Below are 144,179 nucleotides of genomic sequence, written 5' to 3'. Positions count from 1 at the left end.
TAAATCAAACTGTTTATATTGAAAACATTACATTTATTTAGTTTAATTTTCATGTTCAAGCAATAAAAACATCTGTTTTAATTAATATTCCCTACAAAAGGAAATATTCAATAACAAGTTAAAATATGTTTAATTCAGTTTAACAACAAACGTTTTACAATAAATCTTCGTTACTCCAGTCATCGGAAAACCACATCCTAGTAGCAGAGTCAGGAAAAAATGCTGCCGCTATGTGACCTTCGACCGTTCGATTCCAGTGCATCAAAATTTCTCTGACGGAACAGTCGACCGGCGGTTTCCATCCGAGTTTTCGCTTGGTCAACCAGCACCAGATCGACCTCCATCGGTCGGAAGAACCGACCTGCAGCAATCAAGGCGAATTGGCACGAAGGTGTGCGGAAGTGTCGCCACGGACAGCTATTCGGATTAACGAAACGACGTACAGGCTCGGCATGACGGTTTCCACGAGCTGAAAATAAGAACAGATTGTTGGAAATGTGACGAGTAATCCCAATATAGAATTTTAAACCTCCGTTCCAGTTCCAATTCCTCAAATCACCACCGCTGCGAAATAATTTCACGGATCAAATCTGGCACGATTCGAGTGTAGATGTTGCCGCAGCGTCATTGACCAGCCCGTCCAGCTCGTCCGGTTCGGTGTCGGTGACGCCCAGCGACTCGATCGATTCCGTGTCTATGGCGGGGAGGGTTGTCGTCGCTTTAGGTTCCGAGACTGGCACTTCTTGTCGTTTCAACGGGTTCCTCTGCAGGCTCCGTTTGGGACGTTATCGCTCTTGAAGAACTCGATCGTTTCCTTCTCGCGCTCCTCCAGATACTTGGCGAACGCTTCCAGCTGTTCCGGAGGCATTCGAATGGCAGCGGCTTGGCTTTGGTGGCCGTCCACGGGGAACTCGAGCGGATTTTGAACCGTACGCCGGTTCAGAAACTCCTCCAGCGTGCGCTGCTTGGGGTTGTGATAGGGCGTAGAAACCGAAGCTTCGCGCGCCATCCGCTGCGACTCCCTCTGGATCAGCTTCATCTGCTCGGCGGTCTTGGCGAACATCTGGAAGAGACGGGTGCTATTAGAATCTACTCTAGACATCAAGAAAATTAGATTCATACCCGTTGCGGTTTATCTTCAGAACTCTTCTTAGTCTTGCGACTCTTTTTGTGGTCATGATTCTCCGTTCCAGAGTCACTTCTGGCGGCGCCAGATCTGCTCTCGGAATCGCTGCCGCCACTGCTGCTAGCCTTTGAGCGACTGTCGTCGCTAAAGTCCCGGTTGAGCTGAAATCAAAATAAATCAACTTTTTAGATCCTTTTACAGCAACCTCAAAATACTCACACTGGCCAGCAGATCCTTCGGGTCCTTTTTCTTCTCCTTGGCCTGGGACCGCTCCTTCTTTGTTTTGAGCTTCTTTTTGCGCTTCTTTTCATCAACCGATTCCTGATCCCTTCCCGAGCTCGAGTCCGAATCCACCAACGACTTGAGCCGGCTCATAGTCTTGTCGACTTCGTTCCCGATGGCGTCGATCGCCTGGTTTTGTTTGGCCAGCTGGTCCAAGTCGCTTCCCGACTCAGCAATTAGGTTTCGCGGAGTCGTGACGGTTCTGTCCGCCTCGTCGGAATCGCTGTCGATGATTCGGGACAGCTTTTTGAAGTTGTGGTGCCAGCTGGACTCTTATTTCCGCTGGGTTCCGGATTCTCATCCTCAGAGTCACTATCGACTAGTCGAGAAATTCTGCTGCGCGGTAGAGTAACCCTCTTCTCTGCTGTTTTTGTGAAACGGCAGAACTGGGAGGTTCCTCCAACTTTTTGGTATCCTCACGCTTCGATTCTTGATCCTCGTCAGAATATTCCATGCGCAGCGTGTCACCCTCGTTCAGCTCGCAATCGGAGTTGTACTCCAGGGTCATCGGCGATTCCGTCTCGCGATTTTTTTTATTCCTCCTGGTCGTCCTGCTGCTGTTGACTGCCTCACGAACTTATTTATGATTCGATCAGCGCTGGTATTTTTTTTCGCACTCTTCAGGGGTGTTGGATCTAAACGGGGGAAAAGATTGAGATTGTTTTCTTTTAATGGTGCAGCGGGCGGGTGTGCACTGCTAAACGAATGGCTCGCCAAACTGGCTGCCGGAGCGTACGTGTCGTACTGGGCCGAAATCCAGGCCAGCGCCTACTACTTCGCGATGACCGCCACCTGTGCCTGCTGGGCCGTTTCACGCTCCCGATGCTCCACGTCGGTGGACAGATTCCCGTACAGCCGGGGCCAGAACGTGAGGACCACTTTTACGACGTCCAGCTCGTACTTGCCGGTCCTTGTTCTTTTTGAGCTTCTTCTTCAGCACGATCTGAAAGGTGTTGTCCAGGTGCTTGGATATGTCCTTGCCGCCGTGGGTTTCGATCTGGACAAAACTCGGTACTTGCTGCTGTTGTGAATCCGAACAACTTCGGAACGGTGCTGCCCAACATTTCCGCATTCCGATCACTGCTAGAAGGTTAGAAGGAACAGAGGAAAAAAAACAGAATCAACATTGCGAAATCGATAAATCAGGAGAATGGAAAAGTGGAGAAATTAATTGACTTACTCGGAACTGTAATGCGCCTCACTCGTCGTCGGGAATTGAAAAATAAGCCTTCTGTCCAGATTTTCACCGCTTTTCCCGAACCTACGCCAGCTTTGCTGCACTTCCACTTCCTTCTTTTAGGCACATTAAAATAAACAACGCGGTACCAAATCGCCAAACCACACTCGGCTTGCTTGGATGGATTTGACGTTTCCTCGTTCTAAGAAGAACGAGAAGAATCTTTCGCTACTTTAAAAAAGAAGAGGAAGTCATCGCGTTAGACACGTAAAATACACGAACACCATCAAGTGATGCATTGGAGTGCGTAATGTTTATGGCGAGTTGAACGTTCGATGTTCATAAATGTGAGCATCGGATGGTCAAAGGCGAGTGAGAATCCGATGTTCACCGAAGTTGGTTTGCGTGTACACATTTTTTACAAAATAATGACTTCACGCACTGAAGCCAACGAAACTCAAGCTTAATTATGTTTTATGAATGGTCTGAAAACTTTTTTTTTGTAAAAATATGAGTTAAATTCAGGTGTTCCACAACTGTGGGAGGTGTTATTGTGCCTCCCACAATTATGGAACAGGCAATTTGGAGGCAGTGATTTGCTGCTCTGAATAAAATAGTCTTGAAATACAGTTTTTTGTTCTTAAAGTACTACTTTTACTAGAGAAATAGCAAGAGAGAGTCCAAATAAAGGTCGTAAAAATAGTAGGGTCGACAAAAAAGATGCATTTGTCATGCTATTGACAAATTATCACAAAAGTGTTCCGAATTGTGGGTGTTCCGAATATGTGGGATGACTGTACACTGCAACCAAGGAAGTTGTTGTCTTCTTATTCCAAAATTGTCGATCTTACGGACCCAATCCTGGAATAATTTAATTACAAAAAAATATTTTTTTTTTGTTAATATTTTGGGAAAAGGTAGCTTAGGGGATGTATAAAATAATAAAACGATAGTTCCCGTGGTTTTGAAGAAACTAAAATGTCTGTAACAATAATCTGGGTGCAAAAGCTCTGGTTGATATGACCCGTTAAAAAAATCAAATCGTTTAAACAATTTACTTGAAACACTACTTTAGTTCAAACCATAAAAAATATTTGTTGATAATTCAATTTTTAACCTATCATTTTTAGCTAGGACTTCCTTAATCGTTGTTATTTGGGTGATGAATAGAATGCGTTTCGTGATTTTCGAGTGATCCCACTTTGTTTACATCTACAAAGTAGGAGGCTGTTCAAGCACAAGCTTGACTTTTTTTTACTATCAGTAGTATGTGTTTTATTTTGTCCAGCTCAAACGAAATCAACAATAAAGACAGATATGGATAGATACAACCGCATCGAATCCATAAACAACTTTTATTCATATTATCCGCGCACCACCAAACCGAAGTGCGCATCACTTCTGTTGCGCGAAAAAATTTGTTGCGCCGAACAAGCATGTAGTGGTTTTTCGTTAGCGTGTACATCAGCCTGTGGCACAACAGCTTTGACAGGTTGCACTCGTATTATGATTTTTGTCTGCTTTCACGCCTTCAACTTTCTTAAGATTTCTTAACTTCAACTCCAGGTCCTCAAAAACCACACATATTTTCATTCCTGCAAAAAATAAAAAAAATAAAAAAAAAAAAACATTTTTTAAGTATCGATAACAATACTTTCTACTTTTGACGAAAGGTAAATTGGTTCCACTCTGACAGTTTAAAATTGAGGCCTTTTTGCGAACCAGCACCCAGATTAATATATTGGCCAAGAAACTCCAAAGTCAAATTTTGACTAAATCAGAGCACTTTTGATGTGGATCCTGCTGGTTGGACGTAGAACCGCTGAATTATCACATCCCAGTGAGAATTTTATTTTGCGACTCGAGGCTCGAGTCAAAAATCTAATTGAACCATCTTACGGATCATACTTTCACCAATGCCACCCAATTACCCCACCTAAATAGAACCCACGAAACTATGTTCTGGAAAATCAACCATGCCAAGCCATCCCGACATGCATTTGGGTTTTTTCAATAGCTACTTCAACTTTAGCTACTTCAACTTTAATGCACAATTCCCGATCACCGTTATAAAAATTCTTAATTTTCCCCACATTCCTGACCCGTGAGTGCCACCCGAGATAAAGTCATTTTACGCCGCGGTTCATGACGAATTGTTCATTTCAAGCTGTGATTTATCATAACCATGGCGCTATTACCGGCCATAACCATTCACGCTTCTAGTTTTCCGCACTTTTACAGTGCCGCGGCAGTTATTTAGCACAATTTGAAGGCCGTGGCCACCCGTCTTGAGAGATTTTAATTTTCTCGAAATGAGTATTTTTTCATCGCTCATTATGACCGTGAACCAAGCCCTGACTTGGTGGAGATTCTCCTCTTTAGTTTGTTTTCAGCTTTGTTCAGTAAAATTTGAAAAAAATATTTTTGATTTGCTATCAAATCCATAAAGCAATTTAAGCAACCTTAATATGCGGACTAGAATACTTAAAAAACGTTTAAAAAGCTGTGAGCAACCATCCAATGATCAAACATTTCTCGTCAAAAGTGACACTAACCAGGGTCAACTGGAATTAAACAAAGGATAGCTGGGGTGAATGGCAACCACGCTCATTCACTTCACCAACGACATCTTTTAATTAAAACAATTTTAGTTTTTATTTAAGCCTATTCGTTGAACCTCCCAACAATCGGGGTAGAAAGCGGCATTTGCATTTTTTTCAGTTCTGAGATCCCCAAAAACCCCAGCCTGACTGACTGACATCAGTTCCATTTTTATTGCACTTCTCGTAGAGCCCGGCATGCGGCCACACCGCGCTTTTATTAGGCATTATTATTCGGTAAGAATTTCACCGGATTTTGGCGCGTGTGCGGCCTGCGCTGCCACAAATTCGGCCACACTTCCACTCCGCCGGTTAAGCAGTTAATAAAACTCCCGCGGAACGAGGTTTTTTAACATTGCCGGGAAACACGCTGGATTTGGCACACAATTGAGGTCAACGGCATAATGCACTTTTGCTGCATTGCTGCAACTGACGGTGGCTCATGAGGTCCGTGGGTGGATCAAAGCTTTTAAAGCAGCAGTGGTCGTCGTCGCGGAAGGGGGTCCGGATTCGCGTAAAACAGACAATTTATTGTCAAAAGTTGCACAACACAATAAAAATTTACCGAATTGAACGGATTCATGTTGGACATTTGTAGCGGCTGGCGGGCCGAATTGGGTCGTATCTCATTTTTAAGCCATCGTTTATTCGGCGCGAAAGGGAGTTTAGCGGGATTTGGGAACACGCGATATTTGGATTAAGTTTTTAGCAGGCAGATTTTGACACTTCGATGCAGTCGGTTTTATACTTAGGCCCTGGCAAATTTTATTTCTAGTGAAATTTTTGTATTCGTGCTTTAATTTGGGGTCCGTCTATTTGATTTGCTCAAAAACCAAAACAATGTCGAAAACGTATTTCTTTTCGATACAAGTACTGATAAGTTGAACTTTTTAGCACTCGAATATATTCTTTAATGAACTTTTCAGTACTGTTACTTTTGGTTACGGTATGTAGGCCATTTTGTTACCATGACAGAAAAAGTAGAACCCAGTCACGACGTTCTAGCAGGATTCTAGCAGAGTTCTTACAGAACTGGATATTCTTACAGCATTCTAGCAGAAATGTTCCTTCATTCTAGCAGGATTCTGCCAAAACCAACTCTTCTAGAATATTTTATGTCTGGGTAGAGATGTACTTTTTTTTGTTTCTCTTTGTTTCCTTGTTCGTGTATGTCTATCGTGTCTAATAAATAAACATGCAAAGTTTCAAAAAACACGAAATTTTAAATATAAGTTTTGTTAAAAAAAAACCTTTCCGGTTTATTGCAGATTCGAATAAAACATTAAATTTCCCAACTGTAAATGGCAGAATTTTTGAAAATATTTTTGTATTTTTGTCAATCAAAAAAACTTTTTTTTTAATTCAGAGAACGTCATCAATACGGGCGATCAATTTTACCAAGGTTTTTAATCGTAAGAATTATCGTCGATAATTTTATCGTCTAACGATAACGATAATGGTTATCGTTATCGTCAGAACGTCCGTTCATTTTTAAAATCTTTCTAAAATTGACTTAATCCATCAATTTCATGTAAAAAAACTTAGTAAGTTGTAAGAAGTAGCGTGTAGTAAGTTTAAATGCAGAAATACTAAAAAAATCACAAAATACTGTTTTTTACGAAAAAACTCAAATTTTCTTTTATATAGGTATCAAACGAAGCGAAATTTGATATCGTTTATTTTTTTAAGTACAATTTTTTTCACAAAATACTGTTATTTTTCGAAAATACAATTTTTTCACAAAAAAAACCGTTTATTCGAAAATACTAAAATTTTCATAATTTACAACATGGATAACAAACGAAACGAAATTTGGTAAACTTTTTCACTTTTATTCTAAAATTTTCACAAAACTCCGCATTTTTTGGAAAGCACTCAAATTTTTAAAATTTACAATATAGATATCAAACAATTTGAAACTTTGCATGCATTTTCACTGTTTAGAGATTTTTCAGAGTTCTAGTATTTTTGGAATTAAATGCTCTAGTTTTTAACAAAATACCGTACTTTTCGAACCGTATGTTTTCAAAAATACTAAAATTTTCACACCGTACCGTATTTTTTTCGAGAAAAAAAACTAAAATGTTCATAATTAGCAACATAAGGTGAAGTGAAGTAAATCACCCAAAACCTTTTTTAGGCAAATGGACCGACGTTTTACTTCCCCATCCGATAGAAGGAAAAATTTAAGTATTTCATTCAAAAAACTCTAAAACAATGAGAATGCTGGTAAAATTTCAAATCGCTTGATACCCACACTGCTAATTATGAACATTTAAGTATTTTCGAAAAAAAAGGTATTTTGTGAAAATTTTAGTATTTTTGAAAAAATATGGTATTTTGTGGTAGAAATCATACCAAATTCTACTTCATTTGATACATACATTGCAAATTATGTAAATTAAAAAAATACGGTATTTTGTGATTTTTAAGTATACTTTGAAACTAACCAAATTATCTACCATATTGTGAATTATAAAAAATGAGTATTTTCGAGAAAATTCGGTAAAATTTTGTGAGTTTTCTAGTATTTATACTTTGAAATAAAAAAATATTTGCTAAGAAAAAGCATTAAAAATTCAACATAATTTGGTTGGATTAAGTCAATTTTAGGAATATATTTAAATTAGATAACAATAACGTTAGATTATCGTTATCGTCCCGAACTTCGATAATTGTATCTTTAATATTCTTGAATTTTACATAAAAGTCTATTTGACACCAAATGTTGAAACCATCACAAATTATTGAAAACGCCTATTTTTTCGAATGTTCGAAAATAACCATCCGTAATGAGATATCAAAAACTGGCTCGGATTCATGATCAGAGATGGAAAAATACCCCTTAGTACTAAGTTTCACTCAAATCGAAGATTGGTCGAGGCAACTACTTCCGATATCGTGTTGGACGTCAGTGGACCAAATTAATTCTCGTAAAAAAAGGTTTGGAGGGATATTTGCTCAACCCTATTGCAAGTACTCCTCTACCATCTGGGACGATGACTCAAAACTATGATATTTAGTCTGATGGCAAATATTTCACAATAATGTCTCGCTACAACCCGTCAATCCACGAAAGCAAAACAATCCAAACTGACAGTTGTACTAATTCATAGCTGGCTAGACGCGACGCCTTCACTTTCCTTTTCTTCCACTCACCAGGTACAAGGGTTCGTACCCGCGTGGTTGCAACTTGCAAACAAGGCTCACTTCAACCCAAAATTGAAATATTTCATAATCCAACGTCCAGACCACAACGCACTCGCCGTCGACGCCATCGTGCTAGAAACTTTATGATTTATGACGAATTTCTTGGCCCTTGTTGTTGCTGGGCCAACCAGGAGGGGGGTGCTGGCAACCCTTTTCGTCGTCATCGTCGTCGACTGTAACGAGAGTTTTATAGCTAAACAACTAAATATTTGCTTGCTCCAGCACACGACCGCGCAGAAAAATCTGTAGCAACACACAATAGTCGATTGGGGGGCTGAAGCCAGTTGGCAATTTGTTCCCCGGGCCACCAGTTTGTGGGGGTGAAATCTATGCTCCGGTGCATTGTTCTGGTGGGCGACCGGGAGAGGAAAACAAGCTTTACGTCATCACTTCATTTTCGCCAGATGGCAGTGTCTAAATGTTTTAGGAGAAGGGGTGTCAAATTTAATTGAATGTTTTACAAAAATGTTGATTACATGTAAAAAATGCATTATAAAAATTCACACATGAAAAATAAGAACAGAATCAAAAATCCATGTGAATAAATTGTTCATTTCGATATTTTGGCAACCCTGCTTGCAGAATGCAACAGCAGCTAAAACTATAGATTGATTGCTGAATTACTTGGACTACACGTCGCTATCGGGGAGAAATAATTTACTAGTTACTAAATTTTCATTGAGTCGTGCTACAGAATTGTTTGAGGCGAGGAGGGTTGAGGGATGAATTTGAGAAATTTAAACCATCGGATATTGAATGATCGCAAAAATGTTTTAAAGTGAGTCATAACGTAAAGCATTGAACCTCTCTAAAAAATATGAAGACGTCTTAAACCGTAATTTTTAGGCAGTTTAATCGCAACTCTTGACAGTACTTGACACGGTTGTAAACGTACTCTGCTTTAACGGTGTCATCCAGTAAGGAAGTACAATAAAGTAATCTCGAGTGCAAAGATCTGTCCCACCAAAAAAAATCGTCATCAACCCAATTTCAGCGCGTAAACAAGCCCTTCTTTGTAGCTGGACCCTCACGGTTGTGGGGTGGAAGTCCGTTGATTGACGTAAGTGGATTAACTGGCCAACAACGCAGAGCAACGCTGTCCTCAACAAAACCGCGCGTGCAGAAATTAACGTCCGGAGACGAAGTTTGGGCGCGAACGCGCGCGCCACGGAGATCACCATTAAGATTAACCTCCCACGACGCGGTACTTGGGCAGTTGGTGCAGCACTTTTGCGTGTACTCACACTTCCTGGCTTAACACCTGGACGGCCAAGGTATCTTTTTGCAATCGAAATCGAAGTCGCTTAGGTCAAGTTAGTTTCTGCTCAGTTATCCAAGTGTCAACATGGTTCATTTAAGGGTAGGCAACAGGGGACAATTGTTCTCTTTGGCCAAGATGGCAGACGGGTGAGGGGAGGCACTAATCCTGGCTGGTTGGCTGGCAGCTGCAACTTGGCTTTGGGCGCTCCGGTGGCTTACCGTATTAAGCCTGGTTTTATCGCTTTCGAAACGTCAACCAAACAAGTACCACAATCAGCTCGGAAAGCTTTTGGTCACGTCAGGGACTTGAAGGGAGAGGAGGTGGGTGAAATTCAGAGGAGGGGTTATGGTCCACGGAAGTGCCTCGCGGGCAGGATTGAGGTGAGTTTATGGAGGCATGATTACGGTAGGGGCGTTGGCTGTTTGAACAGTAAACCCCGGGTGATGAAGGAAATGTCCCAATGTTTTGTGGCGGTATAGAGTTTAAAGTGTTGATTTAAATAATGAAAACGAGGTTACTCATTAGAGGTCCATGTTGTTTAGTTTACAACCACTCCATTTTCAAACATTAGAATCAACGGTTTTATGGAAAGATAACACGATATAAAAAAATGTTATAAATATATAAGGTAAATCTGAAACACAAAAAGGAAGGCTTTAAATTTTATATCAAAAGGCCGTTACAAAATATGGATTCGTTTTCATATCTTAAAAAATATCAAGCTTTAATAACGAATCTGATACGTTTCGCCGAATGTCATTTCGCCGAATGGACATTTCGCGGAAGGTCGTTTCGCCGAAAAGGTCGTTTCACCGAATGAACATTTCGCAGAATTTAAAAAAAATTAAAAATAAAGGTAAATAAAAATATAAAAACACCAAAATTACCAAAAGCTAAAACAAAGAAAGATTCATGTTTAAAAGAATGCAAAAACTCACAAAAGTATTCTTAAAACCTTTCATGTATTTTTTTTACTTTTTTATAAATTTCTTTTTCCTTATATTTTTTTTTCGTTCGTTTTTTTTTTTGAACTCGGCGAATTGTCCATTTGGCGAAACGACCCATTCGGCAAAATGTCCATTCGGCGAAATGTCCCGCACCCATTTGAAATGGCCTTTTTAAGCTAAATTTAATAAAAAAAAAACATTACATAACAACACGGTAACTATATTCAACTTATTCATTTATTTTTTGTTTAATAATTTTGCTCTTCAAACAAAACTAAACTTACCTTTTATTTGCTTTGAGCCTCAAGCATATTCAGCCTTTTATAATACAATTACAATTACATATTTGTAATAAAAAATCCAAACCCAAATGCCCTATTAGGGCATAAAAAAATAGAAATTTGTAATGATTTCATGCTTTTTTGTATATTTGACAAATTATGGTAATCTATTATGTTGTTTTTGGATACTTTTGTATGTATAACAGATCTAAAATTACACTAACTTAATCTTTGAAAAAAAAAACATCTTTCAAAATTCATACAAATCATCAAAGATAAATGACAACAAAATGGTTTTGTTTATTATATCAATTTAATTTATTTTCACTATTGATATCTAGATAAATTTCGGTCAAATTTATGTAAATGAAGATAAAATTATTGCAGTTTTGATTACATTATTTGGGTTATTTGTATCTATAGCTTTTTTTTACTATTTTAGAAAACGGTTTTTTAATTTACTGAGCTCATTTTCAAAACCAATTTAAGATTTATCAAAAATCGACTTTGAATTCGAGGTTGATTTTGAAAACATATGCTGACATTTTTTTTTAATTTTATTTTTCTATTCCTTCTCTTTTTTTCTTTTTTCTTCTTTGTTTTTCTTTATTCTTCTCTTTTTTTCTTTTTTGTTTTCTTTTTTATCTTTTTTCTTTTCATTTTTTCTTTTTTTTCTTTCTGTTCTCTTTTTTCTTTTTTTGTCTTTTTTTTTCTTTTTTTTCTTTTTCTTGATCTTTTTTTGCTTTCTTTTTTCTTTTTTTCTTTTTTCTTTTTTTTCTTTTTTCTTTTTTCTTTTTTCTTTTTTCTTTTTTCTTTTTTCTTTTTTCTTTTTTCTTTTTTTCTTTTTTCTTTTTTCTTTTTTTTTCTTTTTTCTTTTTTCTTTTTTCTTTTTTCTTTTTTCTTTTTTCATTCTTCTTTTTTCTTTTTTCTTTTTTCTTTTTTCTTTTTTCTTTTTTCTTTTTTCTTTTTTCTTTTTTCTTTTTTCTTTTTTCTTTTTTCTTTTTTCTTTTTTCTTTTTTCTTTTTTCTTTTTCCTTTTTTCTTTTTTCTTTTTTCTTTTTTCTTTTTTTCTTTATTCTTTTTTCTTTTTTTTTCTTTTTTCTTTTTTTTTTCATCATTTTTTTCCTTTTTTTTAATATTTTTTTCTCTTTCACAGAATTATTTACTGATACTGACATTATCACATACAAAATGCTTAAAACATAATTACAGATTGCATCTGAAAAAAATAGCAAAAAAAAACTATATAATAAATTTGTGAAAAAAAATACGGTTTAAAATAATTAACAAACCAGAATTAATCCCGTTGATTCATACTTATGAAAATATCTAAATTTTATTGAAGCTATTAACCCTCTAATGTCATTTCGAGCAATTCTTATTCTACGAAAAACTTTTCTTTTGTTGTTTTATATTTGTCTTGATTATTTTTTTAAGTTTTTATATTTGCATATATTATTAAGTTTAAATTTGAATTATTAAAAATGCTTGGAGGCATAGTCTGGGACAATACAAAAATTACTGCATACTTATTATTACATATAAAATATCATTGGCAAAGTGACATAAAACAAGTGACAACACACAATTATCTTGAAGTTTAAGAGTTCGTCTTCCCAATGTTGAAATTCCCAGATCGAAGCCCTTCTAGAAGCGGGGTTGCGTTGTAGAGGGTTATCTAATTCTATTTGAAATTTTCTTTTAAATTTTCTCAAATATATTAAATCATTTGATAAATCTACAAAAAATCATCATGTTTGAAAACACCTTAATTTTTATTTTTCCCGTGTTTAGGATGTCATTTTGAGCAACTTTTGTTCTACGGAAAACTTTACTTCTCTTGTTTTATGTTTTATGTTTTTCTTGTTTTATTTTTAGTATTTGAATTTGCATTTATCTTGCTATGTTTATCTTTGTTTTTGGTAGCATTTTGCCTATTTTATCACCTTCTATCAAATCTGTGATCTAGTTCTAAGCTTTCTCTATTTCTATCCCCTTTCCCTTGCAATCTTAGTAAGTTTTTTTTTTTAAATTTTTCTTACTCTTGGTGACACCTTTATTTACAAGCAATAATTGTTCCAAAATGGATTATGATGTAACACACAGCTGAAAGGATCTCCAAAACTCTGTTATGTACCTCAAAAGCACTTATTGTATCTTGATTATTCACCAATAAAACCGAATTGAAATTGAATCACCTTCTATCATTGCATTTTGCCTACTTATTTTTTCATGATTTTACAGTTACTTTTTTCCATTTTTTGCCTTTTTCACATTTTTTGCAATAGAATGGCACTACTATCATTTAAATTGTCTGGGACACTACAAAAATTACTGCATACTTCCAAGTACTAAGTATACTAAGTAAATTAAAATATAGGAAATGTTAGTAAAACACACAACCAAAGTCATCCCCTAAAAAAATGACATTTTTAAAAACATTGGCAAAGTCACATAAAACAAGTCAAACTTCCAACCCTAAAATTTTCTAAAATTTTAAGAGTTCCAATGTTTTTAAGATCAAAAATTTGTTAAAAAATTGATTTTTGCGATTTTTAAGATCGAAGCCCGTTCAGATGCGAGGTTGGGTTGTAGAGGATTAGTAATGATTAACATTTTTTTTTTTCATTTTAAACCTTTTTCTTGTATGTCTACAATCTGTTATGAGTTTGTATCGCAACAAACTTTTAACATAGGCCTCAAAATGACCTCGAAGAATCCCACAATTTTCGCTGGTCCTGCAAACGAGAACAATCACTCTATCAGACGACACGTTCGCCCGCGTCAGTTCTCGGTAAGGTCAATTATGGAAATTCGAAAAAATAATTTATACCCCAGGCAAAATAATTCAAACTATTCGATAATAATACGCATTAACATTTTGTAAATACATTCCATCGATCCGCGTTCAGACCGTGCTCTGGTCCCAGCCAACTCAACTCAACTCAACCGACACAGCATTTATCAGGAACAAAATATTTCACTTGTATGACATTTTCCCTTTCGGATTCCTTGCCCCGCGCGCCGGCCTCTAAGCTGTACTCTGGCTCTGTGGCATTGTCCACCGGAGAGACAGAGACGTTTTGGACAGAAACAATTTTCTTATCTACGTTTCAAGTCTTTATGCTTTTTTGCCTTACTTATCCTCACTGTGTGTATGTACACTCCACTCTGGTTCCACTCTGGATCGATGCTTTTTTCTCCATCATTCTTGGCCACTTCTGTGTAGTGGACTGGTCCTTAAACGCATAGTTGTCCCACCTGTATTGTTTTCGGTTTGAGAAGAAACTTTTCTAATAATTAATGTTGAGTTGAGTCGAAACAATCGGCGGAGTCGATTATTTAGATGATTCGAAGTTTAAGTCGATGTCGGAGAGAAAAATAATGCAAAAAAACAGATTCAGTGATAAAAGGTTGGGCCAGTTATGCATCTACAGCCGCTAAACTTCGTTCCAAGTGTCCACACACAGTTCTCGAACCTCCTGACGTGGATTGAGCTACGCGGTCCGTCGTTGTCGCTAAAGTGGCCACTTGCGCGGCTGTGACCATTACCTTCTTTGTAACAGTCCCGTCCCGTCCCACTCCCGTGGTTGTTTTGCGCTGGTTTTTTTTTTCTTTCTTGCCCTTCTGCATGGCTGGATTGGACTTGCAGGGTAGTCCCCGTTATCAAAGTGAAATAATGTGACAAGAGAGATATGTGCCCAATGAGCTGTACCCATAAGTGCACCACCAATCACCGACCCGGACTGCGACCGGTCGTCTTTTCTTCTCTGGAGTTGGAGCAGTTGGCTAAACTTCTAGGGGAGTTTGAGGGAATTCGGCGGGTGCAGGGGTTCTTTGGGTTTTAAAATGAAAACGGGAAAAAATGAAGCTCGTTTTCTAAAAAAAAGACATATTACCACAACATTAAAAGAAGTTAATCTTCGTAACTTTCCGTTGAACACGCTTGTATCTATTAGTTTGGTTGATGTCCTTTAGCTTGATTAGAATATTTTTTTTAATATAGTGATTTTACCACTTTTGTGGCATTCATGTTTTTGAAAATTGTTTAAATTTTGTTGTACAAACTGGGTTTTTTTTCAATAAATTTATCACTAAGAATTCCTTTCAACACTTTAATGAATGTTCACAACTGTTTTAATATGAAATTAAAACATTTTGAAAAAAATATTCTGAAATCCGGACAAAATTAACGGACAATTTTTTTTCTATTTTTTCAAAGCTAAAAGAATGACTGTAGTTCTTAGAATACACAACAAAATTGATCTTCATACAAAGCAAAACTAGTACATCAATCTCTGTGAGTAATTCTCTACGAAATCGGCCGATTTCGACCATTTTTATTTTTGTATTTTTTTATTTGACTCAAACTTTGTGGGGAACTTCCCTATGACCAATAAGCTATTTTGTGTCATTGGTTCACCAACACAAGTCTCCATACAATTTTGGCAGCTGTCCATACAAAAATGGTACGTAAATATTCAAACAGCTGTAACTTTTGAGTGAATTTTCATATCAATTTGGTGTCTTCAGCAAAGTTGTAGGTATTGTTGAGGACAATTGAGAAAAAAATAGGTACACGGAAAAAAAATTGCAGATTTTTCAATCAACTTTTTTTTTACTAAAACTCAATTTCCCAAAATATGTATTTTTTTTATTTTCAAGATTATTTGATATGTTTTAGAGGACAAAAATCGGCAACTTTTGAGCCATAGAAAAACATGGTCAAAAAATCTGCCGCCGAGTTATAAATTTTTGAAAAAATAGTGATTTTTGGAAAAAATCGAAATTTCATACAAAAACAAATTTGACGTTATTTTTTAATGCAAAATTAAATTTGCAATCGAAAACTACTTTACAGATTTTTGATAAAGGGCTCCGTTTTCAAGATATAGCCACCGATAGTTTGATTTTAGCGAAATATTTGCAGTTTTTCGATTTTAAAAAATAGTGACCATGAGTGACCATTTCTAAAAATATTTTTTTTGGAAATTTCAGAAAATTTACTATAAAATTGTCTAAGAGACATTGAAGATTGGATCTCGGGTTGCTGAGATACAGCCGCTTTAAGGAAAAGAAACACGAAAATTGAAGTTTTCAGTCTCACCAAAACAACCCACCATTTTCTGATGTCGATATCTTAGCAACTAATGGTCCGATTTTCAATTTTGAAACATGAAACATTCGTGAAATTTGCCGATCTTTTCGAAAAAAAATATTTTTAATTTTTTTAATCAATACTAGCATTTTAAAAGGGCGTAATAATCAATGTTTGAAAATCCTGGTAATTATGATTTTTTTATTGATTTTTTTGTTAAATACTTTTTTTATATACTTGTTCGACAAAATCTTAAACTTACTTCTGTGCTTAGTTTGAGCGAAAGCGATTTTGATTAACATGAGCATAAAAGTTCAAAAACAATACCATAACTAATTACATTTTCAAGAACGGATCTCACTGATTTCAGCTCTTATTCAAAACAAAAAAGCGCGATTAATTTACCAAAAAAACGAATTTTAATTTTTATAAACTCATAACTATGTAAGTTATGAAAACCAAATCAATGATTTCAAAGATTTGGAGCGAGTTAAAAAAAATTAGCATTATTTGGTCAACTTATATAAATTACCAAGCATTTTTTTTATTAAATTTTGTTGCATGGTTTAAATTATGGTGTTGTTAATGTAATATGGTGTTCAGCTTATTGAATGAGTTCGGACAAAAGTGTTTTCGAAACAGAAAAATTTAATTAAAAATTCATAGCGTTATTATTTCACTGCAAACTGAAATTTCTCGAAAACTTTTAAATGAATTGAATAAATTCTTCTTGCACCAAGTATTGCACGATCCAAGTTATTATATACAAATTAAAATGTCATGCATGTAGAAAATATCAAAATTTCACATTACAGCAAAATTGTTAATTTCACTTAAAAGATGATTTCCAATCACTCCTGAAAGTTTCATGAAGATATTTCACGATTCAAGTGAGTAACAGACGATTTAAGTTTGAAATTCTGCCATGCGCAAAGCGAACTGTCAAACTTTGTGAGCGGTTTTCTCAAAACACAGAGTTGATTTACGGGTGCCACGATATCTCGAGATGGGATAGACCGAATTAGCTGAAATTTGAGATGAAGACTCTCAAGACATACCCCGTGTGCATGACGAAGCCCGATTTTTAAATTTTGCTTTTTAAAAAAATACAAAAATCAAAAACTTACGATTTTTAATATGAAAAACTTAAAAATATTTTTAACTTTTTTTAAAATAGACTTTTTTTGAAGACTTTTGAAAATCGGCCTTCGTCATGCACACGGAACCAGTTTAACGAGTCTTCACCAAAATTTTGAGCCGATTTATTCGAAGCAGTGTTGAGATATCGTGGCACTCGTTTTTTGAAACTGCTTACTTCAAATAGCTATATCTCGGCAAAGATACAATCAAATGTCTTCAAATTTTTTTTGTTAATGGTTGAAAATAGTAGTTTATGCAACAAGTTGCAAAAAGAGGATTTTTAACATTTATCCAACGAGGTTCACCGAGTTGGATAAATACGACGAGTGCTGAAAAAATCAAGTTTTGCAACGCGTTCCATACAACATTTTTTGCAATTCCGAAAAACACCCATTGAGTGAAATTTTAAGTCAAATTTTCATGTATTTGTCAATAAATCGTTTAAATCAAAACAATGTTGAAAAGTGTTACTTTTTGGAATAAGTGCTGAAAAGTTCAACTTTTCAGCATTTATTTTGAAAAGTGTTGCTATTCGATTCTGTTATTTTTGGTACAGAAAAGTAGGCTATTTCGTCGTTCAAGAATGACAGGAAAAGTAAGTAGTTTCACGACGGAATTGCAAAAAGTATATTTTGATGCCCTGAAAACAGATTTACCAAAAAATGTAAATGTGTGCTCATACCAACCTCTGAAATTTTTGCCGATTTACATGTATGTAACCCCTTGAATTGGCCAAGCCAGTTAAGCCTCGAAACAAACACATACATTTCGATTGAAATTACAAAATTTATAGAAAGTCCAAATGTTTTTTTTTTAATCAAATGTTCTTAACTACGCATAAAAAATGTTTTTTTTTTGTTGTATTTTATGTTTATAAAACTTTGTCCACTGATTCCAAATGTCCATAGAAAAGTCTCTTTGTGAGTTGTCCATAATAAGTGAAATGAAGAAATTAGTCTGTACCTCGAAAATAGGTTTTATTATTTATCTTTTAAAAAGTTATAGGATATGAACTAAGCTGAAAAAAGTTACACTCTATAAATATTTTTTTTTTCAAGCCTAACCCCCCGACACCTAATTTATTTACGCGCTTCAGAGGACAAATAAGGCCTTTTTAACAAATGGAATGCTTAATTAAAATCATAATTTCAAAAATAAAAAAAAAATCAATATTAAACGGAATCTTAATATATTGAAATGAATAAATTAAACAATCGATCCACTACCCGATTTTTTTAATTTGCTTCAAACAGAAAATAATAAAAAGAACCCGAAAAAGTCACAAACTCGAAAACCCTTTGAAAAAAACATTAGACATTAAAAAAAATATATTTTCATAAACTATTTCTTGAATTCCTTGCAACAAAGAACCCCTGCATGCCTAAACAAAGAGGAAATTTGTACCGACTTCTTGTATATGTGTGTGTGTGCTTTAGTGGATGAAAACAACGTCAAGACACTGACGACTGACGCTGAATCGCGTAATCACGCTCGAAGACGAAGAATGTGCCGTCACAATCACCGACGACGAAAGAGAAATGTGACTTTATTTTGATGATTGTTTCCCGGGAAATCGCATGAGAGAATAATTGAATCTTCAAACATTTTGAACTTTTGACGACGCGCAAGCGGGAGAAAGAGAGCGACGCACTTTCTTCGGTGAGCTACCGAACGGAATGTTGATTCCTGGTAATTTGGAAGTGGTTCAGCCGTAATTGAGGATGTACTCTCCGACTGGATCCGTTTTGGAAAGTCTGGACATTTTTCAACTTTTCCGCATATGTATTTTGGGTTTTAATTGCCCGCAAAAATGAGCTGCACGATGATCGAGGGGAGCAATGTGATGCACCTTTTGCGATAATCGTGATGCGAAGATGATGATCGCGATCGATACCCTGAGTAACCGTTCTCAGTGAGATGCTGAACTACGTTTATTTTTGCATGCACGAGATGGAGTCATCCATAAATGACGTAATCATCATTCAAAATAATTTTCGTAAAATTGATAGAAGGAAAAATAAATAAAAATGTTGTCACCAACAAGAGCAGTCACCCAGTTTGCGGACGACCCCCTTACACGGTAACCCCGGTGAGTGTGCGCGGGGGAGTTGCGCCTAGTGATGGGCGGGTTGGCACGATTTTCCACGATTGGGCAAATAAATCTTACCGACAAACGAGCCCCACAGCGAAGCATTTGAAGAGCAGAGAGAGAGGAAAAAGCGCGCGCGGCAAACGGCGAAAAGGATTGCAATTTGTAATGACACGATCATAATTTATCGGTTGATTATGCAAACAAACGAAAGAGAAACCGAACCAGAGGGATGGAATGGAGAGGAGAGAAGTGTGGAGCAGAGAGCTGGGAAAAGTCAGAATTAAAGGAACCGCGGATCATTGAATTTAATAAGGCATTAGTTATGAATATTAGACCCCGGCCGCGGATTGGACCGACGAGATAGTAAATACATATATTCGAGCGATTGGGACTGGGAGTTTGGGTGGATTTGGGTAACAACTATCCCAGAAATCAAACGGCTGCGACGGCGACGACAACGACGTGCGGTTCTCCACTTAAGGGAGCAGTCGAATTAGCATACGTCCAAACATATCGATTCAGAAACGTCGAATATGACTTCTTCAACAGGGGGCATGGTGGCGGAACAACCTAGAAAATTTAATTTATCATATTTAAAAAAATATTTGAGCAGTTCGGTAGAATTCAACAAAAATCCTGATTTTAATTTTTGTATTTTTTTATTATTTGTATGAAACATTGATAATCGATTTATTTTATACAAATAATTCTTTTTGCATAATTAGTTTCTTCATACAAGTCTCCATACAAATTTGGGGCTGATCAGGACTATTCAGAAAAAAAAATAGTTGCATTCTAGGAAAAAAAAAATCAAAGAATAATTTTTAAATGCAAATTTGAAATTTTAATCGAAAAGAACATTAAAAAAAAAATTTGTAAAATTTTGATATAAAGCTCCGTTTTCGAATTATAGGGATTTAAAAAGCGATTTTCGGGATTATCTTTAAATATTTTGTCCTGGTTTTCCCGAAACTGGGAAAAATACATATTTTGGTCTCAAAAGTCAAATTTGGCTGTCAAAATAGTAAACCATTTAAAATTTTGATGTATTTTTAAATGACATTTGAAGGAAAAACGTTTAATAATGTTTATAAATCGAAAGATGTTTTAATATTTCACCAGCATCTGGAGCAAGTCATAACAAATTAAACAAATTTGATTAGCTATTGATACCATAGTTTTGCGCAATGTTTTGATAGTTTCAATTGGTTATGCTTGGAACAGAACAACAAGATTAGTGCACCGATTTACAAATTTAATATTGTAAAATCGACTGTCCCTATTAAGCCTTAAGCCCGATTTGCACAAATTGGCGAATTGATTAAAGATTTTGGAAAATATTTGTAGTAAAAATCACAAAATTCCTCCTTTTTCCGATCTTTATTTACACAGATATGATCATATAAATAAATAAATAAGTTACGGAAATTGCTTTCCGCATAATTGATCGACGCCACCAATATCGTCAGCACAGCCGACAACAGTAACCCAAACTGCGAACAAAGCTAAACTTCGTTTACCTCGCCGCGATTAAAGCAAGTAGCTCGATTAATGCTCTGTAAGCAAAACCTTAGTACCTCGTGTGTGAGGCTCTGGGGGACTTTTCGATCACAATAAAATCAGAACGTTTTGGACCGTCAAACTCAACACTTTGGAGTAATTAATTAAAAGAAACCACCCTTTCATAATGGACGTTTTATAACTGGCGCAGTCGAGTCTTCGCCGGAAGGTGGCTGTGCCCAGTGTTTGATGTGGTCGTTCGCGAAAATCTCGGTAGTGAGACCGAAAGTGCAAGTTAATGCAAAAAAAACGGCAGTTGTTCATTCAGCAGAAATTCGTCACCAACGGCTCTGGAGATCAGGAGTGAAGCAGCCAAGGAAATTGCCTGGTGAAGCAGCCACCGACCGAAGAAGATGAACCAACGTTATCCGCTGGATACTTCGGCAAGAGGCGTGATACCATCGTGTGCACATCGCGAAAAACTCGGATCAGAGTTCAGGAGCGCAGCACGACGTGGACTTCAACACCTTCGACGAGGAGGACAAAGGAACAGCGTTACCCGGATTTTCAACAAGCAACAAAATTTAAAGTGAAAAAAATCTAAATTCAAAATTCAAAAATATTTTTCCAAATTTGATAAGTTAAGTGAGTGTGTGTGTGAGTGAAAACAAAATCAGCAATTCGAAAATCATTTAAATAATTCAGCATGATCAGATTAACTAATTTGACAAAAGGAAAAAACACGATTCAAAATTTATTTTTTTAGAAGGTGTGTAAGTGATAAAAAAACAAAGAAAACCATTTCAAAATTATGTAGCAAAAAAATTTAAGTTAATCGAGTGTGTTTGAAATTGTTAAGAGGAAACATTACAATGAAATAATAGTTTGTTTGTAATAGCTAATTACAAGTCTCAATTTGTAATTCAGAGTTACAGAAATGTAACAAACGAAGATGTAATTAAGGATTACGTAATCTTTGATTACAAATATTTGTAACACTTAATTACAAAACAGCAACAACTATAATGTTTCAAACATCACCAAAGAAGCTTGAGATATTTCAAACTCGCTAAGTGACCTGTTTGGTAGTTCTTTCCGATGGAAAATTTATGTGCAGTCGATACGGATCGGGACGATCCTTTCTTGGTGAGGGAGCAGTTACGGAAATTGCTTTCCGCATAATTGATCGACGCCACCAACATCGTCAGCACAGCCGACAACAGTAACCCAAACTGCGAACAAAGCTAAACTTCGTTTACCTCGCCGCGATTAAAGCAAGTAGCTTGATTAATGCTCTGTAAGCAAAACCTTAGTACCTCGTGTGTGAGGCTCTGGGGGACTTTTCGATCACAATAAAATCAGAACGTTTTGGACCGTCAAACTCAACACTTTGGAGTAATTAATTAAAAGAAACCACCCTTTCATAATGGACGTTTTATAACTAATATGTTGCGAGTGTTTTTATTTAAAAAAATATATAATCTGAATCTTCATGTTGCATAAATAATTATGATTGATTTGAAAACTGCTGTCCCTGATCAGATTGTAGTCTAAATTATCACCAGTTAATGGAAGTCATCAAATTCCATGATTTTTTTTATTTAACTGAATAAATTGAAAAATGGTTTTTATGACAATTTTAAAAATATTCCTGGAATTCCCAGGACTTCAAAAATATGTTTCCCGCTTCCCAGACAAATTAAAACCCAATCATTTTTAAGGTTAAATTATTCATCAAAATTGCATTATTTCTATTCAAAAAGAATTGTCCATCCTGGCACATTATTGAAATTAAAATATTCGAATAGTTGAGAAAATTTTCTACAATTTGCTTTTTGGACTTTGTTCATACGACATTTGGTTGGTGAAATACGGCCTTGCAACGCATAAAAATTACCAAAAAATGAGTCTTTTTAGGTCTACACAATTAATCTTTAATTATACCATGGTATTTTGGAAACTATTGATAAAATATTCTCAACTGCTTGAAAAAAACATTTTCAGATTTTTTACGACTTACATTTCAAAATGTATTATATCATATTATTAAGCCCTATTGAATCCTTAGAATAACTTGAAAAAAACTTTTTAAACTCTTTAAAAACAACAAGAAAAACTCTGAGCCAAATGTTTAGAAAATTAACATGAACATGATAAGTAAATTTTAAAAGAATTTTGAAATGTATTGATGTATTGAAAAAAAAATACAATTTTCTGTATATAAGACAGTTCATACTCGATTATCCAAACTTTTTTTTGTGGTTGTAAAAAAACAGGCTATGACACAGTTGGTCCATCTGGCCGAATCCAAACTTTTGATCATCCGAAGTTCTATTGTCCGAAGATTTGTAACAGATGTTCAGATAATTGAATCATGATCGAGTTCTGCAACCCCATTTAGTAAAATTTTTATGATTGATTCCTTAAAAATTACAAAACGTATTTTTTCAATATTTCATCACCGCCAATTTGATCGCTATAAAAATTCTAAATCACTGTAGACTTAGAGAGTAGTTTAGAAGTCAGACTTAAGCTCAACAATGAAAAATAAAACAACGATAAAACGAAAAAAAATATTTCATGATTCGAATTCGGATTCGGATAATCGAGGTTGGACTGTATAGAAAATTTGGAAAAAAGGAAGACAATTTTTTTTTGTAGCGGGGATTCAAGCGAATTTTTTCCTTTATATTTTTTTTTTGCGTGTTATCAGTAACAAAAGGAAAATATCACGCTTTCAATATACGATGGACGATCATAGTTCAATCTTGTAGGTCACATTTATATCCCTCCCAGAATTGACTCGACACCCTGCCCAGATCGCAATGACAACCTCGCCGCGGTATCTTATCTGCGGTAAAGGTCGAATCAAATGCACTCGCCATCGAGAGGGGTTTCGCTTGACGAGCAGCCACGACCGACGTAGATTTCGTAACGATTTCGGTAGTTGTAGGTACTCAGCATCTGGCAGCAGCAGCAGTAGTACTCAGCAGTAGTAGTTGACTCATAGAGGCCGCGGTCTCTGCAGGAGGGACGTGGTCAAAAAGGTAAGTCATAAATAATGACTGCTTGTCATAAGCCAGAGGTACGCCGGGTTGGCGTTGGCTCGGGAGACCAAGTCTCGCGAGTCCTGCCAGCAGACTTCCAGGGTGACGCAAAAGATGTCTGTCTGTGTTCTGCGAGCGAGCGACCCGCCGCCGTGGTACTTAACAAAGTTGTCGTGAAATGTTTCGCAACCGGCGGTGTGGGGTATGCAAAAAAGGTGAAACAACATTGCGGCTGCTCGGTATCTTGCGAAAATAAACATTCCTAATCGTGATGTTTACTTTCAATCTTGTTCGGATAGGTTATCGCGTTCACAGAGTGCGGAAAACATGTTAACAGTGCAAAAGTAATTAATTTGCATTTGTCGTTAAGTAATGGTACGAGAAAAACAGTATTGCATTTGCTGTTTCGAGTAAGAATCTTAGAGTTCAGATGTTCAACCAACCAGATGCTGCTCGCATAAAAATCCTTCCCTTCCGGTACATTCATCTGCTTCCGCTATTTCGACAGCTGACAACCAATTTTGGCTGCAGTGTATGCAAAGCACTCATTGATTACCATTTTTGGACGATCGTCAACGAGGAATGCGCGAAAGTAGGTACCTCCTCTTCCTGAACCACCGCACGTAATTCCTTTCCCATACGACACTTTCCTCCTTCAGGCCTTCAGGTACTCGACGTTCGTTGGAAGAAGTTCAGGCACACCGGATTCCATCGCAACCCATAATTTGCGTTAATAACTGCCACCAGCTAAATGTTGCCATCATAAAGCCCGTCATCGTTCGTATCGCATTTCACCGGTGCCGTGGCATTTCAACGGGGTCCTTACCTTAATGGCCACGAAACGTCCACCGATGTGATCGATATGCACGTCAAACGCCTCAATTTCTGAACAGCCGCAGAACCAGGATCAACCAGAGGGAGAACGTCCCGCGTAGATTCCGTCGGCCAGATATCATCCGCGCGAGAGGAAGTCTCTTGACTGGACCGGCCGGAATAAATGTAATTTTCGTTATCGATTTTGTGCGTAACCGTTTTGGCTTACGGGTGCGAAACGTGCAACTGCAGCATCCATCAGTTTGATAATAAATTTTATTTTATGCATACATTAAACTGCCTCCCAAAGGAAACGAGCGGATCGAGGGAGCAATGGAGGAGGCAGTACTGCCTTCATTATTTAACATTATCTCGAGCTTGGGCACATTTAAATTTGGCCGGAAAGCTGAAATTTCCTGTTTGAGCACTTTCCAAGTTTTTGTGACGAAATGATTATAATTTGCGCAAAATAAATTATTCCTAGCTAGCGGCATCATCAACAGGAAACATGCCGTTTTGAAAAGTTGGATTGAACCCTCTCGAAGCACGGAACTGAAATGTCTAAAACAAACCTTAAGAATATTTTACCAATATTCAAAAATCAGAAATACAGTCCAGACTCGATTATCCGAGGGCCTCGGAAAAATTTCGAATCAAGAAAAAAATGTTTTTTTTTTCGCTGTCTTATTTTTGTTTATCTAGCTTAGCCCATGAACTACTCTAAAATGAATTAGAATTTTTAAATCCAAGATGGTCGACAAAATGGCGGTAATGAAGTATTGAAAAATGCATTTTTGAATTAAATAGGCAACAAACTAGTCAAATATGACTAAAATTAGATCACATAATTCTTCTTTGATGTTAAAAATAAGAATATAAAAAATCCAAAAACCTATCGTTCATGATTCGATTATCTGAAGTCCCATACAAACCTTCGGATAATCGAAACGTCGGATAATCGAGTCTGGACTGTGAAAATATTCAAGCTACGAAGTTTTCAAACTCAATTTCTTTTATTTGATCGCCAAACAACAATTTCTTATTTTTAACATGGTTGATTGGATGAACTTGGTTTTCAGATAAACATAACTTTTAAATGTTTTTTTTTTTTCATTTGAAATTGATCACAGGTTCCTTTATTTTATTGTTCTTTTGCGTCCTAAACATAGATTACAATGACTCGGATATCATTAAAACGAAGTACAAATACACATCTGGGAAAAGGTACATCTTTTCAACTGTAAACAATCGTAAGACATGTCATTTTATGGGAATAAATGTAATTTTCCAATCTTATAACCCAGAAAAGAATTTTTTTCATAGAACAAAATTTTTGTTTTTAAAGTTTTGTGTTTTTTCTATCTTTGCAGGGTTATTTTTTAGAGTGTAGCAAATGTTCTACAAAGTTGTAGAGAATTTTAAAAACAAGTTCTTTGAAAAAATAGTAATTTCGACCATTTTAAATTACCCTTCTGGGTTATTTCATCTAATCTAATCTGGGTTATTTCAGATTCGGCAAGTAAATTAAATTTCCAAATGACATGTCTCACGATTTTTGACAGCTGAGTAACGGAATGGCAGCGATTTTAAAACTATTTTTCAACTTTTTTTGATGAAAAATACGTTTTTATTTTTGTATTTTGAGCACCGTAAACTGGGGTGACTTTGATAGCCCGAGGTGACTTTGATAGGTTTTCAAATGCCCGTCAAATTAAAATCTATATATTTTTGAGAATTTTGAGTATGTAAGCATTAAGGGATAGCTTATTATCAAACATATATACAAAAATGTGACTGTTACATTGAATGTATCAAAATTAATGGCCAAATCAAATTTCTATCAATGTCACCCCGGGCTATCAAAGTCACCCCAGTTTACGGTACGCCATCAAATCCAATTTTACACAAAAGTCTCTTTAAAACCATTTTTTTCTCATAAAGGTTTCGAGGTACAAATCACTGATAAACGTGTCATAGTAAAAATCCAGAAAATGATAGGGGTTGTACCGCCCCACCGTCACGAGATATCGAAAAATGGACCTGAGATTCGTGATCAGGAACCAAAATTACCCCTTAGAACAAAGTTTCACGAAAATCGAAGTGGGGTCGGGACAACTACTGTGTGAGTTGGCATGTATAAATGCACCACTATTTCAGTCTAAATTTAGGTAATATTAGTTTAGTTTTATTTCAGGACTTCCGAAAAAAATTCCTTCCAGCCCGAAAGGGTCAAAATTCTGCCGATCCCATATCGCATCATCTTTGCCAGCCAGCTGGACGTAGGGCTATTACGGAGGACATTTTATTCCTGAAGATTATCAAGATTTGCCATACGGCGGCGGCGACGATGACTGCCACCGATGACCGTGGGGGGATTTTGAGTAACGGCCGCCGCCGTGGTGCGTTCCTTTCCCAGGGTCGATCATTTTTATTATACCCACCAATCTATCGGAGCAGATATCAGTCAGCAAAATTCCGCAATGCAAATCACCACCCAGTACACGATAGGGGTTGGCTCTGTGGTACTACCCTTCAGTATCCCCGAGGGGCCACCAGAAAGATCAAACCGCCCTGATATACTTGTCGCAGGAAAGTATGAAGTAGATTGATTGAAGAGCAAGAGTCCTGGGAAGGTAGCAAACAACGTGCAGATTTTCTATAGGGTATCAATCTGTAATGCATATGATGCATTGAACTTGTTGCTGATAAATACGCTGGAAGACGAATTTATGCTGAACCTGTAATTATGAGTACTTGGAAAACCAGATGCCAATGGAGATAATCTTTCAAACAAGGTTGAAGTAGAACGAAGAAAGAGTCTGAACATAAACGGAACAAAGTATCCAAAGTAGACTACTATCAATCATGTCTCCAAAATTCTTCAAATTCCATCCAAACTCATTTACTGCTCAAAAACGTGAGAACCAGAAGTGCCACCTTCAGCGCCATCCTCTGGGTCGTGCCAGCAATCGAATCCATCTTGATAAAGTATGGTCACCACGGGACCCAGCCACATACCGTACACATCTTAATATAATCGTCTTATAAATACGTTGGGACCTCCCCGAATGACGCACTCGCGTGAATGTCACCTGGTGGTGGTGGTGGCTTCCAAAAAGTCACCCGAGATAACACATTATTGATTGACCCATGGGGACCACCATAGAAGGAGGTCCCGAGAGTGTGTCTGCTCAAAGCGTTGGCCGTCACCTGCTATATTTTGAGGGTACGCACTTTTTGGACAGACGTATGCTGTGATAGATGTTTTTAACTCAAATATTATGGAAATTTGGGTTAATTATGATAAGGGTTAGCCCACGAATATTCGTGAAATTTGAAGATTTCCGTGAAATTCCGTTGAACCTCGCATTTTTTTCAAATCATCTTTCTAAAATGACAACATGAAGACTATTCTAGTAAATTTTATTAGTTTTCGATTCAAAAGCGGATTTGAAGAATAATTAGCAAAACATTAACATACATTATATAACCATTAATTGTTACAACATTTACTGAGAAGTGAATGTTGCGAATACTTAAATGATGTTAACAAAAATCAGTCAAAGTAAAAACAAATTTTCAGAATCAAAAAGTTATTATAACATCAATCATTTGGTGCAGAATAGTGGTTCGCAAAGCGGCCTCAATTTAGAACTGTCAAAGCGGAACCAATTTACTGTTTGCCAAATGGTACCAAGAAGCGGCAAGTATTGTAATCGATCTATAATTCAAATATTTTGTCAGGAATAAAAAAGTCGATGGCGTCGAGCTTTTGAGGTATTTGAAGTCAACAAATCTTAAAAAGATGGTTGAAATCATGATTGGCCCAATTCATCGCTAACATTTCAAAAAGTACGTCTCATGCAAAACCTATGTTTATGACGTTTTTTTTTATATTAGCGACGAATTATCAAAAACTATGAATGGCACCTGCCAAATAATATTTAATAATAATACTCCTATATCATCACTGCGCTTCAATGATACCTAATCATGGAACTTCCATTCGGTTGCTCTTCAACACTGAATTCCATCCACTTCTGACGCATTTTTTCGTCACGTGAAAAACAAAAAAGTTGCTCATCGTTTAGTCTACGAACATAAAATGCACGAAGCAGCGAAAACTTTAACATAAGCAGATCCAAAATGTTTCAAAACAAGTGACTTCAGCAGCAAAAAATATGTCACGCTTGAGCTTGAACATAGCCTTCTACTTTGCGTTTATGTTTACAGCTGTAGTGCAGTTGTATTAGTGGGGAGCACCGGGAAACATTCGAAAATCACGTTACGCATTCTGTCTTTTCAGCACCCAGGTTGCACTTATTCTCATACCATAAAATTTTATTTTCTACAAATTTTGGCTTTTTTAACCTTGTTAAAATCGACTGAAGTATATTGTGATAAGTTTTTGAAAGATTGCATAGATTTTTTTAATTGAATTGATTCATTTTTAAGAAATCTATTCACAACTAACTTTCATTTAAAGTAAAATTCAGTAGAAAAAGTCGTCTTTCCCTGAGTCAATATATCATTGACCGAAGGATCAAGCAATAAAAATATAGAATGAAAAATTGAATTCCGTTAGAGAAGAGAAAAATGGTGCTAAAAAAGATTGCTATTTAGAGTATCAATAAAATGTATCATTATTTTCTTAGTAAACTAACTAAATGTAGACATATTTTCATATGCTGTAATAACAATTTGACAAATATTTTATTTGAAAAGTATAATTCAATAGAAATTGGTTTACTCAAGATTAAACAATGTGCTATATTTTTGATCTTTTCATTACATTTTAAGAACATTTCAAATTTTTTTAAACACTGTTCAATTTTTAAGATATTTGAGTTGATGGTGGATGTTAAAATAGGGGAAATATACCCTTTCTAATCAAACACCTATCTTCGTCATATGGAGAGTTTGACGCTCGACTAAAGCTTCAAAGATACTATTTAGGCTATAAACTTACCAGCAACAGCACCGCCGCGAGTAAGCACGCAAATGTATACCACTTACTGGCCAAAAAGATATAAAATTGCTTCCAACTACCGGCAACATGTTCTTCGGCACATTAGTTAGTGACTCACTTGAAAATTAATCCCGAAACATGTAAATAATAGGCAAGCGCCATCAAAAAAACAAACGGGCCAAGTCTTTTGACATTAGACTTTTGACGACCCATTCCAATCGAAGGCTGAAGAAAACCGAGCGAGAAGCGAAGGCAAATAAAGAACAAAGGGTGGCCACCAACACCACCAGCAGCACCTGTTGGAGTGAGCCAGTGATGCCAAGAAACTTTCTTTATAAATGCTACTTTTCGTGAGTGTTCGCTTAAAATTTCATCTCAATTGGCACCACTAAGCAAACCCAAAATGCGCTGAAAGAAAAAAGAACTAAGCTGAAAATAGAAAAATGGGCGTGGCCCAATGCATTGTCGCCTGATTAGCATACATTTGAGAATATTTTTTAATGCTTGTAAAAGGAATGGAATAACTATTAGTAAAAGTGGAAAAATAATAAATTTACGTTAATTTAATAATTTTGGTTGGACAAGTTTGCTTAATCTTGCTTTAATATGAAATTCAATAAAATTATAAAAAATAAAATTTAAGCAAATCAGCGAAACCCTTCCCTACGAATTCGTTTCAAAATATATATAGATCCCATTCATAAACCACGTGGAAACTTTTTGGAAATCAGGAAAAGTTTTTTTTTGTGTCACTTTTAAGTTTAGTTAAGAGGTTTTTTTTAGTTTATTAAAATAGTTTCTGTTACTTTACCATAAGATTTTCAGAGTTATTTAACATTTTTCACGTTCTGTGAAATTTCTGTAAAATTTGGTGTTTTGACATTAAGGTCCCCGCGAAATTTGCAATTTGAAAAATCACTATGCCTAATGATCAATGTTATATTTTTACCAATAAAAAATATACATCGTAGATATTCTCCACAATTTGGCTACGTTGAATTGTTCCTTCCTTATATTGCTTATCCACAGATTCAGGCAAATTAAAGTGCCAAAGTAACGGCAAAATATGTTTCCTTTCGGTAGCCCCCTCATGTGAATCCCAAATACAGTTTGTTCGCCTCATGCAACTTCCTACTGGGATTTGCTCTACTTTCATTTTGCCACCAAATTTATGTCTTTACAGAAGTACTCCGTAATTCACGCCACAGGAAGCATATAATTGTTGTTAAATTTTTGCTTTTCGAAGATTTTAATTATTATTTGTTTATTTTTAAATGATCCTCGACAAGTTCACCGATCAACCAAGCTCCGACCTCAATCAGCCACTAAACTACTCGTTCACACGTCCATAGAAGGAAATAATTAAAGTTTCTCCTCGTATCAACCCCACAGCACAGCATCATTTGCCACCGAGGTGGACTATTTTTAACACGTCGTCACCGCGTCATTTTGTACGGTTTCTTCGAACGCAACGCTCAAAAATGTTCTTTTTGCTGCTGCCGAGACACTCACTAGGACCATCATCATTCGCGAGAAAAGCGGCCTCGCGCTCCAGTCGTCGCGACCTAAACTTGAATTGTAGAATCCTGTCTAGCTGATGAGGGGTGTCACGGGTCAGTCGGTGTCTTCCAAGGACCTTGATCGCTTGATTTGTTTGGATATCTGTTGAAGTTTATGCAAATCACGTCTAGATCATAACTTAAGGCAGCTTGCAACAAATTGAACATCCCTAGGAAGGGCCCATTTAGGCTACCCGTCTGCAGCCGCAGAGGTGCCAGTTTAATCAACTGACTATATGGGAAAATATTTTATAATTAAAGCACATATCTATATTTCATTTAAACGACATCGGCTGACTCCGGGATATGTGTCGCATAGAGCGGAGGTATTTCCAACGTGTTGCCGCGAATGCAGCAGCAGCTCCGACGACTGGGACGGGAACATTCCGTATCACGGCTTGAAATACCCGTGACCGATAACAGCAGCAGCAGCAGCTGTGTAGCTATGCCAGGGACAGCAGCCGAGCAGCAACAAAAAAGCCCCCGTCCGATGTTGATTGTGATTTGCGCGCAACTTTTCAGCCCAGATGATGACTCTGAGAAGAGGGAAAAAAATAGCAATCCCAATGTCGCCTAGTTGCAGCGACTGCTCCAGGTTAAGCATGATTGAAAAACAGTGTGAATTCTTACGCGTAATCAAACAAGCGATTCCCGGTAAGCCCGGTGTGTCCAGTCGGACGGACGACCGGCGACAGATAATTGCTTTTAGGGGAGAAAAATTTTATCCGGGACTTTCTGGAAATACAGGTACCGTGACTGGGGAGACATGCTTTGTCCCAGATGGATCAATGCCAATGCCATATTTCACCAGCTTTGCACGTTGCAACCTGTTGCAGGTGTGTCCTACAAAGGCTAGGGCTGCATATACCAGATCTTCAGGGTGAACAATTAGCTGTCCCTTGCTAAAGTAGCTTGACAATTTGCTCCACAAAAATGTCTTTTTTAGTTGAATTACTCTTGAAAATTGTATTAAGGGATTAGGGTACCGATACAGATTTTGTCAATGTATACATCGTGACACTAGATTCCCAGACAAATCATATCCACCAACAGAGCCCGTTAGGAATCGACTAAACCGTTCCCACTCTCGTACATCATAAGGGTGCCCTATAGCGGGCGGGCGCGCTTCGTCCGATCAAACCGAAATAGATTAAATCTGTAAACAAGCAAAATACAAAATGGGGATAGCTTTTGTAGTTTTGCCGACCAAGCACCAGTTTGGGGACCAAGCTCCAACTCGTGTACCACATCCAAACCGAACAAATTTTGATGTGTCGTTTCTCGAACGGCAATCAATCTATTTCAGCGTGTAGGATTATTGTGTCTGGAACGCTTTGGGAACCCACAAAAAAAGTGACCCTGCCTGCGCCTTCATCCCACCCGTGGCCAGCCGTCCGGTCCATTAGATTTGCATAGTTTACACTTCAACAGTTCACAGCCACGGAAACCGGTACTCTCACACGTCTCACCAGCCAGAATCTGTTTTAAAATGTTTGATTTTGTGTAGTGGTTGGATGCTGTAATGACAACAAAGCTAGACGGGAGGATTATCACCAGGGGCAGTAATCACCTTTGAGACCAGTAGCTGGAAAGAGATTTTTGGAGGGATTTTCCGATTTGTTCCGCTCACCATGGAGGCCTCCCGGATTACTCATTTTTGGTTTTTAACAGCTGGAACGATTCAATTTTTTAGAGATATTTTCGAAACAGTGTTTTTCAAAAAGTCATTGGGCCGTTTCAAATATTTTTTTCAATTTAATTTCACCCCTCTTCAAAATCTGCCCAAAAAATCAGGGGGCGATTTTTTTTTAAAAAAACTTTACATTTTTTATGGAAATAGAAGCCTAATCAACTGAAAACAATTTGAAATGCATTTGCCTGCATTGCTCATCGAATTTCGAATGTTTGGGTTCGTTTATAAATATTTTGTTTTCGTCAGTACTTAGATGTTTTGAAAACAAATGATTGCAAAACAACTGCACTAGTAAAAAATGCATTTTAAAACACTTTTTCATTTAAATTGTTGAAAGTACGGCTTTTATTTCTTTTTTTCATTTTTTTGCATCCCCCTTGGCTATGGTTAGAGTCGAGGAACATAAACTTCAAAAAAATATTTGCAACGACCCAAAAACAAAAAAATTAAACATTCTTAAGATGACAATTTCCATAATTTAATCGATTTTTCGTTAGAAAATATCAAATTTTCTCAATGGACCATCCATAAACCACGTGGACACTTTTTTGAAATCGAAAAAAAAGAAAAAAATCCGTGAAAACCCATGATTTATTTATATTTGTAATGGATGATTTTCGACTGGTATATTTGTTTTGATCGGGATATGGCTTTCTCAGTCGGTTAAAATAAAAAAGCTATGTTTATATTAATTTTAGTCACACATTATTTTATCAGTTTTTCTTAATAAACATATCCTAAATTATATCATAGTTTCGTTAGCTTTAATAATAATTTGATTACCCTTTTTTATAGATAGTAATACAAAAAATTAGATGGTTAAAACTCGATTTGTTTAAGGTTAAATTAATTTTGCTAACAATATTATTTTTGATTAAGCTTTTAATATGATTTTTTAAATTTTTAAGATTTTGTTACAGATTACAATATTACTTCTAGTATTTTCAAAGGAGGAGGTGAAAACTTTTAAGAATATGTTTTTTAGACTTTTTCAAAGTGCCAATAAAAATTTAACTTAAATTGATAATTTTGGCTAGCTAAGATCATAATATCATATTTTGTTTTTGAATTCAAGTCAATGCAATAGAATGCAATAGAAGCGAATCGCAGAAAACCTTTAAGGTTAATAAAGCAAATATGATTAAAAAAAATACAGTCCAGACTCGATTATCCGAAGGTGTGTATGGGACTTCGGATAATCAAATCACAAACAACGATTTTTCTGTGACTCTATTTTAATAAAAATTTAATAGTTGGAAGTCTATTAAATTATGAAATGTTTTTTTACATAATTTTATTACCGCCATTTTGCCCGCCTTTTTGGATTTAAAAGTTCTAAATCACTCTAGCGTAATTTAGGGGTCATACCTAAGCTCGACAATAAAAAAAAGGCAACTAAAAAAAAATCTTCTTGATTCGATTATCCAAAGTGAAATTTTCCGAGACCTTCTGCACTGTACGAAAATGAGCATGTGCTCGAATATTTAAAATTTAGTGTAAAAAGTACTTTTAATTTTAACTTATTTTAGCTTGTAGTTTGCACGTTCCGAGAAATTTCCATGAAATTTTCAGTTATGGAAATATGGCCCCGTGAAAATTGTAATTTTTTAGCGTGAAAAATCACTAAGCCTAGGCGATGACGTAAATTATCGCGTAAAAAAATAAGGTAACTAAGGCGAAATTTTTGCTTGTATAAATATTGAGCCTGATTTTTTTAATTCTTTGTAAAGGTGCCTAATAACCTAGTTCTCCAAACAAACGTCTGGACAGAATTGCTCGACTCCTGTTCAAGTTTTATTGATGATTCAATCCCACTCGATCTGTCAAAAAATAAAAATATAAAAGATTCAAATTAAGATGTCGTTCCAATGCAAGCTCAAACATTTTGAAAAAGTTCTTTGAAAAAAATAATAATAGGCCTCTAATTTTCAGGGAAACTCTCTAAAGCAGCAAACATAAACTTTAAATGCCATTTGTAAACGGTATGATTAAGTCAAACAAAGTTAACCTTTTCCTTGCTATGCACAAATAGTTCTAAAAGCAAAATAATGTGAAAAACTGAACCTTTCTAACGTGCTCATTGTTCATTGATTGTGTGCCTGTCTTCGGAAAAGTTTAGAAAAAAGGTATATGGGGACAAAATCCCGTTTCGATTTATCAAACCGTATATTTTTATTTTGGTTTTGAATTGGATTTTGATACTGGAGATGTAATTTTATTAAAAGCTAGTGATTTATTAACACAAATCTGAAAAATGAATTGACACCTTTTTTGAAAAAGGTCACCGTTTTCAAGTTTTAGGCATTTCAAAGTATTATAATTATGATTGAGAATATTCATTCTTTGCAATTAAAAAATACCCTACAAAGAAGAAACCCAGCAAAATTTTATTTTCGTGGTTTTGTGAGAATTTCCTGCATTTTTTATTTTATTTAACACTGTTGATCGGACTGCACAGCCTCTAAAAGTTTAAACTTTGTCACACAGTGTCTTCTAAATAGCCCTAATTTTCACCATGTGTTATCTCGAAATCTATTGCTTCAATTATCGAAGTTTAAAATTGAGCCTTTGTAAAATTTTATGCTCTTTTCTACAAAAATAATTTTATTATGTTGAATTCTAGCCCAAAATCTAAAATTGTCAAAAATAAGTGAAAAAAACGTTTGATTGTTTTACTTTGAAAGTCGACTGCCTTAAACCTTAGTAGATGTATTTATTTGGGATATACTTTTTACAAAATAAAAAAGGATATTGATGAAAATTAATGTTTGTATGTCCAAAAGTTTTCACAAAACCTCAATCCAAAAAAATCTAAACCTTCTTCGTGGAGGGTCCTCCGCCAGCTGACAGACGGTAGCTCAACGCAGAAGTTTCTTCGTCCAATGTAGTGTCATATTTATGTAGAAATGAATGCATCCTCGAGAAAAAAAACCTCAACTCAAACACACTCACGGGGGAGAGAAAAAGAATTATGTTTCGAAAACACTCCTTGACGGCATGCTGCCTGTCGCCTGATTCGGTAGTTTCCCTTTGAAGTGTATTATTTATATTCTGTTGACCATTCGCCGGTCGGCTGAGCAGAATTTATAAATATAAGAGTTTTCGCGTCAGGACTGTGCTGCAACTTGCTGTTGTTGTTGTTGCTACAGACGATTTATTTTTTACCTTTTTTTGTTCTCCCGCGTAAATTTTATCCGAAGCCGAAAAGTTTCCAAAAAGACAATGGTGAAAACTGGTTGCGGCATTTATGTCTAATTTAGTGTAATAATAAATAAAAATTATGATTAATGGTGGAACCGCCAAGTTGACGACCATTAAGGGGCAAGCAAAAAGATGATTTTCACCTTAAACGAGCGACCCTCAACCCCGTTGCGTTGTTTCCTGCAAACGGCTCTAGGAAGTGGTGGGTGAACCTAACAAGATTCAATTTCACTTTCAAACCACCCCGGCTGGACTGGACATGCGATCGATGATCTAATCGCGGAACGTGCAATAAATTGCAAATCATTTTCCCCGTCCGCGTCAAATTATTTATTGATTCATTTAAATCGATAACTTTAGCATCGTGGCGTTCCACGGCGAGGAGCGGCTGACGATATTTCAATTTTCCTGATGTAAGGGAACACGAAGTCTTGAGTGCCGTAGACAAAGTGCAGCAGCTTGTTTGTGGGGTGAAGTAAACTCAACTTTCGCTTTCAAGTAGATTGATGAGGTGTATCGACGTGAGTAGAAAATGTGGCAAAGGAAGCATGAATTTTAGTACTTTGACAGTGGTATAACAATGAAAAATGTTAGACAAATAGTAATTTTTGTGGAAAGAATTAAACAAATTTCATATTTTCCACCAAAAGTGTAAAAAATCGCCGGACATTTCGCGGATGCAAGTGTAAAAAATGAATCCAAAAGTATCTAAAATGGACTCTTAATTCCATTATCCCCCACAGTTCGTAACTTCGCCTAAAACGAGATTCGCACTAATACCGCTCATCGTCATCGTAATCCACACTCGACCCAAACATGGTCTTACGATGCCTTACCAAAACCGGACCTCTCAAATGTGCCTCGTGCGCTGTCCTAACATATTTTCAATTTTTCCCTATCATCATTACCCATTATTTCGTGAAATATGATGACAGCCCTCCGGGAGAAGGTTTGCGCAAAGCCACAGCTAGCAACGTTGCTAGCTGTCGATCATTGGAGGGTGGGTATTTTTGCTCGCGATCCACCCCGGGGCCATATTGATCGAGATCTCACCGAGGGACTCCACTTCTGGAAGGGGACGAGGGTCAGACCCTATGATCATGACGAGGTCTGTTGAGCAAACATTACGTGGACAGTGTCTAGTAACACTCAGTTTATTGATAAAGAGTACAATTCATTTATTCAGATCTCTAAAAATTGTTGAAAGCATGATATTCACAAGTTCATTTATCGAAGAAGTTTATTTTTTTAAGTAGACTGAGTGTACAAGCCCCAGTTTGACGTTGGTGCGTTGGTTGAATGAATCCATTGACGAGTTGGAGGAGTATATTTACACACGCGAAATCTGCTGAGCCCTCTGAAAACTTCCCTGGGTCAGTTTGAAGAAAGATTCCGAAGAAAGCAAGCCACCCCTCAGGGGGGAGAGTATAGTAGTGCAGCTGATCAATAAACTATTACCTTATGGGCGGTTGTTTGCGGCTTGTTTTGCGAGCTCTATCGATTTCGAGCGACCCATGATATAATTTTCAAACTTCCCTCCCTGCAGGACCGCAGGCCAGGGGTCCAAAGTATGGGCGCAATTTATGCCATAATCGTACCGGGGACCTCGGGTATGATGCACGCGAGAAAGTAAGGCCGATGAAATTTGGGATATCTGAGCGTGGCAAGGCTGGCTGAAAATAGGTGAATGAATAGTGACAAGCGTTTGACGGATATAATGAAGCACATCGGGATCGCCGCTAAAAGGGGATCCAAAGTGGATGCCAAAATTTTGTTGTAGTGATGATGTAATCGAAGGAAAAATGTAATGTAATCGAGTGGATTATGTCATAAATGCAGTCGAAAAGAATCTCATATAATTTAAAAATATATATCTTTTCTCTATTTATCTATCTTCAATGAGATTTAAAAAATCACAATACCTAGTAAAAATCAAAGGAATTTCAGGATTTCATGTATTTCAACGAAATACATTGATTGAAACATAAAGTTAATAAGCATAAGCTATGTTCATAACTAAATTTATAGTTCATGAAATAAGCTGAAACTTAACAAATCTGAGATGTACTTCAAATCTTCCCTGTAGTTTATTGGCATCCATTTGACAATCCCTTGCACATCCCTGCGCTGTCGCCTACCAGCTCAACCCCAGTTGACAACCCCCCCAATAAAGAACATTTCAATAAGCCGTTGTGACAGCGGGGAGAGAATAATTCACACGCCATTATTAACGTTATTTATTCGACTTAGCCCGGTCGTAACTGTGCGACCCGTCTGTCGTCAGTGCCGTCCCTGAAACGACCCCTTTCGACGGTGGTTTATGGGTTTGCAATACGGTCTTCTGCTCGTGGACTTTTCTGTTGTGTGGTTGATTGTAATTTACACCATCAGGGTCAAACTGCTCCTAGTTTTAAAATAATATCGGTGTATTTGCAACGATCTCACTAAATTTTAAACCTTGTGAGATATTTACTTCCCAGCCCAACAACTAAATCACAATTGTTTTCCAACAAAAACCTACGTACACACGTCATAATCTCTTCCCTTTGCACAGATTGCGGAGGTTCGCCGTGTTGTTGTCCATATGCCACCCGATGTCCAACGTGTCACCTGGTGGCCATGGTAGAAGATCACCGTTGGAGGAGGACCCATACATGTGAACCATGTAAGCCGATGTGCGATGTGGCATTATAAAATAGATAAAAAAAACATGTAGGGGAAGGTGGGGCAAGACGACCATATGGGGCAAGAGGAACAATCGCTCGTACGGCCGTAATTTTTACAATTTTGATTATTTCCAGTATGAGGAATTGTTTCTAGCAATGCAATTAGCTGATTCTACTACCACATAACCACCAAAACGACGTAAACGCCACGGGCCTGAGATTTAATGAAGTTTTTTTTAAAACCTTCTTTTTCTTATAATATTTGGAAAGTACAAAATAAGGCTTAGGGTTCGTTTTAAGGCTCATTTTATCAAAATGCTATTTTTCCTAGATCAGTAGTGTCCCTACCAATGACTTGCACCTATTATAAAGTATGATTTAACTTTTGGTTATTTTTGTTGAGAGCTTTTAAAAAATCTTGTTCAGGTGGGGCAAGTGTACCATTTGGATTTTTAGTATGGAAAAAAATACGAATTGCTGCAACAAAATATTTTATTTGGAAATAAATACATAAAGTACTTAAAAATGATAAACAATTGTTTAAAAAAAATGTCCAGACAAAATATAGTGATATTGTAAAAATTTACTATTTATCATCTAGATAATATTTTTTTTCGTAAAAAACGATCAAATTTTTAGTAAAATATTATTATTTAATCTAAAAATGAAAGAAACGTTTCAAATACATTCTAATCTGATGTATCTAAGTGATAACAGTTCAATTGTTAGCAAATTAACATGTTTTTTCATGCATTGACATTAAAAAACAGGATTTTTTTAAAAACTTGTTCTATCAATGTCTTAGTCAAGACCTGGAATAAGATGATTATAAAAAAAACCGACAGATTTTTATCGTTTTTGATGGGTTATAACGAGCATTTCCTTAGCTTGTTACACTTGCCCCACTTTCCCCTATTAAAATGAATTATCGCACCAACACTTGGGTCGATTAACAAATAATCACCATTAATAACAATGGTGGTGTGGAATACCACGTGAGAGTTTTGGTGCAGGGATGTCCAAAGTTAAGAACTTTTGAACAGTAAAAGTATTGGTAGAAAATCGAGTTGTAAGTTCTGTTAATAATGACATAAATCTCCGTAGTCCTGTAAAAAAATTTACGAAGTACGAAAAAAAATATGTTTCGTTATACTGCCAAAATTTCAACGATGAAATATTGGAAAATTACATTTGACCAACAAGCAATCAAAAACATAAATTTGACTGAAATGAAATTACTGATGAAATCACAGAAATCGAATGTAAATAATAGAAAAGTAAAAAAAAAGAAAATATTCTGTTTTATTGTTAAACTAAAAAATAAAGATCGCAAGTCAACTAAAATTGTGTACCGTAAAACGGGGTGACTTATCAAAGGTTTGAGATTTTTCTGCAAAATTAAGAGTACAAATTGAATACGTACGGAATGCTATGAAATCATACTGACCATGGAAGAGAAGTGTTCAAATTATTTCAAAAAGAAGTTTGCATAAAATTTAGAAAAGTTAAAATAGTTAGTTAACTATACTAAGAAAACGTTGATAAATAGCAGGGCTGCGGAGTCGGGTCAAATTTCAAGCGACTCCGACTCCAGCTCCGACTCCGGCTTTCTGAGATTAGCAGACTCCGACTCCGACTCCGGCTCCGGCTTTCAGTTCCAACCGACTCCGACTCCAACTCCGACTCCGGCTTTCTGAGATTAGCCGACTCCGACTCCAACTCCGGCTCCAGCTTTCAACAAATGGTTGGCTCCGACTCCACATATTTTTAAATGTTTTTAAAGTTAGTTAACTATTACTTTGAAAATATTAATAAATAGGATTATTTAAATACTCTCTAAGTGAAAAAAAAACGAAAAAGTTGTATACGTAATTTAAACAAAAAAAAATATCTCCGGTTTTGAAGGCATTTTCAGAAAAATAATTTTGTAAGTAAATTTACCTTAACCTTAAATTTGCATTAAATTTATTAAAAGTTAATAAATTAAAACATTGAATTGTTATTTTTTAATGATACATTAAAAGAAAGCTGGCCTTAAAAATCGATTTAACATATAAATTCTATTTATTCACTTTTAGGCTGACATTTGTTAGAAATACAGTGAATATCAAAGTCACCTTATTTTTTTAAATAACAATTTCAAACGAAAATATTTTTTAAAGTTCCATTGATTTTTTAAAGACGTATATGGACATCACGCCATGGCTGTTGGAGATTATTATTGCAAATCAATGTACCTTAAAATAATGGAAAGGACGCTTAGGGGTCCTTTTAAAAAATCCGCGACCTAGAAAATATTTTACCAAGGATTTTATTTGGTTAATTTTAACTTATAAATTTTCTAGATATTTAAAAGAAGGCGCGCGATACTTCTTGAATCTTCACCTAAAACGAAGCTTCAGGAATGGTCGTGCGTCTCCATCAAAATATAAGAAATAACTTAAAATTGGATAATACCCAAGTATACATATACAGCAATTCCATTTGAAAAGAGCCTAAACCGAAAAAAAAGTTCTCCGATCGGGCTCAAAATCTTTCTGGGGGTTCCTTGGCCAAAATAATTAGACCAGTATTTTTTTTTGTTTGGCCATTAGGGTGACCTACGCCGTGTTAGGGTGGTCTGAAAAATGGCAATTTTCGTTATTTTTCGCAAAAACCTCTTTTTTCGAAAAATCATATCTCCGCGCCATTTCATCCGATTTTAGCTGTCTTAGACGCAAAAGAAAGGTGATGAGTTTGGCTATTTGGGAAAAATAGTAAGAAGTTTCAAAAATTTAGCTTACCATTTGAAAAAGTCGCATGAAAACTTAAAATGACGTTTTGACCGTGTCTGGACCAAAGAGCCTATGTCTGAAAATATTTTTATCGGATTCCTCGGAAAATTTCACATAACATTTTAAAAAATTGGCGATGTCGAACCAAACCAAATAGCCAAACTCATCACCTGTCTTTTGCGTCTAAGACAGCTAAAATCGGACGAAATGGCGCGGAGATATGATTTTTCGAAAAAAGAGGTTTTTGAGAAAAATGACGAAAATTGCCATTTTTTAGACCACCCTAACACGGCGTAGGTCACCCTAATGACCAAACAAAAAAATAGAGGGGATTAACAGGTTATCATTTAGTGATCATAGTGAAATAACACAATTAGAGCTTTCCAATCACAATGAAAAACTTCAAAAACATAATGGTACACACAAAGGAAAAATATATATCGAAATCTGCAACAGTTGATTTGCTGCAGAAAATGTTACATTTTATTAAAAAAACTTGCAGCAAGTCCATAGATCATTTTTAACCGTGTGTAAACATGTCAGCGATCTGAAGTTCTCACCAACACATATAATGCTGGCACGTTCCCGAGCAACACTTCAGAGAGCAGAATATGTTGGTGATCTATCCCTCGCAATTCATAATTCGTCCATGGCGTGGTGGTAGCGTTTCAGATCAGCAATCGAGAAGTTGATGGTTCAATCCTCGTTCGGTTAAGATTCTTTTTCACAATTCCAGCAAACAGCAGTCGGTAAAGTCGATAATTGTCGGTAACGGGCAAAAATGTCATACCCATATATCGCAAAAAATGCATGAGAACAGTTTTCATGCAAAATCTGATATACTTTCATGCCGCCATGCATCACAATCATGCGATCGCTGGTTGGGTGTGTCTGATAAATTTGAAAAAAAAATGAAAGAAATGGCAACGCAGCGCAAGCGACTTGAAAAACAATTTAAAAATAAAAGAAGTTTCGTAAAGTAAGCTGTTTTATAGCAAATACTCAACAATAAAAAACATATTTTTGGTTGAATTATAGATAACTCCGACTCCGACTCCGACTCCGACTCCGGGTTATCAGAAATTTTCGGCTCCGACTCCGAATCCGACTCCAGCTCATAAAATTTAGCCGACTCCGGCTCCGACTCCGACTCCAGCGGTTCGAGTATTGATGACTCCAACTCCGACTCCGACTCCAGGTCCCCAAAAACACCCGACTCCACCGACTCCGGCTCTGACTCCGACTCCGACTCCACAGCCCTGATAAATAGCATTATTTTAATGTTCTCAAAGTGCCATGATTTTAATTTTCGAATTCTTTGGACAATTTTCCACTAAATAAAGGAAAAAGAAGTTTGTTAATAATAAATATCGTGTGCTTTTAAAATATAATTTTGAAAAATCTTCACATTTATAGGCATTTTCAGTAAAACAAATTTCATATAAAATGGGAAAATTTTAAATTCGTGCTTCGAATTTAGTTCAAAATGCAATATGAATCGATAATATTATAAACAAAACTAGTGTTAAAGAATTTCAGGCAAAATTTGTCTATTTTGTGTAATGATGTGAAAATTCAATTCAAGTGACAATAACTTAAATTTTAAATTTAAATAAAACTTAATCAACATATATTATTTTAAAAATATTTTTGGCATTGTAATTTTTTTCGGACATTTTCGTATGTAAGACGAGATTTTAAAATTTAGAAATAATATTGATAAGAAAGCCCTCCGATTTACCTTTAGATTGCTTTGGCCGCATTTTAATTGAGCGAATTGGCTTTTGTTGATATCAGATCATTTGCTAAACAGATTTTGTCAATCCAGTTATTTACACTTAAAAAATACATGCTGGGCAACTCTCTGAGACTTCAGAAGACGATTTTTTTTTGTATTTTGATTTGAATGAAACATTGTGTGTACTTTTTCTATGACCACCATTTGAATCATTATTTCGTCCTCTTACAATTTTGGCAAATGACCATAAAAAGGCTACAAAATATAAAAAATCTATTTATTGAAAACGCATTTTCTGATCGATTTGAAGACTTGGGCAAAGTTGCTAGAACTGTTAAAAAAAATTACACTCTAAAACTTTTTTTTTAATTCTATTCAATGAGCGAAACAATCATTTTTAAAAATTCTCATATTTGAATGAGTTTAAAAAAAAGTTTAATAAAAAATGCCATGCCTTGAGGTATGGCACAGGCTAGTGAAAATTTATTTGGTAGTGATTTAATCAATATTTATTGTTTAAGGGCATTTGAAAATATGTTTAGCACTTTTTGATTGCAAATTGGATATGACATCTAAAATAACGGTAAAAAATTATTCTGTACATTTTTTGTGAAAAGACAAAATTAGGCTGCTGCAAATATTTTTCAAAATATTTGCCAACTTCCCCTACCCCCCAAACTCTTCAAAATTTGCCTGAAAAATTAAGTGGCAAAAACACATTTTCAAAAAACTTAAAAAATTTAATGGAAATAGAGGTCTAATCAACATAAACCCATTTCAAATGCATTTTTCTGCGATTATAATAATATTTAGCATTTTTGGGCTCGCAACATTTAGATTTTTGTAACATTTCGTAAGTACAGTACCGTAAAAAATCTTTTTTGCAACTCTGTCGTGAAACTACTTACTTTTCCTGTCATTCTCGAACGACATAGGTGAATTCAAGTTGAAAATTGTACAAAATTTAACCAAATTATTCATTTTCAAACATACTTGCTTCGGATTTCCTACTTTTCCCTACTTATTGACAAAAAATCACAAATTCATCATAAATTTTTCCGATTTAAGGCGGAATTGTTGTAAAGGCAATCTTATATGAAATTGGGAGGGCTTTTTGATAAAAATATTTTCAGATTTTGATAAAATTTCCTGTGATAAACTATTTTTATTACAAAAAACTACAAGATCTTTTGAATTGATCTTACTTGGTAAAAATTGCTAAAAAAAATCTAGTCATCATGATAACCTTTAGCACCCCTGCCATCTTGTGAAAAGAATCAACCCACCTTCGAACTCGTTACGTTCTTGAAATGCGTACCCGCGTTACTACACACACTCACGCACAATCCACTGCGAGAAGTTGTGAATAAAACTGAATTATTTTCGCGCTTCAAACGGACCCCTTATTCATCCCGCGCTCGAGGAGGAAGAACCCTACACCAGTAAAGAGCGGGGCCGGGGGTCAAGCAGCCAGTAAGTCAACCCGTAGCCGTCGGAGGTGAGCAGAGCTGAATTTATGAAGGGATTGAAAATAAGCTAAATGAGCTTTGATTATGATTTGAATGGGTGCTAAATTTAAAATTTCTGTTTTTACACCTTCAAAAGCAGTACCTAGGAGTGGGGGAAGGGTGGTCGTTTATTTTTGGCGGGGGTGTTGTCCGGTCGGAGCTTTTAATTCAATTACCAAAGTGCGGTTAGTAACCAGGAGGAAGGAGGAAGGCAATTTTACCTTAAGGTGGAGGGGACTCCAAGCGCGATGGGAGACCCATTCAAAGTGAAAGGCCGGGTACACGAGATCTGAAGTGTTGTGACTGTGTAATAGATCGTAATTCATGGCTTCCTAAAGGGACAGCAGTCACAGCGTTGAGCAACACACTTTCTGCCTGAGAGGGATTCGCGCGAGGTAGGTAATCCGATGAATGATTTCGGCCATATATTTTGCATCATTATATGAAGAGAAGAGATTGACTCTATTAATTTCACCTTGGGTCTGAGAGGGAATGGATTGATGACCCTATGGAGTTGTAAGGAAGGGAAGACCACGGATTAGGTGCGTATCAGTCATCAAGTGGGTTGATGTGGGCCTGTTCTGACTTCATTATGAGCGGCTTAGGGTCTCCAACTGAGCTTGATTATTACTTGCAGTTGCTTTGGAAGTCCCGCCCGTGTGGATCAATCGGACGGCGCACTGGACTCACAATCCAGAGGTCGCCGGTTCGAATCCCGCGGCGGGCGCTCTAAAATTCTTCGTGTAAATATGGGTATTCGGCGCCTTCGCTCCGTGCCATACTTTCATACACTTAGGAGCCCAGGGCGGCGAAGTCCTTGTAGATAAAAAGGAAGACACTAGTGGTTGGTACTAGCAATGGTGGCCGACAGCTATAAAGTCAACTTCGTCGTCGTTTTTGCTTTGGAAGGCAATGTTATGTATCGCAAGACAATATTTGATCAATCCTGTCAGAACACAACTTTGCACAAAAAGCTCGAAGTACAATTCATGTATACCGTAAACTGGGGTGACTTTGATAGCCCGGAGTGACTTTGATAGGTTTTTCAAATGCCCGTCAAATTAATATCTAAACAATTTTGAGAATTTTGAGTTTTAAGCTTTAAGGGATAGCTTATTATCGAACATATATGCAAAAATGTGACTGTTACATTGGATGTATCAAAATTAGTGGCCAAATCAAATTTCTATCAATGTCACCTCGGGCTATCAAAGTCACCCCAGTTTACGGTAACAACCAACTCAGAATCGAAAACTGAACAAATCTAGAGTTTTTTTTTTTTTTGAATAGGTCCTATAAACATATGAAAGACAATAGTTTATTGGACCTTTTCAAAAAAAAACTATGGAAAGGTCTGTGTTCATGTGTACAAAACCAATGTTTTACCAATAATGTCACTCAGTTTTCTCAGTACTGACAGAATCGATTAAAACTAAAACGTTCGCATTCGATTCGACAAAACTAAAAGTTAAAAGATCTGGCTACACTGCCTCATGTTTGACCATTTAAGTTGCATTGATGAATATTTTTGAAGCCGGATTATTTGTATTTGACTACACAGTAAAAAATAATCCTGTAAATTTACATTATTCATCATGTACCAAAAGGTATCATGATAAATGATGTATGTTTACAATAGATTCATTGGAAATTTACATTAGTTTTGTTGAAATAATTCAAATCAAATAATTCTGATTGGTAAATGGAAATGAGATGCTCGACTTGGATTGCAGTAGGAAAAGGGTGTGGCCTATATTCTGTTTTAAAATAATTGAAGCGGGCAGCAAAAGGAAATTCTTATTTTAAAAAGAGGTTTCACAGGCAGGGATAGCTTTCTCGTCGACGGCGAAGAGAAATTACGCTTCCAGCAATTTCAAAAAACTTTTCAATCAGCCCCAACATGCTGAATATTTGAATATAAGTGCAGAAAAATGCATTTTAGATTGTTTTCAGTTGATTAGACTTCTATTTTTATTTAAATTTCACGATGTTGGAAACTACTGAGTAACATATAAATTGGCAACACATCTTCTTTGTCATTTAAAAAAAGTTAAAAATTAAATCAAAATCAAGCAAATAAAATACAAAAGATATTACCAACAATGACCTTATGTTGTTTCATTACCAGAGATATTTAAGTAATTTTCGCTACGACATCTACAGGAATTAGACAAAACCGATTTATCCGTGACACGAACCGCAATTCTTCCAACACGTTACAACGATAGCTCTACACTGAAAAAGTATTGATATTGGCTTCTTGAATATTTTACTTTCTTTGAGTATTTTACAGATAAGATACAATTCTATTGAAGTGATAGATTTCGAAAATGTTTTGTTCACTTAAGAAATTGTAAAATTAATAAATATTAAATATTTATTGACACATTTTCCGCAATTCATACTTGACTATGTTGCTCAGATTCTTATAAGAAACTTGTACTAAAAATCAAAAGCATGCGATTTAAAGGCAAGCAACAATACAAATTTCATAACGCGAGATAACACACCGGACTTGACGTTCCGCGTTTGACACCGGTGACAAAACATTTTGCATTCGTCAACAAAAACACCGGATTAGTGTAATTTTCACAGTCCATTTGAGACCACGACGTGAATAACTTCATTTAAGTTGATAACTGTTTAATTTTATATCCCACTATCCATCATGACTAAAACCGTGCTAGTTACTGGTGGAACCGGACTGGTTGGCCGAGCAATTGAAGCAGTTATTAAGGAGGAAAATCCTCAAAATGAAAAGTGGCTCTTTGTCGGCTCCAAGGAGGCAGATTTGACGTAAGGATTGAGATTATTTAGTTTAATTTAATTTAGGTTATGTAGCCTTCTACAACCCAACCCCATGGCTTTGATCTTAAAATTCTCCAAGAAACAAATTTTTAACCAAGTTTAGATCTTTGAACAGCATTAAAACAATAAAAATTTAGAGTTGGAAGTTTGACTTATTTTACTTAACTTTGCGATTTTTTTAAATGATATTTTTCGAGGTCAGTATTGGCTGTGTTTTTCACAAATGTAAAAAAAAAGTTAGCAGTTATTTTTTGTAATGTTCCAGAATATTCCTCTAGTAGTCTTTAACAAATTAAATGATAATTTTATCATTCTATAGTAGAAAATGTGGAAAACAACCAAAAAGTGAAAAAGTGACTGTAGAAACAATTTTGAATTTGTTTATATTGAGCTGTTTGCTACAAGTTTCCTAGGTCAAAAGATTGAAATGAAAAAGGGAGCGAAAATTTGTATAAAAGCATTAATTTTCATCGGGCATCTAATGTTGGCTAACCTTGACGTTAAATACAGTTTCTAAAACTGAAAATTTTAGCAGACCAATGTAATGAAGATTATTGAAGTACGAAGTGAGCGAGTAGGGCTTCATCCATAAAGTACGTCACGCTAAAATCAGCCAAAATTTACCCCCCCTTTGTCACGCTTTTCCTATACTTATAACACGCATTGTCACACTTGCTCAGACTCCCCCTCCCCCCCTTAAACAGTTTATATTGTCAGAATCGGCAAATAAGATGCAAAAAGGTACAAATACTCAATAGTTTAAACATTTATTAGGGCTTTTTTCTTATTAAAAGAGAACTGGTATTTTTGAGAAGATAGATAAGCCTCTTGTTGCTCCTCGAAATTTATCTCATTATCAGAAAATCTACTTTGGTACAATAAATAGTTTATACTAACGAGATTAAGTCACTTTCAAAATTTGAATTTCAAATAAATAAAACTTTCTTCACGAAATGTTTTTCACTGAAAGATTTTCTTAATGTCCTTAATAAATTTAAATCAAGACAAAATCAAGCTTTTTATTTAATCAAAAATCAATCTTCACCCTATTCCACTGCGATTTTTACTACGGCATGTGTGTCTCAGCTAAAACACGTCCCGAGCTTCCTGTGCTCGCCACCAGATGTCCAACTATCAGCTCAATTCTCTGCTTCTTTCCCAGTGACCTCCAGTCGACACGTTCGATGTTCGAGCGCCACCAACCGACGCACGTGATTCACCTGGCCGCCATGGTCGGTGGCCTGTTCCACAACATGAACAACAATCTTGACTTTCTGCGCAAAAACCTCCAAATCAACGACAACGTGCTTCTGCTGAGCCATGAATTCAAGGTGCAGAAGGTGGTGTCGTGCTTGTCGACCTGTATCTTCCCCGACAAGACCACGTATCCGATCGACGAAACTATGGTGGGTGTTTTTTGGGAGGAATGGAAGAAATGCTCGATTCTAATAAGAATTATTGTAGATCCACAACGGACCACCGCATGATTCGAACTTTGGGTATAGCTACGCTAAACGGATGATCGATATCACGAATCGAGCTTACAACCAGCAACACGGGGACATGTTCACCTCCGTCGTGCCGTGCAACGTGTTCGGTCCGTTTGACAACTTTACACCTGGGGTGAGCCACGTGATCCCTGGGATGATCCACCGGTTGCACGAAACGATTTATGTGAAGGATCCTGAGGTATGTTCTGACAACAATCGAGAGCTGTGGAGTTGGGTATCTTTTTCAGCGAATCTGACTACTGTTTCTGAAGATTTAGCGACTCCAATTCCGATTCCTAAGCAAACTATCTAAAAAGACACTATTTCACCGATTTTGATTCCTTTCCAACTTCTATACAAATTTGCTGACAATTAGCCAACCCTAACTCCAGCTTCTCAAGATTTAGCGACTCCGACTCTGGCTTCTTTGAATAAGTCGATTTGGACGCTGACTCCAACTTCACAGCCCTGAATGAGTATCTCAGTAACCAACCTCAATTTCCCGCAGAAACCCCAAGAAGAGAAGACATTCTCCGTGTACGGAACAGGCAAACCCCTGCGGCAGTTCATCTACTCGATCGACCTGGCCAAACTGTTCGTGTGGGTTCTGCGCCACTACGAATCGGTGGATCCGATCATCCTGTCGGTGGACGAGGCGGCGGAAGTGTCGATAGCCCAGCTCGCACAATCCCTGGTGAAGGCGTTCGACTTCAAGGGAAAATTGGAGTTTGATACCAGCAAAGCGGACGGACAACACAAGAAGACGGCCTCGAACGGCAAGCTGAGACGGCTACTGCCGGATTTTAAGTTTACCGAATTTGATAGTGCGATTCAGGAGACCGTCAAGTGGTATTTGGAGAACTACGAAAAGGCGAGGAAGTGAAGTTTTGTTGACAATAAAATGAGGTTTATTTTTCCAATGGGACGTTTCTTTCATTCGATACGCAAACACGAGATGTTATTTTTCTTATAAAATGTCTTATAATGTATGGTTTATGTACAGATAATTAAATAAGTCTAAAAATATCATTTTTATCGTTACGTTATACTTGCTTCACAACTTCTTGTGACATCCACTCGGCCGATTTCGGCCCAAACACAAGTTTGTCAAAAAACTGCTTCCTCTATCGATTTCTGGTCACCCGTCGCGGCTGCTCAAACAGCTCTTCCACTCAAATCAGCAGTTCGTGCTTCGTTCCGTCAAAGAAATTAGCTTTGCACCGTTGCAAACTTCTCTCGCTACCAAAGAGAGAGCTCAAATTCGATTAATTATTGCGGGAATAAAATGCATTAAACTTATCAGATTAAACTGCGGTGAAATACTTCAATTCTTGTGCTCGAAAACAATTTTGATCCAAATAAAGTAGTGAATAAATTTTGAATTATGGTGCCAAAAAAAACTTCAAAAAACTTTTCCGTAAAGTGCAAATAATTTTCTTTTTTTTTAAACAAGAACAATTTAACTCTAAACAACTGGCGAAACAAAATGGAATTTGTACAGGGCGTGATGTTAGAAAAAATGCATCAAAATGTTGTTAACTTTATAAAAAGGGGGTAAAATGGCTCGATAATTGCCTACTTTAAGTTGTGTGGGTGCTTTTCGTGGTGGATAAGGTTTGAATTTTACGCAACATATGAGTATGAGTTAATACCACTGCTGTCAGCAAGAAGAAGGGACACATGATTTGGGGAGAGGGAGTTTGGCTAGAATGCTTTTGACCTACACAATAACTTCTATCACTAACGAAGTAGAACTATTAAGATGTGATTTTTTTTTGTTGCGTTGCTGTCGTGGATGTTGGTGTATGGGCTCGGGAATCTTTTGTTCTGATGAAGAATTTGCGCATGATTCTCCGATGATTGTGTGTTGAAAAAATCACAACAAGATGCGTTTACAAAAACTTAAATTTAAAATCGATTTGGAGGTAAAACAAAATGGATGACGGTAGGATGAGTCGCGATGTCTCTAGTCGTATATAGTAAAACAGTGGTCACTTCGTCGTACCTATCAGCTAGCAATAAGTTCTATCTAAAGCATTTAGTAATTTCGGTCATATCTCTGTGGTGATTGATTTGACTCTTATTTGTATGGTGGCAGATAGCCCTTGCCATAGTTCGGTCCCAGCGTCGACGGCTGCTGGACGGTGCTGACCAGGGGGCTGTTGGCCGCCGTCTGGTAGTTTGGCACCGGCGTGATGAGCTGGTTCGGGTTCTTCAGCGCCTGCTTCAGCCACTGCACGTCGATGGTCGAGAAGGACGCAATCTGGTCCGGTCGGCCACAGCCGTTGTCCGACGAGTAGACACCCTTCAGGTAGTAGGTTCCGCTCGTGTCAGCGCAAGCCAACGCACTGCCGATGTCTACATCGCAAGCATCGGCCGCTGGACGACCACAGATGTGCGACTCCGCCGTGAACCCGTTGATCTGCGCCTGGCGCTGGCTTTCAGACTCCGACAGCAGCGAGATGGGCATCTGGCGCATCAGCGCATTTCCGATGTGAACTAAAACGAAAAACACGGGTTGAACGAGCTGTCCAAACTCTTCCCCCCATCCCAAATCTACTCACTCCTCAGCACTTCCCGTCCCCATCCGGTGGTAACGCAGTTGTCGTACGACGCACTCGGCACCACATCGTTTTCATCCAGGCACAGCGGTCCAATGTGGGTATCGTACCGCAGGCGGTCCTCCAGCACCAACATCGCCACGTCGTAGTTCAGCGTCGTCGGCTGGTACGCCGGGTGGTAGATTACGTCCTTCACGCGCACAATCTGGAACGTCTTCGGCTCGGCGTCTACTCCCAGGCGCCACTCTCCGCCCTTGATCATCACGTCGCGTGGGTTGATTCTACAATGTGAAACCAAAGTCAATCATCAGACTCGCACCAGTTTCTAAAACGATCTTACCCGTAAACACAGTTGGCGGCCGTCACGACGGTCGTCTCGGAAATGATAGCTCCACCGCACAGCAGCGTCTTGTTTGACTCCAGAATCACCATCGCCTGCCACGGGAACTCGCCGAAGCCGGTGTCCCACGGTCCTGCGCCACGCGGTTGTGTGTTCTACAACGAGATACAAAACAAAGCTCGCATTTACTCACCTCGCGATTCCTGCCCCGCAATACTCACGTAATTCCTTGGCGCACACGTCCCACTGGTCTGCTTCTGGAACGGCTTGAAGCGGGTGTTGCCGCTGTGCACAAACTGCAGCCCTCCGGCGGTGAATCGCTTATTTCCGGTGTTGCTAACGGTGGACTGCTGCTGCTGGACGGCCGTAGTCGTTTGCGAGCTGGCGGCAGCCGTTACTCCCCGATCGTACTGCGTCTTGGCCTGGGTAAACTGCGTCTGGCTAGCGGCGGTGATCTGGTTCGGGCCGTACGTCTGGGCAGCCGTTACGCGGCTTGGCGAGGCCAGGATCGCTTCGTTGGTCTGGGTGCGTTGAATACCGTTGCCGTTGCCATTTCCATTTCCATTACCATTGCCGTTTCCTCCGTTAGGTTTGTACGAGCCATCGTCGAACGGAAGCAGTTCCGGGTTGTACAGTCCGAGCAGACCGACTGGCCATGGGTCGACGTAGTCCGGATCACGACAGCACACTCCGGTGAAGCCACGGTCGGGACTGCGGCATTCGGTGACGGGTACGCGGAACAGTTCCTGTTCGGGCGTTAGGAAAACTTCGGTCTTGGAGATGACACCGGTGGACGAGCAGAATTGGGTTTCGGTACAGTTCATGGCGGCGGAACATCCTACTGGTGGGAGTGGTGGCGGAGCTGGTGGTCCGTTCGGGATGTTCGGACGCGACGGTCCAGTTGGGTTGTTTGGTCGCGGTGGTGGAGCTGGCCTCGGAGGCGGGATCACGGCCGGGGTGTCGTTAGCTGGGCTCGGGTTCTCGTCGCCCTGTGGGGGTGGTCTCACCGCGTTAGGATCGGTATTCGAGGGTGCCGGAATTTCTTCCCTTGGTGGGATGTACTCATCACCGCGATATGAGGGGCGCGTTGTGGTTGGCGGCGGGAAGTACCGGGTTGTGGTCGATGGCGGCACGTACCGTGTGGTGGTGGTTTGCGGTGGTACGTAACGTGTCGTGGGTGGAACGTAACGTGTTGTGGTGGGTGGTGGCACGTAACGTGTTGTGGTGGGTGGTGGCACGTAACGTGTCGTGGTGGGTGGTGGTGGGCGTGGTGTAGTGGGTAGTGGTGGTGGTGGTGCGGTTTGAATGTTTGTGTTTGTGTTTTGACCTTCCGGTGGAAGGTACTGATTGGTGGGCACTCTTACGACGTATCCTTCGTTGGTCAGCACGGTGGACGAGGTGTCCAGCGATTGGGTCCGGCAGCAGACGTCTGGGGCAAAGCATTGGCCGCCCTGAAAAAAAGAGGAAGAAGGCAAAGTTTAGCACGCGTTGATCATCAGTCATGAGTTAGGGAAGTTGGAGACGTCATTCGCGTAATCAATCTCCGCTGTGTCGTGATCATGGCTTTTGGATCAGCCTTTGCCATTAATCAATGCTTCTTGAAACATGTGTGCGTGGAAACTTTATTTATCTCATGATATTCTATTCAAATAATAGTGTTCCAACTCTTAATAAAAACTCTTCAATATAATACTGTCCAGACTCGATTATCCGAAGGCCTCGAAAAAATTAAACTGCGGAAAACCAATTCACAAAAAAAAATTTCATTGTCTTATTTTTGATATTTAAGCTTTAGTATGACCCCTTAACTAGGCCAAAGTGATTTAGAATTTTTAAACTCAAGCGGCTAGAGCGTCCAATTTCCCGGGGTTACAAAATTCCTGGGATACGATAAATTTTCTACTGATTTCCCGGGAAATTTTAAATTTATTAAAAATTATTTAGGTTCTGAAAATATTTTACAACAAAATTGCATAAAAAAACCATTCAATGATCAAAATAGGAGAGAAGGTCCATTGATGCCTTAACCGCTCATAAAAAAAAAACAAAACAAAAATCTTCAAGAAAATGTATAATTTTTAAAATTTATAGGCGTCTTTAAATTTGTACAAAATATAAAAAAAAAATCATAAGTATTTTTCAATTTTTTTTTTACTGATCCTTGTGTTTGGAAAGCAAATAAAATTTATCCATGCTTCAAAGCCATACAATTGCTATTGAATATGGCTCTGTGTACAGTTTGAGAGAATATAATAAAGAATTATATTGACACAACAAGGTGAAATGAAAAAAAAAACACGAAGGAAATATGTTTTTATTAGCAAATCTTTTTTCCCGAACTAATCTTACTTGTTTGAACTTATGAATAAATAAATAAGCATTGAATTTACCTTTGAAAATTGCTTTTTTACTTGAAATATTGTTTTTATTAAATCACAACTCAAAGTGGAGCGAGATTTTAAAATATGTTTCGATTTTTTGGAAACTCTCTATATTATAGTTTTTGATTGATTCAGCTTAATAATTGACTTCGGCTAAAAGATTTTTCTTAGTTTAGATGCTTTTTCATATTAAAACCTCTTACGCCCTTGTTAGCTCAAGTGCTATTTGAACTCTCAACTTTAAAATGCAATTTCTCGAACACTTTTGAACAAATAGAGTTTTTTAAGGTCCTATAAGCTATTGTGTTTCATATGTTTATAGAACCTATTAAAAAAAATCAAGAAATTAACCAAATTATTTTTGCATAACTCTCTACGAGAGAGATAAAAGAGAATGTTTAAAAAAACATTATTTTGATCTTGGCGGATAGGGGTACCTTATTTTCAAATGATATAACAACAATTTTTGTTTAACAATCTAATTTAGAATAATAATAGTTTATTTTGATTCCATAATATCGTATTTTTTTGTTGCTTTTCAAACTAATATATTCTAAACTATACCTTGATATGAAATTTTCAGACGAACTGATAAGTTCAATAAGAACAGTAAATTGAATTGAATAAAATTAAATATAGTTTTTTCATTAACTTATTTTGTAAATTAAAAAAATGTGCCAAAAAATTAGGAAAAAGTATACTTCCGCTTAAATTTTGAGAATTCCCGGGAAATTTAGAAATTTCCCGGGAAACGGGAAATATTTTTTCCGGGAATCCTGGGAATTCCCGGGGAAATTGGACGCTCTGGTTGCGGCCAATATGGCGGTGACGAAATGCTGAAAAAATGCATTTTATTATTTAATAAGCAATCAACTATTCAAATTTCACTAAAATGCGGTCGCAGAACTCAAATTTGATGTTAAAAAAATGAAAAAAAAAATCGAACTTCGGATATTCGAAACTACGCATAATCGAGGCTTCGGATAATCAAGTCTTAACTGTAATTCAAAATGTTTTTAAAGACAAATCTCACAATAGCAATCTTTGTCAAGTCTGTGAAGCCAGAGTTGGAGTCGAAACTTTTCGAGGGATAAGAGTCAGAATCGGAGTTATCAGATTCAGCTTGAATCACAGTCATAGTTGAAGGTGAAGTCGCTTTATTACCAAAAACTTTGTGACAGTCGGTTTTTTTAAATATTTAATTCATACTTGTGCTTATCTTCTTATATCTATAAATATAAAAAATTTCGACGGTTTTGTTCGAACGCGAATCAGTTAAATAAGGAGCGTCGTATCGAGGTGCTTTTTGTTGCGTTGGGTTCGTAAAAATCCAAGGAAGGTTCTTACGCCAAAAAGTGACAACTTTGGCCACTCTGGAACCGATTCCGGAAAATCTGCAGATTGTATGGGAAAAGCTGCGTAAAATCAAATTATGATCACAGGAGGTAAGGCTTGTTTGAAGATAAATTTAAATATAAAGATGATCACACATGAAAGATCTTGTCAACTGTAAACAACCAAGATCTACAAGACGTCCCCTAACCTTTTTTGGCAATCGTTTGATAAACTGTTTACTCGCAACTAAAACCACTGACCGTTCCTTATTGTTTGCATTTTAACACATGGTTATGTCAACAATCGGTCCGGACGGTCTAATTGCTTGGCCAAATTTGCCCATTTCACTGACTTAAGCTTCTTTTATTATCTCATAGTTTGTAAACGCAGTCCAAGAAATTCGTACATGGAGGTGTGAAAAGTCGACCAGGCAGCGCTGGAGCCACACGTTTTTTTCTTCTTTACGGGATGAGTCTCGCCGATTATGATTGATCTGTGGATCTGATGGCACTGTTTCAAGAGACTTTGGTACTACTTGACGATAATCAAAAGTCACGGTCATGACGCGGTTGGGTAAGCAATTTGTACTGGTTGTTGAGGTGTTGGTTTTTATCAAAATTAGCACGGAATTGGGTTAGGAGAGTCAACCAGATTTTCACAATTTCCAAGATGTTGAAAAACCTATGGCAACTAGGAGATTTGAAGGCGTTTTGCTCATTTTGGGAGTCAATTCCTCTCTCAATTTCTAGTTCAAACTTGCATCAATCTAAAACGGTAGCAATCTCCCATAACTGATCCACTTTCCTAAACTTTGCGCTATAACCACCGAATGACGAGACGATTATCGTAATCCGCAAACAGGTTCCTACCGTAGCTGACAATGGAAAACCCCTGTGGGGTCTCGCTCCCGCTGGCAGCGGGGTCTCTCAATCAATAAAATGCAGCCACTTGGCCGGCCTCTCGGTATCAATCAGCTGTCACAGACACACACGTGTTAATTCACGGAATCGACTCGGCAAACTGGTTCCTCTTGGGGTTGACGTTGACCCCATGCCGGGGTCCTCGGACCAGTTTTCGGAGGTGTGAATCGAGACTTCAGACTTTGAGATGATTAATCGCTCTTAATTAGCAAGCTAAATACGGACGTGTGCGTTTGTGTTTGCATATGTAAATGCTTTCTCCCCGCGAAAGGCCATTTTTACAAGGGTGCCTAAAATATAATAAATTTGTCCATTTCCAGCATTCGAGGGTCGGAATGCCAACGCTAGGAATTGGAACCGTTTTGCAGGTGTTTTATGGGCTGACATTTTCTGCTCGCTGAGCAATGTTTAATTCATTGGGAACGAGACGGCGGGAGAGTGTATCACATTACCATTCCTGCGCCATGTTGGTGTCCATGTTTTTTTTTTCTGTAGGTGAGAGATGTTAATCACCTCGATTAGTGTAGGAATTGATGTTCGCGAATGGAAGGTACTAAATTATGATTCTGGGGAAATGGTTTAGGTCTAGCATTGGCTTTGGCAATAAATTTTGGTCATTTGCATTAGAAAAGAAAGTCACGAAACGGACATTGTTGAAAACATGGAATGTGTTGCAGGTGTTGCATGTTTTCATGGCAACAAACAAAACATTGCTTGCCGCATTTGAACAATTTTGTATTAAACATTGTCCTGGATTCAATGCTTACCATAAGAGTTTTCATTAAAAAGCAAAAAATCAATCATGTGGCATTTTTTCAAATATATTTGAATTATTCCGACTGCGAATGAAACGGTTTAAAAAGCCATAAAAGTATAATTTGAGCAGTTTTGGCAAAAAAAAATGAAATTAACTGCCCAGATTTGTAAGGCTGCAAACTCTCTAGAAAAAATAATATTGACGATTAGTTCAAAATCTTATCTTCAACAATGTTATACAAAGAAACCTTTTTTAACGCGGTGGCGTTACGCTTTTTATTTTTTTCAATTCCTCTTGAAACATACAATATATTTGCAAGCTTCTAAAAGCGTTTTGTTGATCTAAACAAAACCTACAAACTGCTTTTAAAAGATTGCAAAAATGTTGCGTAGTTCGAGTGAAATCGTCAAATTAAAAAATCGTAACGCATCGCGTAAAAAGAGGTTTCTCTGTACCTATTTATGAAATAACTGTTTATGTTTGAAATAATGCTCATGGTTTTATTTAATGAAAACCATTTTTTGTTTAATATTCTATGCAAAATTTAACAAAATTGTACTGAAATTAATCCTGATTTTTCACCGATCTCGTTTATAAATTCTTATAAAAATCTGACAATATAAAATTGGAAAATCTTGGAATTCTTTAAATTTAAACAATTTCATTACAAACTATGTTCCTTGAAACAAAAATTAAAGGGTCTTTTCGTGTTTAAATCACAACTCGAAGTTTTCAAATATTTGGAGCGAGTTTTTGAAAAAAAAATTGAATTTTTTGAACACCTTTTGCATGACACGAAGTACTTTTTCAATAATTTTTCAATAATGCAGCCTTCGTTTAATTTTTTTTATAGCAAAAAAAAATAGTTTAGTAGTTTCATATTTAAACCCCTTACGCCCTCGGTAGCTCTAGTGCTCTATAAATTTTCAACTTTTAACTATAATTTATCGAACAGTTTCAAACAAATTAACATAATTTTTCTAGCACAGCCCTCTTTGAGACATTTAATGATATCAATTAATTTTTTATCCAATTTGGAAAACTAAAACGTAGAAGAAACTAAATTTTGATCTTGGCAGGAAGGGGTATTTTATTTTCAAATGGTAGAACAAAAAAAATCATAAAAAAAAAACAAAATTTTAATGGTTTATTTAAATTCCATAATATCATAATTTTGGTTGCCCAAATAAACGAGATCTATTTCCAATTGTAAATGGTTTTAAAAATAATATCATCTGAAATAAACCTTGACATGAATTTTTTAGACGAACTGATAAGTTTTTAAAAATAAGAACAGTAAATGGATCAATTCAATTTCCTGTTGTTTACTTATTGAGCTTATTAGTGAGTTGAGTTCTTTCACATTTTTTTTATTTAAAAACATATATCAAAAAGTAAGAATATGAATTTCGGGAATTCCCGGGAAATATTTTTTTCGGGAAACCCGGGAATTCCCAGGAAATTGTTTTCCCGGGACGGGAAATTGGACGCTCTAGTGTGGATATATCCTTCCCAATTCGATATTTCAAAGAAAGGGTGATGAATGACCAAATTCCCCCTCAAAAGGGAATTCTTCACCGATTGAGAAAATCTGGTCTAAGTCCTTCTTAAGCAGCCTCAACGATTGCGTGGATAACATTTTTGATTAATAATCAAAAGAAAAGAGGATCGAACCCCACCGTGGGATCATTGATTTCAATTTCTTTAGAATGCATTGATACCAGAACTTTCTAGTAAGGAGCAGATGGGAATCAAACTCAGAACTATACGCTTACAAAGTAAACATCGTAAACAGTTAGCCACGACTGCTTACCTTTAATATTAAGAGAACGAGATGTTAACTTTTTATTGATTTTAACAAAATAAGAATATGAACTTAAAAAACCATTTTGGATACTCATGCTAAATTGTTTATTTATTTTTTTGTAGTACCTATTCAAAATTTCCTCAATTAATATGTTTTTGCTGCGCTTCTGCGGAGCAATCCCATCGGATACAAAATGGAATTCGGTTCTAACACTTTGATTACTCAAATCTATAGATAAGTCTTGCAAGCAGGGTTGACAGGTTACCATATAAATATTGATATTCCAGATGATTTTTTGAGCATCAATATCAGAACATTTTAAAGTTATTTCTTTGAAAAAATTGTCAGACTTCTAAAATTCTCAATAACATATTTCGGAACAAATTATGTAAATATGAAAAAAAAAATAGCTAGTAAAGAATTAGTCGAAGTTGTTATTATGCTGTTATTATTATTATTGAGGTCTCCTAAATTGCAATTTCTCATCCCCAAATCACTGCGACCTTGAACCACATTCCTCGATTGCACCCAACCATCTCGAACCCGGATGTCCACCAGACAACGCGGCAATCCCCTCCACCCAACTCGATCGAGCGGTCGCTCGACGCGTGCCCCAGTGAAAAATTTGGCACAAACTTAGTCAGCCAATCCGAACCCGCCCCTTTCGGCGCGATCGTCAGCTGCCGACTTTACATAATGCAACCCCCCTGCTTTGACCGCATTATTGAAAAAGACGCCAAACCGCCACCAAGTCGCGACCGACGACGGGCGCGCTAATTTAGAGGTTATAAACACGTAAGGTCCCCCCCTCAACTCCTTCAGGTCGCCAAAAATCAGACCCAAACAAACCAAAACACTTCGAGAGGTGAAGAAAAACAAACTATTCGGTCTTCCCAAAAACCACGACGTGTGATCGAACATTTTCAATCATCTGCTAATCAGACGTCGTCATCGTTGGAGAGTCTAGTCGAGACCCCCAGCAAAAGGATCAACGGCGACATATGGGCAAATTATGGCAATCGAGACGAGGCAAATATTACACAGCTCGCCGGGCGCCACCCCGGTGGCGAAAGAACAGTTTAACTCACGAATGAGATTTATTATTCACATCTTGCATTTGAAATTATCTTTATATTGCTTTTAGATTTTAGTTGAATATTCAATTAGAAGAACGTGGAGTACAGAAAGAACTTTCTAATCAACTTAAAAAAAACTCAACTCTAAAAATAGTGTGAAAATTTTCTCCGTTGAAACCAAAAATTAGGGTCAACACAGAAGTCACCAGTTGAGTGGAGCATTAAAATTCAAATATGTCGGCTTTGCGGAACCCCAATCGAGTTCATAAATATTTACCCAAACAGGGATTCAAATTTAAATCCCCAAATTTGCGTAGGCTCAAACTGCTCATCATCGAAGAATACCCAAAAGCTCACGTGTGTGTAGGAAGCTTTGGGAAGCTCCTCAACGCGAAGATCAAAAGAAAGTTGCGTGTAGGTATGTGACGGAACCGGCACAGTTTCGATGACAGAGACATTAATGCCGCTACCGGCTGACCACTGCTGCCAGCAATAGTCGGTTGACACACGCCTGACAATGACCGATTATGGTGACCAGCGGACAGTCGGGTGGCAACGCTAAGACGACACGTCGACGAAGGTGTAAGGAAATTAGCTTGTCATTTTAGGGATTTTGGCCGCGACCGGTGGCATGTGGAGTTGATGTCACGGTCAGACCAGGCAGGAATGTGGAGTTTATTAGGATACAGTGGGCCGGATGTAAGAAAGATCGTTATTTTTGTTTGAATTTTAAATTTCCTGTTACTTTTGAGAAATTCAGGTAAAATAGTTCAATTCCTACACTTCTAATTCAGTCCAACCAGATTTTGTCTTAGAGACAAGAATAACATTTCTTAGTAAGATTTTTTCGTTTCAATGTTTTCAATGTGAGTGAAATAATTAAATATCTTCAAAACTTTCATCAAACGTTTTTGGAAATATTTATAAAACGTTCAAATTCGACTTAGGTAGAAATCTGTTATAATTGCAAAAATATTTCCTTTTCATTCATTTGGTTGCTTTAACAAATACATTGGTGCAGTTGTTATCCTGAGCTGAGATATGGACTACCTTTCAACAGCTGATTTGTTCTTAATGGGGAGAGAGTTACTCTTACTAAGGAGAACTAATTGGACAGAGAAGGAAAAAAAATGCAAAAATAACCTACGAAATAGCTAATAGATGTGGGATAGTTATAGCGAAGGAGGCTTGCAAAAATATAAGTATTTTATATCAATTTAAAAGTCGTAATGACCCATTAATGAACTTACCCTCAAACTTACTTTGCACTTAGAAACCTTCCCTCGGGATTCGAACTCATGACAGTTGGATAACGAATCTGATTGACTACCATCTGATTCAGGCAGACAAAATGTTGAAATCGGAGGAATAAGGATGTTGCTAATATTTTACAAAGCTTTTTTCTAGAAACCATCCCCATTTTAAAAATATATTTTCAAAAAACTTCACAAAGTCAACTGAAATTGAAGTGCAATTAGATAAAATCAATGAAAAATGCATTCCTCTGCCTTAGAATCATTTTAGCATAAACTGGTTTGTTTGAAAATAATTTAAATTGTAGTGAATTTTCGATGAAAAAATGTTTTTTCGTTCAAATGTTTTTTTTTTTCGCCAAATCTTAATTTTTTTGAAAATAATTATTGCAATTTAACGTTATGACTGCTTAAAACATTTTCGAACATTTTTTTCATTGAAATGTTGAAATTCTGGCTCTCTTAACGATTTTCCTAAGGCACACTTTATTTAAAAAAAAAATTACTCCGTTAAATAAATTGTTCAGATTACATGTCACCATTTCCGAAATAAAAAAAAAGTTTAAAATCTTATTGGAAACACAAGTACATTCAACCAAAATCTTTTTTTTTTTTTCAAGTAGGGCCATTGCACATATTTTTTGAAGTTTGTGTCCCTCAACAAATAACAAATAAAAAAAATATAAAAATTGAAATAACAAGCCATGGTCTCAAAATTTGAATGAAAAAAGTGTTTTAAAGTGCATTTTACACCTGCCCAGTTGTTTTGCAATCATTAATTTTCAAAATATCCAAGTATTGAAGAGATTTTTTTTCGCCGAAAAAAAAACTTTTTGCGGGCATGAATTTAAGTTAATTATCTGCACAATTTCACGATACTCGGAAAACTGGATGAGATAAATGAAAAAAAAAAACTCGTAGTCATAGAATATTTGTGTTAAAAAAAACTGTACGAAAATGTAACAGTCACAGTCACACAAAATATTTACAGCACGCAATTTTTATGAATCAAATTTTGTAACATTAAAACAACTTATTATCAAAACAAAGTTAAATAAAAATTATGGGGTATTTGAATATTACATAATTATTTTGATATTCCATTTGTAGCAGATTTTATTTGTTTTGGTATTTATCGTGAATTAAAAATAGTTCAAAATCTCAAATCTTTCATGAATTTTCCCCACGATATACGATAATAAAATATAAAACAGCAGCTTCGTGTTGCGTTTTGTTTCATTTAATTTTTAAATTACGTTATTTCATATCAATTTCATATCTATTTCCTTTTAAAGATAAATGTTCACGGTTATAAATCGCCTAATTATCCATGAAATTGTTGTGACGTGTTTGAATTCAAAAATCAATGTTTAAAATTTCAACAAATTATTTCAACCATTGTGGCATTTCACGATAATATCCAAATTCATGGTTTCAAAGCAAATTTCACGGATAACGCGGCTTCCGCAAATTCGCGAAAAATCACTTTGTAAAGTTCGAATGAATAAATAAAACAAAATCTTTTTGTTGTCATCTTGAAAATCTGTAATTTTAAAAGGCAGTATTCCTTCAAATTACTTTATCGTGAAATTTATTTAGCTATGAAAATTTAAATTGTATACACAAAAAAAAAGTTTAATTTTGGAAGGTTGAAATTTTGGTTGGATGAATACTACCTCTTTTTGATTAATGTTACTTAAAAATGTGTAAAAATGAGAACCTCATAAAAAATCATCAGAAAAGCGTCATCCATAAAGTATGTCACGCTCCCTAGAAGAGAGGGGGGGTCTGAGCAAGCGTGACATTCTATGTTATAAGTATAGGAAAAGTGTGACAAAGGGGGAGAGGGTTGTAAGTTTTGGCGGATTTTAGCGTGACGTACTTTATGGATGAGGCCAAACTGATGAGTATTCACCAATTCCTGATGTCAACAACAAAGTCTCATCTGAGGTCAAGTACTGTAAGACAATTTATACTCAATTAAACTTAACTCGTAGCTGAGACAAACGACAGTGAAAGCAAAAACACACCTCAAGCACATTTCTAACAAATCGAGAGGTTGCCACTTTAGGAGACTTGCTAATGACATAATCTAACAAGGATGAGCTAGAACAGAGCTGCAGCTGTTGACATAGTAGTAATAGTAGACGTCGGTGCAGAGTTAATATTTGTTTATTGATTTCGTACTAGCTCCGAGCTATTTATCATAAACCGATGAAGATGTTTATTTCTGAACACCCGGATATTGGAATAAAGATTTTTAAATACAAAAGAATAATATTACCTATATGTTACATAGTAATATTTGTTAATGGGAAAAATACAGATTTACATGTAAAACAGCGAGCTTGTCTCATAAATGGTTAAATTTATTCGATAGGAAACTGCCCATCCGAGAGCGCGCGCGATCAACATTAATAGCCACTCAAAATTCCGCCCATCGCCGCTAAATAGCCCGCTTTAGAACACGTTACCCATCATCAAATCCATCCATTAAAAGCCGCCACCTCCACCACCGGTTTCTTCAAAGTAGCACGCGTCATCCGCGTCATGACCGATAAATAATTTGTTAAACACTGTGTCACCCACCCCTCCCCTCCAATACCATCCATCTCTCCCCTCTAACGCTAATCAGCCACTTTAAATTTACAACATTGAGTTATTATGTTGCCTTTGGAGATTCTGTACAGCTGATCAACAGCTGACGTGACCAATTGAAAAATTCTCAACACGCGACGTAAGCGTCTGATAAATTTCCCACCTTAATCATGCGCGACGACGGTGGCTGGGTTAGAATCGCACTTCGTTAACCGTTGCGATGAACGCTACGAGGTGCGTTCGGCTCACGTAATTGCAAAAAAAACTGTCTGCTTCAAGAAATGGTCAATGATGCACACGGTTGACCCCTGGAGAATTAATGGCCAGGTTGCATTCAATTAACACCTCGATACTTTGAGCTATGGATCCTGCTGCGCAGACTTTGTACACATCGGTGAGGGTTCATGTTTGTTTTTTGAGGAATTCCGCAATGACTGCACGGCATTTGGGTGCTTAAAAGTAGTTTATTGGCAAGTCCTGCTTTGAGACGTGAACTTTTCCGTGTTGATCCTATTAGCGCGAATTTCTGCAGAGTTGCCCCCGCCGTAATCGGCTACGTCGCTGACATTCAGAACCTCAATGACGCCGGCATTCAATCAATCTTGCACGCTACGTAACTGGCAAGATCGATTGATCTGCGAAGCATGGAAATGACACACTTACGGATCTCCAGCCGCAGCGTTGACATTACCATTCCATCCCCTCTGGAGATTAATGTGCTACGCCACGCGGTCCAACGCTACCGTGTAGAACATTCCTCCAGTGCTGCCAGCATTCATTAACGTTCTGCCAGCTGGCTCATTTGTGTCAATGGCAAAAATTAAATTTGTCACCAACTCATCGCTCATTCACGCATCGGTCGTCAGCCACAGCAGCAGCAGCAGTGCTGTCAATCAGCACCTCCATAAATTCTTGCCCTTGTCCACACCGGTCAAGCAAATCCGCACTCTCGGTTGACGTTCTGCGAGACGTTGACATTAGACAAATGTTAAGCCCGGAGATGTTGGACAAATTCTACGCCACCAAGAAATTGTGGAATTCATTTCCATAAATTTGAATAATAACCCGGACCGAGGATCATCTGGGAAGATTTGCCCTTAACGAAGTCACTCAGTGTGCTCGGGTGAAACCGAATTCTTCAGCTCATTCCCAAATCAATCTCTTTTATAAGATGGCAGATTTTTTATGGAACTAGGACCACTCGAAGAGGGCTATTGAGAAGGAGATTTGAGCTGGTGAGAATTTGAATCGCAAATGACCAGCTGCTGGCCACGGTCGTTACATCCTGGTTGAGGTTCAACCGGGTCGAATTTCCTCGCGCTGCGAGATTTGCGTTTAATTTGGACCGGAAGAGTTGACTGTTCGTTTTTTGGAATTCAGTGACGGATTCAATTTCATATAATTGTCCAGTTTGAAATTCATAAGTTATATTTAGGTTCTTTTTTTCTCGAAATTTAGACAAAAGAATTGAAAAATGACACAGGACAACCAAAATTTATTGTTTATGTTCCTGAGAACATAATTTAAAATTTTCAACCTGGAATAATCCAGCAATTTTCGTTAAACCATCATGACCAATAACAAAAATGCTCTGATTTCGCTCAAAATTTGTTTGGACGTTTGGTACGACCTGCACGAAATAAAGACAAATCCCGGAATCGTGAATTGTGTTCATTAATTTGAGAACCAGAGTTAACCAGAGTTACAAGATTTAACAACTTTGTCCAGCCAAAGAAATTAAAATAACTTGAATTTCTGCGATATTCTATATGGTTTTCATTTCACTTTTCAAAAATTAAAGTTTAAATCAATAGGCAAAAATTATTTAATCTGTAACGAAATCTTCAAAATTTTATTCAACATCAGTACATAAAACAAACTAAAAGTGGTATTTTTTAATTTCCACGATAACCATCCACCCAAATAATCAAATTTTGTGAATATTTAACAGGATTCAGAAAAAATCTGTAAATGTTCTAAAAATTTTAGTCAGGTAGCAATCCATTATCTCAAGGAAAGACGACTATTTCTACTGAATGTTACTTTTACACGAATGTTTGCTTTCAATTGATAACTAAACATATATTAATTCAATTTAAAAAAATATTCTTGATGATTCCGTGAATATTTTTTTTTACTCTGACTGATTTTTAACATCATTTAAGGATTCGTAGCATTCACTTCTCAGTAAATATTGGAGTAATTCTCGCTGAAAGTGGACCACTATTTACACAAGGTGCTCAAAAATCAAAAGCAATGTACTTTTCCAATAGCCCCCACCAAGTTATGAAAGAAACCATGTTTGGTTGGTTAAATTTTTCCTCACCTCGGCGCCACGAAGCTAAAACATTTTTTTTAATTGGTAATTTTTTGACTTAGGCGCGTCTACAAAATTGCTAATAACTTTGCAAAACTTTAACGAACCCTTGATGTTTAGGGGTGTTTTGGAAAGGAAATGAGCAGAGCTTTCGAATGCACTTGTCAGAAAAATACCATTCCATACATTTTTTAGCCACAAAACACCAATGTATTTTTAAAAGTCATTTTTGAAGGCCGGCGCCCCGCTTTATCGAAAAACTGACAAATCCATTCGAAAGCTGAGACGATTTTACATAAAGGACCAATATATCTAAGGTGTATGTTCCTCCTATCTTTTTTAATCTTATTTTGATTCTACGAGCGCAGCGCTCCGTTCGCATTTTGGGCACCCAAAATGTTGCAATTTGCTTGCCTCATTTTAAGGTTTTGTCAAAAAATATAGGTGCTCACTTTTTAAATGATAGTTTATTGTCCAAGGATCAAAATGCACTTTCAATAATTTACCAATATTTATGTTTTGGGTTCTTCCAGGCAATTTAATGTCGAAAAATTGTTTTTTTTTTAGTTTTTTTTTTGTAAAATGCTCACTTACAATTGGGTGGACTTTTTTTCAGTAGAACTAATGAATGTAGCTTGTAGGAAATTTCACCACGATCATTTTTCTCTAAAAGAAATCGTAATTCGATACTCCAGTGCCAAGATATTTTAGTTTTAGTGAAAAAAAAGTGCCAATTTCTCAGAATTAACAAGCACGGCCTATTATTTACATGCAGCATATTTTATGGAGGCCAGAGTATGGTTTCTTATAGTTATTTTGGTCGCTGAATTCGGATCTGGAATCAAATTTCAGATAAACAGTGAACAGTGATATTTTAGCCACGCTCAAATATTATTTGCGTGTATTCCCCATAGCCACTTAGGGATCGGCAGCCGAAGCCGCTAACCACCGTGCCACGAGGCCTCTCAAAACAATCAGAAGTTGAAAAAAAAATTCCATAAAAAAATCCGTGAGTAAAATATCAATTAAAGGTGAGCGAAAGATGAAATATGACCGAATTCACTAGCGATTAAAATTACAGCATACTACCGCAAATAACTTTGGGCGTGGCTCCAAATTTCACTGTTTATCTGAAATTTGATTCCAGATCCGAATACAGCGACCAAAATAACTATAAGAAACCATACTCTGGCCTCCATAACATATGCTGCATGTAAATAATAGGCCGTGCTTGTTAATTCTGAGAAATTGGCACTTTTTTTTTCACTAAAACTAAAATATCTTGGCACTGGAGTATCGAATTACGATTTCTTTTAGAGAAAAATGATCGTGGTGAAATTTCCTACAAGCTACATTCATTAGTTCTACTGAAAAAAAGTCCACCCAATTGTAAGTGAGCATTTTACAAAAAAAAAAAAACTAAAAAAAAAACAATTTTTCGACATTAAATTGCCTGGAAGAACCCAAAAACATAAATATTGGTAAATTATTGAAAGTGCATTTTGATCCTTGGACAATAAACTATCATTTAAAAAGTCAGCACCTATATTTTTTGACAAAACATTAAAATGGGGCAAGCAAATTGCAACATTGTGGGTACCCGAAATGCGAACGGAGCGCTGGGTTCACAGAATCAAAATTAGATTAAAAAAGATAGGAGGAACATACACCTTAGATTTATTGGTCCTTTATGTGAAATCGTCTCAGCTTTCGAATGGATTTGTCAGTTTTTCGATAAAGCGGGGCGCCGGCCTTCAAAAATGACTTTTAAAAATACATTGGTGTTTTGTGGCTAAAAAATGTATGGAACGGTATTTTTCTGACAAGTGCATTCGAAAGCTCTGCTCATTTCCTTTCCAAAACACCCCTAAACATTAAGGGTTCGTTGAAGTTTTGCAAAGTTATTAGCAATTTTGTAGACGCGCCTAAGTCAAAAAATTACCAATTAAAAAAAATGTTTAAGCTTCGTGGCGCCGAGGTGAGGAAAAATTCAACCAACCAAACATGGTTTCTTTCATAACTTGGTGGGGGCTATTGGAAAAGTACATTGCTTTTGATTTTTGAGCACCTTGTGTAAATAGTGGTCCACTTTCAGCGAGAATTACTCATTGTAATAATTTAATGTTAATGTATGATTTGCTAACAATTCTTAAAATGGTTTAAATCACATTTTTAATTAAAAACTAATAGTATTCTTTTAAAAAGACTTTATGGATGAAATATGTATTATGTTGTTATTTTAAAGAATTGATTTGAGGGAATTGATAATTTTCATGGGATTTCTTGGAAATCTACAAATTTCACGATTTTCACGCTGTCCGCGAAATCGGGAAAATTCACTAACCCTAATCATAGGAGTGTCTTCGGCAATGTTCTTGGTATTAATAAGATGTTTTTATTCTGCATCCCCCATTTAAATGAAGAGTTCTGATCCACGCTTTTCAATCATCTTTTTTGTATACTTATCTTGAAGGACGTCTCTTAACCATTAATCGAGCGTTCATATTTACCTGTAAATAAAAGAAAAATAATATCCAATTAGTCAACGTCAGAGGTTAAACTTAATAACAACGATTAAATAAAACCGAGCTATAACAGAAATTCAATTCATTCCGTCATTCATCGCTCACGCACGCGGATCGGTGACGACCCCAGATTGAGACATACTCCCACGGAAGCCAGCTTACCCCGTCCCCGCACCGGCAAGTCACCCTCCAATTTTGTGATTCAATAATTACAATAATCAAAACACGCAAACCAACCAACCCATCTCCGGTTGAGCCACGGGGAACCTGGTAGGTGTGAATTAATCTTTTTCTTTACATCGAGAATACCACAACAGTACTAGCTCGCTCGGGTAGTTTGCTAATAATTGTGAATTGTTTGGAAATTGATGCAGTTGATTTTTTAATGGTGGTCAATTATGGCACCAGCGAAAAAAAATCAATCAATTTCGATGATCAGCCCAAAAAGCTATAATTTGATGTCCCCCAAGCGGTAATTGAAGCGCTGACCCCTCGCGCCGCAGTTCGTCGCGTTTAAGCGACGAACTTCCACTCCTCAAGTCGTCTTCAAGCGTGTAGACGTAACGACGGAGGCGCCACTTTGAGAACGCAGCCAGCTGCTACTCTTCGCACATTACTACGGCTGCCGCTCGACCTTGACTTAGTCAACGCGCAGCTTGTGGCCGGAGACTACTGCTGCAGCGTTGAAGTCTTCTATACCAAATGCCATAATGACGGCCCAACCGTACCATGGGAGACGTGGGCGTATTTTGATTCCAACCGTTTTCTTGCGTGAACACAAATCACTAATCGTTATAGAGTTATTATTTGGAGCTGAGAAAAATGACGCTTGAAAATTTATGGCCAAAGCTTCCCACACGAGCGATGACTTCAGTCTCAAACACAATACGATATTGGTTTGCCCTTATTACGCGATTGAGTTGTAATGCTCTTAAGCTGATAGAGGCCAACGCCACGCATTCCACAGGACACGTGACATTGGACGTTGAAAACAAGCAAACAGCACTCGAGCAGTTGAAGAGCTCTTGTAGTTTTGCACTCCCCAAAAACACATCAACACATCTTGAAGACATCTGTGCTGAACATTGGCCAAAACAAAACCTGTTGCCTTTGCCTATACCTACTCATTCCATGGACGGCGGATTAGCAAGGTAAACCGATGACCGACAGGTGGCATCCTCTTGGGGGTCACAACTCAACCCGAGAACATCTAACTTCGGCACCCTGCAAACAAGATTCCGCAAACAAAAATCCAGGTCCGAAAATAGCACCCTCCACCCTTAAGCCATACGCGCCAATCAAGAGTGTCTTTTTGCCTAATCGGCGTGTCACTCGTATGGTTTCGGGACGGGTTTGCCATTTTTCATTGTTGTTGGTAGTGTTTTGATCAGATGCGTGGTATGTTTTCGGCAGACACCCAAAATCAACACAGTGCAAAAACACGAAAACAAACACGCTGGCAACAACACGACACTTTGAACACCGCGATGAGAGGGTCATCGCCGCGTGATTTCTGAACATCATCATCAACGTAGTTTTCAGTTTGTGTTGAGCAATTCCAGCTCAAATCAGGAATTTTTCTGGTACTTTTGTACCCGACCCTCTCCGATTTCAATGAAACTTTTTAGACATGTTATCCTAGGCCTATATAAGCCATTTTTGTGTATATGGAGCCAATAGTACTCGAAAATAACATTTGAGAAGGGCGTAAGGTATTTAAATATTTTTGTATTTTGCAATTTAAAAATTACTGTATCTCGAAGCCATTGCGTCGTATCAAAAAGTGGTCAAAGACAAACTTGTAGGAAATTGGACGGGCTTTCTGAAAAAAATACACTGAAACAAAAATACACGCAACTTCTATGAGATTTTTTGATTTTTAAGTCTAAAACTTAAATTTAAAGGTGTTGTCACGATTTTTTTTCGTTCAAAATTTTTGAGGAAATGGCCTAAGATGTTACCAAAAGACTGACGAAAAATGCAGGATGGTATGTTTCTCCTAAAAAAATACAAAAATCGTTTACTAAAACTGTTTTTTTGAAAAGTGGTCTAAACGTCAAAATTTTCAAAAACCGATAGTGGGAATCGATTCCCCAGACAATTTTACATAAAAGTCTCCATATTGACCATTGTCCTATGTCCAATCCTTGTGAAGATACAGCGGTTTTAAAAATAAAAATGTTGAAAAAATGTTTTTTTTTGTGGTTTTTGGCAATTTCTATATGACAGACTTGGTTTTTCAGTCTCGTAAATATTTTTACCGGAAAGCTCGTCCAATTTCCCATAAGTTTGCCTTTGACAGCATTTCAATTGGATGTAAGGGCTTACAGTTATAAGCTTAATTACATTGTTAATAACTGAAAAGGGATTTTTTTTTCAGTGTCGTAGAAACCTGGATAGTAAATTAGCTTACGTAAATATCAAAACGAGTCAAATCAAAAAGCTGTCACATGCAAACTTATGGGAAATTGGACGAGCTTTCCGGTAAAAATATTTACGAGACTGAAAAACCAAGTCTGTCATATAGAAATTGCCAAAAACCACAAAAAACCCATTTTTTCATCATTTTTATTTTTAAAACCGCTGTATCTTCACAAGGATTGGACATAGGACAATGGTCAATATGGAGACTTTTATGTAAAATTGTCTGGGGAATCGATTCCCACTATCGGTTTTTGAAAATTTTGACGTTTAGACCACTTTTCAAAAAAACAGTTTTAGTAAATGATTTTTGTATTTTTTTAGGAGAAACATACCACCCTGCATTTTTCGTCAGTCTTTTGGTAACATCTTAGGCTATTTCCTCAAAAATTTTGAACGAAAAAAAATCGTGACAACACCTTTAAATTTAAGTTTTAGACTTAAAAATCAAAAAATCTCATAGAAGTGGCGTGTATTTTTGTTTCAGTGTATTTTTTTCAGAAAGCCCGTCCAATTTCCTACAAGTTTGTCTTTGACCACTTTTTGATACGACGCAATGGCTTCGAGATACAGTAATTTTTAAATTGCAAAATACAAAAATATTTAAATACCTTACGCCCTTCTCAAATGTTATTTTCGAGTACTATTGGCTCCATATACACAAAAATGGCTTATATAGGCCTAGGATAACATGTCTAAAAAGTTTCATTGAAATCGGAGAGGGTCGGGTACAAAAGTACCAAAAAAAATCCTGATTTGAGCTGGAATTGCTCAATTTTCGATGTTTAGTATCGCAAAAAGTTTCTTTTTGGCTAAAATTTGTGTTTTTGTCAAATCTTACATTTTTTTAAATGAAAACTAATGATGGCAAAACAACTGAACCAGTGTAAAATGCATTTAAAAAAACTTTTTGCATTCAAATGTTGAGACTATTGCTTGTTATTTTAATTTTTATATTTTTGTTGACACCCCCCTCGACCTTGCCCAGAGCCAGAGACAAAAACTTTTAAAAATATTTGCAAAGCCAACAACTGTGCCAAATACATGAAACAAATTTTAAAAATCCGTTTATTGATGCAAATCTGCAAATATTTTACCATCTCTTCCTTATTAAAATTGATAAACTGACACAAAAGGCTTGTTTTGGTCCAAGGCAGTGACGAGCGGAAATTTCCGAATTTTTTTTGCAAACTCTTGCTGTCTTGGAAATTTGTTTGATGTTCTAGTAATTAATATCATATTACAAGGCAACAAAAAATATTGAAATAAATAAGTTATAAAAGTATCAATTATTTAAAATGTTCAATGTTGCTTGTTATTCAGTTATTTCAGAAACTATTAATTTAATCAAGAATAAATGACAAAAATAACCATAATTGTATTTGTGTTCGTCGATCCATCTTTCTAAAAATTAAAAAAAAAACTATTGATCAACTCGATAATTGTTTTTCTCACCAGTACAGCTTGCTGTATATTAAACTAACAAATCAATTATTTTTCCGCTGAATCGGATTAAACTCACAGATTTGCTCAAAATGATCACAATTTTGTTCTACGCTATCAAAATATCGAGTATGTCTTGGAATTTTCAACCTAAAGGTAGAATTTGAAAAAAGAAAATAAAGAGTTTTTTTTCTATTTCGAAACACATAGAATTAAATGGCAAAGTTAAGTGTACACTTAGGCTGATGCAAATATTTTTCAAAGTTTTTGTCTCTCTAAAATTTTAACAAAGTTTTGAGTGCACCTAAATACAATTTTAAATGCATTCCTCTGCGTTTATTATTTTTGTTAACATGTGTAAATTTGGTTACAATTTTTTTTTAATTTTAGTGAGTTTTCAGCAAAAAGTTTTTTTTTAACTTAGATTTTTTTAAACTAAAAAAATAAAATAATATTTACTTAAAAATAACAAAAAGAATATGGAAAATGTAATTTTTTACATATTATTTTTATTTTGGAGCCAACAAGCGGTGCTTTTGATCAACATCTTGTATGTTTTAAGACAAATAAGCATATGGGTTTTGTGTGTCCTAGACAAAAACTAACTTAATCCACCTATGTGGTTGATGCCTTCCTCACTTTTTACCAACAATGGGTAATATGAGTGGTTTGGACACATATTTCAGCTATTTTTTTTTGGTCCAGAAAAATAAGTACATAGATATAACTTAAGTGGTCAGAACACGAGACAGGGTTGCCAGATCATCAATTTTGTGGACTCGTTAGAAAGGATTTTCGATTACCTAACCAACGATGGGTCGGATGATGGATCCGGACATCGTTTACATGCATTTAAGTGAGAACCGGCTTCAAAAAAGTACATAAATATCACTTAAGTGGTCATATCTCGAGACAGGGTTGCCAGATCTTCAATGATGTGGACTCGTTGGAAAGGTCTCTTGATTACCTAACCAACGATGGGTCGGATGATGGATCCGGACATCGTTTACATGCATTTAAGTGAGATCCGGCTTCAAAAAAGTACATAAATATCACTTAAGTGGTCATAACTCGAGACAGGGTTGCCAGATCTTCAATGATGTGGACTCGTTGGAAAGGTCTCTCGATTACCTAACCAGGGTTAGGTAATCGTTTACATGCATATAAATGAGATCCGGCTTCAAAAAAGTACATAATATCACTTAAGTGGTCATAACTCGAGACAGGGTTGCCAGATCTTCAATTATGTGGACTCGTTGGAAAGGTCTCTTGATTACCTAACCAACGATGGGTCGGATGATGGATCCGGACATCGTTTACATGCATTTAAGTGAGATCCGGCTTCAAAAAAGTACATAAATATCACTTAAGTGGTCATATCTCGAGACAGGGTTGCCAGATCTTCAATGATGTGGACTCGTTGGAAAGGTCTCTTGATTACCTAACCAACGATGGGTCGGATGATGGATCCGGACATCGTTTACATGCATATAAATGAGATCCGGCTTCAAAAAAGTACATAAATATCACTTAAGTGGTCATAACTCGAGACAGGGTTGCCAGATCTTCAATGTTGTGGACTCGTTGGGAAGGTCTCTTGATTACCTAACCAGGGTTAGGTAATCGTTTACATGCATATAAATGAGATCCGGCTTCAAAAAAGTACATAAATATTACTTAAGTGGTCATAACTCGAGACAGGGTTGCCAGATCTTCAATTATGTGGACTCGTTGGAAAGGTCTCTCGATTACCTAATCAACGATGGGTTGGATGATGGATCCGGACATCGTTTACATGCATATAAATGAGATCCGGCTTCAAAAAAGTACATAAATATCACTTAAGTGGTCATAACTCGAGACAGGGTTGCCAGATCTTGAATATTGTGGACTCGTTAGAAAGGTCTCTCGATTACCTAACCAACGATGGGTCGGATGATGGATCCGGACATCGTTTACATGCATTTAAGTGAGATCCGGCTTCAAAAAAGTACATAAATATCACTTAAGTGGTCATAACTCGAGACAGGGTTGCCAGATCTTCAATGTTGTGGACTCGTTGGAAAGGTCTTTCGATTACCTAATCAACGATGGGTTGGATGATGGATCCGGACATCGTTTACATGCATATAAATGAGATCCGGCTTCAAAAAAGTACATAAATATCACTTAAGTGGTCATAACTCGAGACAGGTTTGCCAGATCTTCAATGTTGTGGACTCGTTGGAAAGGTTTTTTGATTACCTGATCAACGATGGGTTGGATGATGGATCCGGACATCGTTTACATGCATATAAATGAGATCCGGCTTCAAAAAAGTACATAAATATCACTTAAGTGGTCATAACTCGAGACAGGGTTGCCAGATCTTCAATGTTGTGGACTCGTTGGAAAGGTCTCTTGATTACCTAACCAACGATGGGTCGGATGATGGATCCGGACATCGTTTACATGCATTTAAGTGAGATCCGGCTTCAAAAAAGTACATAAATATCACTTATGTGGTCATAACTCGAGACAGGGTTCCCAGATCTTCAATGTTGTGGACTCGTTGGAAAGGTCTCTCGATTACCTAACCAACGATGGGTCGGATGATGGATCCGGACATCGTTTACATGCATTTAAGTGAGATCCGGCTTCAAAAAAGTACATAAATATCACTTAAGTGGTCATAACTCGAGACAGGGTTGCCAGATCTTCAATGTTGTGGACTCGTTGGAAAGGTCTCTCGATTACCTAACCAACGATGGGTCGGATGATGGATCCGGACATCGTTTACATGCATTTAAGTGAGATCCGGCTTCAAAAAAGTACATAAATATCACTTAAGTGGTCATAACTCGAGACAGGGTTGCCAGATCTTCAATTATGTGGACTCGTTGGAAAGGTCTCTCGATTATCTAACCAACGATGGGTCGGATGATGGATCCGGACATCGTTTACATGCATTTAAGTGAGATCCGGCTTCAAAAAAGTACATAAATATCACTTAAGTGGTCATAACTCGAGACAGGGTTGCCAGATCTTCAATTATGTGGACTCGTTGGAAAGGTCTCTCGATTACCTAACCAACGATGGGTCGGATGATGGATCCGGACATCGTTTACATGCATATAAATGAGATCCGGCTTCAAAAAAGTACATAAATATCACTTAAGTGGTCATAACTCGAGACAGGGTTGCCAGATCTTCAATCTTGTGGACTCGTTGGAAAGGTCTCTTGATTACCTAACCAGGGTTAGGTAATCGTTTACATGCATATAAATGAGATCCGGCTTCAAAAAAGTACATAAATATCACTTAAGTGGTCATAACTCGAGACAGGGTTGCCAGATCTTCAATGTTGTGGACTCGTTGGAAAGGTCTCTCGATTACCTAACCAACGATGGGTCGGATGATGGATCCGGACATCGTTTACATGCATTTAAGTGAGATCCGGCTTCAAAAAAGTACATAAATATCACTTAAGTGGTCATAACTCGAGACAGGGTTGCCAGATCTTCAATGTTGTGGACTCGTTGGAAAGGTCTTTCGATTACCTAACCAACGATGGGTTGGATGATGGATCCGGACATCGTTTACATGCATATAAATGAGATCCGGCTTCAAAAAAGTACATAAATATCACTTAAGTGGTCATAACTCGAGACAGGGTTGCCAGATCTTCAATGTTGTGGACTCGTTGGAAAGGTTTTTTGATTACCTAACCAACGATGGGTCGGATGATGGATCCGGACATCGTTTACATGCATATAAATGAGATCCGGCTTCAAAAAAGTACATAAATATCACTTAAGTGGTCATAACTCGAGACAGGGTTGCCAGATCTTCAATGATGTGGACTCGTTGGAAAGGTCTCTTGATTACCTAACCAACGATGGGTCGGATGATGGATCCGGACATCGTTTACATGCATTTAAGTGAGATCCGGCTTCAAAAAAGTACATAAATATCACTTAAGTGGTCATAACTCGAGACAGGGTTGCCAGATCTTCAATGTTGTGGACTCGTTGGAAAGGTCTTTCGATTACCTAATCAACGATGGGTCGGATGATGGATCCGGACATCGTTTACATACATTTAAATGAGATCCGGCTTCAAAAAAGTACATAAATATCACTTAAGTGGTCATAACTCGAGACACGGTTGCCAGATCTTGAATATTGTGGACTCGTTAGAAAGGTCTCTTGATTACCTAACCAACGATGGGTCGGATGATGGATCCGGACATTGTTTACATGCATTTAAGTGAGATCCGGCTTCAAAAAAGTACATAAATATCACTTAAGTGGTCATAACTCGAGACAGGGTTGCCAGATCTTCAATGTTGTGGACTCGTTGGAAAGGTCTTTCGATTACCTAATCAACGATGGGTTGGATGATGGATCCGGACATCGTTTACATGCATATAAATGAGATCCGGCTTCAAAAAAGTACATAAATATCACTTAAGTGGTCATAACTCGAGACAGGGTTGCCAGATCTTGAATATTGTGGACTCGTTAGAAAGGTCTCTCGATTACCTAACCAACGATGGGTCGGATGATGGATCCGGACATCGTTTACATGCATTTAAGTGAGATCCGGCTTCAAAAAAGTACATAAATATCACTTAAGTGGTCATAACTCGAGACAGGGTTGCCAGATCTTCAATTATGTGGATTCGTTAGAAAGGTCTCTCGATTACCTAACCAACGATGGGTTGGATGATGGATCCGGACATCGTTTACATGCATATAAATGAGATCCGGATATATGTGAAAACACATTTTCATACATAACTTTTGAACTAGTTTTCGAAACTTCAAACAATTCAATAGCGATGTATGGGACCATAAACCAAGTCGAATGCAACCGGTTTGATCAAAATCAGTTCAGCCAGTGCTGAGAAAACTCAGTGAGAATTTTGGTCACATACATACATACACACACATACACACACACATACATACACACAGACATTTGTTCAGTTTTCGATTCTGAGTCGATATGTATACATAAAGGTGGGTCTTTGAGCTTTTAATAAAAAGTTCATTTTTAGAGCAGGATTATAGCCTTACCTCAGTGAGGAAGGCAAAAAGTTACACAATTTTCTGGAATTTCAATGGAAATTAGTCAATTTGATTGCAATGAAAAATTACAAGTAACAAAAAATGTAAAAAGCGGCTTAAAAAAGAATAAAAAACAAAATAGGAAAGAAATATAAAAAAATAGAAGCAAACAAACTACAAGAAAAGTAAATCATTTAAACAACTCAAAAATTGCTCAGTTAATAAAAAAGATTATGAAAGCAATTGAGTCTTTTTATTGAAAATAAATCAATTATAATTTGGAAAAATTGTATATACTTGTACTCGCGCGCACTGAAATTATTGCATCCACAGATAGAAATTCAAGTACACATTTTGAGAAAGAGATTTTTTAAAGAGAGATATAATTAATGTTTTGTTCCAATACTCTGGTCTCCATCGTTTAATCCATCCATACAAAATATTATGCTTCGTTTTCATAATAATATTACAAAAAGTATCACAAAATACTGACCAAATTCATTCTACGGTCTATTATTACGCAAAAAAAAATATTTTGAATATTGTAAATGTTGTAAATTAAAATAAAACCAACGCTAATCAAAATTATCAAAAGATTAGGTGACAAGCTCATAAAAGAATCCAATTGCTGAAATAAAACAAAATGTTCATGATGGTCCTACAGATTCAATACTTTCGAAATTTTATTCACAAATTCTATAAAATATAAATAAATGCCAATAAGGCTACAACAACCAACTGAGATTTGCAAAAGGTTCGTCGCTTTATCGTCCAATCTTTCACCCCCTCACACACAGCAAAGCTCATCATCATTACGCACGCCTGACCACAAACACACGTAATTTCAATTCTTCACACGATGCTTACCCGCCATCGCCACCACTGCAAAACACAAAACGACCACCTCACGTACTGATTACAATACGAAAGCTCCCCCCCGAAAACAGTCAAGTCAACAACAAAACAGAAGAAGAAATCTAAACGGAGAAGAAAAGAAACGACCTTGAGCAATTACCGGCGGCGCGTCTCCACACCCCGACTGTTTTGTTGTCTGTTTCCTCCTTCTTTTGGCCGCTCGATCAATGGAAAACAACGAGTCACCCTCCCTCCCCCTTTCCACTGGTGTAACCCTTTTGGGTACGTTGTTTTCCTTTTTTCTAGGTTATAAAAGTTTTTTTGTCTTGTTTTTTTTTACTTAATTTTTTTTTGTTTTTCGTTTAATTTTCATAATTTAGTTCAAAAATTTTAGATTTTTTTGAAAGTACAATCAAGGGTTAAGCAAACCGTTGAACGGCGGTGTCCGGTACGTGTGTCGGCTTCTGTTCACTTCGATTTTTGTTTGTTTCTTGCCTTCTTGTGTTGGTAACGTCTTATTTTGGGCGGCTGACGTGACCGCATAGCTGTGCTGTGCCAATCTATGACGGTGCGGAATGTTTTGCAAAAAATAACCGCCAGCTGCCAGATCGCTTGTTGACTTTAATAGGTTCAATTTTGAGGAATTATAACACGTTTGCTGCCAAAGTGTGGATAATTAAAAGTTAATTGCTGTTTTGAGGCGGAAATCGATACTCATCAAGAACAACTAACAAGCTCTGGGAAAGGATGATTTCGGATACCGGCAAACCGGCTTTGGAATGTTTTAATTATTGCTTTTTGGAAGAAATATAAACAGCAATTGCAACGAAAGGAAATCACCGCAATGCACTTCCTCCCCGGTCGGTCGCCATGTCACGAGGTCATGGCACACAAACCGACCTGTTTTCCTTACGTCACACCAAAGGTTGGCCCGAATGGGCAATTGACCTTTTCCTGCCCATAGTTCGGGTTCGACGGCGAGTAAATACGTAATCAATTTACCCCAGCTGAAAAGCTATAAATTTCCCCAAAAATGACCAAGCGCCTATTTCTGGGACCTCGAAGTGCATTTTTTTCGGGGGGCGTTCTGCGCCATGTTCCAGTTCCAACCTGGCCGGCCAGTCGGGCAAGACAGACGATGACAAGTCACCTGGCCCCAAAAAACGTGGTCAATTTTTATGCACACCCTGCAGATATGTGCGTTGAACCCGGCCCGGCTAAGTGGGAACAGTGGATGGAATTTTGGGAAAAATGGCCAAAATTTCGTATTATAAAATTTAATGTTCCTTCTAGTCCGGACTCGACTATACGAAGTTCTCACAATATGCAACAAAAAAAAACAAACAAATTCAATTCTACGAAGTTTTTTCGAAGACCTTCGGATTATTGAGTTTAGATTGTATTTTGACCACTGCTCCGTCCAATTCTGACCCACTGTGTCACCGATCCACCGATGTGGACCCATAAATAACGGGTCCTGTCAATTCGAAGTAATTTCTTCCCCTTGTGAGGGGTGAAGCTTTCCCTCCCTTTTGCTTTTGTTTGAATTGGTTTTTGTTTTGGGGGGGGCAGGCACATGGTGTCGGTTCACACCGAAAGGGATTACATTTTGAGCCTGGGTGTGAACCTGGCCGAGTCGCACCCTCCGAGAGGTTAATGATCGGTTTACGTTTATTGGGAATTATGTATGCTTTTTATTGTTTTACAACATAAGAAAAACTTGATTTCGTTTAACTTGAGGCAAGATAGTAAAATATTGAGAAATTTAGTTCACGAGATATTGAAATTTGAAGTACTTTTAGGTTATCATCAACTCTAAGCTTCAAAATTCAATATTTCGTGAACGAAAAAGAAAACATTTACCAAAATTAGAGATCCTCTGCAAATTTTTCTCAGGATCACGATGGTGAAGTCAAAAGAAAAATATGAGCTCAATGCGAAAATAAATCATCTGGTTTTCATTTGCGCAACACAAACTCAACATACATTGGAATTGGTATATTGGAATTTAAAAATGGACTGAGTCAGTCAATTCTAAGTTCAATTTTCGTCATATTGAGTCCTGTATCAACTTTCTAGTGACGACTTTTTTTAAGTTTCGGGAAGAAAACTACACAGAAAAAAAAACTTTTAAGTCAGAAAAAAGGTGTAATTTTACCCCTGGAAATTTACCACTTTTCTGGTGCAATGTCACTTTTTCAGTCTAAATCAGTGTTTCTCAACCGGTGAGGAATTCCCCCCTGGGGGGGAATTTGGCCATTCTTGGGGGGGAATGAGGATGCAATAGAAATGTAATGCCTTTGAACAACGAACTTGCAAAAATAATCCATGTCTGGAACATTCAATGAAGCTATCGATTTGAAAAGAATATTAGAACTTTTAAAATAAAAGTCCTAAAAACATAAAAGTTTTTATACCCTTTCAAACATTAGCTGTTTTTACAAAAAAAGAATGGGTTTGTAAACACATTTTTTTTCAAGTTTTTGTTCTATTTCTAAAAGATTGTCCTAAAATTTAACAGTTCTTTGAAGAATTAAATTGAACTTAGAAGATTGCATTTTGAAAAGTAGATTTTATATTTTTTGTGAGTGCTCTCATCATGAGTTTTTTAAAAAGTATTAAAAGTATTTTCCTCGTTTTTTTTTTCAAGGAAGCATTTGCATTAATTCAATCAGGAACAGTTGGTTTATAAGAAAATACAAATGATGAAGATGACTGAACTGCACTTATCGTTTAAAATTTGAATATTTTTTCAAAATCATAAATATGACCAATTAATTTCAGTTTGCTAAAATCATACTTTTTTTATAAACTTTTAAACGTTTCTTTCACATCCAGATTATTTTAAGTATATTTGAAAAAATCTCTCTGGATGAAAGTTTTATCAATTTTGGACTACATTGTGAAGTTTATTTCACAAACTGCATATTTATATGTTTTCTATGATTATTGTTTTTTTTATTCAAACTTCAGTCTTATGATAACAATTTAATCTTAAATTATGAAATTTGATTAAAATATGTTCCAAATTTAAGGGGGGAATGAAGTTCATGAAAATTAGCCAAGGGGGGAATGGAACGAAAAAGGTTGAGAAACACTGGTCTAAATTGAGGTAAAATTACATCATAAAAGAGGTAATATTCAACCTTCCAAAATTACAGCTTCCAAATTTACATTATTTTTTACTGTGTACCCCAATTTGTTATGTTAGGTTTCTTTAAAACCAAGGGAAGATAATCATATTCAAACTTTTGAAAAGATCCAAAATCCTTGGACTGTTAGTCCAGGACGTGATTTGTTTGATCCTCAATATGCTTAAAATTAATATTTGAACAAGGCAAAATGCCAATTTCAATATAAAAGCAGTCTTTATCAATTTCTTCATTCAGAAATCTCAATTCCCCCTCACCCTCTCGAAATCGCATCGCGGACTCAAAATCACATTACACGCTCGATCGGTTCGCATTATGTAAGCCAGGCGTTTTGAGTCCTGACAATGCCCCCACTTTGCGCCAATGGTTCGTTGCATTGACATAATGAACTGTCGGGTAATTAATCTTTCAACAGCTTCTGTCATGTTCAATCACACCCCCTTCCATTCCCCCTCCGCAAACCACACCATCGCCGGACCAGTTTGCAACGTAAACACTCGTCCGAAGATCTCGGACCAACCCACCACACAAACCACGTAGTGGTACCAAAAAGGGCAAAAAGATCAACTTCTCAGCGAGCTCATCCTTTTGTCCTCGGCCAGGTCGAACTCGCTCGCAAGGGGCCACGTGGAGCCCCCATGGCACGTTGGGTAACGCTCCTCCGTACGAGCTTGCTGAATTTCAATCTCCGAAGAATTCCTTATCGTCCATCTCGACGACCCAGATCTGGTTTTATCCGATTTGCGTTTCCAGACGCGGAGTTGCGGTTGAGGTCGCGCTGTCGCTCTCCCCATGAGGTCTGGGAGGTAAACTTTTTTGGATCGACTTTGCGCGGTTCGATACTATTTGAAGGTATCGAGAGCAGCGCTTCTGTACGTGCAGTGCAGGAATGTGGTTGAACTCTTTGACTGATTTGGTAATTTTGGGTTATGGTTGGATCCATTTTGCCCTACTTTGCCCCACCAAAAAACTCGAGTCAGGGTGCTCTTGTTAAATCTTTTGTTGTGTTATTTTCAGTCATGAAAAACACGATAATAAAAACTTCAAAATAATGTTAATAAAAGCCATTTTTTCGCACCATAATTGATAAACGAGTTTATGCAAATCCAGCCAGTTTTCCTCGCGAAATTTTGCCGATTCATCTCGAATCGATCCACAAACTGCATAATCTCGTTCTAACCATCAAAAGCTCGTAAAAATCACCACTTCGAATCAAAATAAATCGCACGCATACAAATCTGCCAATTTCCCGCGACACCTGTGGTGTCGCCCCGAGGCCTACCCCACAAAATTGGCGCTCTCATCCACGATCTCTCGATTAATTTAGGCCACTTAGACTCCCATCAGAATCAGATTACGATGCAAATGATTACCCTCGATGTGGTCACTTAAACATAACCTGAAGTTGCGGTCGTAAAAGCTCACGCGGATCACCTCTTTTTTTGGCAGAAATGACATTAAAAACAACTTTTGCCCGCCAAAAAAACAAAATCTCACTCAAAGCTCACGCGATGCGTTCGTAAACCAGATAAAAGTGGCCAAAAAAGGAACTTGTCTGGGGCGTCCACAAAAAAAATCGGACTCAGATGGTGCTGAGTTTCGTGATTTCAACTTTAATTATCTGATTATCACACGCAGTGTCCGTCCCGATGTGGAGAATCGAATTTCCCTCGCCACTATAAAGCTGTTAATGACAGCTGCGATAAGAATCTCCGACGGGTGGACGAGTTGGCCAGGACAACCAGGATAGTTGTTTTTTCGGGGCAATGTGGAAAAGGAACGACATCAACGGCCCAAATTGTGTACAGTTTTATTATTTCATCGGTCAAGTTATTCACACCATGCTGTGTGAAATATTTATGATTTCTTTTTGTTTGTTTCTTAACTTTTGTGGCAACACGAAAGTCTCTCAAACACCAATCATCGTAGTAGTGAAAATAAGGCGACGTTGAAAAAGTTCTTAAAACTCAAATAAAGTCTCGTAATCGAAATGCTGTATTACCAGATCAATCAATATAAAGACTCATCCAGAGTGGCCACTCAAATCCCATATTCCAATTTCCGAATTTTCCAGAACCTCAAACAATAGAAATTCTTTATCCAGAGAATGAATTTAAATAATGGTAATTCTCCGCCAACTCACACAGCAGTTGCCCCGACCCCTCTTCGATTTCGATTTAGACGCCCGATTTGATGGCGTACTCAGAATTCCGAAAAAAACGTATTTTTCATCGCAAAAAGCACTAAAAAAGTTTTAAAAATCCTCCCATTTTCCGTTACTCTACTGTAAAAATTTTTGGAACATGTCATTTTATGGGAAATTTAATGTACTTTTCGAATCTACATTGACCCAGAAAGGTCATTTTTTATTTAGAACAACATTTTTCATTTTAAAATCTCGCATTTTTTCTAACTTTGCAGGGTTATGTTTTAGTAGTGCGTCCATCCCGGGAATTCCCGGGACAAAAATCCCGGGATTTTTCCAAAACCGGGAATTCCCGAATCCCAGGATTTTTCATATTTTTTCCCGGGAATTCCCGAAATTGAAAACAAATCATTTTTTTCTAGAAATTCAGATCTGGTTGTGGAAATTAGTAATCGATAAGCATTTTAAAGCATTAAAATTTGTATTCGGCATATAACAGCATTAATTTGGCAGGGAAAATTGTTCAAATTTTTGTTTACAGATCCGCAAAATGCTTTGCGCCTTAGATATTTTCTACATAATTTTATTTATTTAAAAAAACGACTTATAATTATATTCACGTATATTTATTACTTTAAACTTGAAAAAAGCATAATATTTAAAAATTATTTAACTTTTCATCATAAATCGGCATCTGGAGCAAATCAGGACAAAACTTTTGTTTTTTTTTTTTTTTGTCACAAAAATAACGAATTTTAACAGCTGTTTAAGCTAATTTGTTTTTGAATAATGTTCTGATTGTTTTGATTGATTTCGATTACAACAGGAACAGATCAAAACAATTAGTACACCGATTTCCAAATTTATTGCTCTTAAATCTCCTGTACCTATTCAGACTGCAGTCCCGATTATCCCCAGTTGGTAGTTGGTTGGTAGTGACTTAAAGATTATTTTAAAATATGTCTTCAAATATAAAACATAAAATTCTAAACTTATCCAAAGTGTTACATTGTCTGGTATAATTTTATTTCTTGTTGTTTTAGACACTTTCTATGAAATTGTTTAAACTTTTGTAGTTATAATATATAAATAAAAAAATAAAAGAAATGTATTCAAAATTCTGGTTCAATTAAATTCCAAAGCACACCAAAGAACACATTTTTTAATGTGTTTCAAACTATCTTAAGAATGCTGTCCTTGTTCAGATTGAAGTGTAGTTATCACCATTAACAGTTTTGAGCTAATTCTTTGATTTAAGCTAGAAAAACGTAACAAATATAATGAAAACATAGATTTTAAGACTGCTGCAAAAAATTTCCCGGGATCCCGGGAATTCCCGGGATTCAAAAAATATTTTTCCCGTTTCCCGGGAAATTCAAAACCCGGGAAAATTGGACGCCCTATGTTTTAGAGTGTAACAATTTTCTACAAAGTTGTAGAGCAGACAATTTCAAAAAAAAAATTTAGACATAAGGCAGGGGTGCTCAAAGTTTTTGAATAGCGGGCCAAATTTGAAGCTAACATGAGCTTGCGGGCCATATGTGAAAAATTGTTTTTATTTGAAACAAATAAATTACGTTATTACAATTTATAAAACTGAAAAAAATCAGATGATTTTTTAAATGCATTTTTTTTTTATTTCGTCATTTAAATATAAGAGAACAAAACATGACAACAGTTTTTTTAATGAAAAATTTAAATAGCCACAAAATCAACATTCCCATAAAAAAAGTGTTTTAAAATCATAACACACCAGTGCACTTGATTTTCAATCGATTGTTAAATAAACCTACTTTTGAAGGAAAAAATATTTTTTCATGGAACAGTAACTAAACATTGAAATTTAACAAAAATTCAAAATATGTTTCAACAGGTTCAATCATGCTAAAAATTATAAGCAACACAGGGAAATGTATTTTAAAAAGTTTTCAGTCTAGTTCTATTGAAATTTTGCAGTTTTTTTAAATATGTTTTTTGTTCCCTTATTTTTCGAGCCAATTTTGAAGAGGGCCCATAAACTAAAAAGTATTTGCATCGACGTAAAGTGCAAATAATGATAAATCGTTTCAAATTGGTATTTTCAAAAATTATTCCTCCAATTTCAATAAAATTTGAATAAATTTTGGTCTGCCTCAATCAAATGTTAATAAGTATGGAATACCTATGTTTTATTTTTTAAAGTTTTCTACTTAAATCAAGTTAACGTTCAAACTCATTAACATTATAACTCATTTTCAGAAATGTTTGATGAAAATTTTGACGAAATTAAAATTTTCAATCACATTTAAACTTTTAATAAGATAGTTTTTTTCCTTAAAAAATATTTGTGCCACCTTTTTATTACCGTCATCAGGGGTGACATAGGATCTGGGGGTGAGATTGGGTCACACAAAAATTCTGAAATTTGTATGACCCAATCTCACCCCTAGACCTAATCACCTCTGATGACGATACCAAAAATATAAAGGTTCACAAAAATTAAAATTTAACCTTATTTTTTTCAAATTATAAAATAACTTTACAAATAGGTCGAAAGGTCATTTTATGCGAATTTTCAAAATGGGCCCGCGGGCCACAAAAAATCACCTCGCGGGCCACGTTTGGCCCACGGGCCATACTGTGGTCACCCCTGCATACGGGGTTTGCTTATAAACATCACGAGTTATTGCGATTTTACAAAAAAAAGTTTTGAAAATGTTGGTCGTCGTTTATCATGGCCTTTCATGGTCACTTGCGACAGACACGGACGAAGAAACAAAGAGAAACGCAAAAAGTAACTTTTTCAAAACTTTTTTTTTCGTAAAATCGCGATAACTCGTGATGTTTGTAAGCAAACCCCTTATGGCTATATATCAAATTTTTTGTAATTGTCTGCTCTACAACTTTGTAGAACATTATTACAATCTAAAAAAATACCCTGCAAAGTTAGAAAAAAACACGAAATCTTAAAATGAAAATTTTTGTTCTAAATGAAAAAATAACCCTTATTGGTCAACGTAGATTCGAAAAGTACATTAAATTTCCCATAAAATGACATGTTCCAAAAAAAATTACAGTCGAGTAACGGAAAATGGGAGAATTTTTAAAACTTTTTTAGTGTTTTTTTCCTTGAAAATATGTTTTTTTTTTGGAATTCTGAGTACGCCATCAAATCGGGCGTACAATTTTACATAAAAGTCCCTTTGACACCAAATTTCTATCTCATCACCGTTTCAGGCTGCAAATTATTGAAAACACCTCTTTTTCGCATGTTCGAAAATGGAAGGGGTCGTACGGACCCTCCGTCACGAGATATCAAAAAACGGACCTCGGATTCATGATCATGGACAAAAGTTACCCCTTAGGACAAAGTAAATCGAAGAGGGGTCGGAGCAACTTTTCCCGATTTCGTGTGAGTTGGTAGAGAATTACCCATAATGCATAAGTTAATATCATCCATCATTTAAAAAAAATTCACTCTTCACAATTTTCGAGAAAATAGAAACTTAACAACAAATTTCTAAAAAAAAGCTTAAAAAATGTAAACACTCATAATTTTTATTCATAAACAAATCTATTTTAAGAGTTGCCAAACATGGAAGTGGTAAGTGGATACATCAAAATTTTTAAGATCCAGCGTTAGAGAAGTCGCACGATTAACACGATTATATCTCAAATTCGGGTCGCCAGCTATTTAAAGTATTTGACTAATTTGAAAGATCTTTCAAATATTAATCCAACGACGTGTCACAATGTAGATCTGGACATCGTTTTCATCTAAACTATTGAGGTCTAGTATCAAAAGAGTGTAAAATTATCACTTAATTAGCCATATCTCAAAATAGGGTTGCTAATTGTCAAAAAATAGCGAACTATGGGGCAACCGATTATAACAATAGCCAAAGCCAGCCAAAGCTGAGAAAACCTGGCAAGAATTAGAATTTTAAGATTGAAGCTCGCCTAGAGGCAAAGTTGGTTGGTAGAGGGTTAACTTATGACCCTATATTACTTAAAAATTAATTGGAAAAATGTGTTCTAGAAAAAAAAACAAAATTTGCACACACAGCCCTTTTATACAATTTTGATTCTGGATCAATAGGTATAAGTGGTGGTAGTCAAAAAACGTGTTCCCCATTGATGCCTGAACATTAGGGTGCCCAGAATATGGGACTTTTTTCCAAAACCTCGATCCACAAGCTGAATATTGTTCCTTGAGCTATTTTAGGACTCTGGGCAAAATATGAGCAAAATCGGTCAACATTTACCCATTGATACTCAAAGGTGAAGTTCTTATGGAAAAAATCGGAAAAATGTATGAAAAACTCAATTTTCTTACTGTTTGGTCTGCACGGTGCGCTTATTACATCCAAATATTGTCAAAAGTGAGATTCCTAATGGAAATTTAATGTTCTAAAACTTTGTAGAACATGCCAAAGCTGTAAAACTCAATCCTGAAAAGTTATTAGCGATTTAAAAAAGTCATTTTTGCATGAAAAAAACATTTTTTCACCAACTTTAGGCTGGAGTATCAATGGGTTAATCTGAACCAATTCCGCTCAAAACTTGCACAGATGCTTAAAATAACCCAAAAAACTGTTTTTCGCTTGTGGAGCAGGGGGTCATTTTTTCTGGGCACCCTACTGAACATGAGTAAAATTGAAATAAAAACTGAGTAACAGCGGTTTAACAATATACGTCATCATCGTTGGTGGTTAATGGTCTGCCGTGATTTGCATACCAACACAGAGCGCCCCTCCCAAGAACTGGTGTCGTTTGTTGTACAATTATTTGCACTTTTGGCTCTGTTGTTAGTGCGTTCACTAGGTGGCGTCTTCAAACAGAAAAGCTACACGGAAGCTCCACACAATTTGAAGGTTCATATTTCTGGTTTCATCTGTCACGCTGGAACCCCTCCCTAGAACCTGGCTGACCTGACCTTTGCGCCGGCCGTGCTGTCTCAATTAAGATAGCAAACGATATTTAACCAATGTTATAACCACTCTATCGAGATGCAAATTTCTTCGAGCCGTCTTTCAGCACTCATCAAAAGTCCGTTGTCACCTCTGGAGTGGCAACAAAAAAAAAACTCTATCCATATGCAATCACATTATATCATAAATTCGCAAAACGCAAGGCTTTTCGGGCTGGAGGTGACCTGCTGTATCGTATTTCACGCGTCACGCGAAAGCTCACCAAATAATCGCCAACATTATGCGCGGCGGTGGCCATATGTGAGCACCCCCACAATGCGCACAACACAAAAAAAAACCAGGTGCAATAATCTTGATGGCGAAATTTGTTGAGCAAACGTCGTAAATCACCCGAACACCACTCCACCCTTCGTGTTAGCGCCCATGTCCATCAACTCGAGAAGCATCGAGGGTCGATCGATCTTTATGGTGGATTAATTGGGAACACGCCCGGCGACAAGGGAACCGATCTGGCTGGGACTGGCAAATGTCTGTCAAGTTTGGCTGTGGGGCAGTCGCGACTGGGTTCAATAGACGTGTCATAAATGCGGCTTTTTTTGTTTCGATGGAGGCTCGTGGTTGTTAAACAGTGTCCCAATATTGCCTTAAGCAAACGTTGATCACCTACAAACAATTTGACCGTCACTAATCCCAATTTACTGTGTTTTCCAAATTGCCACAGTGTTTCTGTATTGCGGAAATTCTGCTCTTAAAATGCTTTTAAAGCTTTTGAAGATTTAAAAATAATTTTGATTCTTATCCTCCATTCTGATTCTCTTTAAAAATGAGGATACTGAAACTATCTAAACTATTCAAAATCCATCTATGGAATCTCTCGTAGTTCGTCTTGTTGTCTTAACTCAAAAATGACAGATACAAACATCGGGTATTAATGCATCTTTGTTAAAAACTAAATTTCAATTTCAAGCCTCACTCTAACATTTTGAAAGAAATTAAATATATTTTAAATATCCAGAAATTCATGATTTTTTTTCAATTTCGTTGTGAAACTACATACCGGAAGGTCAATCTGGAATGACGAAACTTTTCATCGCCAAATATAACAGTATTGAAAAGTACTTTTTGCAATTCCGTCGTAAAACTACTTACTTTTCCTGTCATTCTTGAACGACGAAATAGCCTACTTTTCTGTACCAAAAATAACAGAATCGAATAGCAACACTTTTCAAAATAAATGCTGAAAAGTTCTACTTTTCAGCACTGAAATGGGTGCTGAAAAGTTGAACTTTTCAGCACTTGTTTTGAAAAGTAACACTTTTCAAAAAAAAATTGATTTTAACGATTTATCGACAAAATACATGAAAATTCGACTTAATATTTCACTCAATGGGTGTTTTTCGAAATTGCAAAAAATGTTGTATGGAACTCGTTGCAAAACTTAATTTTTTCAGCACTCGTCGTATTTATCCAACTCGGTGAACCTCGTTGGATAAATGTACGACTCGTGCTGAAAAAATCCTCTTTTTGCAACTTGTTGCATAAACTACTATTCCAACATCCATTTGAGTGCTGAAAAGTTTATTTTTTCAGTACTTGTATCAAAAAGTACTTAATGTTGTCTATAAAATCGAAAAAGAAGTGGCTATATTTTGTATGTTCTTCTGACCATGAACAAATCAATCAAAATACTTTCAATATTCATGGAATTTGCACAGTCATGCTAAGTAGTAACTCCGCGGATGATTCACTGCCATTAACTTAACAAATCGATGGACAGTTCAATCGATTCATCTAGCGGAATCTCTCCGACGTCCGTATCTGTCCACAAATGACTAATATGTCAAGCCGTAAGTGTCCCACACGGACACAAATGATCCATCAAATCAGCATCATTCTAACGTCATTCAAATGACAATTAAATCAACTCAAACACAATCGTGTTGTGCAAGAATGCAGAATTCTTCGTAAAACGCGTAACCTTTCGCGTTAAACAACGATTGAACTATTCCGATACATCCTATTGTGTCGGCGCCGATTGCAACAATGATGCCACTGAAAAAGGCTCCTCACGGAGCGGCGTTCCCACCCCTAGGTGAGATGCCATCGCGATGTAAAATTCCCACGTGCGAGGTCAAACGATGCTGCGTTGCTGATGTCGTCGCTTGCGGTGCTGGAGATGTGCGTACAACTTAATCACGACGATCAGAATCGCACGCACCGCTGCTGCGGGTCTCGCCGCGTTCTCGTTGATTTGCATAGTAATTATTCCCATTCTTGGCAGCGTCATCGGCTGATGAATGGCGCAATTACACGTCGCTCCCGAACGACCTGTTGAGCAAATGTAAACGGTTATTACTGCACCACACACATCGCCCGAGCGCGCGACTCCTAGTGCTGTAGTTAATTGATTTAATTTGTGGTCGATTTATCAACACCTTTGTGTTGTTTGGGAAGCAGTCTGGCGGACACAATGACGTACTGGCAACACTGTCGTCATAAATGCCGAAAGAAGAGTATTTTAAACGCACCGGAATAAGGGCTCCCACCAAGAGGTTGTTAAGTTATTTGGCAGAAGGCCTTCAGCGAAGAATACATGATTGATTTTTGAGCCTGCGGCGAGCCGAAAAGGTCTGACAAACCTTGGTGGATGATCGTTACAATCTAGCGCGCGATAGTCTGAAAACGCCGCAGGTCGTGACGATGGAACCCTTCGCAAATTATATGACCGTAATAAGGTTAATCGAAAACCTGTGTGATGTGTGATTTTGATGGAACTGATTTGTACCGGAGATGGTATCGGGCATCGCGGTTATTTTGTAATAGTCGCGATGATGTAACGGGGAGCCTTGATTCTGCTCTGAGATTGTTTCGTTTGCATGCAATAAAAGAAACTGAAGAGAAATTAAGCAACGAACTTGAAATACCTTCCACACATTTAACAAGGTTGAACTTTTCTGCACTCATGTGCTGAAACAGTAGTTTATGAACAAGTTGTAAAAAGAAGATTTTTTCAGCACGAGTTGTACATTTATTCAACGAGGTTTACCGAGTCTATCAAGTACTTGTACAATAATAAAATAAAAACAGTTCCTCAACTTCTAGTATGGTTCATTAATTTTATTCGCATCAGCCTCATCGGAAAGGTAATTGAAAATGTTATGGTTTAGTTGGGAATTTTTCATTCAGATTCTTCAGTTAAATTCCTTCACTTACGACATTGACATTTGAGCAGTTCTCTACGGAATCGGTCTTTTTTCTTTAATTTTAATTTTTGTATTTTTTAATCCGGCTGAAACTTTTTTGGTGCCTTCGGTATGCCCAAAGAAGCCATTTTGCATCATTAGTCAGTCCATATAATTTTCCATACAAATTTGGCAGCTGTCCATACAAAAATGATATGTGAAAATTCAAAAATCTGTATCTTTTGAAGGAATTTTTTGATCGATTTGGTGTCTTCGGCAAAGTTGTAGGTATGGATATGGACTACACTGAAAAAAAATGATACACGGTAAAAAAAAATTTGGTGATTTTTAATTTAACTTTTTGTCACTAAAACTTGATTTGCAAAAAAACACTATTTTTATTTTTTTTCATTTTTTGATATGTTTTAGAGGACATAAAATGCCAACTTTTCAGAAATTTCCAGAATGGGCAAAAAATCTTTGAACGAGTTATGATTTTTTGAATCAATACAGATTTTTTGAAAAAATCGAAATATTGGTCGCAAAAATTTTTCAACTTCATTTTTCGATGTAAAATCGAATTTGCAATCAAAAAGTACTTTAGTGAATTTTTGATAAAGTGCACCGTTTTCAAGTTATAACCATTTTTAGGTAACTTTTTTGAAAATAGTCGCAGTTTTTCATTTTTTAAAATTAGTGCCCATGTTTGCCCACCTCTGAAAAAAATATTTTTGAAAAGCTGAGAAAATTCTCTATATTTTGCTTTATTTAACTTTGTTGATACGACCCATAGTTGCTGAGATATTGCCATGCAAAAGTTAAAAAACAGAAAAATTGATGTTTTCTAAGTCTCACCCAAACAACCCACCATTTTCTAAAGTCGATATCTCAGCAACTAATGGTCTGATTTTCAATGTTAAAACATGAAACATTCGTGAAATTTTCCGATCTTTTCGAAAACAATATTTTCAAAAATTTTAAAGCAAGACTAACATTTTAAAAGGGCGTAATATTGAATGTTTGGCCCGTTTGAAATGTTAGTCTTGATTTTAAATTTTTCAAAATATTTTTATCGAAAAGATCGGAAAATTTCACGAATGTTTCATGTACTAACATTGAAAATCGGACCATTAGTTGCTGAGATATCGACTTTAGAAAATGGTGGGTTGTTTGGGTGAGACTTAGAAAACATCAATTTTCCTGTTTTTTAACTTTTGCATGGCAATATCTCAGCAACTATGGGTCGTATCAACAAAGTTCAATAAAGCAAAATATAGAGAATTTTCTCAGCTTTTCAAAAATATTTTTTTCAGAGGTGGGCAAACATGGGCACTAATTTTAAAAAATGAAAAACTGCGACTATTTTCAAAAAAGTTACCTAAAAATGGTTATAACTTGAAAACGGTGCACTTTATCAAAAATTCACTAAAGTACTTTTTGATTGCAAATTCGATTTTACATCGAAAAATGAAGTTGAAAAATTTTTGCGACCAATATTTCGATTTTTTGAAAAAATCTGTATTGATTCAAAAAATCATAACTCGGTCAAAGATTTTTTGCCCATTCTGGAAATTTCTGAAAAGTTGGCATTTTATGTCCTCTAAAACATATCAAAAAATGAAAAAAATTAAAAATAGTGTTTTTTTGCAAATCAAGTTTTAGTGACAAAAAGTTAAATTAAAAATCACCATATTTTTTTTTACCGTGTATCATTTTTTTTCAGTGTAGTCCATATCCATACCTACAACTTTGCCGAATACACCAAATCGATCAAAAAATTCCTTCAAAAGATACAGATTTTTGAATTTTCACATATCATTTTTTTATGGACAGCTGCCAAAATTGTATGGAAAATTATATGGACTGACTAATGATGCAAAATGGGTTCTTTGGGCATACCGAAGGCACCAAAAAAGTTTCAGCCGGATTAAAAAATACAAAAATTAAAATTAAAGAAAAAAGACCGATTCCGTAGAGAACTGCTCAAATGTCAATGTCGTAAGTGAAGGAATTTAACTGAAGAATCTGAATGAAAAATTCCCAACTAAACCATAACATTTTCAATTACCTTTCCGATGAGGCTGATGCGAATAAAATTAATGAACCATACTAGAAGTTGAGGAACTGTTTTTATTTTATTATTGTACAAGTACTTGATAGACTCGGTAAACCTCGTTGAATAAATGTACAACTCGTGCTGAAAAAATCTTCTTTTTACAACTTGTTCATAAACTACTGTTTCAGCACATGAGTGCAGAAAAGTTCAACCTTGTTAAATGTGTGGAAGGTATTTCAAGATCGTTTTTTATCCACCTTAACAATATTAGATAATAACAGTAATCTCCAATGATAACACTTACAACTTCCACTTCCGTCCGGCTAACTAATTACAACATCGTTAGCAAACGGAACTGAACAAGTTCTCGCTAAATCAACGATAAATGATCGCAACACGCGAATTTTCTCATGACGAGTGAGCGATTAAACACCTCTCCCTTTCTCTCCCCGCAAACCCCTTCCACGTGCACTTAACATGCACGCGTTGGTTTTCGGATGCGAACCGCGAAATTGCGATTGAAATCTGACTAATTAGCATCCTCTTCCCTTCTCGTCATGACTTCAGCAGAATCGCATTGTATGCACCGCATTAACGAGAGAATTCCCATCGATCTTGGCACACTGGCCAGCGACTTCTGCCGGTTTAAGATTGAAATAAAACCGAAACGCCTTCGGCTTCACGACACTTGGCGCGCAATCTCTGTGTCGTCATTTTGCGCATTTTAAGCCCTTTTTGGGGCGCACAGCAAAACGATTACCGGGCACGACTTTTTATGACAGTTATTAACCCCCTCCCCCACCCTTTTTAAACGGAGCTTTGGGACAGGGAAATTCATTAGCGAAACTGTGGCGGCGACGGATTTTCCAATGATGGCGAGGACGGCTTCAAATGTTGTGACCTGCAGAGTAGCAGCGGTTTTGTAACGCGATTATGCCGAGCTCAGGGGGTCAAGCGTGGTTTAGCGAAATTGCGTTGTGACAGATGGGCTGGTTTTATTTTATGAGGTGCAACTGTGAAGGAAGTTTCACGAGCCCATTGTTGGGCATTTATTTTGACGATTTGCAATTTTATGGCTCGCGATTGCGATTAGGGGTGGCGCTTTTGGGTCATTGGATTTATGAGCTTGAAGAGCAGTGTGAAATTGTGGCATAGCTCTAAAGCAAAATGAAAATGACTCATGCTTATTTTAAGTAAAATTTTAATCTCTTTTCAAAGTATGGGTTTAGAGAGTTTACGAATTGGTTGAATATACAATGAACAATTGTGAGTTATAATACATTAAGAATTTATCAAATAAAACGTCAACAAATTTGTTATCTATTAAGCAGATAAAAAAAATGTATAAAAGATTTTTCTCTTACTCAATCAAAAGTTCCTATCTGATAAGGAAACCCTTAGCACATAAATGGAAATTGAGAAGCACTCTAAATATAATACTTATCGACTGACTCCTATCCTATTTGGCACTCACCTAGAAAGAAAGAAAAAGAAAATAAAATTGTTAGTAACAGAACATTCAACTATTAAATACATTGTACACAAAAATATGTTATCTACGCTTTTTTGAGCCATGGTAACGGCCAGTTAAAAAAAGTTAAAATATGTGAATGTTTAAACAAATGCAAGAATCTGGCATGCCTAATTGTGAGGCAAAGGATGGACTCTTAAATCAAAATGTGTGGTCAAAATGTGTTTAATATTTTTTTTATTTTTCATTTGATACCGATTTCAAAATCTTAAATATCTGTTAATATCAGAAAAAAAAACTATTAAATTTATTTAATAAACCTTTGAATATCGACTTTTAGAAACTTCTAGAAATTTTAATTATTGTTCTTTGCAAGGATTTGAGAAAATATCAAATTATGAAAGTTTGTGTGCCGCATGCTGAGCGAGACAGCTCTGCCATCTTCAACTTAATAAAATTCTGAATAATGACTGTTATTTCGAAATCCTTTCGCAAAATATTGACATTCCATCGAAAGTGCAACAAACCCCGGTCAATTCAACGAACCCGATTTTATGCAAAGTCAATCTGCGCCGTGCTCAGACGCCGCTCATATTTCACGCCGAAGAAAGCCATTAAAAATAAATTCGAAAACACCATTAAAAATAATCCACCCGAACCCGTGGCGTGACCTCGAGTCCCAGCCGTGGTGGTCACCACGGTGTCGCATTCCCAAAAAATACCTTGTCTCATCCGAGGGTCGTTAGCATCGTCGCAATTCCGTTGCACAAGTTGAAGACCATTATAGCTCATCAGTGGTACTGGGAGGTTTGGCTTGTCGGGCCTTTTTTGCAGGTTTGTTGCATCTTTTTTACAGATATTGGCAATAAATTGCACTTTTTATGTTGTTTTGATTTTGAAGACCGTTAGTCTGGAGTACTGGTTTAGATGGTACTATCTCATACTTTGATCGGGTTCCAATTTTTAGGTCAAATCTTCAACATTACAATCAAACGATTTAAAATTTCAAAATACTTTTTAAAGTCGAAAATCTCATGCCTTAAGATTTGATGACCCTGAAGAGGCACCGTGTGACGCCTCATCCCTCCGAGGTCTCGTTCAAACGACATCATCGTCGTCACACACACTCAATAGAGTTGTGACAATCGAAGCCGCACATCTGCGCTGACCAATTAAGGCGCGTGTCAAAAGTCATAGGTTTTTTTTTCTTCTTTCGAAACTGCTAACTGTGCGATTGTATGTTAAGTAGATAAAAGCCAGCAGTAGCTGATTTCTGGGGGGAGCCTACCACTAATGGCCTGGGGCGCATTTTGGTTTTGTGCTTGGTTTTGCTAATCTTAAGATTATAATTGGAAACATGTACGTACGGTAGGTACGATTTGGGCATCTACGAGGTGGCCTCTGCCTGCGATAGTGGGGTTGTTTTTTGAGAAACCGTTCACTAATTTGCTGAGTGATGTTTTGGGTGCAATTGTGCAATGACGTGTGCGAAACGAGTTTCGTTGACGTAAAACATTACTTATGCATTAGGCCGTCCCAAAAAAATGAAAAGTTGTCAAATCTTCGGTGCTCACCCCTAGAATGATAGATTAGGATGTCAGGAACAATGTTTTCATACAACAAAAAATTCCCAAAAATGGTTTACAACTCGCGCGCGGAGCTTGAATGAAAAAGTGCATTTTTTGAGTATTTTTCAGAGATGCGCGTAACTATCATACTAAAGTCATTCAAATTTGGTCGCCTTGAGTTTCAAGTTATAGTTGTATGTCCCCTGAACAAATTCCTGTACAGACATAGTCCATTAAAGCTTGTGTTTGGGCATAGCAGGGCATTTTGAGGAGAAAAAATTGTATTTTTTAGCCAAAAAATTTCAAAAATCACTCCCCAAAACGAGCCAAAAAATTTTGCAGCCAAAACTAATGCATTCAGCTTATAGGAAATTTTACGGAGATCATTTTGCTTTTTTTAACATTCAATTTATGTTCACGCAAAGCCGAGATATTTGCATTTTAGTGAACAAAAAGTGACGAATTTTCAAAATTCTTGGTATTTAAGCGTTTTTAGCAAACAACATTGGCTACTATGATTACAAACGGGAAGGCATGTATTTTGGATATTTTTATTTTGCTCGCTCTAAAACGATATTTGTTAATAAAATTTCAGGAAAAAAACATGAAATTTTCTCACAATGTGACACAATGTGAATGATAATTTTACATGGAAACCCAAAATATGACCAAATACCAATTTTTAGACACTTTGGGTCAATTCTGAGGGAAGATTTGGATTCAGCGGGTAAAATTACATGGAAAAACATATATTTAGACAATTTTCGAAATTCGTTAGGGTGGTCCCATAAGGTAATCCCTTGAAAATTAGACTTTTTCAAATGAAGATATCTCGAGTTTAAAGAAAAACACCCCTGAGATTTTTTCAGCGTTTGTAGTGCTGGATCTCCTTTTTCAAATGCAACCTGGCGCTTAAAATTTGGCTCACGCCTTTTCAAGATATTTAAGTTTTAAATTTGCATCTTATTTACCTTAAAATCGCTGTAACTCTTGACCCTTAAGTCCAAATTGACTTGTCAGATAATGAAAATGTTTGTATTTTAGAGCTCTAAAAGTGCCCTGAATACGACTTTTCTCTAAAACTTAACCCTGAATTGCCACGTTAATAAAACTGATTTTTAAAGGTTTGCTCAAATGCTTTCTATAAATTTGGTCGTAGAAGGCGTACATTACGAAATAAAATTTTTGTGTCTTCGACAAAGTTGCTTGGATTGGCAAGCCCAACAACTTTCTAGAAGACAAAAAAAAACCCCAAAAAAATCCTGTAAAGTTAGATTTCCAAAATCACCCTAATCATGAACTACCCTAATTGTCAACCAAGTCAAAAGTTGCCCCTTTCTATATGCAACAACTCTTCTGAAGACACCAAAGCTCCTAAACTTAACCATTTTTCGGAAAATCCATTTTCCATTTAATTTTGCGATCTAGACCACTGTGCAATGGATTTACAACAGAAAACCGACCGATTTTATGCATTTTTATTTTTTGTATGTTTTTATTTGGCTCAAACTAGGTCCGAAGAAGCCAATTTGTGTAAATAGTTCACTTATACAATTCTCCATATACAGTATGTAAAAAAAGTATTTACACCCCTTGGGCACTATGCACATTTTGTGATGAAACATGTAAACAATTTAAAATTTTACAGAAACCTAGTACTACGTTTTTTTCAGAACTCATGCCAAACATTTTGTTACAAAAAGCTCATGAAAAGATGATTTCTATAAAAAGTTATATAACAAATACTATTACAAAAACCGAAAAAGGTGCAAAAAAAGTTTGTACACCTTTCGCAAAATTAACATAAATAAAGTTTTTTGTTGACAAATCACCATAAATCCAGTCTCCCAACTCCAAATAGGCATCCTTGACTGATTGAAAAAATAATTGGGTTTGAATATAAAGTTTACTAAATACTTAGTATAAAAGTTTATATAACTCTGGAAATTCTATATAAAACTTATCTAAACTTAATTTGCAAACTTTTAATTCAACTAAATGTCAATATATTACCATAGAATTGCTAAATAAACATTTTGGAGTGGGTATAACACCGTTTTGGGGGTGTTTGTATCGATAACCCGGAATAACGTCGTCGGAAAATCCGCCGGCATCCGAACCGGTCCACGATTCACAAGTCAACCTATATAGCATCGGAAAGGGCATAAAATTTCCGATCTTTTGATACCCAGACATCTAGGTTTTCAATAAAACCCACGTTTTTAAATACCTGAGCAAAAAGTAAGTTTGATCCACGAGAACAAAAATTCTCGTAATCGAGAACGCCAAGGCAATGCTGTAGAGCGAATAATTTGATTTTTTTTATTTTGATTAAAAACTGTGGTTTAAAAAAAATCGGGGTAAGTTCCTATTTTTAACAAAAAAACACGATTTTTCAAAAAATCATACTTCTCTATGGCTCAAAAGTTGGATCCCAGGGAGACGACTCCTACACCTGGACTGAGCTAACGACCTAACCTCTAGGTTAGACCGGGGCCAACATTTACTTCCCTGTCCGACGGAAGGCGTGATCAGACAAATCTCGTCTCAAAATTTGCCCTTCTGGGATCAAACCCAGGCCGACTTGGTGAGAGGCAACCACGCTTACCCCTATACAACGGTCCCGGCAGTTTTTAATGTAAAATCGAATTTACAATCGAAAAATACTCCACAGATATTTTAATAAAGTGCACCGTTTGCGAAATATGACCGCTCAGTGCTGAATATCAACTTCAAATTAATGACCATTTCTTGAAATATTTTTTCGAATAGTTCAGATAATTTCCTAAAAAAAAAAAAAATTGAGGATCGGCCCTTTGGTTGATTACTAATTGATTCGGAATTTGCAAAATAATTCCAGCTGTCAAAATGCTTATTCACCCTTTTCAAATGTTGCTCCAGAACTGTTCTCATTGCAATGTGGAAAAGTTTAGAATTATCACATTTTTTTTTATTTTGGGCAAAAAATTATAAGGCCGATGCAAATATTTTTCAAGGTTTTTGTCCCTAGGTTCTGGCCCGGGCCGAGGGGTGGAGCAAAAAAAATTAAAAAAATATAAAAATTGAAATAACAAGCCAAAGTCCCAACATTTGAATGCAAAAAGTGTTTTGAAATGCATTTTACACTATTTCAGTTGTTTTGCAATCATTAGTTTTTTAAAAAAAAGTAAGATTTGACGAAAACTAAAAATTAAGCGAAAAAAAACTTTTTGCGATAATAAACATCGAAAATTTTCAGAAATTCAAAAACTTGTTAAAATCAACCCAAACATGCTAAAAATTATTTCAAACGCAGGGGAATGCATTTCAGATAAATTTCAATGAATTCAAATATGCAAATAAATATAAAATTGCCATTTTGAAAAGGTGATTCTGAAATTTTTGAACTGCTTATGTTACATTTTGGAAAAGAACTGTTAAATTCTAATAAAAACACTTATTGTAATTGAATCGTGTGGAAAATTAACGTGGCTTGAGACGGTCAAATTGTTCATGTCACTAGTTCATATTTAGGCTTTAGGCTCTGTAAACCTAAACAATTCAGCCCAGAAATGGCAGTTGAAAAGTCAAATTTGAACTACTCTATTCTCTACCCGTTCCAACGTAAACATGCTGGCTCAGTTCCATCCTGCCAAATCCAGCGGACACGCCATCACATCGGAATGTGATGCATTTCGGCTGTTTTCAACCGGCTTAGCTAAATGGGGAATCATGTATGTTTCAGACTTTTTTGTTGTGTATGTATTTGTTTGTTATGCAACTCCTGCCAAATATTTGCCTTGCCATGCGCTCTAATCAAGTCAATCCGCAAAACTTGCTGTGGGCCACCTAAAATGATGTAGGGATCACACACAAGAAAACGAAAATGTTTGTGATCGTGCCAAACTGCCACACCACCATGACAAATTGATGTTTGTGGCGGAGCAGAAAATATGCCATTATTATGTGTGCGCGCACGAACCGCTGCCAAAACTTTGAAATCGATCCCCGCTCAATAGAGGATACAAATTAAAGTGTTGCCAATTCGCACGTCGCACAGTTGTTTTGTTTTCTGCTTCACTGAACGTTTGGTGTTTTTTTCTGTTCGCCGAAATCGGACAGTAATTGGTAACTTGGCGTAAAGGCGCGAAACGGGCTAATCCCAGCTTAAGTCGCCCTAAGTCGATGATTGGTTGCAAATTGGTTAAGAACACTTTTACGCACAATCGCTTAAAATGAGAGATGATTCATCGGAAAGGACCCGGATCTTCCCGCGGGGACTCCCACGGGTTGATCTTATCTTGAAAAGGAAAGGAGTTCCAAGGTCTTTAGACCATCAAACAGGTCAAGATTTACGACCAGACCGCTGTCGTATATAGCCAGACCGTTTTGTGGCATGAAATTGGTTTTAATTGTCCCGGGGAGGGTGGCGCTTGGGGTCATAAAAGCCGACCCCCACGGCGTGCACGGGTCCTAAAAGAAGTCATTCTAGAGCACTAAATTTAGCTGGTGTTGGCGTGACAGCAGTCGTCACTTAAGAAACTGACTGGATGAGTCAGTCAGAAGCGTATGTCGCCGGATTTAGAAGCCGGATTTGGGGGGTGATTAAAACACACTTAACATCAAAACGGAACCCACTGGTTTTGCCGGATTTGGAACGTCGGGGAGTCGTCACTGTCACTAATTACCAGGAAAGGTGGCGAAACGTGATTTGATGTACAAGCCTTGATTATGATAATGGGACTGTTGTTCTTCCAACAGGTGTGATAGTGTATAATTATAGTTGGTGTTGGATGAGCATGAGTTCTCAGCACCTTTCGATTATTTATTTATTTTATGCTAAAACACTGTCGCTGACAGCTTAAAGTTATTTATTTGAACATATCTCTTATTTATTGCGATTTCCCTCAAGGACAGGTTTAGATATGAGATAATGATGATTGAGTATAGTTACGATTCTCAAGACATTGGAATTCTTGGGAATAAAACAAAGCATCAGATTTTAAATAACCGGAAATTATTGGAATAAAAAATACAAAATTAAATACGTAGCATACGTTATATAAAAAGTCATCAAAAAATTTGCGAAATCGAGTGATTAAATAAAACAACAAGTTTCACCCAACACCCTGAAAAATCAACCTTTTTTGCTACAGCATTCCATGGTCCACGAAGTAAATATCCCCCCGGGACATCCGCCGATTGTTCAACAACCGTTAATGACAATTATTAACATGGTGCTACATATTTCGGGCTTATTACCGAGCAATCAGTACCCCTCCTCCCTTTCCGATATTACTTCGGCAACAAGTCAATCAAGGTGCAGGTTTCGCTTTTGTTTTCCAAGTGTCAGTTGTTATTTAATTCGATTCGCTGCAGGAATTCGGACAGGTATCTGAACACAGCGATTACACAAAGAAACGAATTATCAGCTGCACTGTTTTTTGGTCAATTAATTTTCGACAGCATTGATTTCGTAACGAAGTGATATTTTTACACTTTACATTTGTTATGATTTGCAAGCATTTGAGGTATGAAATTTAATTCACAAGATGACCAGATGTATGCAAATAACTTCCACTTGTTATACCTCATGCTCAGGCAGTAGAAGCTTAATCGCTTAATTATCGTCTCATCTAAGATTTAATGTTCAGCAAATTTGTAAAATTCACATCAAATGCCAAAAGGTTCGCTTCGCTGACGTTTGAAATTTGCAAGTTCGTCGCTAGCTCAGCCCAAGTCTCCGGGTTGCGCCCAACTCTTAAAACTCAAAATTCATACAGTAGCAGCTCGAGCTCATTTGCAACTCATTACGACCGAAATTAAGATTGCGTATCCTGCAAATCTGAAGAAAAAAATGTTACGCTCCGCTGACGCCCCAAAATTTGCAGGTTCGCCGCTTCCCCGTCCAGCTAAAGTCTCCCATCCCGTTCTTAATGATCCGCCCAAGAGATCCACGAGCCAAGTTCAAGGTCTCGTTCAATTTCACGCCGCGTTGTTTTCCTTTTGGCGGTCATTAATTAAATGGCTTCATTGTGACGCTAATCTTCAGCGTAGGTATTTTGTTCACACGACTCAGCTTAAACCGAGAAGTAAATGGTAATTATAATAACCCACCGCGAGAGCCGGCGGAAACCTTTCGTTCCACACGGCGGCGGCGATTCTTCATCGTGGTCGTTTGAGATGAACACAGAAAAAAAAGTTGAATTTTGGAATGTTGAAAATTTTGTAGGTTGAATATTACCTCTTTTTTTGAGTAATATTACATAAAAAATGTGTAAAAATGTAAACCTGATGAATATTCATCAAAAACTGATGAAAATTCATCATTTTCTGGGGTAAAATTAATCATTTTTTTAGCCACAAAATCTGTCACCATTTCCTGATGAATATTACCATCATTTTTTTTTCTGTGAACACGTCAATTAAAAGGCCGCTACCGAGACCGTTGGAACCTGAAGGGGGGAAGGCTCACATGAACTATGTGCAACGTCTTAATTATCGATTTTGATCATGTCTCTCCGCCTAAAACTGTTACGTAAGGGAGGTCGCTGAAGGAGGAAGCCTCGACCGTCTGATTTATTTGCTGGCAGGTTGGCCCCGGTGTCCAGGAGTTTGCCGGCTTTTTATATCAGATTTCGCGGTCTGGGGTATAAGTCTTCTGAGGCATCGCTGCCTGACGGCAAAATGTCACTGTCTGTTCGTCCACGGCGGGTTTTTCGCTGGCGAACGATAATCTTTTTGGAGGGGACCTGGTGGCACGACCTGCTGGCTGCACTATGGGATTTGCATTTGTTTTAGACTCATCCTAATCTGTTTTGTAAGATCTACAAGTTGTAGACTAATTTGATAATCAAACGGAAAAATCTTGTTCGACACAGATGAAATTTGTAGGTTCGTCGCTTCGTTGAGGTCTCCTCAACTATTCTGAAATAATTTTAACCATCTACTAGTATTCCATTCGTGCACAGTTCCAAGTAGTGGCCACAACCGTTGACTGCTGGTGGCACAGGTACAGGACTAACCGACCTCAGTAGCACCATCAGAAACCCATCAGCAGGGAGCTTTTCATTAATAAATTTTGCCACCCCACCGCGTCCACTCCAGGCCTGACCAAGCCGGAGAGTGGAGTTCAAGTCGCGGTTTCAACTCGTAAGCTGGTGAAACGGTGACATTTAAGGCTAAATTTGTGTCCACACATAAACAACACACACACTGGAATGTTTGGAGACCCCCTCAGTTAATCTAAGCCGGACTGCTGCCGTATTACGACAAAACACCACAAACTTCAAACAACCATGAAATAGGATACTTTTTTGAAAAATGGGATGCAAAAGAGCAGTTCTAGTCGGTGATTTGTAAGCCACGATGGCTTTGTTGTGTGTGACAGCCAACACGGATTAAGGTGAGAGGTATTAATAACTCATCCATCGGCCGATTGGCTGCTTATACAATTCTCGCTGCTGTCAGGTGGATAACAACACGTGCCTCCGACTGTCGGGGGATGTTGATGAAGTTGACATAATCGAACCGCACCTCAAAGATTCGAAGCATTCCTTGGGAGATATTTGAATGATTGTTGAGGTGGGTTATGGAATCGCGGAAATAAAGGTTACTCTTCTGCTTAAACAAAATGTTGTTTTGGATTTTTTGAATTTTTCGTATGCAAAATTCTATCTCCTCTCAACATCTTTTTTTCCTTTAATGATAAAAAAAAACTTTGATAGCAATAGATATGATGCAGTATTTCCTTTTTTTATGCATTGGCCTAATGAAAACTAAAGCATAAAAATGTTGCAAACAAATTTTGACCAAACTAAACAAAATAAAAACGTTTCAGTTTACAATTTGAACAAAGTCAGTATTTTTCTGTTTTATTTATTATTATTATTATTATTTAAAATTGAAACTCCAACAAAAACATCTTGAATCATTCTTAAACATATTTGTTTAACAAAACATTAATAAGTTTCTGCGATTACCCGGGCAGACAGTAATAACAAAATCCATACTATTTCAATAACAAATTCTGTTAAAATAACAGAAAACGTTATGGAAATTTCTTGAAAAATCCATATTTGCATAAGAGTTTCATAACAGTTTATGTTATCATAACAAAATTTGTTATTGGTCTGATATTGGCTGAAAGCCAAAACAACTTTGGAATAACGTTTTTTGTTATAGAAAAATAACTCCAGCTGTTATTGGGATGATCGGATTAGTTGTTAAAATAACAATAAAGAATAACAAAGATTTGTTCGAAGAATAACTAAAAATGTTATTAGTCTGTTATTACAATAACAATCCAATAACAAAAAAAAATCATAAAAACAAATAACAAATCCTGTTATAAATAAAATAAAATGTTGTTGGCCAAGTATTTTCAAAAAATCAAAAAATGTTATTCCCAAGTTATTTCCGTCTGCTCGGGTAGACAAACTTTTCTATCAAATTCTTACTGATACTTAGAAAACCATTTAATCATAAAAACTACAAAACTTAAAACTACAATATTAAAAATAATTCTAAAGCTTAAAAGCCAGTAAGCTTTCTTTTGTTTTAAGAGTTTCCATTTGAAAAAAAAATCTCATTTTCTATAGAATTTTTTAAACATAGAAATAACACTCAATTTCAAAAAACACAGTTTAGAATTGGAAAAGCTAACCTATGGAACCAAAAAAAAATAGAGAATGTGTTTTAGACATGAACTTATTTGGAAAAAAAGTATTGGTTTTATGAGAATGACAGACAAAACAAGAAGTTCAAAAGAAACTCAATTGAAATTTCAATTCTCAAGACAAAAGAAGAATATAATTTTAAATAATTTTTGTTGTTTAAATCGTAAGATATCGGAAGATTAACAGTGGATACACATTTCTCATTTCAAATTATTGGGAAGGTTAATGAAATGATTATCTTAATTTTTGATTTTTCCGAATAAGCTATCATCTTGCTATTCAATTTCACTTAAAAATATGTTTACCAAAAAAATATTATGGGTAATGATGTAAATTCGTTCTTAGAGCTAGTGATTTTTTAGGCAAAAAATTCCAAATTTCATTGCATGCTAATCATAAAACATGACAATTTCAGGGCAATTTCAAGGCACCACAAAAACTTTGTAATTTCAACACTGTTATGTTAAGTTAAAGTTTTCTTAGATTATTATTATGGATATACAAGCCTTACCCGACAAACTTCGTTCTGCTTTTTTTCGTTTGTTGACGTTTTTAACTTTTTTGTTAATTCAGCCTTCTGTGATCAAAATTTGATTTTACGTAACTTTTCCCATACAATCTGCAGATTTTCCGGAATCGGTTCCAGAGTGGCCAAAGTTGTAAACTTTTGGCGTAAGAACCTTCCTTGGACTTACACGAACCCAACGCAACAAAGAGCACCTCGATCCAACGTTCCATGTTGAATTGATTCGCGTTCGAACAACGCGTACCGTCCCGCCCGTGTGGATCAATCGGACCGCGCACTGGACTCACAATCCGGAGGTCGCTGGTTCAAATCCCGCGGCGGGCGCTCTAAAATTCTTTGTGTAAATATGGGTATTCGGCGCCGTCGCTCCGTGCCATACTTTCATACACTTAGGAGGAGCCCAGGGCGGCGAAGTAGATAAAAAGGAAGACACTAGTGGTTGGTACTAGCAATGGTAGCCGACAGCTACAAAGTCAACTTCGTTTTTTTTCGAACAAAACCGTCGAAATTTTTTATATGTATAGATAATTATGGATGCAAAATGTCCAATAAATGGTTCATTCCAGGTCAACTGGGTACACTTTTGGACGCGACCTTCACCGATTTGGACCATACTTGGAGGGAACGTTCATCTATCGATAGTAAACAGAAATACCAAGTTTAGTGCTGATTAGACCATCCTTCTATTTTTGGCACCGCCCTCTTTTTTGATGATTTTCTGAAAATCTTTTTTTTTCTTTTAATCATAACTTTGCAACTATTCTAGCAAAATATTTCTACAGGTTGCATTTTATAGAAAATTGTCCAAGAAATTCGAAAAAAATAAAATGGTAACCCTCAAATGCCCCCTAATATTATACTTTAACATTTTAAGTATTAAAATTCTGTCTTGACCAATTTCTTATATTTTTTTTTATTTTATCACAATCGTGTTCCGCGAAATTTTACATAATAATTTTGAAGGTGAAGATCGAGTCCAAAAGTGTACCCAGTTGACCTGGAATGACCCAAATCCTATTTTCTTGGCTTTGTTCTTAATATCTAAAATTTTGAAACAAAAAATATCACAATATTATTATTAATACACAAATAAACGTTGTAAAATGTACTCTAAATCGTTTACAATCAATTGTGTATTATTTTCTCTTTCAAAATTTTTATTTTCAGTAAAACATATTATTTTGACCCGTTTTTAAATTGAGAAGAGGGATTCGAGGTAAAACTTCAAATAAAATTTTCATTTGGCCTGATTGAAATGACAGGGAAGAAAATACTTCCTCAAGTGCATTTTTTTAGCATAGAGAAGGTTTAATTCATTGCTAAACGAATTTAACGAAATAAAATAATTTAAATTTAACAATAACCAGCCCTTTGTTGAAAAAGGCAGTTATCCTTAAATATAAACGGTTGAAACTGTCTTTCTTCAAATCCAAAATGAAATAAAATCAGTCCTAAAAATAATATCAGAAGACTTTAAAAAAATGGTCCAATCTAATCTTTTCGAAAATCTTCACTGTTCAAATAAATTAAATCGAATTGCTTAGATAGAATTAATCAGCAAAAATTCACACAAACAAAATCAGTGCATGAGTTGTCTCGAGAATAAAAAAAATCAAGCGTCATGTAGAAATGATCCAAAGATCACATTGAGTTGCGATAAGGTATAAATACCTGTCACATTGAGGTTGAATCGATTGTCACTTACCTGTAAATAAAAGAAAAATATATATTAATAAACTTCTTGTTTTTGGCTACAAAGGGGTCAAGGTCAAGGTCATGATGTATAAAACAAGAAATAATAGACAACAAATTATTACGTGTTAGTGAACTATGCTCATTTTAAAGCACATTTTTCGCATGATTTACTACTCTTAAGTACTATTTGGTACCCATTGGATCAAACCCGTGCTATAGCTAATCAGACCTTCAAATCTACCTGACTTTCGACCGTATGTCTAGCAGCATTCTTGCGTAACACACATCAATGCAAACACTTTTACGACTCAAAGCTCTTTCTAGAAGAGAAGAAAAAAAACCCGATTTAATCCCACCTGGGGTGAGATAGAGCCTTTCTTACTAAAAAACATAACAATGGTAGAACTTTTTTCAATTCATAACATCGACTTTGTTTATTTATAACGTCAGCACAAAAGAAAGTCTTATGATGGAAGCAATGTATTATAAATGATATGATTTCCAAAAGAAATGAAAAACGCAATTTTTACCAAAAGAATATTTTCAATCCTACAATATGTTTGTACGTTTGTTATCAAACAAGCGTTTATGACAAACGCGATCATAGCAAGCTTCCCATGCGCCAGTGACAACGCACACCGCGGTTTTGGTTTTTTAGCTTCAGTACCGCACCACTACACACTCAATCGCGAGAACCTTAGGTAGAAAGCCATTGGCGTCACCAGCATTGAAAACTTTGAAAATGATATAAACGATTAAAAGCTTAGAAAGCTCCAATGAATCCAATGAACCCTGTTAAATAAACTTACGAAAATTAAGTCTACATTTCGGCGATTCTAGGAGCGCACGGGAAACAAATTGATTGTAGCCGGATGAATGCCCTATGTCACAAAAGTTTTTGCATAAACATTGGACAGTAATGCAAAAACGGACAGGGCAAAAGAAACCGAAAAGCTACGATATCTTACATATTGAAGGAAACATCGGTAGACAAGCTACTACAAAATGAGTATAAGTCGAGCCAAAATATATGCGCCAGCATTCACGCGCCAGTATTCGAAGCTCAACTTGACAACTTGTCGACTTGGCGACGAAGCGTCAAAAATCGATGCAGTGTGATTTTTTGACGATTTTTCCGATTAAAATTCATGCTGAATCGACATATTTACGAAGATGGAAATGACGTCCTGGCTTAAAGTAAAACCTATACCTTTCTTTAGTAAGAAAGGCAAAAAGTAAATCGTTCTAAAAATTGATCGGGATTGCCGATCGATGTCGAATTTGTTTCAGATGCTCACTCATGGTCTGTACTATGAATGTAGCAAGAAATTTCGAATAAAATCAGAAATGAAAAATGTTGGCGAAGGTTACCAGGTGGGCTTTTACCTTTTTTTAGGGATTTTTTTTCTTATGGTAGGTCAATCAAACGGCTCTAACTCCAGAACTATATTATGAATCTGGATGAAAATTTGGGAGGTTGTAGGGCTCGAAAAATGCAATTTTTGAGATAAATAAAAAATATGAAAATGACAAAATTTTACCATATTTTCATTTGAAAACTGTGTATTTTGTTGAAAAGTCTGGCCGCATCCGAAAACAGATGGATATTTCGAAATTTGCGTGGCAACTCGCCCAGGTTCAGCACACTAGCTTTCATCTGCATTTAGTAGAATCGAAATCGGATATATGGGAGCTGAGAACGGCGCGACACAAAATTTTGCAAAATTTTACCACATACGAACATCACTCGACCTCCACGGAATTTATTTTCTCAAAATTCGAGGGTTGGAGATAGACGAGTTCTGTCAAGGTGAATCGATAGAGCGTCAAAAATCGATGCAGTGTGATTTTTTGACGATTTTTCCGATTAAAATTCATGCTGAATCGACATATTTACGAAGATGGAAATGACGTCCTGGCTTATAGTAAAACCTATACCTTTCTTTAGTAAGAAAGGCAATAGTAAGAAAGGCAAAAAGTAAATCGTTCTAAAAATTGATCGGGATTGCCGATCGATGTCGAATTTGTTTCAGATGCTCACTCATGGTCTGTACTATGAATGTAGCAAGAAATTTCGAATAAAATCAGAAATGAAAAATGTTGGCGAAGGTCACCAGGTGGGCTTTTACCTTTTTTTAGGGATTTTTTTTTCTTATGGTAGGTCAATCAAACGGCTCTAACTCCAGAACTATATTATGAATCTGGATGAAAATTTGGGAGGTTGTAGGGCTCGAAAAATGCAATTTTTGAGATAAATAAAAAATATGAAAATGACAAAATTTTACCATATTTTCATTTGAAAACTGTGTATTTTGTTGAAAAGTCTGGCCGCATCCGAAAACAGATGGATATTTCGAAATTTGCGTGGCAACTCGCCCAGGTTCAGCACACTAGCTTTCATCTGCATTTAGTAGAATCGAAATCGGATATATGGGAGCTGAGAACGGCGCGACACAAAATTTTGCAAAATTTTACCACATACGAACATCACTCGACCTCCACGGAATTTATTTTCTCAAAATTCGAGGGTTGGAGATAGACGAGTTCTGTCAAGGTGAATCGATAGAGCGTCAAAAATCGATGCAGTGTGATTTTTTGACGATTTTTCCGATTAAAATTCATGCTGAATCGACATATTTACGAAGATGGAAATGACGTCCTGGCTTAAAGTAAAACCTATACCTTTCTTTAGTAAGAAAGGCAAAAAACTGCTAGATTGCCCACCAATTACCCTTTTCTCCGCTGCGATAAGCAGGCTCCAAAAGGCAAAGAAAAGAATCAATCGTTCGATGCCGGCCACTAAAGTCAAGGCTTCTGTCCTTCCCCAGCTGCACTCGGCCAGCTCCTCATAAGCAGACCTGCTTGCCTTAGGCCGCTCTCAAACTGCCTCCGGGGTGTGTGGAGTCTTTGAGTAGTTCGCGGCCGGCCGACCGGCGGCTAATAAAAACTAATCATCAATTTTCGCTAATTTTTTCTTGCATATTTTGTGTGTTTGTGTGTGCCCAACAGGTGCCCGGCAAAGAAGACTTGAAAACGGTCGACCCGGCTAGATGAGAGATGGCTCTATTAGCCGGCTTTTTTTTTTTTGTTGCCTTGCAAAACGTTGCGCAACGAAACTCCAAATTTATGGCATTTTGAACCCCTTCCTCGGTCAACCCCGCGGAGTGTTTACGGACAAGTGGGTGTTCACGTGGCCACGCAACGGGGAGTCTCTTTGGATAGGTTAAAGGAGCTCTTGATCCTTACGGAGGAGAGGATTGGGGAACAAGTTTTGTGCCGCCGCCGCCACCGAGAGTGCAGTGTGACGGCTTGATGACGGCAAAGGTGGCTACTTCTGGATAAAGTTACGAGCCACTTCAAACAGTTTGGCGGCGGCGGCGGCTTTGGCCAAAAGTGTGACTTTCAAAAAAGTTAAACAGCTAGTTACGTTTCATTGAGTGGCGTTGGCAAGGTGCCGACTCAATCAGTGTTTATTCAAATATTTTTTGCAGTTTTGTTTATCGATAATGGTGAGCAGCAAGCAAACCTAGGAAAAGATGAAGGCTGTTCTGCAGAAGATTGATACATTTATAAATTTTGGAAACTATCCTTGAAATTTTAAAAAGGTTTTCAAAAAATGATTTCAAAATACACCAACACGATTGTTGGTGAGTAAAAAACTATCAGCAAAATCTTTAAAATAATCACAATGTTCAAACCATTTCATATTGAACAGCCATCACATCCATTATGTCAAAACTATATGAGCTTACCTCACCCACAAACTTGCTTTTAACTGTTATGATATAACCGTCATAAAATTGCAAAGCAAAATAATATTCAAAATTATACCGATTACACAGCGATAAAAACAACCGGCTCCACAATTGGCCGGTAATTAAGTCCTCTTGAAATAATCAATAATAAATAATCCCTCCGATTATTGGACGGATAAACAAAACCCTCGCCGAAATTACCCACAGGCAAGGCCGTCCCAAATCGAATAAATTCCCGACCAAAAAAGCTTCGCAAACAGTAGCCAGGCCAATTGCCGAACTCGCGATATTGTTGCATAACGTTCCGAAGGGGGGGAGGTGGCAGTCAACAGGTTCGCGCCGGCCGGCCGGCAAACTGGCCTCCTCTGGACCACTCTGAACCGTCCCGCAACAGATAACATCGGATGCAAAACGGACAAAGAAAATGAAAGTGTATGTAAATAAACCATTTCTCGCGGCGGCGGCGAGACCTCGAGGGGTCTCCCCTAGGACAACGTGGTCCTACAGCGAAGCTGTGAGTGGTGCCTAGATGTGGTAGAGATATCGGGCCAGGCTGGCAGACAGGCGACAGACGTGTGCCGGTCAGCGCGTCTGGTCTGGGCAGCGTGCTCTTGCCCGGCAAGACCATCGTCGTGATGACTTGTCACATTGTGTTTTTATCAAAATTAAGTGATATCACATTTTCTCCCTCGTCAAACAATTTAGTGGAATTGAAAATTGTAAACCAATTTGAATCAACTTTAGAAACAATATCAGAAAAATCCAAATCCAATCCAAATCATAAACAAAAATTAAAATATGACACGAAAGCACCACTCCAACACCGTCTTGAGCGGGGCAGCCCCGTCCGAAACGTGAAAGCTCCGAACATAACTCCGAACGTGCGAGCGCAGGAATGGGCAGGACGGCGAGCGTACTTGGCAAGGCCGTTCGACGGTCGTTGGTGCCGGTCGTCGGTCAGGCCGGTGCTCCGGCCGGCATGAACGGACGACGATGACAACAACATCAGCGCATGGACATCGGCATGGAAGGTGAAGAGGGGTTGAGAGGAGAGCTGACTTTGCGCATATCAGTCATGGTTTGCGGTAGGGTGACTTTTGGAAGTATATTTTTCAAATAAATTAATATTTTAAATGAGAATAAATTTACATGGAATTAAACTTCTCAAATAATTTCTTGTGAGTGGATTTTTTTTATAACGAAAATGCCATCTTAAGTTTTCTTTTCAATCTGCTAATAAATTTCCAAATACAGTGCCATCCATGCTTGCCAAAAATCAACGTTCAACGTATGTTAATTTATAAATTGATCATTGTTCTGTAAAGTTTTAGATTGGTTTTCAATCAACAATACAGAAGAAAAATGAAGTTAGTGACAGTTATTTTTGATGAAATAAAATGTGTTGAAAAGTCGTGTTGCCAAAAATAGGATGGCACTGTAGCTTCAAATTATCAAGCCATAGTAAAACCAAGTTAAACGACCAACGCCATAATATCTTAAAAATTCTAGATATCCGTTGCAATGCTTTTAACGATCTAAAATGTATGTTTCACCTACTGACAAGTCAGTCAGCTGTATGAAATTTTACGATTATAATATTTTTTCCATTGTAAATTTGGAGAAAATGAAAATATATTCATAATCAAAGAACAACGCTAATTTTGATCACTGTTGCAGTTTTTCATCATACTACTAGAAATTGTTTCAGGTATGGCGAAGAACAACACATTTATACTTAAATGAAAACAACTGATTTGCAAAACTTTTTTCGTTTCTTGTTATTTTTTCACCTGAAATTTAATGAAAACATAATATGCTTCTTAAAAAATCAAGAATGCCTCGTTCAGGACTAGGTCCATTACCCCTTTCCTGCTCCTTTCACTTATCTGGGCAAACATTTCAGGAGATTCACTCGAACGTCAAAACAAGATTTTTAAATGTAAAAAAAATCATTTTGCAAAATTATGCTTATTTTTAAAGCACGATATATCTTGTGGCAAAATGAGGATAATAAAAAAATCAATTAAGTTTTTAGGAGAGTTAATTGAATGCAAAATCATCAAAAAAAAATATTGAGTCAAAAAATCTAAAGAACCTAAGTGTTTTAAAAAATAGCTGGGTTCCAAAACCCCTATTTATAATTTCAAAACTCTTTAAAATGTGTGGAAAAAACATTGAAATGCAAAAATGTTAATGAAATTTTTTAAATGCTGATGTGAACTAAATATCGTCGCTTGTGTGCTATCTTGTGACACGTACTATCTTTTTACAGTAGACGTGTCACAAGATAGCACACAAGCGACGATATGCTGATGTAAAATATTAAATATTTACTAAATTCAATAAGTCCAAAGAAAATTCGAAAAAAAACTTTTAAAAAATCGTGTAATGTTCCACATCACAACATTTTTATAAAGTGTTGAACAATATTCAACTGGTCGAGAGCCAAAATTTCAATTATTCAAGAATAATCAATAAAATTTACTATAAAACCTTAAGAAGACATTTCAAAGTACCAGAAAAAACCGTTGTAGGGAGTATATCCACAATTATTAACAACAAACATTCAAATTTCAATGTTTTGTTAGGGACAATATTAAGGAACAAACTGATGTTTTTGTAAAGATCGAATGAAAAAAGTCCTGTAATTTCGAAGATTTTTCCGAAGTTTTGAGGCCAAACAAAATAACTTGCCATGTTTCCAAATGCTCAAAAAACTTCTAAGTCCTGTAAAATCGCTTTTTCAATGAAAATGAAGAGTTCAAATAAAAAATCCACAGATACCATAATCATTGAACAAAAGTCCAAAAAATTTGAAAAATCTACCAAAAATCTTGTCATGGAACGGATCCTGAAAGTGCTAGAAGTATTTTTGTAAATTTTTGTTTTAAAGATAACCTTTGGACAAATTATTTTTCGCAAATTTGAACTGAATAGAAAGAAAAGCATGTCTCCAGAACTACACAAATTTGTCGCTTTAAAAAAAACATAATTCTATAAAATATGAACAAATTTCACCAAACAAATTATTTTTACCATTAACATCAGCTCAATAGTTTTCATGTCCCAAGAGAATTTTCTGTTCTTATCGAAAATATTTATTACAAAGATAAAAGAAAATGGATAATAGTTATAAGAAGATTTGCAATTTAAAAAAAAAATATTTCAGCTGTTTTCAATGTGTTTAGAAACATAACAAATCATATTTTGCAAATATACAGAACACAATTGGTCCATCCTATTGTCCATCCTGATCATAATCTACAACTCTTCGAAGACACCGAATTTATCAGAGAATCTCTGCTGAAGATACATAATTTTTCATTTTTATAGCACTTTTGTATGACTTGTTCGAATTAATAAAAAGCTTGTAGGAGAAATCATTGATACAAACTGGCTTAGCTGGACAAAAAGAATAAATTTTTAAAGGTCCAATAAACAAAATTTGCATTTTTTGCTGTTTGAGTGTTCTTGAATACTTCTGACTCAATGCGGTTGCAAAGTACCCAAAAAACCTAGCAAAAAACCAAAATTTAAAATTTTGTTTATTGGTTCTTTTGAACAAAATACTCTAGAAATTATCACAGAATTTCGAAATTAAAATTTGAAATTTATTTGCGAAAGCATATAAAAGTGCCCAAAACTTAAAAAAATATCTATGAGCTTCATTTTCAAGTAGTACTCTACCGCTCCAATCTACGTTGTGAGAAGCCCGAAAAAAGTTTCACCATATTTCCCATTCTAAACAAACAATTTCCATATAATTTTTTATACAGTTGTTTCAATATGAGTCTTTAAAATACCACTGCCATAAATTTGATTTTTTTAATTAACAATTTGGAGGTAAATTTGTGAAATTTTCAGCAAGAGACCGATTTGACTTTATTTGTCCATAAATAAAGGCAAGTCAGTGATGGTATCAAGGTAGGCTTGAACATTTACAACACAAATTTACCTGTCATTTGTTGGTTTGTTTTGGTAGATTTAAAATATATTTTTTCAAATGATCTAAAAGTCTGTTTCAGGTTAATCTAATTGGCGAATAGTTTTATTAAGATTCTTTGGTATATAACTTTAACCGGCGACGAGACAAGCATTTCTTTTGCAGCAAAGCGGAATATATTTCAATGCACGTGTCAGCATATGAAATTGAGTAATCCACAATCTGCGTTGGGAGTGGAACCTCATTCAGAACCGGGATCAAAACCATTCAATCAAGAAAGAACAGAACTGATTTTTTTGAATATTAGTTACAACGGTATGTAATTTCTTTTCTGAACGTGGCTGTCTCTTGCATGAGAAAAAGCCAGAATAGGTGTCGACTAATACGCTTCAAAATCCATAAATAATAATTAAATATCAACAATTTAAGTTTTTTAAGTTCAACAGGCTCTTAGAGACATAGACTGTATAATATTTAAACAATTACACATTTATTTTATCGATTTGTGTGACATTTCTATACAAGAACTGACTTGCTTTTATTTTGCATATGGGACAGCATAATAGTCATTTTTATTTTGGATTTTTTAGAACAAACAAACTTTTTTTATAAAATAGGCTTGAAGAAGATGTTATAACCAGACTTTTTTCGGGATTATCTCAAAATCGACAAAAATACATATGGGACGGACTAGATAGGAGCGGCAGTAACTGTAGTACTGTAATAGTGGATAACTTGAATTTAAAAATAGGTCAACTAACCACCCTATCCTCCAAAGAAGGAAGGAAGTACACTGCAAGTACGCGCAAGAAGAAAACAATAACAGCCAATCGCTTGACCACAGAAATAACCACGACAAGCGTGGTCCACGAGAGAAAGAAAAATAAAGCAAAAAGAAAACTTACCGGTTGCTGGGCCGAGATCGCGTTCTGCGCATCAAAGTTCAGTAAACCGTTGTTGCATAAGCTGGGCGAAACGCACACGTAGCTGTCATCTGGGCACTGGGTCGGCGGTGGATTCGGGCGAATCTTGCAGCACTGCTCCTCGGCCGAGTTGCAGTTCTGTTCGGGGATGGAAAAAGAAGAAGGGGGAAATTAATGGAAAAGGTTGTAAATAAAACAACAACGCCCTGGAAATTTATCGCGAAATAATGCTGCTAGATTATGCGCGAGTCCGAGTCATGGTCTAGGGTGAGGAACTTGTAGAGAGGAAGTGAAAGTAAATACATTTCAAGTGATACTTTTCATTTCCTTCACAAGGGATCTCAGTCCTACAGAACAGTCGGTCCAGTTCAGCTGATAGCTCTGTGGCGTCCGATGAATAACAAATGTAGGTCATAAAAGAGTTCCCGCGGACCATCCTCCTTTGCACGATATCTGCACGTTCCGGCGCGGTCGACGAAGGATGGACTCCGTGTGAGGAAGTTTTCAATGTCGCCGAAGGATGCTCGGGCTGAATGTTAATCAACCAATGAAAAGTGAAATCCAAACCAGTTCCTTACTACCACGGTTAAAGTGCCCGGTCTGATGTGTTTGAGATTTGGCAAAACCTCGCAAAAAAACTTTTGATCTCCGGACTACGATAAGCACGTAAAAGCGGTAATTTATTCACAATCAATATTATCTTCTTCACACTAATCGCGATTTCCTTTGGCAGAAGCTATTCTTGGCCAGATCAGTTTGTTTTCGATATTTTTTGGCGTCTGGATACTGGTAATCTGCATTCCCCATTGGGGGGGGAGCGGGGGATGACGTTACGATCCACGTTGTTAGTATGGAAATTTTATTCTTTCACGCGCGCCATATCCGTTGATGAATGTAAAGTTTGTTCTTGAAAAATAAATCACCCCAAGAAGACATTGGAAAAGAGCTACGACTCTGACGATGATCGGACCGGATTGAGGCCTGGTTGGGGTGAGGTGACGTGAGCATGTTTAGTGGGAAGTTTTTTGGGTGAGTCAAGTGGTTAGAAAAACTGGTTTCTTGTAAAATTTTGCGAGGTTAACCTTCTACTGTAAATTTGTATGTAGATTTGTATACCCAACATTATTTACAACTTTTTTTCTAAGAATTTAGCTTTTTCAGTGTTTATCTTACTATTTAAGTAAGTCTTATTTGTAATAAACATTTTATTAATAAACATAAAAAGGTTGGAGAGTAACTTAAAAAATAAAAATTAAGAGAAATCCAGTTACAGTCAAACCTCGCATAGTGCGCAGGCGTTACGCTTTGTATTTCGTCGATTTCTCAAACACGGTATAATATTTTTGCAACCTTTTTGAAGCAATTTGTTCGTTTTGTTCCAATCTAGAACTAGCTTAAAAAAGTTTGCAAAAATATTATGTCGTTTTCGAGTTATCGAAGAAATACAAAGCCTGCGCACTGTGCGAGGTTTAACTGTACTTAATTACAATGTAAAATTTTCATAAAGTTCAAGAACTATGAAAAGAATGTAAATTATCAATAAATATATACGATTATGGCTCAAAATTTAAAGAAATCAAGTACCGTAAAACGGGGTGACTTTGATAGGTTTGCGATTTTTCCGCAAAATGAAAAGTACAATTAAAATACGTACGGAATGGTTTAGAATCATACTGAGCGTGGTAGAGAAATATTTAAACATGATTTTGAATCGGAAAACGGAATGCATTATCGGATTCTTTGGACAATTTTCCACTTGGAGAAGGTTTAATAAGTCTGTATATAATAAATAATATGTGTTTTTGGAACACAACTTAAAAAAATCTCAAAATTTATAGGCAATTTCAGTTGAACAAATTTCATAGCAAAGCAAAGCAATCCACTTTAACGACCCCCGGGTCTTTTGTGGGCTCTGTTGCAAGTTTCTGCTCATTTCTAGGCGTCCGAGGGTTATGTGTGGTGAGTCACTCAAAACCTCTTTTACGCTAAAGGACCGACGTTTTACTTCCCCATCCGATAGAAGGCGTGGTCAGGCAAATCTCGTCTCGAAAAATGCCACCGGGTCCGTCTGGGATTGAATCCAGGCCATACTGGGGTTTGGAGGCTACCACGCTAACCACTAAACCACCGGACCCGGCTGAACAAATTTCATATCTTATGTGAAAACTTGTGATTCGTGCTTCGAATTCACATAAAATACAATATTAATGGATAATGTTATAAACAAAACTAGTTTTAACAAACTTCAGGCAAAATTCCGACTTTTAAACAATTTTACCCTAAAATTTATATGTATTTTGTTAAAAAGCTTATAAATTTAGTAAACTAATTATAAACATTGATTTTTTTCATAAAATCTATATCAGCTTCTTTAGTGATGGTTTATTTAACGTACAAATAAAGTTTGAACATCTTAAAAATAATTCAAGGATGCAAAGTAACCAAGGAAATTGTTGTCTTCTTATTCCAAAATTGTCATACTTACGGACCCAATCCCAAATTTTATTGTAAATCTTTTTGGAAACAGTAACTTAGGGGATGAATAAAAAAATATTTCGATAGTACCCGTAGTTTTGAAGTTACTAAAATGTCTGTAACAAAAATCTTGGAGCAAAAGCTCTGGTTGATGTGCACCGTTAAACAAGAAAAACTATGACTATCAAAGTCACCCCGGAATTTAAACTAAGAATTTTTAACGTAATTATTTTTCTAAACACTATTTAAAAAACTTTTTATCCACTTTGTGTGGCCTACCCCAGTACATGTTTTAAAAATAATAATCTTGAGAAAACCCTTACCTATTGGAAAATATTCAAAAAATAAATTGAAATCCTATCAAAGTCACCCCGGTTTACGGTAACTCAACTACATTTCATAATTTCCACAAAGTTCAAGAACGATCAAGGGTATGGAAAATATCAATAAATTTATGATTATGGCATCAAAAGGCCAATTATAAAATTAACGTTAATTGTAGCTGTCGCCACAGTCAAATCCATGATTGCCTCAATTACAGGCAATCAGTATTTACACTGCCAAAACCAGCAAACGAAGGTATTCCATCTGCCATCCGAGCAGACTTCCGACATTCAGACTTCGGGCTACGCATTCCTTAATTGTTAATCAACGAAAATTTTCGCCAAAAGGTCTAGGTCTCTGCTCAGTTTTTATGCTGGCAATTGCTGCATCATGTCGCCGTGTGACCCTCGAGGGCTTAAAATAATCCAAATTCCTTGATGGTCCTTCCTCAATTTTGTGCAGTTACCTCAATCTTCTTAGTTAGTGACACTCAGTAGAATTAAAAATAAAAATATCTGTAAGAATAACAAATTACTATGATAATTTTTTTAACGATTTGGTCAAAAATTAATAATTTAATTCAAACATTTTGTTACCCTTTTTAACTTCCTCTCTGTCGTCTAAAAAAAATTAATTTTAAAATTTGAATTACTTTATTAACCTGAGTTTACTTCTGCAACTAGTAGCATGTCCGATTGCTGTTTTATTTATAATACACAAATTCCTCCCTCCCTCCACCAGCCACTCCTGCCACCATCTTCATTAAGCAAACATTTTTAACAATTATTTAACACAAGTACGCGTATAAATTGAGCATGCATGGTATGAATACGCAAGCAGCTGCTTGGCAGCGGGTCTTTCACATTGAAGCGCCAAACTGCGCCAAGTCATGCTTAACCGGCGTGCTAAGTGAGGTGACGGTAGCAAATCGGCTTCTTCAATGGTAGCCCACACAGCTGATACAATCGCTATTTTAAACGAAACAGAATCTGATAGCGCACATGCAAGCCCCTCGTCAGGCAAGAAATGCAAATGCTCGCGGAGATGATATTTGTATCTTCGGGTCGCCACCGCGATGCAACACACGCAAGACTTCACCAGCTCAACAAGTGATTTAAGCTGCGATTTAAAATGGCATCTCCCCCTCCCGCCGCTCGCGCGGTTAACCTTTGGAGCAGATGACCCGCTTCTTATCGCGCGGGTGTTCTCCAGCAAATTGGCCGAGGCGCCCCCTGCCATGACAAGTGGCTACCCCTGCTGATCAGCTGGGCAAACCTTGCCGCACAGATCGATATAGGTTAATGTATGTGACAGGGGGGTTCGTACGTTGGGGAGGTTCTAGAGATCGTCGGATTGGTTGTTGGGATTTGTACTGATACATCAGCGATGTAATCAATTTGCTGAAGATCTTGAAAAAGTGACGTCTTCATTGGGACGATCAAGAATTAGAATTCGTAACGGTTTCAACACGATCAACAGATAGATCTCTCATTGAAATATTTGACATCAGATAACAAGATACTCTGAAGACCTACGGACTATAAATACTTCGAGGTATCCCTGCGCCTAACTACCAAAACATTACGCTATCTCTACCGTCACATCCAATGCCGACTCGTTTCACGCAAACACATGTAGGACGTCGTCCTCGAGGTGTCGATCGCGCAGTTATAGTGTTTAATAAACTGTCAACATCATGCAGTGTCTTGCCGTGGCCCGATGAACTCTCTCCGTCGCCCGTGGCACCTGTATCCTACCAAGTCTGCGTAGGTCACCAGACAGACGGAGCGGTTTGTTGGTCAGATATCTGATCCACACACACCTCATCATCCCCTGCGGGGTAAACCGACGACGACGAAGTTGTTTGACCGTGCCAAATATGGTCGGCAAGAAAGGTGTTTCCCGCCCGGGGCGGAACAACCCAAACGCGATTAGCCTCATGAGGACATCGTAGATGACCGTTTGAGCAAAGTCGGTAGTCAAATTCGGTGCAATTTGGAAAGGTCGTAACAGGAACCTTTTGCAGTACACCCTCGTCACGTTCATCGCATGAAACACATTTGTCTCGGCGTCACTCGAATGTCAAACCAGTCTGTTTAGCTAATTTACACTGGCGGTAATCCGGCTGGAACGCATTAATCAAGGCATCCATAAAAGTCACCGTTGGAGTCGCTTCCTAACACGTCTAGTTTAGAGACCCTAAATAGGGAGACTGGTCTAAGCTAGCTAAATCGATCTGGCAACGTATGTTTTGAGCTTGGCAACACTGATAAGTTTTGCTGGGCGTAAAGGCAAATGCTCGTTTGGATACGTCAAACTCGTGTCTGTTTGGGTACGTCAAATTCACTTCGACCAGTCTCCCTATTTAGGATCTCTAGTCTAGTTGGATGAACAAATTCGAGTCGGTTCATTTCTTCCAGTGCGCGCTTTAGGGTAGGTCAGTGATTTATGGTCGCGCACTTACCTGATTGTTGGTGTTGAACTGGTTCAGCTGGCTCTCCTCGACGAATCCGTCCACGCAGAAGGCGTTTGGTGTGCAAACCTTGTTCGGTTCGTAGCACGGAATGAGCTGCGGCACCGGGTAGTCGTACCCGTGCGACGTTACGGTGGTCTTCTTCAGGAACGGCTGCACGCGCACTCCGCTCGTTAACGATGTGGTGGTTAGACCCGAGCCAACGCGTTCCTGGGTCGTGGTGACGGTATTGCCAAGGCCTGGGGAACCTAGTGTGTGTTTATGGGAAATTGGTGGAATTTTACGGAATTGTAAATTAAGAGAAATTGAGGTTAGACCCTGTCAAGCAACGTTGGGCAAGCTAGAAAGAGTTTAAGGAATAGTAAAGCGGAAAGCAGAAATTACTTGGCTGTCTAGGAGGCGTCTGACCGGTTCGTGTACCGGTGGCGGTAGCAGTAGTTTGGCCGAAAGTGTTAGTAGTAACAACGCCGGAAGGAGGCGGCTGTTGCTGTTGCGTATTGGTAGTAGTTGTTACAGCGGTATTAGTATTTCTAGAAACAGTTGAAACAGTATTGGTGACGGGTACAGGTGGCGCGGGAATGGGAGCGACGCCTGTGGACGTGGTCGTGGCGGTTCTAGTGACGGCGCTTGTGGTCGAGACTCCTCCGGTTCGGCCGGGCTGATTCGGTGGCGCTCCAAACCCTGACGTAACCCTATTCGTAGATGTGAACGTATTTGTTCTGGTTCCGCCGGCAATCGTTTGTCCGGTGGTACCGGTCGTTGCGGTATTGGTGTTCTGACCGAACTGTCCAGTAGCAGCGGTGTTGGTGGTCTGTCCAAACTGACCGGCAGCTCCGGCACCGGATGTACCGAACGTTCTGGTAGTAGCGGTCGATGTTCTAGATATTGTTGATCCTCCCGATCCGGTAATAGTTCCTGCTCCGATAGCTCCAGCTCCGATACCTCCAACGCCAGTTTGAGTTGCCGTTGTTCGGGTAGCAGTTGCACCAAACGTTCGACCAGCAACTTGTCCAGTTTGTCCTGCAGTTCCAGCAGTTCCAGCCGTTCCAGCCGTTCCAGCTGCTCCAGCAGCTCCGAACGTTCTCGTGGAACTCGCTTGGAAGCTTGACTGGGCCGTACGCGTAGCTCCAAAGGCTCCTGCCTGACCGGCTGGCGCTCCACCAGCTACTCCTCCAGCTGCTCCAACGGCTGCTGCCGCTCCCTCACCTTGTTCGCCCGCTGGCGGCGGTTCCTGTACACCGCCACCAATTTTAGTAGCTTTGAAAGGAGAATCCGGAGCAACCCACCAGAAGGTGGTTTGCTTCTTCTGGTCATGCGGTATTACATCGGTAGGATCCCCACCACCCTGTGCCTGACGTTTGAAAACTGATTTACTCTGTTGGTATGAAGCCGCGGCTCGGAAGCCCTGCCCGGCCGAAATGAACTCGGGCCGGTAGTTGAGCTGGGCCTGCGCTAGCCCTATACAGAGCAGGCCTACAAGGGCCCTCGTTCGGAGGTTCATCTGCAAACAAAAACAAAACTCGTTAGTTCACACATTGTTAAACAGAACGCTACCCAAATTCAACTTTGTGCATACGATATCGAACTTGATTGCTCAGAACCTGTGATCAACCTTGGGTGACAACCGCACTAAACGCTCTCATCAAGGCACCCTTTCAGCCCTAACAAAACACACCAATAAAACAACAAATCAAACCGTTGGCGGGCGCCCTTGTCCAAGGCCCTCAGATTGGGTGCTTTTTTATGAGCCCGCTCATCATAAAACAGCACGCACGTCACGTATCACTTGCCCCTGAATCTTTCTTCCGAACCGTCGAGTGCCTCCCAAACAGCTGCTGCGCCAAGAGATGATCTGCGTGGCTGCTACCTCCAACTAGGATGACAATGATGCGTTAGGCCCGCGGACCAGTCGATGATATAAAACTAAAGGGAAAAACACGTTTTCGACCAACACACGAATCGTTTGAAGTTCAGGGTCACTGGCCGAAGTGGTCGCGCGCTCCAAGTTTGGAGAATCCCCGAAAACGAAACTAGCTTTGTAGATCGAACCCGGCGAAATATCATCGCGATCGAGAGCGCATCAATCTTCGGTCGGACAGGGGGGCCAGGAAATGGTGCAACTCACGATCGAGGTGTGTCCAGTAGCGTTCTCGTTTCCTGTTCAAGAGGGTCACCGCTGGAGATAGCGTTCGTTGGTGGTGACTTAATGGGGGTCGATCGCCGCGAAATGGACTGGAAACCTTTGATTTGAGTGCACAGGCTGGGATCCAGTTTCGTCGAGGTGGTCTAGCAGGTCGAGTGAGCAAAATTAGTAGGTTTTATCTACTTTTAACGATAACTAATAATTCAGAAGGTAGCATTTTGGAAATCTGGACCAACCGCAGGAAAGAGTGATTTTTCACTACAGCTGTGGGTCATCGATTGAATAAACTTAAGATTGTAAAATATACCTGCGCTGAAGCAAGACCTCGGGTATGATGTATCGACATCGATTACCGAAAAAAAAAGCCTGAGCAATGATCAACATCGAAACCACATTTTTGTACAACAAGGACAGGTAAAAATCGACTTGCTTACCCATTTTTTTCCAACTCATTCTTTCCAGCCAGTGGTATCCTGCGGAGAAAAACCGCACAACCCCAAAACCAGATTACATAATCCCCAGTGCGCACACGAGAGAGGAATGTCAATGTGCGCGTTCGGCCAAAACATTGTCATGATCATGTTAATGAACCCCCCGATGGGGAGGTAATTTATTTCGACCACGGCGCAGGGCGTACAGGCAAAACGCCCAAAGTCCCATTACGGGTCGTAGTCCTAGGGTCCCCGGCGTACGGGTCAATGGGCGTTGATCGATTTGATACCGTCAACAGTTTAGCCAGATTACCACATCGATGACAATCGTACAAAAGTGACACGACGGACGGGGTGAGCATCTCTGGACGGCCCCTCAACGTAGCAGGTTCGGGGGTTGGTGGCCACATGATGAATCGATTGGGTTCAGTGGGACAGGTTCTCTGGTGGCCTTTGCTTGCGCTAGAGGAGCGTGGTGGAATGTTTTGAGCGGACTTTGGCCTTTTCGCGGGTCACAATGTGGCCGATTGCGGCCATTGTTGTGACGATCGGTCACAATGTTTTGATCGCGCAGTCGAATAGCGCTGCGCTGCCGCTGCCTGAAGTTATCTAGGACGCGCACCTGAGTGATGGGCTGCTTTCAGCGGAATGCATGAACAATGTGAAATGTGACAGTTGAGTTGGAAAGGGGAAAATTTCTTGTTTTTATTTTAACTAAATTGGAATTCGGTATAAAAGGTTGAATTTGTTGACAACTAATCAAGTTAGTTAATTCAACCGATTCTTTGCACGGATAGAAATCTTGTAAGCATATCCGGTAACTCTATGTTTTCGAATTCGTAAACATTGATTTTTTTACAAAATCATCAAAAAAATTTCGATTTCGATGTAAATGTTTTCAAAATCGACAACATTTTTGTTCGAAATCGGGAAAAATTATGACGATTATGGAAACATTTCAATGTTTATGTTTTCAAAAACATAGAGTTAACGGATCTTCGTTATCTCAATATTTCTTCATATATCTATGGTTTGTTCAAACCATTTAAAATATATGCTATGATGCTTTCTTTTCCTCGAAATTCCCCCTAACTCGATGTCTTCATCCTTGATGGTCCCTTGAATTTCGTTTACTCAATAAAAAACTTTCCTTTTGTCACTATTGATTCATCTAGCCAACATATTTTTCTTTGAAAAGTGGAGCTTTAAGGGGAGTTTTACATTCATTTGTTTTTGTTAACTGGACGTTGCCATAATTGTCTCCCAATCCCATATCTAGGTATCAGAAAAAAGCATATTTTTGGCCAAGTAATAATTTTGCTTTGTTCTGTAAACTGATTTTCCTCTTTCGCGAGAGTCTTTAGATATTGATAGAGATATTGATTACCGTAAAACGGGGTGACTTTGATAGGTTTGCGATTTTCCGCAAAATGAAGAGTACAATTAAAATACGTAAGGAATGGTTTAGAAACATACTTACCGTGGTAGATAAGTGTTCAAAGTACCTCAATAAGAATTTTTCATAAAATTTTGAAAAGTATAAAAAGTTAGTTACTATAGCTAAGAAAATGTTGATGAAAGTCATTATTTTAAACTTCTCAAAGTGTCATGATTTTCTCAATGAACATGATTTTTAATCGGAAAACTGAATGCATTTTCGGATTCTTTGGACAATTTTTCACTAGGAGAAGGTTAAATAAGTTTGTAAATAATAAATAATATGTGTTTTTGAAAAACAATTAATAAATATCTCCAAATTCATAGGCAATTTCAGTTGAACAAATTTCATTTAAAATGTGTAAACTTTGGATTCGTGCTTCGAATTCAGTATAAAATGCAATATAAATCAATAATTTTATAAACAAAACTAGTTTTAACAAATTTCAGGCAAAATTCCAACTTTTTAACAATTTTACTTAAAATTAGTATGTATTTTGTTAAAAAGCATATAAACTTAGTTAACTAAATATAAAAATTGATTTTTTTTTCTTAAAAACTTATCAGCTACTTTAGTGATGGTACATTTAATGTACAAATAAAGTTTGAACATCTTAAATATTATTTTAACAAGAAAAACTATGACTATCAAAGTCACCCCGGAATTAAAACTAAGAATTTTTAACGTAACTATTTTTCTAAACACTATTGAAAAAACTTTTTTCCAAAATAGTGCATGGACTTTGTGTGTCCTACCCCAGTACATGTTTTAAAAATAATAATCTTGAGAAAAACCTTACCTGTTGGAAAATTTTCCAAAAACAAATTGAAATCCTATCAAAGCCACCCCGGTTTACGGTATATAAATATTACGTTCAAGGATTTGGGATCAAGGACATGATATTTTGTTTGCTCACGATCTGATTATTCTCTGCATTTGAAAAAACAGAAACAAAAGTGAGAAATCTATCTTCTAATAAATTTCTAAGAAACGTCAAATTTGTGGATGCCGATATTTCATTAATTGTTGATATAATTTTTTAATGTAAATAAGAGCTAAATTATAAAATCAAGCCTAAGAGTAAGGTAAAATTAAATAGTTAGAGTCTCTAAGAAGAAATGAAATAGCAACAAAACATAATTCAAAGTCCAATATTTCTATCAAGAAATTTGACGATTCTCAGATAAAAACTTTCTCAAGAGCGTCGGATTATGTTTTGATTGTGAATAGAGCGTCCAATTTCCCATCCCGGGAAAAATAATCCCGTAAATTCCCAGTATTTCCTGGAAAACATATTTTTAAATTTACCGAGAATTCCCGAAATTCAAGCAGAAGTATATATTTTCCTATCTTTTTTGCGTTTTTTTTAATTTGCGAAAAAATAATGAAATAAAACTCAATTTTATTTTATTCATTTCAAGTTACTGTTGTTGTTGAACTTATCAGTTCATCTGAAAATATATCAAAATATATTTCAGAAAATATTAGTTTCTGAAGCTTTCACAACTGGGAAACCAAAATTAAGTTTTTTATACGTTTTTTCTTACCATGGCCAAATTGAATGAAAATTTAAAAAAAAATATCATTAAATGTTTAAAAACTTTTTTTCGTAAAATCGCGATAACTCGTGATGGTTACAAGCAAATCCCTTATGTTTATAAATCAAAAATATCATAATGGTCTCCTCTACAACTTTGTAGAACCTTGTTACACTCTAAAAAATAATTCTGCAAACACGAAATTTGAAAATGAAAAATTTTGTTCCTAATGAAAAAATTAACCTTCTGGGTTAATGTAAATTTGAAAAGTACATTAAATTTCCCTTAAAATGACGTGTTCCAAAATATTTTATAGTTGAGTAACGGAAAATGGCAGAGTTTTTAAAATATTTAAGTGTTTTTTTATGAAAAATACGTTTTTTTGGAATTTTTAGTAAGCCTTGATGGGCGTCCAATTTTACATAAAAGTCTCTTTGATAACTCATCACCGTTTCAGGCTGCAAATTATTGAAAAACATCTATTTTTTCGCATGTTCAAAAATGAAAGGGGTCATACCGCCCATCCGTCACGATATATCAAGAAACAGACCTCGGATTCGTGATCAGGGACAAAAGTAATCCCTTAGGACACAGTTTCACGCAAATCGAAGAGGGGTCGGGGCAACTTATCCCGATTTCGTGTGAGTTGGTAGAGAATTACCCATATCTATTTATTCATGAGTTCAAACAAGTAAGATTTGTTCTGGAAATATGATTTGGTTTTGAAGCAATACTGATTAGAATTGAAAAACAGCTTATGAATTTAGAAAATTTATATATTTTCCTGACGTTTTTTGGTTTTCTACAAGCACACTTATTTGTTCGTTTAGGTTGCAATTTTATACAATTTTGTTACAAAATATTAATTAGAATCAGGATCAGAAAAAAATTCGATAAATTTTAAATTTCGCGAAAACCTCGGAATTTCCCGGGAAATTTGTTGAAAATTTACCGTTTCCCGGGAATTTTGTGACCCCGGGAAATTGGACGCTCTAGTTGTGAAACACGTAGAACTTAATGATAAATTTGGACAAAATTTAATATTGTCTCAAAACATGTAAATTGTGAAAAAGAATCTCATATAATCTTATTTTTTACCTCATGGGATCATTTTTTTGATCATAATCCAACGTGCCATTGCTATACAAACCTGGCTGTAACCTGGCCGAAAACTTTGATATTTTTAAAGTGTTCTGTAGCCAAGCCCTATGACCAAAGGCAAATCACAGTTGACCTGAATACCTAAATTCACTTTTAATATTATCAACCTTTTCGTTGCCACCCTATACAGATCTTTTTTTAGAAAAGTTGTTCAGCTTCGAATCACAAATTTATATCGGAGTGATAGGCCTATCGAATGCCGGATGTCTCGTTTAATTAGATCGCCAAAGTTCACACGTCCCCGCCTCAACCCAGCTGCCAATCAGCGTGACAGTTTTCTAATTAAAGCTAACAAATCATTCCACAGGTTGTCCAAACAAATTTTTCACCACACACTGCACTGCCCAAATCATGATTTATTCGATCGCGTCGTGTGCCTTGAATAACAACTCATAATTGGATCGCTGCTCGCACTGTCTTTGCACCCCCCCCCCCCACGGGAAGGTGGGGACTGTCAGAAAATTTGATGCATTCATTTGGTGGGATATGCATTCCTTCCACAAACCACCAAAAGGTACTTTCGACGGACGACAGTTTAACGCCTGTCACTCGCTAAATTGCCACATTTCACGGGCTGTCAATCACCATTTTGCTTACGGGTCCCATAAGGAACCTCCAGGCAGCGTTGGGGTCCCCTCACTCGATAAAAGCTTATCGCCTCAAATCTCACACGTTTATAACTTCATAAAGTGGCCCTCCCTCTCGGGCTTTGGGGCACCTGGGGTCTTGTTCGGGGGGTCCCGAGGTCTGGACCCACAACGTGCTCGCACACACGTGATCATCGTTTAGAGCCGCTACATGAGTGTGTGACAACTGCAAAAAACGCTTCAAGCCGTCTAATTATTACGCCTTGTCTCTTAATTCAAACTTTGGCACTGGGGGAGTCGTGCTCGTGGCCAAAAACAACCATTAGGTACGATCGACAACATTATGTTTAGGGGAGGGTTTAGCTACATGGATCAAGAGGGCGTTTACGAGTGGTGCCAGGTGCCAGGTCAAAAAAAGGAGTCACAATGAAAAGAAACTTCAGGACTGGAATTGTAACCGACACTGAAAACCATGAAATTTGGTGCCAAATTAAGATTTTCAGGAGGTATCTTTATAAAATAACAATATAATGTGGAGAAACGCTACACAATAAAAAAACATGGTAAAATTACATCTAAAAAGGGGTACATCTTTATGTCAGAAAAAGCTTTAATTTTACCTCTAATAATGTGTAAATTTACATCTGGCAGACGCTAGGAAAAATATCTGTAATCCTAAAAAAATATCAAACTGGCGATAGTTATATCTAGCTCACTAAGTCCGCGCCCCAACCCTCACGGCTAACTCGCCGATCAAAGCCGATGTACCTCTATGTACCGTATATGCAGTAAATACAGTATACAATGTACGGAGCACATAGAGGTACATTGGCTTTGATCGTCCAGTTTTCACAGCGGCGAGTTGGCCGTGCGAGTTGGGGCGCGGACTTAGTAAGCTAGATATAACTATCGCCAGTTTGATATTTTTTTAGGATTACAGATATTTTTTCCTAGCGTCTGCCAGATGTAAATTTACACATTATTAGAGGTAAAATTAAAGCTTTTTTTCTGACATAAAAGATGTACCCCTTTTTAGATGTAATTTTACCATGTTTTTTTACTGTGATACCAACATTGCCTTCTTACTAAAACTCAAGCGCCCATTTCTCCCATATTCGTCGCTAATCCAACAACATCAACATAGTTGCCGCACGCGCTCGAAGGTATCATGTTCGATCAGATAAGATTTATTGGACCTCTTTTCATCCCACCACGGAGCGTGTCTGTCCCGGGGGCCACCCGATTTTGGTCAGTAGACTCATTCCTCGTCCTCAGCCAAAACCTCATTAGTTGACACCTAATTGTTTAATGACTTGTGAATAGATCCCCAATTAACGCGGCCCAAGTAGGTCCCCCTGGTGTTGAGGAGCACAGAGAGGCCACCAAAAACCGAAACTTTCGTAATTCGCTCCAAAACTCGCAAGGGCGCGCACCCGTAATTGATTGCATTTGTTTTAATTTTTTATCCCTCGGGCGGGATTCGAACCGGAGCGGAGCTCTCGGAGTCGGTATTAGGGTAGCAATTTACGTAAGCGCGTAAATAGTTGATTGATTTGTTGTAATTTAAAAGGGGGTTTGGGGTTGGGGGAGGTTTCTTCGGTGGATCATTTTCATCAATCGACCATTCATGTGCGAGGTCGTTGTTGTTGATCATGTAGGTGATGCTGCGTTGTCGTACAACGCTGGTTCAGGGGTCTAAGTGAGGTCTGGGCACATTGAGCGAAAGGTTAAACCTTTTGTTCCCCGTTGACCAGATGGGGCAAGCCTCGTGAGACATGAGCTTGTAGTTTTACGTGAATAATACAAAGTTGTCGCTTGAAAAGTTTGTATGCTAAAGCGATGGAGACGCACGGTTCTACAAAACAATTTTGGTAATGAGATTCTCCTATTCTACTTCGAGTGCCATCTCAAAATTTGAATTCCAAAGAAGCAGCTCTTTCAGATTGAGCAACCGCCTCGTCTGACAGTTTCACATTATTTGTGGCAAATGGCAGTCCCATCAATATCTCGAGACACCCCTGCTTGAACCAGGGGCTCAAACGACATCAGCTGCGTGCCTAAATGTTCTCATCTCCGCAAATGACTGGCGCAGATGAAAAGTGTCTGCGAGGTCAAAAGATGAAACCATAAAGATGCAATGGAGCAAATCTCTTGTCGGCGGAGACGACACAAAATTTGTGTTGCAGATGATCTTAGTTGGGACCCCAAGTACACGGAGAAAAATAAATTTACCACAATAAAGGTCGTAACAATCTGTACAAAATTTTTTTTCAGTGCATCTAAGCAGAAAGGTGTTCCGAGATCATCCGCCTTTCGACGATTTGTACCTCCGACACAGAATTGCCCAACGGTGGTGGTGCTGGCATTAGGTCGCTCGCACAAATCGTAATAAAAAGCGAAAAATAAATGTGACCCAGGACCAGGTGTCGTCACGAGTCGTGAGAAGCGGTTTAATTAGTTTCGAAGCGCCGAGAAGAGATTATTTCGCGCTGAAGATGCGTGGTTGTTTTGCCCTTTTCAGCGGGCAAAATAAGTGTCAAAATTGTGGGCAGTTGATTTTGGTTGATCTAGTTTTCTGTTTGAGGATGGTTGACGTTGGGGTAAACCAAAAAGTAGTGATCTCTTTTGAAGAAAGGAGGACAAAAAGTGGTCCACGGAGCAAGTTGTCGGCAGATTGAATCACTTTTATAGCGCAATAATGTTGGTTGATATACATTTTATGGCTGTGCAAGAGTAAGTTCTCTGTTTTTTTTTTTTTGTTAATTTTAACTGCGTTGATTAATAGCTGCGATTAGAGACAGCAAGGTGAGCCATCAGAAACAGATCAATGGTCTTCCTAATTTTTTCATTTATATTTTCTAAGTATCGAATAGATATTATCCCAAGTAGCAAAATGTTTCAGGAGTTCTACAATAGAGCAATTCCAGCCCAAAACAGGAATTTTTCAGGTACTTTTTTCTCGACCCTCTCCGATTTCAATGAAACTTTGTAGACATGTTATCCTACGCTTATATAAGCCATTTTTGTGTATATGGAGCCAGTTCCACTCGATAATGACATTTGAGAAGGGCGTAAGTGTTTTAAATATTTTTGTAATTCGGAATTTAAAAATTTCTGTATCTCGAAGCCGTTGCATTGTATCAAAAAGTGGTCAGAGACAAACTTGTAGGAAATTTGACGGGCTTTCCGAAAAAAATACACTGAAAGAAAAAAACACTATACTTTTACAAGATTTTTCGATTTTTAAGTTAAAAAGTCAAATTTAAGGGGGAGCCCACGATTTTTTTTCGTTCAAAATTTTTGTGAAGATAGCCTAAGATGTTACAAAAAGACTCAAGAAAAATGCAGGATGGAGCAACTCACCTAAAAAAATACAAAAATCATTTATTGAAACTGTTTTTTTGAAAAGTGCTCTAAACGTCAAAATTTTCAAAAACCGATAGTGGGAATCGATTCTCCAGACAATTTTACATAAAAGTCTCCATATTGACTACTGTCCTATGTCCAATCCTTGTGAAGTTACAGCGGTTTTAAAAATAAAAATGTTGAAAAAATAGGTTTTTTGATGGTTTTTTGCAATTTCTATGTGACAGACTTGATTTTTCAGTCTCGAAAATATTTTTATCGGAAAGCTCGTCCAATTTCCCATAAGATTGTCTTCGGCCACTTTTCAAAATAACTCGTTTTTTTGATGATTTAAGCTAATTTACTATCCAGGTTACTATACTACACTGAAAAAATATTATGTTTTCAGTTATGAGCAATGTAATTAGCTTATATCTGTAAGCCCATACATCCAATTGAAATGTGGTCAAAGACAAACTTATGGGAAATTGGACGAGCTTTCCGGTAAAAATATTTTCGAGACTGAAAAATCAAGTCTGTCATATAGAAATTGCAAAAAACCATCAAAAAACCTATTTTTTCAACATTTTTATTTCTAAAACCGCTGTAACTTCACAAGGATTGGACATAGGACAGTAGTCAATATGGAAACTTTTATGTAAAATTGTCTGGAGAATCGATTCCCACTATCGGTTTTTGAAAATTTTGAAGTTTAGAGCACTTTTCAAAAAAACAGTTTCAGTAAATGATTTTTGTATTTTTTTAGGTGAGTTGCTCCATCCTGCATTTTTCTTGAGTCTTTTTGTAACATCTTAGGCTATCTTCACAAAAATTTTGAACGAAAAAAAATCGTGGGCTCCCCCTTAAATTTGACTTTTTAACTTAAAAATCGAAAAATCTTGTAAAAGTATAGTGTTTTTTTCTTTCAGTGTATTTTTTTCGGAAAGCCCGTCAAATTTCCTACAAGTTTGTCTCTGACCACTTTTTGATACGATGCAACGGCTTCGAGATACAGAAATTTTTAAATTCCGAATTACAAAAATATTTAAAACACTTACGCCCTTCTCAAATGTCATTATCGAGTGGAACTGGCTCCATATACACAAAAATGACTTATATAAGCGTAGGATAACATGTCTACAAAGTTTCATTGAAATCGGAGAGGGTCGGGTACAACCGATTCCCTATTTGGCATGGAATTGCTCAATAGCTCTTCAAGATAGCTATAAAGTAGCATTTTGGACCGAGGCAGGATAAAAATCTCCCCAAAACTTCTTGTTATAGCTTTCTTGAAAACCTTTGTTAGAACTCCTGAATTTTTTTGTTACTTGGGTGTATATTCTCAAACTAAGGTCCCAACATACAGATTATATTTGTTTTATCCGAAATTTTGAGCCTTTGTGTCAATTTTGATTTGCTGAGATTTCTTTTCTTCGATTGTTGAAATTCTTGAAAATTTGAATTAATACCTTTTGATTTTTTTCGAATAAATACATTTTAACCAAGCCAATCTAAAACTTCGTATTTTATTGCCATTGTATAAACAACATTGTAAATGCAATTGTATGGAATTATCTTGAAACACAAAACTGTATCATCGTATTTATCCTGAGATATGTTTTTTAGTAAAAATAAATAAAAAATATTTCAATTTATAGCATGAACATTAGGGTGGCTCGACATGATCGATTTTACAGAACAGGCATTTTCCGGTCCCATTTGGGCCCCCAAACAACCCCCCAAAATTTGGGAGCGATTGGATTTGACCCGGCTTTCCGCAAAGCGATTCAAATTTGTATGGAAATTTGTATGGGAAAATCCTCCTTTTTACATTTTGATTTTTATAATTTTCATTTTTCACTCAATTTAAAAACTAACACCGTAGAAGTATAGTCCTGAATGTCCTCTAAAACTTTCCTGAAGAAAGTATGGTCCTATCTTGCTTCTGGAAAAAGATACAGAGTTTTTAAAAGAGGCATGTCAAAATAAGTGCTGAAAATTATATTTCTTGCCAACACTGCCAGTACTTCGGTAGATATTTTGAAATCTTATTTTTTAACGTAATAAGGAAGCAACCTAGCAAAATGGTGTCTTAGGAAAAGTTGTTGTATATGAATGTGGCTTTTATTTAAAATTATTAACATGCAGGGTGACACCAAACCAAATTTTGGGGGGTTGTTTGGGGGCCCAAATGGGACCGGAAAATGCCTGTTCTGATTGAATCAGTCCATTTTGAAATTTTTCCATACAACTTCAAGCCACCCTAATGAACATCCATAGCCCAACTGGGAACATACAGATTCAAGAAATCATTGAAAACTTGTCAATATGACAAATAAAGTTTACTTCCATTACCAAGTACGTGCCTTTCGAAAATTTTAAGATTTTGAAGATTCAGTATACGGAAAACAAAAACTTCTACTTAAATATTTTTTATTCTCCCAAAGCTTTGAAGACTTTAAGGCTTTTGAAAAAACCCAAAATTTGCCACATTCTTTAAAATATGGAAATAACAAGATCAGATTTGATCGAAATACTAGTCGATGGAGTTTACAAATTCTAAGAAGAATAGCGTAGATAAAAATTGCCTTTTTAAATTCTAAATATTTAAATGTGATTTAAAAATTTAAGCTTAGCTCAATTTGAATAATTTTGGTACTTTCAATTGATAAAAAACTATTTTTTTCTACTAATACTCTAAATCTTCAACAAGTCGAAAAGTGAACTCAGTTAGAAAATAAGAAATATTGATTGATTAATAGCCGATATGAAAAAAAGAGATTTGTCAATTGAGAAAAAACACGGTTATATATTTATAAAGCAAAGTGTTTCTGAATAACTCAATTAAACCAGAAATATACTTATTTAAAATCTATCAAAGTTTAAAGATTTTTCTATGAAATAACGCTAAAAATTTTAAATGAAATGAAATGAAAAAATGAAATCATTATTTTTTTCGAAAAGTACTTTTTAAAGTAAAAAATTGGTAAACCTGCCAAAATTTAAACTATGCAGTCAAATATTTGAAAAAAAGACAAAAATAATAATTCATTTTTCAATACTTAAAACCTAAACAGGTGTGAAGTTCATCATGATAAAACGTGAATAATAAAAAAATCCGTATTATTCAAAACAAAAACTTGTTTTTCTGTCAGGATGTATTTCTAGTCCAAATACAAAATGTAAAAACTCAAAAGTAAATAAATAATGTTTTTAAGAACAGTTCCATCCAATAATTAAAAAAAATAAAAGAATGGCCTGATTATGAAATCGTTACTTTATTCTAACAATACTCAAATATTTCAAAAAAGTTAAAAAATAATATTCGTTTTTAAACACTTAAAAATAAATATTGAGCGTAAGTTTAAACATTTTCTTGAATGTTTTGCGAGTCCACGAGCAAAGCATACCCATCTCGGATCGACCTCACCAATCTGCCTGAAATTTTCAGGGGTTGTTTGTACATATAAAACTAGCATCTGGCCAAAATATGAGCACCCTAGGTCAACGGGAAGTGGGGCAAATCGGGACACAAAGTTTGAAGGTTCAAAAACGTCAAAAATCTTAAAAAGGCTGTAACTTTGGCAAAATTCAATTTAATTTCAAAATTCAAAATGCATCTGAAAGGGCTTAAAAAAATGCAGGGTAGAGCATCCCAATTGGTCAAATCTAAAGGGAGTTATTGGCATTTTTGTAAAAAAATAACATAATTTTCAAACTCAAATAAAAAAGTGTTCCATCCAGATATCAACTCGGTTCAACCTGCAGCTTGTAGGGGACATCTGGGACTACCATCTGAGACGGAGACCGCTTTGGGTAAGGCAGTTTAACATATAAAATAGACAGTTTTACTTTTAGTGATTTTTTTTATCTTTCATTTTTTAAAGGGTTAAAATGGATGATAATATACATTTTTATGTATGTTTCTATTGTGAAATTGTCTCAGGAACACGAATATGATAAAATTATCACCATAAAATGGGATCTAAGGGGTCCTCCGAGCAAAAATTTACAACCAAAAAATTCACTAAAAGTAAAAGTGTCTATTCAATATGTTAAACTGCCTTACCCAAAGCGTTCTCAGTCTCAGATGGTAGTTCCAGATGTCCCCTACAAGCTGCAGGTCGATCCGAGTTGATATCTGGATGGAACACTTTTTTATTTGAGTTTGAAAATTATGCTATTTTTTCACTAAAATGCCAATAACTCCGTTTAGATTTGACCAATTGGGATGTTCTACCCTGCGTTTTGTTGCATTTTTGAAGCCCTTTAAGATGCATTTTGAATTTTGAAAATAAATTGAATTTTGCCTAAGTTATAGCCTTTTTAAGATTTTTTACGTTTTTGAACCTTCAAACTTTGTGTCCCGATTTGCCCCACTTCCCGTTGACCTAGAGTGCTCATATTTTGGCCAGATGCTAGTTTTATATGTACAAACAACCCCTGAAAATTTCAGGCAGATTGGTGAGGTCCAAACGACGTCCCATACAAAGGGGTATGCCCTGTTCGTGGACTCGCTCTTAAAAAAGTATGAAAATTATCATGATTAAAACATGAATATTAAATATTTTCCGTATTATTCAAAACAGAAACAAAAACTATTTATTTCTGTCAGGATGCATATATTTCTAGTTGAAATACAAATATTCTCAAAAGTAAAATATTTAATGATAATCTTTAAAACAATATTTTGAAACAACCAGTGAAATGTTGCCAATAAACATAATTTTCAAAAAAATAAATAAACAAGCTAAACACAACGCCATTCATTATGCTACCAATTATCTAACCAACTTTTTGGCACCGCTCGACTCGTTTCGACCAAAATTTTACCACAACGCCCCAGCTTTTCCTCGTGGGTTCAGCTAAATCTGCTTCCAAGCTGCTGCCTGTTGCTGCGCCAGCTGCCACTGGTCCTGCCGCCATCTATCAGCGCACGAGCCACGACTTCACCGTATCAAATCACTTCTCGTGTCCAAGCCATCAACTTCGACTCTCCGAGTCAACAACATTTCCAGCATAAGCGAGCATTTGAGGATTTGAGGCGAACAACAACAACAACAACAGCAAAATATTGATAACTAACAGTCGAAGCTGGAGGCTTCGTAATTTATGCTAATTGAAACAAAAAGGCGAATAAAAACTTAAGCGTTGAAATGATAAAACCGATATATAATTTCACTGCTGGGTTTGTGGAGCCCATTTCGCCACAAACTTTGTCAAAACTCATCAACTTTGAATGTTGAGCGCGAAGACAGCACAGAAAAAAATGAGGACAAATCACACCGAGGGGGCGTTCATGTAACAAGACGGAGAGGTTGTGTAAAGATCGACGGGCTGATCCTTGACGGTTGGCGACACTATGCTGTGTGAAGTGTCCTGAATAGCTGAGAGCACATGGTTCGTCCAGTTGAGCAGTTCACAATCACTCTTAGAACGATTCTTGTCACTTTGTAGAATATTTGTTCGAGCAATCATTGTTGATATCGTTTGCACTCTTAGCACTTGCACATTTGAAGCACAACTTTTTTTTACCGATATAGAACAATTTTCAAAGCTTACTTTTTCAAAGAGTTTGACTCTCTTCAGCGTCTTCCGACTGTTTTATCTTTCACTTGTTCTTAACCAGAACCGAAGAAAAAATGTCACTGCCACTGTGTTATCCTGCGTCAAATTTTATATTTTTCCGTCACTTCCCAGAATCGAACCGAGACCGACCGCGTGCAATTGCACCACCGAACGCGCACAACACCAGGATATCCGCGTGATTCGCACAAGAAAAAAAAGCACACCCGCGATTAAGGAACTGTGCCCGCAGCACAGCTAAAATACTCAAGCTCAAGCAAATTCGGCAAGCGATCGCCAAACTATGAGTGCGGGTCGCCAAGATCAACACCTTTTATAGCCGATCACGTTTTTCTCCCTTCGGCGCGGCCGATCGGCGACGACGATGACGATCTGCGTGTGTGCACAAGCGCGCGCGATGCTCACTTCGGGAAGCTTTCTTTCTTGGCCGCAAGCTCCGAGAAGGTTCGTCGCGCGCCGGCTAGAAGTCTCACCCCTCGAAAGCATCTCAACGGCAAAGGGGATGCTTGGAGCTCTCGCCGGAACTCACGCTCTCGCGAGATTTGATTGGCTCTCGGAGTTCGTTGATTAAGCGCGATCGTGAAATTTTTTTGACAGAATTAATGATTATCAGAAGCTTTTTTCGCACTTTTTCTTACTTGCAGACTTGCAAAAAGTGTTTATTCAAAATTTATCATAATGAATTACCAATTTTATAGCAACCGTTTTCAAACAAAGCAAAACACCGGCAAATTGAACCGTCCACTCGTTGTTCTACCCACTTGAGTGACGGTGAGATGCTTGCCAAAAAATCTCCGAGAACTGCTTCCACGGGAGAGCGAGATTTTAAAGACTCTTGTTTCTCTTGATCTCGCGAATGATTCGCATCACGCTCTCTCAGAGCAGAGGGTGAGAGTGGAACTTTTAATCAGGATGACGATTTGTTTTGATTCACGAAGCTTGCGCGTGGTTGTCATCGGGCGGCTTTTCCGCGTGCCGGTGATCCTTGATGATGTGGGGGTTCCTCAGTACTGATTCAGGACCGGAAGGGATAGTAAGTATTCTGTTTAGTGAAGTGATGTAGTCAGAAGGAAGATTTTAGTTCAAATGTTTTTAATACTCGTTAAGTTTGATTGGATTACGATTTTTCATTCAAAATACATATTTGGAACATTCTAAAAGCACGCTGCTAGTTCTCCAAGTGCTGCCAAGAATTTTATAATGTGAAAAAGTTTGGAGGGAGTTTCATCCTGGGTGGAATTTTTATTCCGATGATTTTATAAAAATCCCCAATGGCCAAATATCAACAAAAAAATTGCTCTTGACATGATACAATATAATATAAGTAAAAAAAACAATAGGAAAGTATAGAATGGCCTCAGGAACCATGTGCCGGAACCCCGCACGGATGAAATCCTGTAAGCTAATCCGGTAACTCAATAGAGTTACCATTAGGTAACCGGTAACAAATTGGTCAACATTTAAATATGTTCTTGAAAACACTTTTTTCCCTAAGATCAATGGCTTCTTCCAATCTGTTGTCCCATAATTCAAAATTTGTGAAAAGTATAAAAGTGCTCACCTTTATTTAAAAAAAATGTAAAACAATGTATTTTATACAGTGTACAATCGATTATTCTAAGCTATTCGGTTTTTAAAGTTTTTTCAAGAAAAAAAGATAATTTTTAGTAATATTTTGTTGCCCCCTAATTTTTAAAGGTATACAAAAATTTAATGGCTAGCCTTGGTTTCAAAATTTAAATGAAAAAAGTGTTTTAAAATGCATTCTACACATGCAATCATTTCAAAATCTAAGAATTGACACAGAAGAAAATTATATATCGGGATTTCACAAAATTTCAAAATATTTTTAAACGAGCCCAAACATGATTTTTTTTAGTTTTTTAAAAATACAAATTTGAAATAAAAATACAAATTTTAGGCAGATTTTAATGGAAAGGACAAATTTACTTATTTTTTACTGAGAGCCATAAATCAATGTTTAATCAATTTTTGGTCTTTAATAATGTTTTCAAAAATGTATTATTTCTTAGGTCAACTTAAGTTGTGTTTTTCGCTAGCTTTTAAAATATATGAAAAAAAGACTAAAAAGGCAAAAGATAATTATATGAAGTGGTTTAAAATGCCAAATACCATCAAAAACTAAATGAGGCCGATGCAAATATTTTTCAAAGATTTGGTCCCTCGACTCTGCCCGGGGTCGAGGGGGCCAAAAAAATAAAAAAAATATTAATATTGAAACAATAAACTATAGTTTCAACATTGTTAAAATGCATATTAGACTAGTTCGATTGTTTTGCAATTAGTTTAAAAAAATAGTAAGATTTGACGAAAACAAAAATTTTAGCGAAATTGTTTTTTTGCCATAATAAACATATACAATTATCAAAAATTGTAATGATTTTCAAATCAACCCAAACATGCTAAAAATGATTCTTACCATGTTTTCAACATTTCAATAAAAAAGGCGTTGTCAAAAGCATTCAATATTTAGTTGTTTTACAATAATTAGTTTTAAAAAAAATCTATGCTAAGCAACTTGACAAACGAAAAAAAAGCATTTCATATTGTTTTTAGTTGATTGCACGTCTAATTGAAAATATTGAAGTTTAAAAAAAATATATTGTTTTGCCCCCTAATTTGTCAAGCCCAATATTAACATAAATTTTTGAAAATATGTCCGGCCTAAATGCAAATAAAAATACATAAAATGGAACCAAAAAAAAAAACAACAATAAAAGTAAAGTTTTCTTAGAACTTCCTACCAAAAATGTTGGCACTAGAGGGTTAATATAATAACAGATACAATTAAAACATTGTTAATCTGCTTTCATTTTCTTTACATAATAATGGAAGATATAATAATATTCAACCCTATGATTTCCTGATAAAAACATAGTAGAAATAAAAAAAATTAATCATCTTTTTGCATCAACCCAGAAGTGTGCGAGCAAAAAAAGAGAATATATTAGAGTGTAACAAAAATGACTTTTAGGCGGGCATTCAAGGGTTTGTTCCGGTGGGCATACTAAGCCCAAATCCAAAATATGAGCTCGATTGGACGTAACAGGAGCTGGCGCTCCGCCCTTCAATTTTAAATGGGATTTAACCCGTAAAAAAATATGTTTTCAAAAATGTCACTTTTTGAGGCATTTTGGCCACTGAAGCGTTTATTTTCAACATCATTGACGTGTAGGCCAGATCCTTGCACATCTTTTGGTGTATATAACATTGAAATTTGAAGCTCCCTGAAGCTCGGTACAAACCTTTAAAGTTTGGCATTTTTTCGAAAAATCGACCCCAGCAAAATCAAATGGCGTCTAGAGCGTCGCGAGGCGCGACGCATATCTTTTTTGCCGGGGCTGATTTTTCGAAAAATATGCCAAACCTTTGAAGGTTTGTACCGAGCTCCACGGTGCTCCAAATTTCAATGTTATATACACCAAAAGATGCGCAAGGATCTGGCCTACACGCCAATGATGTTGAAAATAAACGCTTTAGTGGCCAAAATGCTTCAAAAAGTGACATTTTTGAAAAAAAATCATTTATTACGGGTTAAATCCCATTTAAAATTGAAGGGCGGAGCGCCAGCTCCTGTTGGACTAAAGATTTAAAAAAACATGAACCCTGATGGAAATATATTGTTCATAGAAACTAAGATATTTTATTATTTTTTTACACTCCAGTAAAACAAAAATATTATCTTGAGTGTTGGAATGCATTTTGGATAAAATTGTTTAAATAGTTTTAACCCGATAAATTTTTGAGTTGTTATTTGAATTATATGAAAATAACATAATATACTTGCAATCACAATATTATCTTGAAAATGGAAGTCATGTTACCATCTTAATAACTATATTCAAACTAGCAAGTGACTCATCAATTGAATTTCACCACCTAGTCAATCGAAAAGTCATCCAGCCAATAGAAACAGACTAAGTCCCAAAGCACGCGCCAAAGCCATAGTCCTTCAACTCCGTTCGCCGCACCACTAGTCATGCGTCCTTGCAGGGCAGTGACTCGGATTACGGATCGTCGTAAAAACCACCTTGAAAACGACTCATTCTTTCTGCATAAAGCCACCCTGGCATGAGTAAACCGTTTTAATTAGACTCATCTTGGGGAGCGCATCATCCAAGTGTCGCAGCCGGGAGGTACGGAACAAGTCGGTCTTCGCGCGTCCGCACTTAATTATATCAATTTTGACGAAGATTTACTTCACCCAACAAAAACCGCCCGTCGTCACCGCTGCTGCTTGATCGGGAAGTTATTTCAGCTTATTTATGAGGCTCACCTCTACTGCCGGCAGATTCTTGGGGTGGCCTTTTTTTTTTGTTTTGCTGCTGTTCCTGGTCTATTGACTCAACGGAAAATCAACGGCCAAATTGGGTAGTTTTAGCTTCGCCCAAGGGGGGAGATGTCATCGTACCCTTTTTGCAAACCCTCGAGGCTCAAGTAGCGGCAGTCTTTTTGCGCCATCGTCAACCGCGCGCAAAACCAACCCCAAGTGGTGATTGATTGTTGACGAGGAGCCGCTTCATACGCAAGAAGGCAACAGGTGCCTTTGGCCATTAAGCGGACGTCAGCTGGGTCACGGATTTCTATTCAAATATGCGACGATTAGAATCACATTTTCTGAGCGATCTGCGAATTCTGATGATCAGTCTTTTCAGCTAAGCAATAAATCACCAAAGCCAGCTTGAAGCAGTGCGAACAAAACGAAATACTTGGCGGATGTTTTGCAAAGTAGAGACGATTTTGTCTGGTTTTAAGTGCGACTTGAGCATCGTGAGTGCAATGTTGATTTAATGCTGGCTGGGATTCGGGTTTGGGCTTAACAAAGGCGATCGGTTTTTGGTTTAACAAAGATGATAAACAACAAAGAAACAAAATTGCAATTTACTCATCAATTCATATGATTTTTATAATATTAGGCCGATGCATTTATTTATTTTTTAAAGTTATTTGATTTGGCCCAATTTTGTTCAGCAGTTCGTTGAATTGAGGAGTTCAACAAATCAGTATGAATGAGAGAAAACGAAACTTCCATTTCAATTTCATCGTTAATCGCTCTCAAACAACCTTCCCAAAAACATCACTAAACAAGCTTGAACAAAAGTTTTTCCTCAGAATCTGCGCATTATTTGCTAATCTCAGACTCCCGTTGCACTGTTTGATCTAATTCGTACCGAATTCAATTAATTCTAATCATAGACTAGACAAGCTAACCCGTTGCTTTGTGTGCAACCGTTCAGCTATTCGTAATTGCCTAATTATCTGGTTCGATTAACGCAGCCAACACCTGCCCGTAGATGCTGAAAAAAGTGTTGCAAATTAATATTCATAGTCCGTCCCTGCTCAGCTCACGTCAGTTTGTATGGGAAAACTCGTCCATTTCGTCGAAAGAGTGTGCGCATCATCCAGTCAGATGCAATCGAGGTTGCGAGCTTCCTCTCTCTCCAACGCTACGAACAGACAGATCTAGATTCTCAGAATAAACGCAACCTCAGGCGATTTCAACAGCGACGAACCCGCCCGCTCAGCGGAATGTTTTATCTACGAGGCCGGTTGAAGCGGAAGTGCCTCGACGTCAGAATTCATTACAAATTCCGATTTGTTTTCGCGAGAGGTTTGCTGCTAGAGCCGCGGAAAAGTGAACTTTTCGGTTATGAATCCGGCATTTCTATACAAGTTCAGCGAGGCGTGCCGTTACGCCGGCTTCAAATCCGGAATGATTTGCGTTTGGGCTGACCGCTCGAGAATCGAGCCACCGAAACCTTCTTTAATGCTCTCGTGGTCATGGGGTTCCCCGCTTCGGGGATCGCACAATGAATGATTATTATGTACGAATTTATCACTTAATTATAGTGATTTTTGGACGAAATTTTGCAAATGGCATTTCGGTTGGTGGATTTCTTTGTTGTTCCAGAACAAGAACCCGCGAACCGATGGGAAGTAGACACTTACTCACTGCTGAAATTTAACATTTGAGGATTTCTATCAGGATGCACATAATAATTACCAAATTTTTCATCACCTTCATTTTGGTTGGCCGTAAAGAAGGTCAGTTTT

The 144,179-nt window shown here is 37.0% G+C and overlaps 3 protein-coding genes and 1 pseudogene across 6 annotated transcripts in view; 1 reads left to right on the top strand and 3 right to left on the bottom strand.

Moving 5' to 3' along the window:
- Positions 1 to 1,287, bottom strand: part of LOC128092303 (claspin-like) — a 1,666-nt gene extending 379 nt beyond the window's left edge. Inside the window, exons 1-3 of one of the 2 annotated variants that reach the window (XM_052708236.1) lie at positions 1,123 to 1,284; positions 530 to 1,063; positions 1 to 469 (exon numbers count right to left, since the gene is read on the bottom strand). The exon at positions 1 to 469 is cut by the window's left edge and continues 379 nt beyond it. In XM_052708236.1, the coding sequence (XP_052564196.1) occupies positions 752 to 1,063 (312 nt within the window). In that variant the 5' untranslated portion in view covers positions 1,123 to 1,284 and the 3' untranslated portion in view covers positions 1 to 469; positions 530 to 751. Of the gene's footprint in view, positions 470 to 529 lie in introns of both variants that reach the window. The other variant, XM_052708235.1, reaches the window with a different exon arrangement.
- Positions 1,288 to 1,306: 19 nt separating this feature from the next.
- Positions 1,307 to 8,463, bottom strand: LOC120426126 (nucleolar and coiled-body phosphoprotein 1-like; annotated as a pseudogene).
- Positions 8,464 to 47,241: 38,778 nt separating this feature from the next.
- On the top strand, positions 47,242 to 50,431 carry LOC120426123 (probable GDP-L-fucose synthase). Its single transcript, XM_039590827.2, has 4 exons — positions 47,242 to 47,477; positions 48,652 to 48,895; positions 48,954 to 49,178; positions 49,488 to 50,431. The coding sequence occupies exons 1-4, from the start codon at positions 47,350 to 47,352 to the stop codon at positions 49,860 to 49,862; spliced, it is 972 nt and encodes a 323-aa protein (XP_039446761.1). The 5' UTR covers positions 47,242 to 47,349; the 3' UTR covers positions 49,863 to 50,431.
- On the bottom strand, positions 49,938 to 138,397 carry LOC120426122 (inactive serine protease scarface). 3 transcript variants are annotated; one of them, XM_039590825.2, is made up of 9 exons: positions 138,081 to 138,397; positions 122,260 to 123,376; positions 121,867 to 122,123; positions 116,586 to 116,741; positions 53,245 to 53,331; positions 52,102 to 52,869; positions 51,881 to 52,035; positions 51,544 to 51,821; positions 49,938 to 51,478 (listed from the first exon to the last, which is right to left on the bottom strand). In XM_039590825.2, the coding sequence occupies exons 2-9, from the start codon at positions 123,374 to 123,376 to the stop codon at positions 51,060 to 51,062; spliced, it is 3,237 nt and encodes a 1,078-aa protein (XP_039446759.1). In that variant the 5' UTR covers positions 138,081 to 138,397; the 3' UTR covers positions 49,938 to 51,059. The 3 variants fall into 3 exon arrangements, with proteins under 3 accessions (XP_039446759.1, XP_039446758.1, XP_039446760.1); XM_039590824.2 differs by having other exon boundaries at positions 52,102 to 53,331; XM_039590826.2 differs by having other exon boundaries at positions 52,102 to 53,331; positions 123,250 to 123,376; positions 138,081 to 138,395.
- Positions 138,398 to 144,179: the final 5,782 nt, after the last annotated feature.

This window comes from Culex pipiens, chromosome 2 (assembly GCF_016801865.2).
Source record: "Culex pipiens pallens isolate TS chromosome 2, TS_CPP_V2, whole genome shotgun sequence".
NCBI lineage: Eukaryota > Metazoa > Arthropoda > Insecta > Diptera > Culicidae > Culex > Culex pipiens.
This window is presented reverse-complemented; position numbering and strand designations above follow the sequence as displayed.

Bases quoted from the DNA above. Each gene is read 5' to 3' on its own strand.
- LOC120426122 (XM_039590824.2), bottom strand. From the start codon at position 123,376: ATGAACCTCCGAACGAGGGCCCTTGTAGGCCTGCTCTGTATAGGGCTA. The intron at 122,124-122,259 runs GTAATTTCTGCT...AACACACACTAG, and splicing joins GACGCCTCCTAGACAGCCAA to GTTCCCCAGGCCTTGGCAAT. The intron at 51,822-51,880 runs GTAAGATCGTTT...TTCACATTGTAG, and splicing joins GCCGCCAACTGTGTTTACGG to AATCAACCCACGCGACGTGA.
- LOC120426123 (XM_039590827.2), top strand. From the start codon at position 47,350: ATGACTAAAACCGTGCTAGTTACTGGTGGAACCGGACTGGTTGGCCGA. The intron at 47,478-48,651 runs GTAAGGATTGAG...CTTCTTTCCCAG, and splicing joins TCCAAGGAGGCAGATTTGAC to TGACCTCCAGTCGACACGTT. The intron at 49,179-49,487 runs GTATGTTCTGAC...AATTTCCCGCAG, and splicing joins TTTATGTGAAGGATCCTGAG to AAACCCCAAGAAGAGAAGAC.